Source organism: Pteronotus mesoamericanus, unplaced genomic scaffold (assembly GCF_021234165.1).
Source record: "Pteronotus mesoamericanus isolate MK-2021 breed Mesoamerican mustached bat unplaced genomic scaffold, CSHL_Meso_final contig_169, whole genome shotgun sequence".
Classification (NCBI taxonomy): domain Eukaryota; kingdom Metazoa; phylum Chordata; class Mammalia; order Chiroptera; family Mormoopidae; genus Pteronotus; species Pteronotus mesoamericanus.
The window spans coordinates 21,551,843-21,668,754 of NW_026555068.1; the positions used below are offsets into that span (position 1 = coordinate 21,551,843).

The window sequence follows — 116,912 nt, forward strand, 5'->3', positions numbered from 1 at the left end:
CTGTTCTCCAGGAGATGGATTTCTCTTTCAGTAACTGTGCCCTCGTTGCCGTGCTGAGCTCTAGAGAGGTCGTGGCGAAAAACACGGAAATAAAGGCATGGTTGCCACCTGTGTTAGTTCGCTAGGGCAGCCATAACCACATGCCACAAGCCGGCTGGCTTAAACAACAGAAATGCATTGTCACGCCAGCGTCGGCAGGGAGTAATGGGACCGGCGCCAGCGTTCTCCGCCTGTTTGCCACTTCGTGGGAAGAGCAGACCTGCAAACCTGTCAATACCAGCGAGGATAGTGGCTGCGCTAGAAACATGGGCAGGAGCAGAGGAAGCAGAAAAGCCGGACTAGTCCCTGTCCCCTGAGACGGGCTCAGCACCAGGGGACAGTGTGGCCGAGGGGCGCTCAGGAAAAGCTTCGGAGTGTTGTGGGTTTGAGCCTCTGGGCCTTGAGCAGAGAGTCCCGGGAAGCTGCTCCTGAAGATCTTTGCAGGACAGGGGTGGCAGGCTGTGTCCACACCCACGTGGCTGCACTCTGGTTTGTTGGGTTTGAGATACAGGACTCCTGTTTTTGTTGTCATTGTTGCTGCTGTTCAGGGGATGTGAAGGTGGACAGAGCAAAATGGTGTAATCATCTTAAAAGTCCACCATCACTCCCTCTTGTGGGATGTCCCAAGGGGCAGACGCTGGGCAAGGACATCTGTTCTAAGACAGCGGTTCTGGAGTCGGCTTGGGGATAGAAATGAGAGTGGGCGGTGGTAAGAGGCAGGGGTAGCACCTTCCAGGCTGGGAGTGCGAATGGGTGAGGCAACGGGGCGGAGGGAGGCGTGGGGAGTAACGGGTAACCGACTGCATGACCCTGGGTGCGAGCGCCTCCTCCTGACGAGGGTGGGGGGACGGGGGGTGGGCGCGCTTGCTTTTCCGTGCACCTGGCTGAGCTCTGGGCCTGGCCTGGAGGAAGGATTCACGCTGGCTGATGCCCCGTGTGAATAGAGTTAGGGACCCTATTCAAAGCCTTTTTTCTCACCTATTGTTCCACTGAAGCCTCATCTCACCCCTGAGAAATAGGTGGGGCGGGGTCACTGACTGGGCGGCAGGTCAGGAAACACCGAGGAGGCGCCAGACTGGCCTCTCCTTGACCTCTACCTCTCTTGGCCGGCCGTGTCGCCTTCCAGTCGTGGTGCATGATCTCTTTCCAAATCATGGAAACAGGGTGGGTTAACTGTCAAGTTACTTTCCGTTGTCCCTTAAAACCCAGCGTATGGAAAGCAACAGGTCAGACGCGGATGTACCCAACGGGTGCGCCTATGATGTACCTGGAGCCGCGTGGGTGGGTCTTAAGAAAGCGGTGCTGAGTGACATGGTAAGAAGCAGCTAGGGACATGGGACACAACGGGCTTTGGGTAAGTTAAAAATGCATGCAAAAGCCACAATATTTTTTTAAAATTGGCACAAATAAAAATGTGTAACTAAACATGTTCCAGTGGCTATCTGTGGGGAAGGGGGCAGGTGCAATTTCTCGGGTCCTTAGTCATTTTGTTTTGGTGGATCATTATTTCAGTCATCAGTATTGTTGACTTTGGTGTTCTTGAACCTTTGGGAAGCCTTATGGGTAACACACCAGAGCCCGTCCAATACATAAACGAAACTTTAAAAGAAGCCAGTCCTTCATGGGCTTTCGTCCTGTCTCCTAATTCACAAAGCTGGCTGACACAGCATCTCCATAAAGCAGCGGAATTTGAGTGGTTGGATGTGGTTAGGCTCCAGCTGTTCAGTGTGGAAGGATGGGCAGGTGACTTGTGCCAGGTCATCGCAGGTCCCGAATGCCTGTCACTCTCTGTGGGAGCTGGGACACCACCCAGCTTAGAGGAAATAAGCAGGGCTTGAGGACCCAGGGGACTGCCCCGGCTGCCTCTGCCGCTGCACTGGCTGGAGCCTGTGTCTCTGCCACATCCAGCCGGGGCGGGGGGCGGTGACTGCAGCCCCTTACTTCCCTCTTTGGCAGGGAATCCTCCCTTTCTCCCCATTAGGGAAAGTTTGCCATGGTTTTACTAGTTTCTTGAAAGTCTATATTGTCTAGGTAAAGCTCACTCAGTCAGAAAGAGAAGAGCCTATCCTTGGTATTATCACTAGAGCTAGAAAGCTGGTTGGTAATGGAATAAATGCACATACTGGACAGGTTTTAAACTACACTCAAGGAAGACTAGCAAGGTTGTTTGACAGCACAGACTCCAGCTGAGACTCCTTTATCACAGGACCAAACCCTGCTCCCACCCTGACCGATATGCAGCTTTGACACAGGGCTCAACTTTCTAAACACCGACTTTCCCATCTGTAAAATGGGAATCATGTTAGTACCCACTTGAAGGCAGTTGTGAGAATTAACCCACTTAAGGCCCCCGGTCCAACAAGCATTTCATGCATAATATCTCTAATCATTATTTCTCCATGTATTCTCAGAATAGAGGCAGATTTCTGGGTGTGAAAGATATTTTCCAAAGTAGCAGAGAGGGGCAAATGAGGGTGTATACATTTCTTCTGAAACACCAGAGTTCTAAAAAGAAGCCTAGTAGGGTTAAAAAAAACACTCAGAAAAACCTTTTCTTGTTTGTCCTGGATTGACACAGGTTGTTCAAAAATCTCATTCCAGGAGAGGAGTCTGGCAACCATGGGTTACCCAACGGCGGTTTCTATGGCTGCGGGGAGGAGGCAGGAAGACTTTCCGGCGTTGTTTACTGAAGAAAGCGGGGGAGGGGGGATTCTGGCTCCCATAGTTAACTAACTACGGTGCCTATGCGCTTGAGACTAGAAGACAGGAACGAGGGCAAAATGCGTGGAAAAACGCAGCTGTGCCCTTTCCAAGGCAATCCCAGAGCGCACCTCAGCTCCCCGGGGCAACTGTCCCGGCTCTGTCACTGTGTTCCCACCCAGAGAAATATGGCCAAGGCCTCCTTTCTCCCGCATGGTAGGGGATTTTCTGTCTCAAGTGTCACTGTATTCTACAGTTGTGTTTATGTTCTCAGCATTTTAGGGACGCTTTTTCTTATGAAGTGAAGGTGGATGATTCATAGTGGCTCGGATTTCTGGAGTAATTGCAAGAATGGAGGAAATGGTGGGGAGGAGAGAATTCGTGAAGTCACTCACACCTCCCCAACTGAGTGTGCAGGGCTGTTTCCAATAATAGTGGGTTATGACCTGTAATAGGGGGACAGCGATGGTTATTAAGTGAGAATGACCTTTCGTTGGGTAGATACAGCTTTGGAGTCTGTCTTTACCCCTTAGAGATTGTGTGACGCCTGTTAGTTATGTAATTACCTCGTCCGCAAACCAAATACGACACTCATATTGAACATCACGCCTAGGTTACAGGACCTCGTGAGGGTTGGGGATGGCGTACAGTGAGCCCAGAATGTGGCTTCCACCCCCAGCATGTCCATGTCCTAATTTCTGGAACCTGTGAATGCTGTGGCGAAAGGGACTTTGCAGGTTTGATTGTCAAGAATCTTCAGATGGGGAGAGTATCCTGGATTACCCAGGTGGGCCTGGGGTAATCACAAGGACTCTCACCTGAGAGAGAGAGGCGATCAGAATGAGTGGTAGAAGAAAGTGATGTGACCACAGAAGCAGAGAGTGACGTGATGTGGCCACGAGCCAAGGGATGCAGAAAGGGGCCTGAGATGGATTCTCCAGAATCTCTGGAGGGAACCAACCCTGCCAACACCTTGCTTTTAGTTCTGTGAGACTTCATTCTGACACTCTGGCCTCCAGAACTGTAAGATAATAAATCTGTGTCAAGTTACTATGGCGATGATAATGTGTCCCAGAAATGTCCTCAAAGAGCAGCTCTGTGCCACCCACACCCCTTCTCAAGTCTCCGCCCTGCTGGCCGGGTGGCAGATATGATGTTTGGGTGGCTGTGTTGTAATCCATCATGTATTCCTTGTTGTTGGACATTTATTTCTAAATTTCCATTACTCCAAATAATGCTTTGATAAGTATGTGTAGCAAAATCTTGACAGTCGCTCTAATAATATTTTTAAAAAGGCATATGTAATAAAGAACACCTGTTCTTGGTAAAAGCTTAAAACTTACAGATATGACTAAAGTCCCCGCTAATGACCGGTTTCAACTAATCACTGTCACTTTTATAGAGGTAGCTACCATCATTGGCTAATGTGTAACTTTCTATTTTAGTGTTTTTACATATGTTGTCAGGTGTCTGTGCTCAGTAGATGAGGTGTATAGTGCTGGATAGGTTCTATCTGAGATGCTGGGAGTGCGGCACAGATGCTAACATGCTACACAGAGTCGCTCAGCAGCGTATTTTAGAAATGTGTACGTGTCAGCACACGCAGGTCCGCATGCCTCTCTGTCGCTGCTGCATAGGATTCCGTAATCAGGACAAATGGCTGTCCAGTAAACGCTTTCCATATTTGCGGTCTCTTTAATTTTTTGCTAACAGAAACCTTGATGCATTCGATCTTCGTGCACATGAGCAGAGGTCTCCCCGGGGAGATTCGCGGGTGTGGAATTGTTCCGTCGTGGACGAGGCCTGCTTTTTATTGTCACAGAGGCTGTCAATTCGCCCGCCAGAGTGGCTGCACAGCAGCCCTGCCACCAGAATGCAAATGAGGGGGTGGGTGTCCCTCCAACGTCACCCACGCTTTCTATCATCTAGCTGTGGGTTGTTGCCGCTCTAATTAAAAATGCTACCTTGGCATTTTTATCTGAATTTCCCTGATACCTATTGAGATGAAGGGTCTTCTCAAGTTTATTGTCCATTGTAGGTCACGCTCCTGAAAATTTAGTTGCTGGGTCAAAGGATATGCAGCACGTGTGTGTGTGTGTGTGTGTGTGTGTGTGTATTCATGTATGTATGTATCTATCTTTAAAGGTTACTTATTTTTTCCAAAGTGACTTTCTATAATAATTGAGTCAAAAGAACATGCTGACAATAGAGTCTGTAAACTTTATTTTTTTCGTACTCTCTATAGCACTGAGTTTTAAGTTTTTTAAAAATTTGATAGGTAAACGTAGCATCTCATTTATTTTAAATTGGCTTCATTGAGTAAGAATGACTACTTTCTTACAATTTCTGGCAGTTTATACTTTGTTTTTTGTGAATGACTTCCTTATTTTCTCCACCTTTGTGTGAGGTTGTTCATCTTGATTTCTGTGCAGATTTCTAAGAACTCTTTACACACGTTAAGAATGTTAGCCCACATCTGAGGGTTCAATAGGTTCTGGATAGTTCAATAGCAATAATATTTCCAATATATTAATATATATTTTTATATAACACATTAATATTCTTAATAAGAATATAAATTCTTCACTGTGACATGCAGCCTCCAGAAGGAAAACCCAGAGTAAAAGCTTATAAGTAAGTGAGGGAAGGCCCTGCATAGCCCGGTGATGACAACGCGTCATGAAGAGAGGGACAGCGTGTCCTGAATAGAGGGACACTGTGTTCTTACCCTCTGCAGCCAGAGATACAAAAATACAAAACAACAGAACAACCAAAATCCACACAACCCCCTTCAGAAATGTTGCAATGGAGTATGAACTGTAAACTTGTGGCCTTACGCTTTGTTGACCATGAGTAGCAAGCTAGTGCTTCTCTGTTTGTCCACTTCATAGTGTCATTGTGCCCAGTGTCTCCTCAACGAAGATTTAAAACATCCATCCATCCGTCCATCCATCTATCCGTCCAGCACAAACATTTATCAAGAGTTCCTGAATGCGAGACCCTCTCTTTGGCACTGGGGGGCGGGGACAAATGGAGTGAGAAGGAAGCTTGGCCAGGAAGCTGAGTGGAGGATGGAAGCAAAGTATTAATGATGCTGCTGAGGATGAATCCATCTCAACCTCTCCTCGTTCCAGACCCTTTTGGAGTCCAGGCTCCAACTGGAGGCGGCCCAGGTGTCCTCACAGGCTCTGGTCCTTCACTGGCTGGGACCAGCCTAGAGGTGGCCTGGTCCCTTCAACCCCCATCTGCATAAGCAGGGACTTGGTCAGGCCAAGGACAACGAATGGCCTTCTCCCAGTGGGAGACCTTTGCAAAGACTAGAAGGTGTGACCCCAACAGCTTGAACACATGGGGTTTGCTAGACAGCAACACACAATCCAGGCTCAACTCTTCATTTGCTCCATGGAGCACAAAGCACCTTCCGTAGGCAAAGCTCAGTGGTTAATACCTGCAAACCCCCTTTTTTAGGTTTACAAGAAGCCGGTTCATATTCATTAAACTGGGTCCCCCTTGAAAGTCAAGAATGAAGGGGTAAAATTATTCGAGGCGCTCTTTAATGGAGTGGGTAGACTTTACATTATGAAAAGGAACAAAAAGAAAGACGTGAGAACAGGAGAGGAGTGGGTGGCAAAGACAGGAGCAAAGCGGAGACAAAAGCGACCAGAGAGGCCTCCACCTTCACAAATGACAATGCTGCCATTTCTGACTGCTGCCCCCTCCCAGCAGCCCTGGCACCTGAGGGATTTTGGGCCCTTCCGCTGCGCCGATGTGTGTGTGTGAGGGTGAGGAGAGCAGCAGAAGATGGGGGCGGGGTGGAGAGTCCAATGTGAAAACCCAGGGGGGAGATAATCGGGACAATTGTGGTTAAAACAACGAAACTCAGCACCAAACAAACAAATCCAAATCCCCACTCGATTTTGAGGATAGAGAAGAGGGAGAATAAAAGGGGGAGGAGGAAGGAAGAAGCATTTCTGATGCGGGAGGTGAGGGTCAAGTGCCTGGACCACTTCCGAAACCAGGAGCGTGTGAGTGCGGCTCCTTCCTTCCAAGGTTCGCTTTTCCTCTGCCAGGTTTAGAGCCCTTTCCCCAGTTCCTGCTTTTACCCCTGAGGGAAGTAGTTAGTCTTAGTGAAGAAGACTAACACTTCAAAGTCCCTCCTTTTTTTTTTCTTTGTTTAAATAACAAGTGGTCCCTTGTATGGAAAGGAAAGTCCTGGAAGGGGCAGGTGGGGTTAGAAAGTAGCTGTTTCCCTGAGTTCCTAACAGAACGACAGGCTCGCTGGGTTCGCTTCTGAACAACCATTTGTTTCATTTCTGCTCCCAGGCTTGCGAACATGGTTCAAAGCTTTTCTGGGTGATTTGTCAATGGATTTGCTTACACTGTCTGTATCCTGACACTGAGACGAGGTCTGTGCTTTTGAGCAATGCTGACCCCCAGCGTCTGAACGTGTAGAACTGAAAGGAAACAGAGGCCGAGTCGGGTGGAGGAAGAAAGCATCCTAAACAGAGCAGCTGTCCTTTACAGAGGGCCTCTCACGCCACCACGTCAGGTCCAGAAAGCGAGGTGGTGACGCGCTCCTCCGCCTTCTTGCTCTACAGCAGGCTTGCTCGACCCAAAAGTGAATGTGGGCATCAGTGTGAATTTGGGGGGCGGGGGACAAGAGCCCTTTTTTGTAGAAGAGATTGTGTATGTTACATGTCATTGAGTTTACTCCTGACTGCTGGTGACCCTAGGAATGAGTGACGCCCACCGTGTCCTGCCCCCACGTCCTCAACGTGTCCCCTGCTCGGCTCCGTAGACTCAGGCCTGCGTCTCCTTAGATGGAGTCGCTCCAGCCCATAGCCGGTCTCCCTCTTTCCCTGCCGCCTGCAAGTTTCTCCAGCATTACTGCCTCTTCCGAAGAACCCCGACCACTCAAAATGTGCCCAAAGTGGGACAGCTTCACTTTTGTCGTTTTTGCCTCCTGCGATGGTTCCGGCTTCATTTGCGCTGCGACCCACTTGGTCGTCTTTCTGGCAGCCCGGGTACCCCAACACAGCATTTTACTCAAGCCCGCTTTCTCCCTGTCAGCCTCGTCACGGCCCGACGTGGCGTCTGTGCACAGGAACCGGGAACACAAGGGCGTGGACGGTCTTCGCCTTGGTCTCCGACGTCTTGGCTCCTGCCGATCGCTCCTACGCCCTCCGTCGCCGCCCTTCCAGGTCGCAGCCGCTCTTGCTTTCTTGCTGGGGGCCTCCATTTGAGTTGAGCACAGAACCAGCTTTATTCATTTAATAATTTTAATATTATTAAAAATTAATATTCAACTTGTTGAAGTTGCATTTTAAAAATAAGCTCACTCTTCGTTAAGGTTTTAAGTCCCACTTCCACATCTTACTATTTTATTAATAAAGTACATTCTCAACAATCATATTTACTGTTTGGGAAGGTCTATCAAACAGCAACTGAAATGCTTAAAAAGGAACCTGAATATTAAGAAATGGGAAAATGCACTTCAAATATTTAAGGGGGCTAATTAAGTTTGTCATGGGATCCCTTAAACATTGTAATTTTATTTATGTTTATTACATTCAGATGTCTTTTTGAGCATGTCTGACTAAAAAGTCTTTCAAAATACTTTAGATAACTTTTTTTCAATTACAGTTGACTTTCAATATTATTTTCTATTAGTTTCAGGTGTACAGTGTAGTGGCTGAACATTTGTATTATTTAAGAAGTGATCCCCCCAATAAGTCTAGTACCCATTTGACACTGTACCTAGTTTTTACAGTATTATTGACTATATTCCCGATGCTGTACTTTACATCCCTGTGACAATTTTGTTACTGTCAGTTTATATTTCTTAATCCCTTCACCTTTTTCATCCAGACTCCAACTTCAGGTAACTTTTTAGAATCAGATAAACATATAAATAAGGCAGTTTAAGTTGTTAAAATGCTTCAAGATTATTTTAAAACTTAAAACAGTATCTCATTCCTTACACTTAAAACCATGAGTGTACATAACTCAAAACACTCTACACTGGAATCAGCAGGCTCAGTCGTTGGGTCCTGCACTAGGGCAAATTATCTTCATCGCTAGAAGCACATGAAACTCCAAGTAAAGACCTTATCCTGGACCACAACGTAAGAGTATTAACAATGGGTTTGATTTACATATAATCCAGACCTTCCTGGTCTTAAAAAGACACTTAGGCTGTAAACTGTTAACGTCACCCTAGCCCAAGTCCATCCTGCGTACTGTGTCGCTGTGCCAAGGTGAGCAGCAGCCCACCGAAGCCTCAGTACAGACCCTCACCGGTGGCTTCACGGGACACAGGACACGGGACACAGCCACCATTCCAGTAACTCGTGCCCTCCAAATGGCCAGGCCTGGCTGTCCGTGCCTCTGGGCTTGAGCTGTTTGGCATGTTTTCCTCCTCCACCCTCGTTAAGATTGTAACTGACTTCCTTCTGCTTGAGCTATGTTTGCATTTCGTTGGCTCCCTTGCGTCCCACCGCCAACTAAATTATGATGCAGTGGTGTCTTACCCCTTAGGATTTTTATATTAAATTGACTGAACATTCTCTCTTGCACTCAGTTATATTTTTAATATTAATTCCTTGTTGCAGAACCTAAAAAAGAATATAAAGTACATGGGTGAAGGCATTTGTAAAACTTTTTCACAGTCTCTTTTAAATCACATTTCCACTTAGTTGTCGATGCGCATGCTTTTCAAAAAGTTAAGCAAGATTCACATGCAAGTGTGGAATGGACAAATGTCAAAGCTAACGCGGACCCAGCGGATGGTATGGCTGATTTCGGGGAAGATTTGGGAAAAGCGATAGCCGGGCATTGAAAAGATATGTTGGAAAAAGATAGCCAGGTTAGAAACAAAACCGGTTTATAACTGGTTTGTGTCCTACAAGGCAATAAAACATATCTTTGTAGTTACTTTTCTGTTAGACAAAGATCATTTATATTTCACTCAGACAAAAACATCTAAGTTAACATGTAACTTCACACACTGTAAATCTTTGCCGAATAGACCCTACATCAAACAAAAGAACATCCCATTATACCAGGAAGTGACCCGTGACCCATTAAAGGACATGCCATGCTCCTTTTGCCTTATTCCAAAGTTTTGGATAATTTTTCTTTATATTTCTATCAAAAAAAAATCAGTGAGGCAGCATTTCTTAAAATAATCCATTGAGGAACCAAAACCAGTGGTCTGGCCCTTAGTTGGATTTACAAATGTGCAGCTTCAGCCAACTTTTGTCTCCTCCTACAGGAATATTGCTGAACACATCCACTCTCCACTTGCCCCACTGCCTCCTCACAATCACTTAAAGCCTATGGATGAAAGTGTGTTATACCATTATTTCTAGAACTTTCCTTCAAGTTACTCTAAGTTTCGCTGCTGACACTTGTTGGTGCTAGCAGTTTCAAGCAATAACTCTATCACGACCGCTCCTTGGCGGCCAATGATTGTAAGAGGCTGTGGGGTTGAGGTGGTCTCAAGTCTGAGAGAGGTCAGCGTGTGGCGGAAAAACATGTGTCAGAACTGATGAAAGAGAGCATGTCACAGAGTAGCTGAAAGAGTAAATTGAGAGGCCAGCCTGGCGTGTGGCATGCATGGAGCATACTGTATGTTTTTGGTTGTCTACAACCCCATAAATGGTAGTTTTCCTTTCCTTCCCCCAATACTAAAATGGAAGCGATTTATCCAAGCACCTCTTTCTCTTGCAGCGGGGAACGAGTGTAGCGCCCCTGAGAATAGTCTGTTCTTGTAGGGGGTTCTCCCATTGCCAACTGCTACAGACCTGGCTCTCACTTTACTACGAGCTCTGAGGGCAGGGGGAAGGTCCCGCGGTCCACCTGCTCCCAAGGAATCATGGGTCATGCCAGTGTCCTTGTGAACCCATAAACAGGGCAACTTCTATCACAGTTTTGGACACAGATGGTGTGTCCGCTGACACCGCAACACTTTGCAGCATTCCCTTTGCTGTGCAGTGGCACTTGGGGATGCTCCCTCATCTGTGTCACATCGCGGCACTCAGAGCAAATGCTAACATTTATCCAGCCCCTGGGGTCAAGGCGGAGGCCTCTCCAGACCGGAAGTGACTACTCTGGGGGCTGTAGCTGCCTTGCCCTCCTCTCCCCTGCCCCGCCTGACCTCCCAGGCTGCGGGGACACAGGCCGTGCCCTGTAACCTGTGTGCGGCACAGTGGGGTCTGGCACTGCCTATTGGCCTGAGCGTGGACCAAGAGCGGAACCTTAAAATGAGAAAGAAATCAGGCCACGCTCTCACAAAGGAATAGACTAATTTCTGTCTATGGGAAGACGTGTGGTCGCTAAACTCCCCACCCCACGCTCAGCTGGACGGAGAAAATGTTTACGTCCCTTTGGCTGCTCTGATTTTCCTCATGAGCCCACACCCACTGGGCGACAGGAAAAACAAACTCAAATCTGCTTAGAACAGCCTGGCGAACTGGTTTTGTTTGCAATAACATAAACTGTCCCAGCGGAAGAAAAACGCTCAGTCCCTTCAGCAGAAAGCCTCGGGCTCTGCACGCCTCCAGGTGACGCCTGCACTGTGGATAGAGAGTGGGACCCTTGTTTTTCATTTTTGAAAACAACAAGCCATGCAGATAAAAACAGTGCAACTCTCCCACGTCTCCACCAGGCCCAGGGTGAGCACTGTTAGCTGCAGCCTGCAAATGTGTCCTCAGCAGACGTACATATGAAGAAACCTTAGACAGGGAGGGGGTTTCGTTCTAATGAATAAACAGAAACCACAATCTGCCCCTGTTTCTATAATATTTATTGTATAGCCACACAGGCTGGATCCATTCAGGACGCGTTTGGGAGAGAAGGGGGACTCCGCTGCTGCTTAAGCGGATTGGCGCGGCTGAGCTGCGGGTTCACCTGGGCGTGGCAGAGGGGTGTGGCCCGCGCGACCTTGAGGCACCCGAGATGATCGGGTCAGTCTGTGCACAAGGCGGTGGGTGGGGTCGCGCCATCTGCTGCTCTGGTCCCTCGGAGGGGCTGCCGGTCTCACCTGGCCCTTCGGGGCGACGCACTGCGGCTCCGCCGCAGTCTGGGCACCGCCGTTTTTCCCGATCTCGATGTTTGGACTCACCGAGGCTTTTCTGCAGCCACCCGAGATCTCTGCTGGCCACCGGCATTCTCAGCACGGCCGTGTGCTCTTGTGGCCCCGGGGCTGCTGGGACCCTGTTTGCCACATACAGGCCTCAGGCGCCCCGAGGCCCTGCCACCCACTCGCCATTGCCTGGCGCCATGGCGGACGCGACGCTGAGAGGCAGGCCGGGCGTTCTGGTGGCGCCGAGGCTCCTCCGCCTCTGCACGGAGCGCTACGGCCAGCCCTGAGCCTCCGGGCTCCCTTCCCCGGGGCGGCGCAGGTTCCTCTCCTCCAGCTTTGGTCCTGAGAGAGGGGCAACCTTCCTCCCTTCCTCCCGCAGCCCCTCCTTTCCGAGGAGATGGACTCTGGGCTCTCCGCCTCCTCCCGGTCGCACATCCTTCCGGGCCAGGATGACAGCCTAACCAGCTTAGCTGTCGTCCGAGGCCAAGCGGTGCGGGGTGGGGAGGTGGAGAGTGTGTGGGGGGTGGACTTTCTCTATCAATGTGGAGAAATGATCGGGGTCTAGGAGCGGGTCATCTAATTTGGTTTTGACCTATTGAAAACACTGAGAAAAATGGAAATCTCTCTCTCGGTAGATATCCGCTGTGAAGCTGGCTACCTTACTGCAGACCCAAAGGAAGCCCCAGTTTGATGGTCGATGTGGGGCAGGGCCGAGCTCATTACGGTGGCCTCTGCCTGTCCCCAAGGTGCTGGGCCCCTGGTGGGAGGGGGCGGCAAGCTTGGTGTGGTTACTACATGGAAATGGGCGCCCGAGCCTGGGGTTGCCCAGACTTCTACACCCATGGGCTCTTTCTACGTGGGCGAGGGGGACTTGTCACCCCCAGGGTCAGGACAGGAAAGAAGGAAAGAGGAGTGAGACAGGGGACTCCCACCACCCACAGTGCCACTCTCGTTCCAAATCATCAAAACAAGAGTCAAAGGCAGTTGCTGGAAAGTACCTTGAACGATCCCTTCGTAGAAGCAGGAGCAGGGAGGAAAAGCTGCGCAGCGAAGGCTGGGCGCCAAGCAGATGTCCTCCCACTGACCACCCCGCTTTGTCCTCCCTGGCTCCTGCTGCTCTCATCAGCCGAGCCTCGGGTCCCTCTTCCCCGGAGCCTCCCTGCCTCCCTGCCTCCCGCCCCCTAAGTGTTTCATGAAAAACGAGTGCTGGTCCCTGAGCCCCTGGAGGATGCTCCTGGTACCCTCAAGGGCGAGGGACGGGGTGGAGGTGGGGAGAAGCACAGAATTTGGGAGAAGGCAGGTCCGAGTGCCAGTTCAGCAGATGTATGGCCCACAGGACTCTATCCAGTCTCAGACTCAGCTGCCCCATCTGTAGAAGGGGAGCAATGCTACCCCCTTCCTGTGGGAATGACAGAGGCTCGCGGGTGCAACAACCCTTGCGTGCCTCCAACTGCGACCGTTCACAGGCGCAGAGCTGAGTCTGGGGAGGGGGGCGTGCTCATGGCCCTTCCTGCTGACTTTTTTCCCTGGTCACAGTGGAGTTTCAGAAACACAGGTGAAATTAATCCCTGGGAACCATTTTCATAGGTAATGTCATGGGTCAGGGTTAACGAATGTGAGAGGCAGCATGTTCAACTGCACAGCACCCAGCACCGTGAGCTCCGAGCCAGCTGAAATCCATGGCAAATAGCAAGACCTCGGGCCGGTCGCCCAGCTTCCTGGAGGTCAGTTTCTCCATCTGCACATGGAGGGTCACACCTGGAAGGTCGCTGAGGCGCCTCCAGGTGTGACGTGCTTTGATTGAACAACAACACTAAGAGTGCCGCTGGCTGAGGTTTCTTCCTCCTGATGTTCCCTGGCCAGCAGCTTCATCACCGACTGCTGGGACCTGTTCTTCACGGCCATCAGGCTCCTTGGGCCCAGCCCTCAGCCCCCGGGCCCTGGGGTTGCTTCCAGAGGCCGAATTCACCCACCTCTTTTCTCAGTTCACAGCTGTGGGGAGGGGGAGGGACGGATCTGCTGAGGTCAGGCAGCGGGCCGATTCAGGGGAGAGACGAGCCTATTATTTCAGACTCTCGCCTTTTCTCTCTACTGAAAAGTCATCCACGCAGCTCCTGCCTCACGCTACAGTGACATTTAGGAACGGTCCTAGACAGATGCTCCCTGGGTCTTTCAATAAGCCCATTCAAGACATTATTTTCAACCGGAGTCAGGTCCTTGATTCCTTAAAGGTCCATACAGAAATGTCCATGTCCCCTGTTAACATGTGTCTATCTGTCTTAGGCCCCCTGACCCCATGGCTCCGTCTCCAATGGGCTGTCCACTGGCCGGAGAACCTCTGGCTTCAAAGCTGCGAGGAGGTGAAATCACAGGCCAGCCAGCCTCCTGAGGTTGCCTCACTGTGAAAGGAGAAATGCAGTCATGAAAATAATTTTAATTAATAACTCCACTGTAGCATTTCCAGGAGCATTATAGGGGGGAAAATGAGACCATCTACACCCTGCCACTCAAAGTGAGGCCTGAGCATCGGCAGTGAGGATCAACGTGAGGTCTGGGGGTTGGCCATCCTCTGGGAGCTCACGGGCCGTGAGGGTCCCAGGCCCCGCCCCTGAATCCTGAGTCAGAGCCTGCATTTTAACAGGACCTACAGCAGATGTCCAGTGCATGCTAACATTTGAAAAGCGCTGCCCTAAAACGCCGGGAGAAACTACAGGACCTGTGTTGAAAGGTCAAGGATTTATATTGCTAGCTTTTCGAGTAAAACGGCGTCTCCTGGGAAGATACGGTTACACGTGTGTTCAGGTTCGTATATGACAGAAACGAGAATACGAAGGTTTCCCCCCTCCTCCCTCCCTCTTACGGCACAGTGCAGAGCTGCAGAAATGAAAAGCTTCGTGCAGCGAAGAGAAGGACAGGAGGTTCCCTGGGGTGGAAGAGAAAGCTCACAAACTTGAGTGGCGGGAAGGGAGAGCGTAAAATGAGAAATTTCAGTGGAGCAACTTCTGGGATTAGTGGAACTTAATGAAGCTTTACTGAGACGGGCGGTAACTTTGCCCTCACTGCTTTTGGAGTTGAATTTGTATTTCTTTTGGATGCAATACCACATGGACGTGGGCCAGGAAGTCGGAGAAAGAGTCCCAGCATTCTCCGGGACTCCTATGTCATCTCCCCATAATTCAACTCCTCAGGCTACCGCTATTTACCCAGCATGGTATTAGGAAAACATAACAACATAAAATGTGAAATGTTCAGGTATTATTTTAAAGATGTCATAACGCAATAACCCCACATTCCAGATGGACACCCCTTCGTCTAGAGACTGAAAGCACTTGCCCGAATTCACAAGGGAGAGCCCGGCTCAGTTGCCGCAGCACCACCAGAGACTCCTGGCTCCTCCTCCGAACACTTGAAAGCAGCAGCTGCATCAGGCCCCACACACGGCTCCTCGTGCACAGCTCAGGAGGAAACACTGAGCTATCTGGAAATTACCCGACTGCGCTGGAAACTCCCAGTTGACACCCCATCTGCAGATATTGATACATGAACTGGTTTTGAAGATGAGGCCCCTAAGACAGAAATGAAGCAGCCAGCCCTGAAGAACGCCTCCCCCGCAGGGCGGCTGAGAGCCAGGGATCAGGGCTTCCCTCCCCAGGGAGTCCTCTCCTCCCCAGCCGTGGGCGCTGACCCTGCAGAGGCGGCCCGCGGTGTGGAGGCAGGGCGGCCAGGGCGCCCAGCGATGTCTCTGCAGCGCCCGCTCTTGGGCTCTGAGCAGCCAGCTGCCTTCTCCCCGCTCCCTTGGCCAACTGCTCTGTAGGGTTTGAGAGGGTGGGCTCAGGCAGGCTCTTTCAGCGGCCTGAACCCTCATCCAGCCCCCACGCTTGACTATTTTGTGCCACAGCCCAGCTCAGGTGACTCTGGTGTTTTTTTAAAGATTTCATTTATTTATTTTTTAGGGAGAGGGAAAGTGAGGGAGAAAGAGGGGTGAGAAACATCGACGGGAGAGAAAAATATCGATGGGCTGACTCTTCTACATGATGAATAACAGAGCATTTTAAAGGCGAATAAGAGACGAGGGAGGGGGGAGTGGGGGCTCAGTGGAGTGAGGGAAGAGAAAAATTACAAAATGTGAGGAGCAGGTGGGGCTGGTCCATGTGAACCCATGCGGGTTTGTTGGCTGTCCCCTCCCCTCCCCCAGAGGCCACAAGATGAAGGCCCTGTCTCCAGGCATTGGCTGGAACAAACAGCCAGTTCTCTGGCAGCCTCGCGTTTTCCCAGGCACTTCACGGGAGTTTATGGTTATCCTGGGGATGGAGCCTTGAGCTGTTAGAAACTATGGTCAAGCCACCCAAGGCCAAGGTGGAGGCTTAGCTGAGAAGAGGGCTCCGGGGGTGGGGAGCCAGGCTGGAGCTGGGTCGAGCTGAGAATCTTTGTCTCTGGCCGGAGGTGGTCCCTTCCTGGGGAAGACCTTCTACGGGGGCTTTTCAAGCAGCGTCCCCTTTGATTCCGCGGGCAGCTCCGCTCAGCACGGACGAGCAGCGGTCAGGGGTGCCATGTGCCTGCGCGCTGACCGCACCATTGCTCCTTGCTTGGGGCGTGTTGGGGTGGGGGGTGGCGGCCTACTTCAGCCCCGCCCCAGGATGCCCAGTGCGGGGACATCGCCGGCGGTCTCAGAGGAGCCACAGGAACAATCGGGCTTTGGTGGCAGAACTTGGTCCAAATCCCGATGGGCCACTCGTTGTGCCTGAGCTCCATTTCCTCAGCGATCAAACCAGGGCAGGGCCTCCCATGTGCTAGCGGTTTAGACGGACTTATCCTGGCAAGCGGGCAGCGTCTAACGGACGTTAGATGAGTGTTCATTCCTGTCACCTCCCCTAGAGGAAAGCTCAGAAAGCGCCCAATTTCATACACAGGCTAAAGACCAAAACCCCCCTTGTAAGTCAGTTGTTTGTAACTTAGAAACAAAATTAATTATATGGAGACCCCCAAGACCACGCACAAACACTCCTCTATGCTAAATATAGATGGCTCTGACATGCGTATAACAAAGTGGAGGAGCAAAAACAGCGTCCGTGCCAGCGGGGCCAATGTGCAAGGTGTTTACAAGGAGGTGCCTGCCCTTTGAAGGGTGACCACGGCGACGACTCTGATCGAGCAAAGCCCGAGCTCCTGGGCTTAACTCTTGTCACCCTCACCTGGAATTTCCTCTGCAAGTGAAGACCAGATTTTAGTGCCAGGCTTGAGTTCCCCTCCTGACTCCTCTCCCTGCTCATTTTGTGGTGCAGGGCAAGTCCATTAGCCTACAGAAACCTTGCTTCCCTCATCTGCGACACGGGCTCATCCCAGTGCGTGTCTCAGACGGCTCTGATGAGGCTCCAATGAGGAAACGCATGGGAAGTGTGTGGTGGGGGTGCCCGGACAGGAGCAGGTGGCAGACCAGGTGCCCCCCGCGGTGCGTGGCCTGGGCTGCTGGGCTTGAGGGCGGCCGGCGTCAAGGGACTGTCTGGAGAACTGGTCTGAAGCTTGAGGGAGAGGAGAGGAACTCACCCTGCCCTGAGAGGACAGCTGTGCTTGGTACAGACACCGTCTGTGACAACAGCACGTGACCCGGCCGCACTTGACAGCCACTGGTAGGCACAGGCCGCGGGCTCTCTGCTGAGCAGTTTCCACAGCCCCCGTAGGCGTGGAGCTGGAGGGGCAGAAGCCTAGAGAAAAGGCTGGTCCTCCCAGCACGCTGCGGGCTCCCAACAGAAGGCCACACAGGAAGCCACAGGGGCTCCAAGGTCCCCAAGCTCTGGTGTCCCAAGAGTCAAAGCCCTCTCTGGCCTCGGTTAGCAGTGACCAAGAAGTGAGTGGAACCTGAAAATATAGATTCACGAGGACGTTTTCAAAAAAAGATTTTATTTATTTATTTTTAGAGACAGGAGAAGGGAGAGAGAAGGAGAGGAAGAGAAACATCAACGTGAGAGAGAATCATCGATCGGTTGTGTTTCATATGCGCCCTGTCCAGGGACCGGACACAACCAGGCCTGTGCCCTGATGGGGAATCAAACTGGTGACCTTCTGCTTTGTGGAATGACCCTTGGACCCACTGAGCCACACCGGTCAGAGCTCACAAGGAAATTTTTATTTCATATCAATGAATGTTCATTAGAAATTCATTGGAGACGGAGACAACGTGTCAAGCCATTAGCTTCATTCATTCATTCATTCATTCGCCCGCCAAACAGTGCCCCCACTGTGCACTTGGTACTGTTCTAGGCACTGAAGGCACGGCAGGGAACGAAGCAGGGAAATTCTGCCTGCCTGCATGCGGCTGACATTCCAGCACGGGGGGTGGGGGGCGGGCAGGAAGGAATGGAGAAAAGGGGGAAGGGCAGAAAAAAGCAAGAGGAAGTGAGCAGGAGAAGCCCATGTCAGGGCTGTGAGGAATCCACCGCGCTTTTTCAGGGCGCCTCTGGTGGTTACCATGGTTACTGGCTCCTGATGGCCACCCCAGAAATTGAAAGTGCATTTCTGTTATTTTTGTGACATTCATGTGTGACAGTCGCAAAGCCTCTGTGTGGGTTGACTACAACCCACTTGTGAACATCTAATATTGAGGAAATGACCCAGAAATTCTCAGCATTCAATTTTCTCCTCAAGACTTGGCATATCTACAAAAAATTCAAATGTTTTCCACAAAGGATATTCAAGATGAAATTCCTTTCCTTGTTTTCTGTAGCTTTTCAAATTAGCCCTACTTATTCATCCCCCTGACTTATTCGTCCTTCAGTGAAGTGACGTCTATATAGAGCTAATATGTGCTAAGAGACAGAGTGGGCAGAGGGAGCTGCTTGCCCACGGTCATGTCCGCTTGTGTGGAATCCTATTCTCCGAACAATGGGGACGGTAGGTGACAATACAGGTTCTTGTCCCCAGCTTCTGGCCGGCCATCATTCACCTAAGAAGCTCTCTTACCAAACGGCCACCTTCTCCTACCTTATCTCATTGGTTCTCTGACACTGAGTCCTGAGGCCCCGAAGTACACAAAAATCTTAGGCTTCTAATACACTGCTGAACAGGTTTCTTGCCTTCTCTCCCATTACTTAGAGAACTGCACTGTGGGCAATATTTTTCCTAAAATGTGATGAGCTGCTGCCAGTTCCTTCTATTTTCTGCACATTTTTTTTGTTTTCGTTTTGAAACGTTCCGCTCTCTGGTTGAACGTCAATTAAAAGGGGAATGGGATGGGGTAGATATCTCAAAAAGAAGGGAAACCAGGTGTCACAAAGAGGAGCTCCTGGGTGATCCTCTGGTTGAGTCAGCATTCAGGTCCTGGCCCAGGAATGAGGGGTAGACTGCAGGGGGCCGCGGAATACCTTCCAAGCTTTTTCAGGAGGCTTTGGTTTCCTGAAGTCTGACCTGGCTATGTTTGCAGAGAACTCTCCTGGGAAGCGTTCCTTCCACCCAACTTTATCTGCAATGCCGTGAATGGAGCCTGTGTATGTTTTCCAGTAGGTGATCCCTCGAACCTCGTTTTGGTGATGGTGTAAATTTTTGTTTTTCCCTGGAAGGCTGAGAAGCTACATTGTCAGGTTGCTGATGAGATCTCATCAAAAACTAAAAAATGTATGTTTTTTTTAATGTTAGACACTAACATAATTTTCCTCAAAGCAGCATAAATACAGGCTATTAAACACATGCCTTTCCCCCCAATCAGTAGTATGTTAGGAACTAGCATTATCGGAAATGAGAAGAGGACTTCTACGTTTTCACATTTGGCTGAGACTATTTAAAGCCTGCCCTCCTCTTAGCTACAATGGACTCTTATTTTTTTTTCTGTATCTTCTATTTTAATCAAGTAAAGAACAATAGTGAATGCCCATTTCTCCTTAAAATTTATTCTCCCTCCATTTCTTTTCTATTTCCAACTATATGTGGGCTAAAGAAACATAGAATTAAATACCTTGAATAGGTCAACGAAAAGGCTACTCTATTCTTTCAGGGATTTAGGTGATTATTATGGGAAAGCAAAACTAGAAGAGTTAGAAAACATGTATTTATCACCGAGCAACAGAGAGAATTTTAAATATGTATTGGATAATGTTTTACATATAAAGCATATATTTACTATGTTATATATCAATATAATATAGAACATATTTAATGGGTATTTTATATAAAATGGTAGTTATAAAGCATGTATTTATCACTCAACAGCAGAAAGAATTTTAAATATACACAATTGCATATAAAATGTAATAAATTTATATTTTATATTTTAAAATATTTAAGGCCTAATATATACTATATACAATATACATAATATATTAAGTATATTTTAAATTTTATTATATAAATGTATATATTAAATATATAGTTTACAAGTCAGAATATATTTTAAGCATATACTTTACTTTGTTGCTGAGATAAATACATATTTTGCAATTTCTCTGGCTAAATTTTAAAAACACACATTCACATGAATGCACACCCACATTGCATTTAACACAATAATCTAGGGCCCAAAATGGAAAGATTTAGCTCATAGACTGTAGGCTTTAGATTGGCATAAAATCTGCATGGGAGCCGGTGGATTTGCTGAACAAATCCTTGCAATAAACCTTTGATATTTTCAAGGTAAGACAATTGAGCTGAACCATATAAAAACCAGTTCAGAGCTAAGGGATTAAGACTTTATTTTGAAGATAGAGCTCCGCCTAGTGGCCATTCATGTGCTGACATCTAACGTTCCATCCTAAGAGCTCGCCGGTTTTGGAGGAGCATCTCCCGATTTGCTTCCTTTCTGCTTTTATTTCCTGCTCCTGTTCTTGAGCTGGATTTCAGCTTCCACTCGCTCCCTGGGGCAGAACCCTTGTATATTGTTCTTAGTTTGGATGATGATGACAGACCTTTCCTCGTGTGTGATCAGACAGAAGGGCAAAGGGTCAGGCTCTCTTTGGCCACCACTGGTGGAATCTCAGAGGCCGCTGGAGGCTGGCGGTGGGAAGAACACCGCGCTAAGACTCTCAGGACACCAGGTCTTGGTCCTGGCTGAACCTAAACTAATTCAGGGCAACACAATTCCTAACCAATACTCTTGGGGTCCCCAGTTCCAGGAAGGGGAAATCGCATCCTCTCTGCAACACAAGTCCCCCATGGAAGGACAGGGCTAACTCCTACTGGCTTAGAGCAAATGCTCAAGACAGGCACAGGGCATGGCCCGGATAAATAGAACAGGACACCAGAGCCCAGGCCTTGAAGAACTTGAGTCTAGAAGGCTGCTGTGCTCCAGGTGGATCAGAAGTGGCGCCCACGACCTTGTTGCTTGACCTCTGGACATGCGCTCCTAGAAGCCCATGTGGACACAGGCTGGATATGCTGCTTTGCCCTGAAGCAGACATGTGGAGTTCAATTCAGGGCAGCCGTGCCCCTCGGCAGCCTCACCAAGTCCGCGGCAGGCACTGCCCACTGTCACAGTGCACCCCAGTTGGGGAGCTTGAGTGCCGCCTCAGGACCCCGCTCGCCACAGGGGCGCTTGGTCTTTCTCAGAGGATTCCCCAAGTTCACGTCTTCAGGGGTGAGTGGGCTATGTGGGATTTGGCCCTTTGTTGAGATCTTTGTATATGGATAACCTGCCTTCCCCAAAGCTCTCCAGCCTCTACAAGTCTCAGGGAAGGTGGAAGTCCACCTTAAAGCTGCTGGCGAAAGGTGGGCTGGGCAGCGGAAGTGCAGAATGGGGCTAAAGGAGCAGGCTCGGTTTCCATAGAAACAAGATGCACTCAGATCAAAGCCACGAGGAAGCTTCTCCACACTGGTTTTTAGCCTGGAATGAAGCTGGAAGAGGCCACATAGGGCCCATGCAGGCCCAGGGAGACTGCCGACCGCAAAGCCCTGCAAAGCCTTGGCGCCAGAGGAATGGCTCCCCACAAAAGCAGGGCTGGAACCCCAGTACGGCATGTGCCACCAGCGTGGCATGTCCACACGGCAGTCCAGTGTGGGGAATGGAAGTTCTCCGAACTCATTCCGGAAACATACGGCCTTAAGAGGCCCTTAGTCAGCACAATGGTAGTGATTTGGGGTCTTGGGGTTTCATGAATCACAGTCGCACACGTTTCAGGCCTAAATCCTGCCGTTCATTGGCGACTCGTTAAGAAGGCCAAGGATGTGACGCTGCTCCAGTGGGAAGGTTCCCCCTGACGCCTGCTGCGAGCAGTCGCGGTGGAGCTGCAGCCCCCGAATCAGGGCCTTTGTTCTCCGGCTGCCGGTCCGAGGTGGAGGGCGCATCCCACACTCTCCCCCGGGCACACGCACAAACTCGTGGGCCTGGGGCGGCTGCCTTCCTGCTGGAGCCGAGAGGAAGTGTGGCCTTGGGGGGAACCGGGGGTAGTTTAGAAGACACCCTTCGAGCTCCACGGCTGGAAAAGCCTTCTGGAAGCCAGGAGCCCTGGGCCTTGCTTTGATGTAACCCATCCTGGAACAGATAGAATTGTAGAGGTAAAAGTATCGTTACTTTGTCAGCTGCGTGAGAGGCAAAGAACTCACAGATTTATAGAATCTGTAGAGATGGAGGGGACCAACGAGATTTTTTTTTTTTGTCCGGCCTTCTTGTTCTGTAAGAGAAGACTCATATCTGGCATGCTGATATGCTCACTGCTGGCCAGGCTTAGGGAGAATGGCAGGACTGTCCCCCTCACTGTGGGAAGGGGCACAATGTAACTACCCTATGGGGGTGCATGGTCTCCAGTGTGAATCTCTCTCGGTCAGACATGAGTTTTCTGGGCCCATGGTGCAAAGTTTACTGGCAGGTCATTTCTGGATAGTAAATAAATTCACCCGGGCAGTATTTCACATTTCCTCCAGGAGAACCATTAGGGTGTATATTAGCTTCCTATTTCTGCCGTAACAAATTACTACCAAGTTAAGGGCTTAAAACAATACACATTTATTATCCTGCAGTTCCAGATGCCAGAACTGCAAAGTACATCTCAAGGGGCTGAAGCCAAGGTGCTGGCAGGGCTGCGTTCATTTCGGGAGACGCACGGGAGAATCTGCTTACTTGACTTTCCGGCGCCTGGGGGCTGCCCACTGTCCTTGGCCCGTGGCCCCCTCCCTCCCTCTTCAAATCTAGCAACACTGGTTCCAGTTCTTCTATTCTCAGGTCACTCTGACCTCCTCCTCCACCTTGAAGGACCTCTGTGACTTCATTGGATGCCTGCTGGTAATCCCGGATAATTTCCCTAGCAACTTTAATCCCATCTGCTACGTTAATCCCTTTGCTGGGTTACTGATTGTACGCACAGGTGCCAGGAATCAGGATGAGGACACCTGGGGAGAGCATTCTCCTGCCTGCTGCGGGGCATTCCTAGAGACACTCCCCGGGGCACAACTTGGGCATCCATAGTTTGGCCTTTGAAGGTTTGATGGCTCTTGGATTCAACGATGTGGGAGTGACAACCCATGCCATACAACGGTTTGCCATTTCACTTCTGTGCCACTGTGCCAAGGCCAGCGCCTTCCCAGCACCTCCCGGCGGCAGCATTGCCTCGTTGATGCCGCTTAATGGCGCTCGGATTAGATCTCACAAAATCCTTTGAAGCTGTTATTATCATTCCAGGACTTATGGTGAGGAAACATAAAATTAAATGCTATAACTACGTTTTCAAATTCATGGACTGTGTACATATTGCCCCCACAAAACTATAAAGGAGGCTTGAATCTTAAAAAGTCACCTTTGGCCACTAGAGGGAGACAACTCTTTGAAGAACTGAGGCCGTGCCTCCTGCCTGTGGTTGCAGGCGGAGGAAAGCAGGGTTAATGATTAAAAACAGTCCCAGGGCTGCCCTGGCAGGTGGACAACGAAGGGGGCCATTCCGCGCTCAGCCCAGTGGCGGCCTCGGTGAACAACGTGCTGGGTCTCCCCACGGCCCCGTGCGCCATGGTCACCCAGGCCATTCGAAGCAAGGGCTCCCTGGACCTAGCCTTTGACAGCTTAACATTAAAAACAAAATGCTTCGTGGAAAGGAAGCCCAATGACTGGTCAGAACCGATACTGTTGTAAAAATGTAGAATCCCAAAGACTCCAGGTCTGCAAGTGCTGTCGGGAAGGGTCTGAAAGAGCGGCCACCAGGCCCCGAGACCAGCCCTGTAGTAGTAACCACGCGTCACCTGACAACGTTGCTCTGAAGTGGGAATTGGGGCGCATTTTTTTCTGTTAGCGAGTTCTGGGTTCCCCGATACAGATTTGCTCCTGACAGCTCACAGCTGAAAAAAAAAAATCATGCAACTTCCGTAGTAAAGAGGTCTCTTCCCATGAGGGACAGGGTCTAATATGGTCATTGTATGTGCCTAATGGAGGCACCACGTATGCCAAAGAGCCAAGTCAGGAAGACGAGTGCAGACAGCGCCCCCTAGGAATGACGGCAAGTGACGCTAGCCTAGTGCTCAGTGCGACCCATCTCGGGCCCAGAAGGCTTTGCTGGGTAATGACACACGCCCTCTGTCCTGCCGGCCTCACACCGACCAGGGGATCCTGGGTCATCCCTGGGGGTGTCACTGCACACCCTCGGGGGACGTGCTGGCCATGTTGCTTATGTGTTGTGAGGAGGTAAAGGGTCTGACTATGACTTACAATACACCTTGGAAAAACCAGCCCAATTTTTTTTTAGCCATTGCTTAGAATAGAAAACAGGATGGATACAAGTAAAAATCTGTGGGGATTGCATGTGGAACCTATATTCTTGTAAACACAGCCGGGTCTATGGAAAACAGTCGCTAAGTACTAGGCACAGCTCTTTGCCCTGACAAAGAGATGCCCAAAGAGAATGGCTTGAATGGAATAGAAATTTATTCTTATTTTTCTCATGTAAACTTTCAAAGGTGGTTTGGGGTGGCAGGCTGGCCTTGCTCCACAAGGTCCTTTAGGAATTCAGCCTCGGGGGACACTTGGAGATAGAGCTCCCTTCTCTGGGCCCAAGGTGGTGCCCCTGCCCCGCCCCCCCCCCCCGGCCACCTGCTTCCTCACTCCAAGGGAAGGGGAGAAAGGAGTGTGGAGTGAACAGTTTTTGCGTTTAAACAGATGTGACTTCCACTTGTATCCCAAATCTAGCCACACGGCCTCGTTTGTCTGCAGGGGAGATTGGGAAATAGGGTCTCTAGTGAGGGGGCACTATGCCCAGCAACAACTCACAAGAAGAAGGGATTAGATAACGGGGGACAGACTAGTAGCTCCTGCCGCTGTCCACCATCCTGCACAAACTTACTCATGCACACCCTTCTTCACGTGGAGAATAAATGCACCTCTTCCCAAGGGACACGAGGCCGAGTCCCACCCAGCTCATCGTGCAGGAACTCCAGGCAGTGGAGAGTCCTTCCCACAGGTCCAGCTGCGGCCCTTTGTGGTCCATCAGCCCGTGTGCTGGAAGACAAGGTGCCGCCCCGCTGCCCTCCATCCTACCCCGGTGCGGCAGGAGGGCGACGTCCACAGCGCAAAGCCCCACCCACTCGGGGAACAGCAGAAGGGCAACGCCCGCAGCCTGGCCGTGGCACAGGGCCTTCTCCCTGTCGCGGGGCGCTGTGCGTTCCGTGCGCAGCCTACCTGGCACCTGCAGGCGTCCCCTGGCAGGAACTCCCCTGTCCGTCGTCCTCTCTGGCCCCCGACTCTTCCTCTGGCCCGGTTCCCTGTGGCCCCGCTGGAGGCAGGGGTGGTGTCGGCCCTTCTGGGCTGTGTGGTGCTCACCGCTCACTTCCTCGCCGTGCAGTTTCAGGGCCTGGGGAATGATGGGAGGGTTTGAATCACCCCAGGCTTTTGCAGGCTAGGTTTGTGGTTTTGTTGGCAACATAATTCTCTTAAAAACACAAAAAGATGTCAATCTATTTTATTCTGTCTATTTCTTGAGCCTGTAACTACCATCAAGGATCTTGACTAACATGTAATCATTGTACTTGCAGATTGTGTGGTCTTCTAATTATTGTCCTCAGAGCTCAGCTCACTTTTCTCTCCTGCTGCCAGATGGCACTTACCTTGAGACCATCAAAAACAATGAGCGTGAGTAGAGACACCATCCCCTTCACCGGCTCCCCAGCTGGAAGCCCTTTCCTGCCAAGATGACATCGCTTCTCGGCCTTTCTGGTGAACAGAGCTATCAGTTTTTTAAAAAATAATATACAAGGGTTTTTATTGGCATTTTCTTTTCAATTTTTATATAGCATGGATTTTTACGTAGTATCCTTGCTTTTTTGTAGAATCTCTTTTCTAGATGTCTTGTATTATTTAATTTCTAGTACTATTAGAACCTAATATTCTTGAGTCAATTTTGGTAGGTTATGGCTTTCTAGATATTTGGCAATTTCTTCTGTTTTCAATTTTATTGGCCTTAAATTATTCAGCATATCTTATTTAATTTTTGATCACTATGGAAGCTGTACTTATATCTCTCTTTTCATTTCTATTATTGTTTGTTTGTGTACCCACTCTCCCTTTTTTAATAGAACTTGCCAACTTTTGGTTTTGTTGATCTTCTTTGTTTATCTTCTATTTCTTTCATTTTGGTTCTTATTTTTATTTACTTTTATTTCTGTTGAGTTTCTTCTGTTATTCTAGTTCAAATTTCTCAAGTGGGATACTTAGTTCATTAATTTTCAGCTTGTGTATTTTAGAATGTAAATATTTAAAGTCATACATTTCCCTCTAAATTCAATTTTAGCTGCATCCCACAAGTTTTATCATGTAGTATTAATATGACAATTTTGCTCTAAATATTTCCTAATTCTCATTATGATTTCTTCTTTATCCATGAATTATTCACTATTTTCATAATTGCCAGACATACATGATCCAGAAAGTTATCATTAGAAAAATATTAAAAAGTTATCTTTTTATTGTTAATTTAAAATTTAATTAGGTTGTGGCCAGAGAATGTGAGCAGTTTGGTACCAAATTTTGCGGTTTGTTTAGTATTCTGTGGTGCATGTTACATAGATAGTCCATGTGTGCTCAGACTGCATGTGAGTATGAACTGGGGCTCAGACTCACTGCAGGGCTGGCGGTGGTCTTTTTTTTTTTTTTTTTAAGGGTTGGCCCTTCATCAGTCCTAGCTTCATGATTCCTCCCTCCTCGTCGCTCTCTGCCTAGGATTTGTCTCTTATTTCTGGCCAGGAATGAAACTGGAACAAGGAAACTTCCTGATCACCACAGTTTGGCAAACGCGCTCGTGGTGGAAATGACTGCGGTGCTCTGACCAGCCTGGCTTCCCCTGTTTGGGGCTCTCGTGATTATTTTCTTTCTTGAGAAATTATTAACGTGTTTTATGAGCATATGAAGGCAATCGCTTGGCCTTTGAGCTGCCTTCAGCAGGCAGGCCAGTCCTGGGAATCTAAGTCATCACATTCCTGGAAGTGACGCCCCCATCAGGCCCTTTAAAGGTTTTGTTTACTTCGCATCTGCAACCAAATCTGAAAGGAGAGCTCAGTAGCTGCAGCAGGCACTGAATGGAATGCACCTTCTCGGCGACAGGTCCACCCAGCACTTTCATAACGTAAGATCAGGAACATGCTGCTCACATTTGGCATAGTGGCATCATTCGGTGTTAAAATACAGTCGCTGTTTCCAATAAGATCAACGATCTCTGTAATAAATTGATTTTTGCAAATTGCTTCAATCCCTGGGCCCCTCCAGAGAATGGGCTCCCAATAACTGGAATTTCGGGCGGCCTCTGGCAATCAGAGGACAGCCGGGCCAAGCCAGGACCGAACTCTCCTGACTGGATAAGGGCAGGCCTAGGGGGTGTGTCCTGGTGACCCGGGCCACGTCTGGCTGTCCTCGAACCCTCTCTGGCCAACACATAATTAACATGATGTAAAATTTCTCAGGGAATGAAACCCGACACTGTTTTCTGACACCCAGCAGTGAGACCTTGCAAAGACTGGGACACTTATGAAAAAGGGGGTTCGTTGAAGGGACACTGTGGCCCAGACACGGAGTGTGAGAAGGGCCCAGGGCTGAAGGAAGACGGGCTACTCCCCCTTTCCCTCCCTGCTGGGCAAACAACTCGCCCCCCTCCCCCCTCAGATCTCGGCTGCTCTCTGTCCGCGCACTGCCCTCCACCACCCCGATGCCTCTGCCCGCGTGCAGTTTCCGGTGTCTCCTCGGCGGAGGGAGGTGGACGGTCTGCCCACGGAGCCCTGGGAGGCCAGCGCACGCGGTCGCTTTCAACCGAGTTTTTACCTTCCACTAGTGTGTAGTTATGAAATAACCCACCTTACCTCCGTCTGCACGTGTGATGATCTCGGTTTATCCAGCAAAGACTGGAAGGGGGAATATTAGGTCATTTTTATGACTGTATTGGAGCCAGGACTCAGAGTTGCTCCTTCTTGGGTTGTGGGCTGGGATCCCTTCGCCAGTTCTATCTCGAAGGCAAAGTTCCTGTGTTACCTTGGATTGTGGTTTGAATTAGGTGATCTTGCCTCTTTCTTTTTACTGATTTATATGATGAGGTGATTGCCTAAAGATGGCTATTCTCCTATAGTACGGATCTGGACAGATGGTGTCACTCTGTCATCTAAGCCGGAACCTTGGGGATCACGCAAGACATCCCCCCGCTTTCTTACTGCCCGCATGTTCGATGAATCACCAAGCCCCGCCGACTTTTTAAAAGTCAGAATCTGTTTCTGGCCTACGGAAAGTCTGAGACCATAATGCAAACAACACCCACAGGCCAACACTCTGGTCTGTAAAACTGTCGCATTTTGTCACACATATAAAAAATGTCAGGTTTTTGTTTTGATCCTTTAAAACATGGAACATTACAGATAAAGTTGAAACCCCCAGTGTACCGCTCTCTGATGTCCTCTGTCTCCTCTCCAGAGGAAACCTCAGTCCTGATTTTGGTGCGCATCATTTCCATGGTGTTTGTGCCATTATGACACAGAGTATTGGGTGGCATCCTTTTATATTAGTATTTTACACGATGTGTATCCATCAGCAACTTAGTTTTTCTTACTCAACATACTTCTTGAGCTCTATCCAAGAACTAGATAGTTGAGTCTAGTTTATTCTTTTGAACAGCTATACAGTGTTTTCTTACATGAATATTGACGTCACTTATTCGTACTCCTGTTGTTGACATTTAGGTCATTTCTTATATTTTGCCTTTCGAGACACAGGTACCTATGTCCATGCGCACCCAGATACAGGAGAGCTTACCTAGGAAACAGTGGACCGAGGCACCGGCATCCACACACTAGTGTAACACAGAGATATTCTTTAAATGGACATGAGTGGACCGACAAGGGCCAGCATCGGTTGACAAAACTCAGATAGGGGTTAACAGGCCCAGTGAGGGTTGATGTTGGCCAACATGGGCATCTTGGGTCACAACTTTTGACTCTCATTGATTCTATAGCTGGAAAGGACCTTAAAGCGTCTGCCCCTTTCCAGAGGTAAAGGCTGAAGTGTGGAAAGGCAGCTTTCTCAGAACCACACAGCTGCCCAACGCCAGAGGCCCGGCCCCGGAACCCTGCCTTCTCCCTCCTGGGACCCTTCCCCCCGCCTCTCCCGCCTCTCCCTGGGGCTGGCCCCACAGTGCTGATGGACCGGGCAGCACATTCTTGGGAGCTCATGCGTGTCCCTAGCAAGACCTGGGGCGGCTTCCAGGGCAAAGGTGGTTCCAAGCTCTAAAGAGAATTTCTCATTTTCTGCATTATCTAGGTTCAACCCCTGCAGGCAGTGACCATGTAGCATTGCCAACCCTTGGAAAACAAGCGGCCAGAAGCACTTTTATGTATCAGGTGTCCATGCGCATCCCCAGCGGAGGACACCACGCAACAGACAAGCAGCATCTTGGGCCACAGACTTTGGACACTTAATACTAATCACACTTTCTGATCGAGCGCCTTTCTTTATTGCTGTTTAGCTCTTATTTCCAACCTTTTCTAGGTCACAAGTGTAAAAACCGGGGGTCTGACTAGGCAACGCTGGGATTTCCTTGGTGTAAATTCCATCTCATATGTTTCTTTCTTTCTTCATATGCTGGCGCGTATGATGAAGATGTTTATTTACAGTAATTTTGACCCCAAACTTTAGAGAAACTGTCCGAACATTACCTTAAGACGACAGGCTCATCGGAACCCAACAGAGGGCGCATCAGCCGTGCGCCCGCCCCGTCCCGCCACAGCAGTCTCCGTGGGGCCGTGGGGCCTCGCGGACTTGTGGACACGTGGATCGCAGCGAGGTAGTGGCAGGCTGCCAGCCCCCACGGCTGGGTACGGTGCTCGGGGAGCTGTATTTTTGGTCGCACCCCCAGCTCGCTGCAGAGAGACGTAAAGCCCCTTTTATATTCATCTTTAAGATTGGAGTCCTTAGCCTCTCGCGACTGAGCCTAGGGGCCACCCCCAGGGCGGGTCATGCGGACTTGCACTAGCATCTTCACAGTCCAGAAACTTCGGACCCGCTCAGGACCTGACGGAACACATTCGTCTGCTGCCTCCGTGGACTCTCACTCACTCCTGGAGGAAATTCTGTTTTAGAGTGTGGGGTACGGACAGGACCCCCCACCCCTCAGCTCCTCAGCGCCCCCCCCTTCTCCCACCCTCCTCCCACTCGCCCTCTTTCGCCCTTTCCATTTTTTTCAGTTTAGAAGAACAACAATACCCCGCAACTCAAAGAAACAGGAGTCACATTGTGTTTTCAAACTCACAGACATTTAGAATAAGCTCCCCTCTTTTTCTTATTTGTTCATTGACCAAAACAATATTTGTCTTGGGAAAATGAAATCCGATTCCTGGGTAAGTCCCCTGAGATGGGCTGGTCCCTTGGCTTGTAGTTGTTTTTTTTTAATAGTACAACTTAGAAAGTGAGCTGCAGTCTCATTGAAGGGCTGGACTGTAAATACAGTAGAACAGGAGAAGAGAAGGTGCAGGCAGGGGCGGGGGACGGGAACTTTAGAGTTGGTCCCGGTCCGCTGGCTGCCTCGGGTCCCCATGAAGCTTTGCCCCAAGCTTTGCAGGTTCCAACAGGATCCCTGCGAAGTTGCAGTGCCGATGATAGCTAGCACTTGTGAAGCCCTGGCTGTGAGCCATGAACATTTTATAAGCCATTTTAATTCTCTGCCGAATGAAAGACGCGCTGTAGGGGACCCCCAGAATCGGGGCTTGGTGCTTGCTCCCCTCGCCCACCCGCGCCCTGCCCTCCGGCACTGGCCTCCCGCTCAGCCTCGGACCCCTGTCCCCGCCCCGCCCCACCCCGCCCCGCCGCGGGGAAGCCTGCCGGGTCGCCAGCTCTGCTTTTCCGCCACAAATGCTCACCCTCCAGCTCTTCGTCCCATGGCCCTCCTGGGGCCATGCTGCCTCCGAACAACCCGCCAGCCACGATCCCTGCTGTCTCTCTCTGGAACTGCTCTTGCGCTCTACAGCTCCGCTGAGAACCACCCCCTCCTACAGACGGGTTTGGACACCAGGAACTGGAAAAAGAAAGCGTTGAGCCCTGTCCATAGCTGCAGGTGAAAAATAAGAGGCGGGGACAGAGACAAACACTCTGCTTGTGGAGGTCGACCGGATTTTATTGTCTCTCGTTTACACTCAGAGCTAAGAGGTTTGCATTCCTAAGTCGTAAGTGAAAGTCAGTGGGAAGAGTTTAAATCGAGCAAAGACGTGGGATAACAGCCATCTGAAAGATCGCCCTTGTCCTCGGCTCCTCCCTTGTTGGGGTGAGCCCGACTGCAAAGTTAGTGTTGACGCCTGTCATCTTCTAAAATTCCACCTCTCTGCGGGTGCCTGTATTTCTGGAACATTCACCCAAAATAATCAGGTTGCATTTTTCTCCCCTGGTGATAATTCCAGGTTGTTCAGGGACCCAGCTTCTCCTAAGGAGTGGGTTTCCGGTAAGGGGTGAGCAGAGGTGTTTTTTTTAAAAAGGGGTGCTGTATCTTTAAATTCTGAACGTGAACTTGGCTCAGGAAGGCCAGCCGTCCAGATCCAGCCCCTAGAACAGAGACGAGCTACAGATTCTCCATCCTCAGTCTTTGCAAGGGGACGACTGTGCCAGCCCGCCCGGCAGGCTCCTGGCAGCATGGCTGGGAAGCTCAGGGCCCTCCTGCTGGCCCTTGCCCTGGGCCTGGCCCGGCCCTCTGCCCACCGGAAGCTCCTGCTGTTTCTGTTGGACGGGTTTCGCTCGGACTACATCAGCGATGAGGCCCTGGAATCCCTGCCTGGTTTCAAGGAGATTGTGAGCCGGGGGGTCCAAGTGGATTACTTGACCCCAGACTTCCCCAGTCTCTCTTATCCCAATTACTACACGCTAATGACTGGTGAGTACCCTGCCGTCGTCCGGATGGGAAGGAGGGTGCTGGAGTCCAGTAGGGAGCTGTTAGTGCCTGGCATCGGAGTCCAATTTAAATGTTCGGGCTTCCCTAGTCCTTGGGGACACTGGAGAGGGACAGGAAGTTGGCGTTCTTGGCCGAGATAATTTTTTTTTCATGGTCGTGTTGTTCTCCAAAAGTTGTGTTGGATTCTCAGTGTGGAGAACAGAGAGCTATATGATGAGATGATTTTAAAGGGGGTTATTTGTTGTACAGATCAAAGTTCTAGCTCACTCGATATTTTCTAATCAAGTTTAGCAAGTCAACCGGTCTTCCTGTGTTTGTACCAAATCCCTTATGCCCCCTGGCTCTGCTGTCTTCTGTCACCCCAGAGGCACTTCGGCTTGCTTATCGATGTGCTAGGCTACGTGAGCTACACGTGGACTGCTGGGTCACTTGGAGGAACTTTCTCAGTCAGACCTTGAAGTATTACTTAGCTGGGGCCTGTGCCCCTTCTTTTGCCTTTTCGGGTCAGGTAACATAACATGAGGAAAAACATGGCTATGCGGTTGAGATTCCCATTTTTAACTTCTAGCCTTGGTTAAAAAAACCAAAACCAAAACAACAACAACAGCAACAAAACAGAACAAAAATGTCAGCTAACCTAGACTGTCCCTGGGCTTGAGAAAGCTGGATTTCACCTGAAGATGACCTTCATCTGGGGTTGCCAGAGCGCCAAAGGGTGTCCATGAACTTGGTCTTCTGTCTGAGCCACAGAAGGGACTTTCTGCTCACACAGTGGGATTCCTGGCATCCAGTTGGTTTCTCAGTGACCTTTGTGAGGGCCAGCAAGGCAGTCTCGGAAAGAATTTAGCAAACTTCCCAGGGAGGGTGTTAGGAATGCAGTGTTATTCTTGCTGCGTACGCTGAACTTTGCTATGGGCCCTGAACACAGGGACAGCGGTATCAATGGTGTTAATGGGAAGGGGATGCAAACTCTTGAATCTCATTATGGATCTCCACGGAATGGCAAAGCCATAGGAGTCTGGAAAGACAACCTATATCTCTGACTTTAGGTATGGCTACTATAGGCAGGTGTCCATAAAAATGCCATAACATTAAATGGGAGAGATGCTTTGGAGAACTAGAAATGAAGGCACAGAGAGGAAAGAAATTCAGTCTGTGCATCTGCGAACAATGCGTTTGTTGATTGTTAGAAATTTCCCCCCACCAGACAAACAACCAGCGTCTCTGGGATACAGAGGATGGACAAAGGTCCCCTGGTCCTGCCTTGGCACGGTTCTCCCCTTGCAGGGAAGCAGTTTGCAGGCTGCTGGGCCACACACAGATGTGATTGTGTGTCCCAGCCTGGCTTCAGTTGTGCCCGGGGAGTCTCACGCACGCAGCCCGCCCCGTTCCGGCCGTCTCCCAGAGCCTCGCTGGCAGACCTGATTCATCGGCGGCCACGTGCGGTCTCCCCATCTCGGTGGAAAATGAACAAAATCCATTTCAGGAAGTCGGGCTCCGGGGAGGAAAAAGGGACCATTGCCATCTCCACAGAGGGGCCAAGCCAGTGACGCGGTCTTTTGTTGGCCAATGCCACATTTCTGAGATGGGCACAAGGACTCATTTGCAGCGAGACTCTGTCCCGCTCTCTGTTCTGGAATGGCTGTGCTCACTCGCCCTTCCCATGCCGGGACAGCCTGGTGCCCAGGGGTGCCTGACAAAGACCCGCCCTGCGCTTTCAAACTGCGGGCAGCCCGAGGAAGCCATGGCTCACACCCGCATGTTTTTAGATGGTAAAATGTATAATCTGATTTGAAAGATGGCTTGCTATTTAAGTCATCTTTTCCCCTTTTATAGAAGCAGCATGAACACAGGGTGTGTCTAGCAAGGCTCACGGTCATGTGCAGATGATGTGGGGCGTGATTTGTTCTGCGCCCATGAATGGAGCGAAGGCTGGGAACCACCAGCTGCGAAGCTGGTAGCACCTCCGCTGTCCTGAAAGTGACTCAGCACTATGTTTAGACTATTTCCTCCAATATCTGTGCTTATTTTTCTACCTGATGTTGAAAAACTCCTCTTTTTTTTTTAATATAAGGAAGAATATAACCATTGGGAATTATACTTACACATATGGTTTGAGCATTTGAACATTTTATGAACTAACAAAAGAATCATGCTAGATCCTTTTGGTACTGAAAGGGAAGCCGTTATAGGGTCCCTCAGAATTCACAGGGAAAGCTGCGATCTCACTTCATTATGAGTTATTGCCCATAAGCCATAAAGCCCCGGTGTTCTCTTCGTATAATGAGGAAAGATGGGTTATTGGAAAGAACCCTGGCCTTGCAGCTGGAAGGCCTTGGCTGAGCCTTCTCAGGGTCCCGATGACACAGGGAGACTTGGGAGGAATCATTTCACTGCCTCAGTTCCCTCCGTTCTGGGCCCTCAGCAGGCCAGGATCTCAGGTGCTGCCAGACAAAGATGTGAAAATAAGCGATGCAGAGGGAATTAGAAAAAACTAGAACTGGCACCTCTTGGGAGGCCTGCATATATGAAATAAACAAATGTCTGACAGTCCTAAGGAGGAGAATTTTGTGGGAAACCACATGGATCGTGATGGGAAATGAGGGATCACAAAAATCATAAGGAACCTTGGAAATCATCTAGCTCCGTCGTTGACGTGAAGCCACAGTGGCCGATTGTATTCTCCCTTCAAAACACATTTGCACCAGAACAGAGGTGGACAAAAACTCCAGTTGATTAGGAAGATCTACCAACCAAATGATTCCTGGGGACACAGAGGATCTTAAAACAGGGCCTTTCACCCAGGAAGCCTAAATTCAAGGTGAGGACAGGAGACACATCAAGTACCTACTATTCTAAAATTAAGGCCAAGCGCTGAAATGTGTCCCTCCAAGATCCATGTGTTGAAGTCCCAACCCCCAGGACCTCAGAATGTAACCACATTTAAAGATGTAGCCTTTAAAGATGTTTTCAAGTTAAAATGAGGTCGTTGTTGTGGTGCCCTAATCCAGTAATGACCAATGTCCTTTTAAGAAGAGGAAGAGAAAAGGCCACATGGGGACACAATGAGAAGGTGGCCATCTGCCAGCCAAAGAGAGAGTTCTCACCGGAACTCACTTGCCAGCACTTTCGTCCTGGGTTTCCAACCCCCAGAACGGTGGGAAGGAACTTTCTGTTGTTTGGCCACCCTGTCTGTGGCACTTTGTCATGGCCACGCCAGCAAACTCACACACCAAGGCCGAAGGGTCATTTTCTAATATGCTACGGAAGAGCAGAGGAGAGGAGGAATTTCTTCCAGCTGCAGTTGCTCAACAGCATTTTGCAGGAGGGGGGCGGCTGAGCCGGGCAAAGAGCCACAAGCCTGGCGTTTATCACTCTGTCTTACTCTACGCACAGGCACTCTCTTTCGGAAGAGCTGTGTGCAGACCAGCTTCATTTTAGCTGAAACACAACCGCAGAACGACTGCTGTTGGGATGCTTTCTATTTGATTCTCACTGTGAATCTTTTCGTGAGGTTATTCTCTTTGTGAATTAAATCCACATTTTATTTAAGTAAAGTTTAACATAAAATCCATGGACGAAAAACAGCAGTTTGTTCAATCCAGATCATGGGTAAGAGAAAATGCCGGGTATGCTTTCAAGCAGCATGACAACATCGTTTTGCCGAGGCCAATGGCAACATTCGTTTGTAATTCTTGAACACTTCCTTTTTTTATTAAAGTATAGACAGCTCAGTATTACATTAGTTTCAGGTGCACAACGTAGTGATTATGCATTTATATACCTTACAAGTGATCATTACAGTAAGTCTATTAACAATGTACCCCCGTGCTCCGTCATGATGATATTATTGACTATACTCCCAGTGCTGTATGTGATACACCCGGTGGCTTATTTTGTTTAAACTAGAAGTTTGTACCTCTTGTTCCCTTCCAGCTTTTTCACCCACCGGCAACCATCAGTTCTCTGTATCTATAAATCTGTTTCTGTTTTGTTTTGTTTATTTTATTTTTTATAAAGTTCACATATAAGTGAAATCATATGGTCTTTCTCTGACTTATTTCACTTAGCATATATCCTCTAGATCCATCCATGTTGTCATAAATGGCAATATTTTATTCTTTTTTATGGCCAAGTAATATTCCTCTGTGTGTGTGTGTGTGTGTGTGTGTGTGTGTGTGTGATCACACCTTCTTCGCCCCTTCATCTGTTGGTGGAGTCTGATTATGCATTTGGGGAAGGCGGCCCAGAATGTCCTGAGTAGCAGGGGAGCCGGTCTTATCTTCACTGAACGTAATCTGCCACCGGACAAGCACCTGCAGACACGAATTTGCTGTGCAGAATGTTATCGTCACTTAGAACACTTAGAACTAGCGGATGGAGTGCAGGGAGGTGGGACGCTTTGCTCCGGACGCCAAAGAATGTCGGCAGCAGGGCTGAGATTGGAGGGCAGACGTCATAGGCTCAGCTCTCACACAGCAGGGCCCTGACCGAAGCACTGAGGTGTCCAGGAGGTGGTGGCCTCGGACCCAGGGGCAGAGGCCTCCCCAAGACCAGCCCAGGAATCAGGAAGAGCTCGAATAAAGGTGCCTTATTAATCCTTTACCGGAGTCAAAGCAAAACCAAGCATATCAACTGCTTAGACTTCACATTTGTGCTGGCCTGCTCCCTGCGGCACTCTTAGACATTACATGTGAAGCCAGCTCTTCCCAGATAGCCAGGTCCTGACAGTAAGAGATTGCAGGGGAAGGTGTGCCTCCCCCGGCTTTTAAGAAACTAGCTGGTTTCAATTAGAACTGGCTAACAGTTGGACATTAACGCAGAAAGTACTGAGAAATTGAGTTTTGGAAAGAGCTCACGTCCTCAGCCTTCTGGAGACCTCAGGTTTCCCGTAGGGGCTGCGGGCGGAACCTTCCCCCGCCACCCACAGCACAAGCAGCGTGGGGTCCCTCTCCCCCTTGTCCAAGATCAGCCCTTGCACGAGGACCTTCACCCCAGCGGGTCAGTCCTTACTCTTCCAAACATACAGGGCTGCCCTCTGTGTCTCCTCGCATCCTCTCTTACACAACATCCAGTCATGCTCTCATCTCCACCGATGACCCGCCCCCGGGCCAGGCTCAGTTCCCAGGCTTGGATTTCTGTGCCCAGGGATGGTGCTGGGCTCAGGCCGCCCTCTTGGGGTTCCTCTCATTCCACTGGCTACTCCTTGGTCCCTCCAGTTGCTTCCTCATCTTCTTCACCTCCCTTTCTTAGAGTTAACTGTATACTTTCAAGCCTGATCGCGAAGCCTCCACATCTCATCCCCTGCGCCCTCTACTGCTCAGGGCTTCCTAAGCGCCCCTGTCCCCTCCCTGTCCCCAGGCTGCAGTCTGTCTCCACGTGCGAGCCTGACGGCTCCTTTTAAAACACGCGTCTCCTCTGCTCAGACCCTCCCGCAGATTCTGCTTTCACACCGAGTAAAATCTAAAGTCCTTCCAGGGCGGGCCCCACATACTCCGCTCACCCCTTTCTGACCTCGTTCCCCACCACAATTCCCTCCGCTTCCTCACCTGTTCCAGGCACGAAGCCACCTCAGGACACCGGAACCTGCCCTTCCTTCTGGCTGGTCTGATTTTCCCCAGAAAGGCTCAGAGTTTGCCCCACTGGTTTTCTAAGATCTCTTCCCCACATCGCCGTCATGGGGGTGCCTTCCCTGGCTAGACAAATGAAGGCGCGCACACCACTGTATCATTGTCTTTCTCACACTCCTGACTTTTCTCCTTAGTGCCGATTTGATTATTCTATCTTCTTCAAATAAAACATTGTTATACTGAAGAAGCATTATAGTGATTAAAACAGAGTTTCAGGAAATCTGAGTATTATGTTGACTGTAGATACTGCTAAACCAATAAGGAGAAAAAACTGAAATTATGCTTTGTTTTTTGTTTGTTTTAGGGGGGTTTTGTATATTTTATTGATTGCACTGTTACAGTTGTCCAAAGTTTTTCCCTTTGCCCCCCTCAGCCCGGTACCCCCCTTCCCTCTAGCAATACCCCCCACTTAATTCATGTCCATGGATTGTGTGTGTGAGTCCTTTGTCTTCTCCTTTTCCTATACTATTCCTAACCGCCCCCTGTCCATTTTGTTCCTACCAATTATGCTGCTTAATCCCTGCATCATTTTCCCCTTCTCTCCTCCCAGCTGATAACCCTCCAAATGATCCCATACCTATGATTCTATTCCTGTTCTAGTTGTTTGCTTAGTATGTTTTTGTTTTGTTTTAGATTCAGGGTTTGATCATTGTGGACTTGTTGTCATTTTAATGTTCATAGTTTTGATCTTCTTTTTCTTAAATAAATCCCTTTAACATTTCATGTAATAATGGCTTGGTGATGATGAATTCCTTTAGCTTTACCTTGTCAGGTAAGCACTTTATTTGCCCTTCCATTCTAAATGATAGCTTTACTGGATAGAATAATCTTCATTGTAGGTCCCTGCTTTTCATTACTTTAATATTTCTTGTCAATCCCTTCTAACCTGCAGAGTTTCTTTTGAGATATCAGCTGACAGTCTTATGGGAACTCCCCTGTAGGTGACTAACTTCTTTTCTCTACCGCTTTGAAGATTCTCTCTTTATCTTTAATCCTTGGCATTTTAATTATGATGTGTCTTGAAGTGGGCCTCTTTGCATCCATCTTGTTTGGGACTCTCTGTGCTTCCTGGACTTGCATGTCTATTTTCTTCACCAAATTAGGGAAGTGTTGTTTCATTATTTTTTCAAGTAGATTTCCAGTTTCTTGCTCTTTCTCTCCTCCTTCCTGCACCCATATGGCACGAATGATGACCTCTTGAAATTGTCCCGGAGGTTGCTTACACTACTCTCATTTTTTTGGATCTTTTTATCTTCTTGTTGTTCTGACTGGTTGTTTTTTGCTTCCTTATGTTCCAAATCATTGATTCGATTCTCAGCTTCATCCACTCTACTGTTGGTTCCCTGTAAATTGATCTTTATTTCAATTAGTATATCCTTCGTTTCTGACTAGATCTTTTTTATACTGCTGAGGTCCTCACTAAGTTCCTTGAGCATCCTAATAAACAGTGTTTTGAACTCTGCATCTGATAGATTGCTTATTTCCATTTCGTTTAGCTCTTTTTCTACAGTTTTGATCTGTTCATTCATTTGGGCCATGTTTCTTTGTCTCCTTGTTTTGGCAGCCTCCTTTGTTTGTTTCCATGTATTAGGTAGAGCTGCTTTGACTCCGTATATTGGTAGTGTGCCCTTAATGTGGTAGGTGCCCTATAGGATCCAGTGGCACAGCCTCCCCTATCACCCAAGCTGGGTATTTGAGGTGAACCTTTTCTGTGGGTTGAGTACACTCTCCTCTTGTAGTTGAGCCTTTGTTGCTGTTGGCAGTCAATGGGAGGGATTTACCCAGGCCAGTCAGCTACAAGGATTGGCTGTGACCACTTACCACCAACCTCTACCTTCTGTGGAGGATCAGATGTGCAGGGGCAGGGTGGTGGTATTCCAAAGTGGCCTGTAGTTGTCCACTGGGTGTGCTGGCCCTGGGGTTTCCTGGGTGGTGCAGGCCACGGTCAGCTCCCCTACCTGTGTTTTGCCCAGGTCCACCCTTCCTGAGCTATAAAGCAATCTGAGAAGGCTGCTACTTGCGCTGGGCTTGGAGATTCCCAGAGGAAGCTAAACTGTGAAACTAATCTGGCTGCAGCAAGTGCCAGGCCTGGGATCACCTGTAACTTGTTTGATAGGATTTAGGAATTTGTGAAGCTTGAGGCAAGACCCACCATTCATATGGAAAGGTAGCTTGGGTGGGCCGGTAAGCTGGGTGGGGCGGAGTCTCTGGGGATCTCCAGGGTGGGGCAAACAGTGTTAGTCAGGTTGATGGAGTCTCAAATAGGGCATCAGCTTGCCGGCTCTGTGGCTCTGAAAAGGGACATTGGCCGCGGCTCGCCCCAAGCCAGACACTTCAGCCTCTCCCAGTACGCCACTGGTGCCCTTCAAGCTGCCGTCCCAGCGCTGGTGCTCAGAGGGAATGAGTCTGAGTAGGTGAGTCCATGTGTAGGTTCTTTTAGAGGAATTGCTTGCAGCACCCGCAGTTTCTCCACCGACTCAATCCCCACTGGTTTTTGCAGCCAGGAGTCATGGGGACTTATCTTTCTGGCACTGGAACCCTGGGCTGAGCGACCTGGTGTAGGGCTGGGACTCTGTGCTCCTGGGATCTCTCTCCTGAATTTTTATCCTCCGCATGTGGGCGAGAGACCAGCTCGTTCTGCATCTGTGCCCCTCCTACCAGTCTTGATGGGGGTGGTTTCTTTAATTCCATCGTTGTCAGACTTCCATTCAACTCAATTTCTGATGGTTCTGAGTGATGGCTGGGCTATATTTTAGTTGTAATTTTGATGTGGTTGTGTGAAGAGGCCAGCCATGTTTGCCTATGCCTCCATCTTGACCAGAAGCCCCCGAAATTATACTTTGTTTAAACAATTAACAGTCATTTAGGTGAACTGGATACCTTTTATGTCTAGTAATCTTCTTTATCTTAAAACATGTCTATCAATTTTGTTTCAAATTTTGACAACAAAGCTGGGGGCAGCAGGAGGGTTGGAAGGAGGGTTACCGTGAGGAGCCCGTGCCAAGCAAGGGGTCAAAGGCCTGGGGTGCTGGGAATCCAACCAGAACACTAGTCATCAGCAGGGCCCGAGACGGCCTCCTCCTGGCCCCGACTGCTGAAGCCAAGAAAGCTGAGGGCACCGCAAAGTGTGAACGAGGCAAATGGTTCAGAGCCCCACGAACAACTGTGAGAGGACAGCGAAGGCCCAGCTGAATGTGGTCCTGGCTGTTGGACCAGGGATGGGTCTGGCAGGGCCACCTTTGTGTTCCCAGAACAAGGTCAGGACACAGATGGGCTTGGAGGGAAGACCATGTGAACACACAAGGAGAAGACAGCCATCTACGAGCCAAGGAGAGAGGCTTTAGAAAAGACCAACCCTGATACACCTCGATGCTGGACTTCTAGTCTCCAGAATTGTGAACAATAGATTCCTGTTGCACAGGCCGCCGGCTCTGTCATACATGGTTGCAGCAGCTCTTGGAAATGAGTAAGAACAGGTGGTGATCAGGCTGCTTATAGAAGAAGGAAGGCTTTCCCAGACAGCCCACTCCCGTCCCCACACCCACTGACCGAGGCTTTCTGGTGGTGTCTGCCCCGAAATTGCGGTAGGCTCGGTGTGTGGGGGTGCGCGGTGAGTTGAGGAAGCCTAGGGGTGCTGTAGCAAATGGCCACAAACTGGGGGGCTTAGACCCGCAGAGGCGATTCCTTCACAGCTCTGGGGGCCGGTGACCTGAAATCAGGGTGTCGGCTGGGTGTGTTCTCTCTGAGGACTCCCGGGGAGGCTCTGCTCCACGCCTTTCTCTTCGTTTCTTGTGCGGCCAGCGGCCCTTGGGATTCCTTGGTCTGAAGCTGTGTCATTGTGTCACTCCCGTCTCAGCCTCCTTCATTACGGGTCATCCTCCCTGTGTGTCTTCATGTGTCTCTAATAAGGAGAGCAGTCATACTGAATTAGGGCCCATCCCAATGGCCTCGTGTTAACTTGATTGCATCTGTAAAGGCCTTGTTTCTAAACAAGGCCACACTCACAGACACTGAGGGGCAGAGCTTCAACATATCTGTTTGGGGAACACGATTTGACCCATAACACATGGTGCAGTGGAAAGAGCTATGGGTTCACTGCAGAAGACCTAACTTCATCCATGCTGTTATTTTTTGACTTTCAGAATGGAAACAAACGTGTTCTTTTGTGTCTTAATATTCCGTGTTAGTAGGATGCAGAAAATAAACAACCACTAGGCATGTTGTAAAGCCAGGATGAGACACGTCGTGCGCAGCCAACATTCTAAAAACTCTGCATATCACACACTTTATCAGCAAGCTTAGGCTGCCTCAGGTTGCAGGAACAAGCTACGTCGGAGCCTTACAACAACTAAGGTTCACTGCTCACTCTGCCCCAGTTCCTCTTCATTCTGAGGCGCAGGCTGAAAAAGCAGCTTTCAAATGAGACGTGCTACTCACATGGCAAAGAGAAAGCAGGAAACGACCCAACAATGTGATAATGCATAAAACTTCTGCTTGGAGGTGTTGCAAGTTTCATTGGCCAAAGCAAGTCCTATTGTTAACCTGATGCGAGGAAGTCAGGGATACATCATCCCCCAAGTGGGGGCCAACAGGAATTTGGCGTTAACATCACAGTCACTGAATGAGTGCTTGGTGCATCTTAGAAGAAAGGGGTGGGTCTTCATGAAAATGAATGACACAGAGAAGGTGGAGCTCGTGCTCGTCCTGAGCGCTGCAGGATGAGGAGATTTTTAGTAAGAGATCAATTTTGGGCCAAGTCTTAAGAAACAAAACAAACCTATAAAGACTGATGATATGAGGGCCACAATAGAGGCCAAGTCCTAGAAGCAGTCACGAAATGGGCAAAGGTGTGTTAAAACCATTCACTACCTGCGTGTGGGTTGGAGGTTGAGAGACAGATACATTTGTTTAAAAAAAAAAAAAAAAAGACATTCAGTTGATGGATGGCTTTGAAAACCAAATTGAAGATAACCCAACCGGTCCCTTCTCTCCTTTTCCTTGGAAACACCTGAGCGTTGGTCCTTTCCCACGGGCTTCAGGGAGGGCTGGGCTTTGAAGAGCACAACGCATGGGAGAATGAAACGGAGGAGACCCTGAATCCGTCCCAAGGCTACGAGCTCTTCAGAAGGCTGGGGCTGCTGCGAGCAGGGGTGAGAACTTTTGGAGGGCTGTGTACTTGGGGACGTACATTTTCATCAGAATAGATTTCAAGTCAGAGTCGGATATCCATCTGGAGTTGGAACTTTAGAGGGTCGGAGACAATGACTTAAAGGAGACTTCCAGAAACGTGTAGAATAACCACAGGGTAAAAGAGAGAAATTGCTCCGGTGGGTTCCAATGGACCCCAGACCACAAACTTCTTGTCTCTCTGCTCGCCTAACTGCTGGTAGAGGCTACTTCTCACAGAAGCACAATTAAGTCTGTCTTCTCATGGATGTGACCTTTTGTCTAAACTTTGTCACTTACTGCCTTGGGACACCTAACAGCACCTTTCCACATTTGTACTTAACACTATGGTCTGTGTAAAGGGTCCTGACTACACGGCCTAGAGCCGCGGGGGGTTGGGGGACACGGGTGAGGCCTGAGGCCGCAGAGGCCTCGAAGGGCACAAACAGGCTCCTGCCCTGAGAAAACAGTGTGTTCCAGGAATTTGCAAAAATAATCTCTCCCGGCACGTCATTATTTCAGCTCCCGTCAACAGACCTCTCTGCGCTGAAGTGCCACTTTCTAAAAAGCGTGTTTCTCTTGGCTTTCCACGGTGATGAGAGGGAGCTCTTGTTATACGGCATTCGGGGGCTGGAAACCCTCTCCCTGAAGAAGGGAAGGGTTAGGGTGCTGGGTGAAGCCTCAAACCGTGGTGAAAGCTTTTGATTATCTTTACAGCAAGCCCCTTTTTAAAGAGGTTCGCCCGCTCGGAGCCCCCGCGGCCTGCAAACGTTGGCTGAGCTCTCCCGCCTCCCGCTCCCCCCACCCCGCCGGTGATGGATGGTAGGACCCTCTGCCCCTGCCAAGGCTTCTGGGAGTTTGGCTGGACCCTGCTGCTCTTGGGACCTGCCTCATCCAGAAAGCTACGCCAGAAATGGGTTAAAGGACATTTACAATGAATTCAGAGGGGGCCTGAGTCAGCATGTTAACATTTATTTCAGAGACACTTTAAATAACACCTACTCATGTTTCACAGTCGTCTTCCGTGAATAGGGCCATTGTCTGCGGTCTCCCAGGCGGGGACCCGGGGCAGGTCTGGGGCTTCCCCGGGGCCTGTGTGGAGCATGTGGCTCCTGTCGGATGTAGAGCTTGGTCAGAGCCTCCCCCCTGTGTCCAGCCCTTCCCACGGCGAGGAGACAGGGTCCAGCAGGGAGGCATGGAACCACGCGTGGGCGGGGTCACTGGGACAAAGGGCTGCCAGGCCGACAGCATAAGCAGACCTTCCGGTCAGGGACACTGCAGATACTCTCCACGTGGGCGATGTACCCGCGCCGCCCCCCGCGCCGCCCCGCGCCTCCCTAAGAGCGCACGCTCCTGCGGTTGCCGGGCCTGGGGCGGGAGGACAAGCAGGGCGGCTTTGAGAATGTGCACAGAGCACCCGCCCGTGGGCTGGGGGCTGTGACCGCCCCAGGTGTCTCAGGAGGCCAGGTCCCCACCCCGCCACGTTGGGTCCGAACGGCTGTGTCTGCTCACCTGGGTTGCCCAGCAGGAACGTCCAATGCGCAGCGGGTTGGAAAGCACCCGCGGCCCAGGGCAGGCGGGGGAGGGGGCCGTCGGGCCCGGTGTCTTCCACCGCGACCCCCTGGGACGCTGGATACGTCCCATCACTGTCCTCGTCCTGCGCTCTTGCTGCTTTAAAATGAGAGGCCGGGCTGACGCAGCCTGGGTCAGCGGTGCGCCGCGTGAGTGCCGGCTGTCTGCTGGGAATGTTCTAGGTGCTCTGTTCTCAGACCGGGAACCCAGTGATGAGGCCCCAGGAGATTCTGAGGGGCCACGTAGGGAAGGGGGACCGGAAGCGGCCCTTGATGACAATCTGCACCTCTTCCCTGCTATGGTCACTATTCCACGTGGACCTCTTTTACACATTTGGAAAGCGTGGTCTATGGTTAGTGTCACTGGGTGCTGATGGCCCCTGACAAGGGCTTGAGCGCCAGGACAGGGTGGGCGGTGGCGGGGGAGGCCCCGTGTCTGCCGATGGAGTGGGCAGGACACCCCTGGGTTCTCCTGAGGGGGCCCCGGGGCCATGGGCTCTTCTTCCACATTATGCGCTCAAATCGTATAAAGCAGGCCGCCAGGCCTGGAGCGTGTTTTGTGCTCCCTGAAAAATGGCCTGTGCATGTAAGGATTTGGCTTCCTCAGGTAGATTTGAGGAAACATTCTGCTTTAATGGTTGAAGGCAAAAGCCTTAAACAAACATTGGTGTCTGGGAGAAAACCTCGAATCTTGGGCTTTCACCCCTCTCCCAAGCAGACCACAGCCCCAGCTTGGACGATGCTGCCCACTCGCCTATCGCTGCTCCTCAGCGCATGAAAGCCCCTCCAGAGCAAGGAAGGCCCGTCAAGGCCCCTCCCCAGCCACGAGGGTTCCCCGCCAGGGCTCCCGCGTTCTCGCTGGTGAGGGAGAGGGGCCCAGGGGGGTCCACCCCTGGCCTGCAAGGCATGCCACCAGGAGCCCACCAACGAGGGGAGATGTGGGAGGCAAGGCCATCTCAGGTCAGGACGGCACCTCAGAGAAGTCACCAGTGTCCTTGCTGTTGCTCCAGCAGCCCTTAGAAAATGCCACCACGTTACCTAGCCTGGGATGCTCCCAGAAGGCAGACCACGTACTGTGTGTACGTGGTCTGATATTTAAAATTTGTCACCCATGGTACCCCAGCCCCTGGTCAGAAATGCCCCAGGGCCTAGCCCCTCAGCTTCCCTCTGAGCGCACGGCTCTTCCCTGAGGGGCTTCCCTGCCTGGCTTCTTTCCTCGCCCTCATTATCATCTCCAGGATGTGTGAGCTGGAGCAAAGATCCAAGAAAGGTTTTTTGGGGTTTTTTTTTTTTGGTAGATTTGATCAAAAATCCCGCCAGGGAGGAGATGGGACCACCTAGAAGACTGTGATGGGGGTCTGGACTCTGCTCAGCTGTCCTCCCAGCTGCCCGGGGCCTGGATAACCATGGAAGGCTGGCTGCTAGTCTTTAAATGCCACCGTGATCTCGCCAAGGTCTTAAGGGACAGATAAGGAAATTCTATTCCAAAGAATTCACTCTCAGACTGTGTCAACATGCATTGCAACAGCGAGCTGAAAGCCAAAAAAAAAAAAAAAAAAAAGTCAGATGAAAACAAATTATTTTCTTTACTCAATTTCCAACCACCTGTTAGTGTGGGGGGAATCTTGAAAATTTACCTCAAGAGATTCACTCTGTGGACATCAGACTAATTCCTACCCTGCTAGCAAAGGGGTCATCAGCGTGCACGTGGCCAGTCAAGAAACGCCTGTTGGAATGAAATTCCGAAAATGGATCTCTCCGCTCCTTTGCCACCTCTCTGTTTTTGTTGGAGGCCCTTCTGGGAACTCTTGGTCCTTGCCTCCCCTTTGCTCCAGCCCAGGCCCCAGCACCCCTGCACCGGTCTCTCCCTGCCAAGCCAAAATAGGACAGCCCACCTTAAGGTCCTGACCCTCTAGAAGCCAGATAGTAACAGTGCAGAGCTGGGTGGGGCTTCAGATTTTGTTTTAAAGTATTTGTGAACTCCTTTACCTCTTACTCTGGGAACTCTAGAATTTGGTAATTGCAACAATGTATAATGTTGATGTATATGCACACTGTTCATCTATTGGAATGTGAATGTTCTCCAAGTAAGGGTTCAGCAAATGCTTACTTTGCGGGAGGGGCTGTTGTAAAGATGCCTGCAGGCCGCCTCTGTTGTGAATGAGTTTGCAATGAAGACAGAGCAACTAAATATTGGGTTGGCCAAAGAGAGTTCCTTTAGTTTTTTCCCTACGATGGCTCTGGTAGTGCTTAGTTGCCTTTAATTCTATGCAAAGCAATTTTGTTAGATTGTATGGTGACGGCTGTCATGTCAGTGTGCATTTAAAAAACCATATCAAAATCGGTGATTTTTTTATGCAGCCATTGTAATATGGAAAGTGGAAAAGATAAGCAACATTCTTGACATGTTATGCTTTAGTATTTCAAGAAAGGTAAAGATGGTACCGAAATGCAAAAAAAAAAAACCCCCAAAACCAACAAAAACCCAAAATAGGTTTGTGCAGCGTATGGAGAAGGTGCTGTGACTGATCGAACGTGTCAAAAGTGGTTTGCGAAGTTTCTTGGTCCTATTGACACTTTGGCCAAATAATCGTTTGCAGTGGGGCTGTCTTATGCATGGAAGGTGTTTTAGCAGCACCCCTGGCCTCCTATAGTGGGAGACAGCCGACATACTCAGAATATTTAAATCAGTAAAGTTATTGGTAAAAAGGAAAAATGCATCTTTTATGTTACGGGAAAAAACCATACAGACTTTTGGGCCAAAACAAAATGTGTCAAAATAAACATAACCATGGGACAGGATGGGCCCAGGAGATGCACAGAGCATTTCTGGGAGTAGGGGTGAGGAGAGAGGGCTCGCGGAGGTGCCGGTATTGGGTAAAGCTGAAGGGTTGAAACCCGGAGGAAGGGCCGTGAGGGTTGATGGCATGGCACAGCCAAGAGCTGGTGGCAGCAACGATGGGGAGCGTTCGGAGACCAGAGCTGGGGGTAGAGACGACGCCTCTGACGTTTCTGAGCAGTGGGTTTGAGGGCCGCCACCCAAGTCCAAGGAGAGCATGAAGGGGCCTGGGGGTCAAGCCCTCAGTGCCGGAATGAGGCTGGGTCAGGGGTTTGATAGGCTCTGTGGAGCGGGGACTGGCCAGGCCGATTGGGTGTGGAGAATCAGAGGGAGGAAAAGGTCTCAGAATCAGGCAGGAATCCAAGCGTGTCTTAGAGTGAGCTTAGTGAATGAGTCTGTGTTCACAGACTTGAGTGTGTAGGAAATAGTACGTCTTCATTTTCTCAACAAAATCTCCATCTATGGGTGAAAGTCAAACAAGCCCCACATAAAGGACATGCATTGTGTGACTTGACTTCTATGAGGCAGACGGAGTAGTCAGGTGCACAGAGACCGGACGTAGAAGGGCGGTGACTGTGAGCTGGGGAACAGGGAGCGTGTAATGGGACAGCTGAGTTTGGGCTGGTAACTCTGGAGCTAGAGGTGGCGTAGTTTGCACACTGATTCGAATGTACTTCATGCCGCTGAATCGTACACTTAAAATGGTCCACATGATAAATCTTACATGTGTTTATTTTATCACAATAAAAACAATAAACCTAAATCTGACTCTGACACCCATCCCACTGGGCTCAGTAGAAATTAGTCTCAGTTGCTCCTGGTGAGCAGCAGGGTGACTTTTCTTCCTCCTCTAGGGTTGCACAAAGGTCCTGGGTCACACCCAGTCCCAAGGCACTGGGGCAGCAGGCCTGGTCATTGGTCCTCCCAGTTCTCCCCACATGCCCTCCTGGTGGTCCACACGGCTCCAAGGCCAGGCTCTCTGCTTCGAGCTGGAAAACCTTGTGCTTCAACTCTAGCCTGTTGCATGCGTCTCCCATGTGGCCAGTCTCCCATGGAGTACGGCCACCAAGCGACACAGCTTGTCCTGCTACCACTGGACCAGCTGACTCCTGCATCGCCCTCCCTGGCCTGGCAGAGAAATTTTCACAGCACTGGCTTCATGGCATGTGACCCGGGCAGTCACTGGGGGCCCCGGGCTTGCTTTTCTGCTCGGCTGTCGCCAACTTAAGATTTTTAATAATTTATGGAGAAAGAATTCCCCCTTTTTATTCGGCACCAGGTCCCGCAAATTCCACAGCCCGTGCTGCCTTCCCCGCCCCCTCGCTTCTCTCAAAGCCGTCTGGGCCTCCCTCGTTCCCTGCTCCTGCAGAGACGCGTTCACAGTGCGTTCAGCGGGCATGGCGTGAGAGCATAAAAAGTCCCAGGGGAAGGAGCGTGTCCAGCAGACAGTATGAGCTGTTGTTCCAGAAACACAGACCTCTCCACAGACAATTCAATGATTTTTAGTACATTTACGGAGATGCACAGCTAGCACCACATTATCATTTTAGAATATTTCTATCACCCAAAAGAAGCCCGTACCTTGTGGCTGCTCGCCATTCTCACCTCCAGCCCTAACCTAGCTTCTTTCTCTAAGGATGTGCCATTACATTTCATGTAAATGGAACCGTAGAATATGTGTCCTTTGTGCCTGGCCTCTTCCACTTAGTATGATGCTTTGGGAGTTCATCCATGTTGCATCGGGACTGCATTCCTTTTATCGGCAAGAAGTATTCCGTTGCATGAATAGTCAACATTTTGTTGATCCGTTCACCAACTGGTAAACATTTGTGTTGTTTCTACCTTTCGGCCATTGCAAATAATGCTGCTATGAACATTCATGTACAAGACTTTGTGTGGATATATGTTATCATTTCTCCTGGTCATATACCTAGAGATGGAATTGCTCCATCATGGTAATTCTTTGCTTAACATTGGGAGAAGTTGCTAAGTGCTTTTTGGCTGTACCATTTTATATTCCCACCAGCATTGTATGAAGGTTCCCACTTCTTTACATCCTTGATAACATCTGTCATTGCCTTTTTTTTTTTTAATTATAGCCACTCTATTGGGTGTAAAAGTGGTATTTCATTGTGGTTTTCATGTGCATTTCCCTAATGGCTGATGATGCTTAGCATAATGAGCTTACTCGCTATTTGATGACCTCTTTGGAGAATATCTATTCCAATTCTATTATCTATTTTTTTAATTGGGTTTTTTTTATTATTAGTTGTAGGAGTTCTTTATATATTTTGGATATATTATATGTTAGGGAATATATAATGTCCAAATATTTTTCTACCAGGTGGTGGTTTTCTTTTTACTTTCTTGACGGAGTGTCTTGAAGTACAAAAGCATTGAATGCTGGTGAAGTCCTATTTACTTTTTCTTTTATCATTGTACTTTTGGCATCACACCTAAGAAATAATTGCCTAACCCAACATCATGAAGATTTACTCCTGTATTTTCTTCTAAGAGTTCTATACTTTGAGCTCTTACACTTAGGTTTGCAATCCATTTTGAGTTAATTTTTGTGTATAACATGTGGCAATTAATTGTCCCAGCACCATTTGTTGGGAAGACTATTCTTTTCCCACTAAATTCTCTTGACAGTTTTATTGAAAATCAACTGGCCATAAATGTTACATTATTTTTGAGCTCTCGATTGAATTCTGTGTGGCTCCCTTATGCCAGGACCACGGTGTCATGGTGACTTCATTCTGTAGGAAGTTTGACATTGGGATGAGTAATTCTTTCCACTTGGCACTTCTTTCTGAAGATTATTTTGGCTATTTTGAGTCCCTTGTATTTCTAAATGCATTTTTGGATGAGCTTGTCAACTTCTGAAAACAAAACAAAACAAAAAAACACAGCTAGGATTTTGACAGGAATTGTGTTGAATCTATAGAATAATTTCGGAAGTATTGCCACCTTAACAATATTGTCTTCTGACCCATAAACATGGGCTGTCGTTCCATTTAGTCAGGTTCAAAATTCTTTCAGCAATACTTGATGGTTTTCAGTGCTCAAGTCTTGCACTTCTTTGTTAAATATTTCTAAGCACTTCATTCTTTTTGATGTTATTGTGAATGGAATTCTTTTCTTAATTTCATTTTTGGAGCTTATAAAAATACAGTCGATTTCTGGGTGTTTATCTTGTATCTAGCTGCTTTGCTGAACTTGTTTATTCATTCTTTTTTTAAAAATATTTTATTTATTTTTGGAGAAAGAGAGAGAGAAACATCAGTGTGTGGTTGCCTCTGGAGCACCCCCAACTGCGGATCTGGCCTGCAACCCAGGCGCGTGCCCTGACTGAGTCCAACCAGGGATTCTTTGGTTCGCAGGCAGGCGCTTGACCCACTGAGCCACACCAGCCAGGGTGTTTATCCATTCTAATAGTATTCTGTGAATGCCTTAGGATTCTCTGATAGGAGAATATACACGACCACAATTCCTGCAAAAAAAGACAGTTACTTCTTCCTTTCTCTAATTGTGATACCTTTGATTGATCTTTATTAACCACCTTGGGTGTCGTGGGAGGGCCTTTTTGCAAGTGACAGGCTTTAAGCCCAGAGAGGGTGAGCTGCTGGTCGAGGCCTCTTCGCCAGGAAGTGCGTCCCTCAGGACACAGGAAGTGCCACTGCCCAGCGTGGCACTGAGCCTTCCCAGCAGGCACTGAGAGTCCCTGGTTGGCCGAGTCGGAATCCGAGCAGACCGGGCTCAGCCTGCATCTCTGCAGAACTCCTATGGTCTTCCTTCTGAGCAGCCAGATTCAGCCAAGCGGGACGCAGAATGCGCCTTTCCCAAGTGTTCACACGGCTACAGGTTGGTAGCGCACAGTGCTAGGCGCATCCAAACACAACACTTCCTCATAAAACCCTGCCAGGCAGGCACCGTTGTCCCCATGGTGCACACGAGGAAACCCAGGCCGGGACACAGGACGTGACTGTTCACGGTCACGGAGCCTACAAACAGCAGAGCCGAGCACGAGGACAGAATCCTGTGCTCCTGTCATGGCCTCCGTCCGGCTGCCTCCCCTCTCCTGCTCTCAGAAAGGCGGTGCCCTCCTGGGCGGCCACCGTGCTGTCTCTCTGCCAGACAGTGAGGCGCATGTGCCCGCACCCACAGACTCTGCAAGGCATGTGTCCGGCTCTTCCAGGCTTCCTCCCAACTGAGCCATCTCATGGGCAACCAACTCCGCTGTAGTCCCTCCTTTGTGTCTCTCAATGGACAATGCAAACAATAAGCGCTTCTGGGGCTGAGCATAAAGGAGAGGATTCAACCCCAGACACTCAGCTACTGATCTCCAATGGCCGAGGCCGCACTGCCGCGAGGGATGGTTGAAACAGGCCTCCTGTGACGAGCCACATCTGGGGTACCGTAGCTCTGGACGAGGCGCTCCTAGCTGCCTTGGCTCTCGGGGCCTGGGAGGGCACGGTGGTCCCACAGCGGGCACGGTCCCAGTCCCTGCCTCCCAATCAGCTGTCACATGCTCCCTGACACTTCGTAGGAATTCAATAAATGCCTCCTTGTATTTTTTTTTTAAGTTACTCAGAAACTGCTTTATCCTAGCTACTCAGCTAGCTCTCTTTTAAGGCGTTCTCTCCCCCATCCCACCCCCACCCCTGACAGAAAGGGGGTTGGCTCTTGCTGCCCATCTGTCCAGGGACATGTTCCTAGTCCCCCAGCAGACGAAGAGTCCAGACGGAAGTGGCAGTGGTCACCTCCAACATAGCTCTCTGACTCTCGGCCTCTTCTCCCCAGTGCCCCTCCAGCTCCGAGCCCGGGTTTAAGAACACAAAGCAGAAATAGGTATAATAAAATATTTTGCAAACGCTCTCAACTGTTTTAAGAGGCAAGTAGACACCCAACTTAAAATGACTATGGTTTGCCTTTTTGCTGAATTCCAAATTGGTGAGTCATCCAGGGCTCTGGTGGTTTAAAACAATTTTCCTATTCCCGAGAGGTCTTAGGTTTGGGAGTTTAAGCCATTTATAACGGAGAGTCTGGAAAAGTTCTCAGAAGCGACAGTTCCCTTGGGCGCCGTGGTGGGCGGTAGAGGTGGGCGGTCGAGGTCTCCTGATTTAGCCCAGCTCCCACGCCCAGGTGGTTTCGCGGTCAGCAGGAGAATATGGATTTCTCAATAACCTGAAATAAAACGGCCCTGCTTCTGCTAAATGAGACTACCTTGCATTTTCCTTAGCCATGTTTTATATTGTTTCAGCTCATTGCCAAATCCAGCCACTTCTTCCTTCCCTTGTGTCCCCTTCCTGGGCTTTGGCCGGGTCACTTCTTTCTTGACAAAATCTGTGTGAGGATGGTGATGGGCTAGAAGCCAGAGACCCAGGGTCCAGTCCGGGTGGTGGTGATACCTGAACTTTGTGGCCTCAAAGTCTTTCTGGGCTTAGGTTTCTTTTCTGACCAAATTGCGGGGGAAGGGGGGTGCGGGGAGCACGCGCTCCAAGGAGTGAATATGAGGGCAATGCTCCTCCTTTTTGTAATCTAGCGTTGTGGTCACCTCTGATCTACTTTCCCCTAAACTTTCTGACCGTGGCTCATATCAAAGGACAGGCAAGCCGGGGATTTGATCTTGTGACCACACTTTGCTGCCGTGGCTGCTGAGCCGAACCACAACTGCAGCTCTGGTTAGCATTTCCATGTACTCTCAGAGCATGAACTGAGTTTTTTTGTTTTGTTTTGTTTTGTTTCGTTTTAAATCTTCACCCGAAGATATGTTTATTGATTTGAGAGAGAGAGAGAGAGAAAGGAAGAGACAAACATTGATGTGAGAGAGAAACATCAATCGGTTGCCTCCCATACGCACCCAAACTATGGATCAAACTTGAGACCTAGGTCTGTGCCCTGACCGGGAATCAAACCTGTGAAATTTGGTGTACGGGATGAGGCTCCAACCACTGAGCCACCCAGCCAGGGCATGAATCGAGATTTTACACACACTCCTCACACTGTTGAGACTCAGTGCTATGATTAAAAAAAAAAAAAAAAAAAAAAAGACAGGGAAAAAATGGCCTGGCTCGAGGTAGGATTTTGGGGATTAGAAACCTAGGCCAGAAATTTCTATTTAAAATCACATCCTTCACTACCAATTTCCCTGAAGAACAACGTTTAAGTCCTTTTAGGAAATATCTAATGGGCTCCAGCCCCCTCCACCTTCTCTGGAACACCCTGCACAAAGCGTCCTGCGAGGAGGGCAGCGAAGGGGAGAAATCCCCAGCACAGCCACGAGGAACGATTTATTACATCAACTCCAATCCGCTTTCCAGACAGGCCCGCTGGCCCGCTCGGCATGCAGAGCCGCGGGGCCCCGAGCCTCTGCCTCAGAAACAGCTGCCGGGCCGAGGGGCCACCCTGGTGGGTCACGCATGGAACATCCAGGAAATTAAGTTTTAAAAGAATGGCAAATACATCTGCTTGCTTAATCACCTCATCTGTCATTTTGATTCCTATCAATCTTCCTGGCTGTTTGGTGTCAAGTCCAAGTGTTGATAAGGCCAGAGGCCGACCCCTCCTTGGCCGTTAGTGTCTCCAGCAACACAGAAGGAAACACGTGAGATGCAAAAATGGCCTTGTCCACGGGCCCAGGGGATTAACCATGAATCTCCCTTTTGTGGCTTAATGTCTGTATTTTGAAATGTCACCACCGTTTAATTGGCAATACATTTTCCTAATCTTTTCTCCCCAGAATTGCATCTTTTTCGAAGGTACATTGTTCCTAAATATTCAGACCTCTGTTTCTGTGGCATCCATTTCCACGTATGGTTTCATTTTTTTTTACATCTCCCAAGACATGCCCGTCCGTAGTCCCACGGAGGGGGCTCCTAGTGCCTTCCAGCAAACAGAGTGGCAGGTGCAGCTTCAGGGTGGAAGCTTCTGGTCCTGTGACCACCAGTGACTCCCATGGAGTGTGGCTTCCCAGACTTGAGAGGGGACTGGAAGGACTGAAAATGGCACTTGGGGAAGAGATGACTTTCTTACTCAGAGCCCAAACCCTGGACAATGTCTGTTTTGCTTACACACAATTGGGTTGGTATTTTAAGAAAATAATTGCTGTGTAAGCCTTGAAACGGACCCCACAGATGCCAAGCTCAGATCACGTTTTCATAAGGACACAGCCCTGGAAAAGGCTTCAGGCACAATGTAAACCAACGCCTGAATCCTAGGCTTGAAACAGAAGCACTTGAACAAAAGCAAAGACCCCTGGGCTTGTTCGGCCACGGGCCAAGTTACACTCTGTCCTGAAGTTCCACCCGTCTCCTCTAAGAGCATGCTCCTTTCGAGTTAATTTCAGGGGATGTAAGACAAGGTACCTGCTTTCAAAAACAATCAAGTAGACTCTAGCACCCAATAATCAATCATTCACTTTAGTAAAGAATGTACCCTCCCTGGCAGCAAGGACTTGTCACGTCGAGCGCCATGTCCCCAGGCCCTGAGCAGTGCCTGACTCCTTCGTTCGTTGAGGAAAGGCCCTCAGAGCATGTGGTTTTGCACCTCACAGGTGTCCATCATCCTCTCTGCATTTATTCAGAAAGCCTCCTTTGCCTTCCATGAGCCCAGAGACGGCATCTGAGCAGAGGCGTGAGGACAGTTACGGGGGCTGGCTGGCCCCGTCCCTATCTGAGATTCTAGGCGGAGGAATGCACAAGGTCAAATGCCCTGGGGCTGGCCCATGCGGGGGGCCCTAGAGGTGTCGCCAGAGAAAGGAGGAGTGATGGGGGTAGGGAGTAACAGGCGGGGCCTGGGAGGTAACTACTGGTACATCAGCCGTGAACATGCCCTGCTCAGATCCGGGGGCTGCACGGAGCAAACAAGCCCGCAGCTCCTGCTGCCGCCCCGCCGTGGCCGCCACGGCCTGGCGCCGAGGCCGCCGCTCCCAGGCTGATCCCGACCAAGGACCGAGCCAGGTCGGCGCCTGAGTGCGGGCCCTTCCTCTACTGGCCAGCTTTGCCAAAGGGCCGCCATCAACCCGGCCAAAATTTCTCAGAGTTGCAAAGGTCCTTTCTATCCGCTCCCTTCTGTCTCCATCTTCTTGCTCAAATGTCAGACCTTCGCAAACGGGGGGCTCTCCTATAGCCCTGCCTCCTCCCCTTCATCTGGAACTTCCACCAATACATTTCCCGTGTGTCTAAGTTCATCTCCGTCCCTCCGTCTGGACGGACCTGGACTTCCAGGCCCCTGGAGGTCATGGTGCAGACTTTGGCTCCTAATCTGAGTGCGGGAAATGCCTTTGGAGGGTTTTGAGAGGGGGAGTGGTGTGACCAAACTTCCATTTTAGAACGGCCACTCTCGCTACGAGGGCATGGGGGTCACAGACTAGCTCGGCGAGGGCGGAGGCAGGGAGGTTAGGAGCTTCCACTCAAACCAGGGCTGGGCAAATGTAGGAACTGCAATTTGATTTTTGATATCATCCTTCTACCCTAACTGCCTTTCCTAAGTTCATGGAAGACCTTCTAATAGCCAGATCCGATGACATTGTTCACCATCTCTCTGTGATATTTTACCTTTCGACGTCTCTAGAGACCATCTCTTTATTGGGCTTCTGAGCTTCCTTCCTTCACTCAACCTCACCTTCTAGCAACTTCCATTGACTTCCCCGTTGCCAGCCTGGTCACTTTGGGGGACCTCAGAGTTTGGTCCTTGTTGTCTTCTCACATTGGTGGTCTCATCCCTAGTGAAGTCTGATCCCTTGCATACCTTCATTGCTAATTCCCATTTGTCACCACCTCTGTTCCAGACAGCCACTAACCTACTTGGTGTCTTTTTACCTTTGCCTGTTAGGAATATTTCACATAAATGGAGTCATTTGATATGTGGTCTCTTGGGTCTGACGGCTTCTCTTACTGAACATAATACTTTTGAGGTTCATTCACATTCTAGGATGTCACCATGGTCTGTCCCTTTGTGTTGCTGAATAGCATTTCATCATAGGGATATCAGCCAAGTTTTTATAATAAAAACTCTCAAAGCTACAGAAACATTGAAATAGTGTTAGGACTATCTGTGTGTCCTCCATGTGATTCTCTGATCATTAACATTTGGAATATTCCTTTTATTCTCACTTGAGACAGAGGTGTCTGTTGTTTTTCGCTGAACCAGTTGAAATAAATTGCTAACATGACACCTCACCCCTAAATAATTCAGCCTGTATAGAATATTTTCCTGTATCACCACAATTGTTTTCAGATGTTCCCAACTGGCCAAAAAGTATCTTCTATAACTTAAAAAAAAATCATCTAATCAAGGTTCAAGCAGTACCTCTGGTTGCCGTGTTTCTTGACTCCCTAAATACTCTTGCTTTTTTTCCTTTGTTTGGACTTTCATAATGTTGACATTCTTGAAAAGCCCAGCCAGTTGACTTGTAAACTGGCTGAATTTTGGATTTGTCTGATTTTCCTTTCTGATGAGATTCAAGTTCAGCTCTGTTTTGGCAAGACTACTACATTTTAAAAATCCAAATTAGGACAAGGTTCTGGGTACTCTGGGAGCGGGTGACGAGCGTGAAAGGGTCCCGAGGTGTCGCTGTTATTCTGGAAGAGGCCCATGACTGCCCCCCACCCCCGCCCCGCTGCCCCACACGGGGGTTGGGGCCGCTGGCTCTTTGCGGCTTTGGTTGGGTCGCACCTTAGGCTTTTAAACTTGACATTCACAGGGATATTTTGTCACTCATTTAGTCATAGGTGTTGTCTTTGGGATATTGGTTGTGCTCTGTTTGTCCTTATGGGGGGATTTGGTGACATTCAAAATCCATGCAAATCAGGAGACTTTTGAGAATGAAGAAGGAGTGAGGGGCGGAAATCCAAGCCTGCCGCTCCAGGCAGGAGGGGCCTCTGCGGCTTAGGCCCCCAGAGGCACAGGTGGGGGCGGTGTGTCCCTCTCTGCGCCCCCTTCCTGTGGTTGATACTCAGGGCAGCCTCAGCTACACCTCGCCCCCCACTCCCCCCGGGGAGCAAGTCCACCCTGGGTTGTTCCTTCCCAGCATGAGGGTTGGGGGCCAGGGCTCTGACACCCCTGCCCTGCCTGCATCTTGGAGCCACTGTGTGTGTGTGTTCGAGGCGGGCACAGCTTCGGACAGATGTCCACTCGCTGTAACCAGAGAGGTCAGTCCTATAAGCCCCTGTGTGGACCACGTTGGGGGCGGGGGCAGCAGCTCCTAGAAGGACAAAGGGGTATGAAGTAAGTTAAGTGTCCACTGAAGTGACCATTATGAACTGGGGTAAGAAAAAAAAAATCACTGATCTTCACCAAAGGAGGAAAGGGCTAGGGTCAGGGATAATAAAACACAAATAACCAAACAGGAATTAGGAGTGAGTGGATGAAGACCTGGAAAGGCAACAGGAGGCTTAGAATGAGGAGGGTCCAGACAGGGCGGTCGCTCCGGGTTTCCCTGGCTGCCAGGACCGTGGGGGCTGCCTGGGCGCGCGGCCACCCGGCCCCGCTGGCTCACTCCCTGCCTCGGCCTAGGTTCTTGGCAGGTTCAGCATCTCCACCAGCAGCTCTCACAATCCGGAGGCACCTTCCAACCATGAAATGCGAACACGCAGTCTAAGAGGCTCTCGGCGCCGCGGCGGCAAGGTTGCCGGAGGTGGAGATTATTGTGAACGCCAGCAGAGGGCACTGTCGGGCCAGGCATTTCCCAGGCGAGGCCGGGGTGCCTTCTCAGCCAAGGTGAGCCCCGTGATGCGTTTCTGAATGTGGGATTCACCCCGGCAGACTTTGCTGAGCAAAACGGGGTAATGCTTCTTTTCATTTCCTTCCAGGATTTTGAGAGTCTGTCTCAGACTCTGATGTGTAAATACTGAGTGAGAGCTAGGCTGCTCAGCCTCATCCCTGCCTAAAAACCATCGGTAACTGCATGCTATTTGATTGCCTTGCTCTTCAAGGGCGATTCAGAGGGTGTCGCGCATTTATCCAATACCTACTATGTGCCAGACACCGTGCTGACGTTTTACCTACCCCCAATTACTTACCCCGGGAAGAAAGCATGATATCCCCATTTTCCAGAGGGGAAACTGAGGCTCCCTCAAGTTCCGTGGCTTCTGTGACGTCCCTCTGCAGGGGTAGGGTTCAGTCTTTAGCCTGCTGGGCTCCTGGCACGTGCTGGGCCGTGGCTTCTCCCAGGCCCCCAGTTCCCGCCAGCTCTCACCTGCCAGATGCTTCTAATTTAAAGTGGAAACGCTCTTTTGTGCCAATGGCATCTACCGTTTGGACAGGGAAACTATCGATTCATCAAAAGGACACTTGTCACACTGAGCCAAGTGATGAATTGCACATTTGGGTTACTCTTTCATCCCGGAGGCAAATTATCTTTCAACACATTTTCTATATGCTGAGAGCACCCTCAAAGAGCATTATATACACAAATCCTTAAGCGAGGCGCCTTGTCAACCACACACACCTTCCGTTTACATGCTGGTCATGGAGCAGAACAGGTGAGCTGTGGCTACAGCAAGGACCTACACTCTCGTCCCCCTATGACTTGGGGGCTGGCCTCACTGCTCTAGGCCATACCTGGCCCCAGGCAGTGAACTTGGACAGGCCAGCATCATACCTCACACATTCTGCCAGTGACAAGCAAAACTCACCATGCTGAAAAACGACTTTCCTTCCATTTGCTTCTTATTAAAAAAAAGGGAGGGTGGTGGTGTCTCTTCCATTTGTTTTGTATTATTTTTGTAGATTGGTTGGTTCACACTAGATTGAGCCGTTGATATTGCTGATGACCTCACCCTCCCTGGACAGCCGAATTTGATTATTCTTGATTGATTCTTGGCCTTTGTGGTTGATCCAATTTTTTCTTACTGAATTGAGCTTCCCATCCTTAACCCCCAACCCTGCCCCAGTCATGGGGGGAGGGGCAACTGGAAAATGAGAGCAACTCCCACTACAGTCCAAAGAGAACTCCTGTCCTGGTGGGAGAAGAGGATGCAGAACGTCATTCTGTCACATGCAGCAGACAGGCTGAGAAGGGGCTGCAGCCTGTTTTTTGCCAACGCAACCAGCCCCCATGGTGTGAGGGTGTGAGGCGCGGGGCCGGTCTGATGTCCCTGGGGGAGGGGCAGCACCCAGTGGGTGGGGGAAGATGGATAATTTATTACCAGGGAGAGGGCAGGGGGTCTTCAGGACAGGGGGCTGGCTGGATTTCTCTCCCGGATGAGCGAATGCGACCAGGAATAAGTTTCCCCTCCCAGTACCTTCCATTAAGTCCTTGGAAGCGCTCTGTGCTTTGGAAATGTGTCTCAAAAGAGATTCCATCGTAACTGCCATAATTAATTCAAGCCCCCTGCTAACTTGTCACAGAGGTGAGGGCGGATCAAACTGTCTGGACATTTCTCTGAGCTTTGCTAAAAATTCGCTTTTCCAGAACCAAAAAGTGTTTAAATAAAAACTCCAAAATTTGCATATCTATCCTTATGCAGGAAAATAATTTTTGCCTCTTTTTCTGCATCCTCGCTGTTAAATAATGGCACCAAGCTAGCGCACTCCAGAAAAATGAAACCGCGCTCTCTTTTGAGTCCTGTGACCTCCAAACTATGAGCATAGATGTCTCTAATCAGAAATCTCTCCCCTTTGAACGTTGCAGGTTATTTTTGTAGCAGTCTACACCTCACACTGTAATCAAAGCCTGCTATCTCGGTCTTGCAATATTTGTGATTCAGACGCTAATCATGACTGTGTCTGACACATACATCAGTAGCTGCATTTAAAGGGGGGCAAATTGTGAGCTTCTCTTTCTACTTGATCTTGCACATTTTATTCAAAACGGCTTCCTTACCATACCAAATTCTGTCTTTGAACAAGTTAAGAAACTAAGATGTATTCCCCAGCAGAGGCGATCTGTAAAGCAAAATTTCTATTTGTGAGTCAGGTACTTTAAGCGGTGCATTGTTAAATTTTTCAGGTCTCCTGGGGTATCAAGTATTTACTTGAAAATCCACTAAACGGGGTCTAAACTAGTCTTTAGACCCTGCAAATACTCAAAGAAAAGTGCTCAGAGGTGTCTAGTCGTGGGAAAGTCTGCCTTACAGAACATTCTCAGGCTGCCGGGCTTTGAGTCGGGTGTATAATTACTTCTTGGAACCCTGTCAATGGGAGGTGATGTGTATACGTTCAGTCTCTAAAACGCACTCGTTAACGTGAGACCCAAAGGTTTCAGGGCTTTGGAAGACTCTTTTCACAGCTGGACTCTTTCCAGAGGGAGAGAAAACCCGAGACTCCTGTCTCCTTGTCTGCTTGGGTAGCTCCCTTGTCTGGCTGCAGCCCGCCTTTCGAGCTATTTACGGCAAAGTCGATGCACGACAGTGCATCGCAGGAGACAGGCATGCGCCTGGCTTTTGGGAGACCTGGGAGACTCCATGTGGTTACTTCAGTGAGAGTCTTAGAAGCAGACCTGGATTACGAGGCAATTTCTTTTCCAACAGCCAGGCCCTGGTGGGCGGATGAAAGCCCAGTGGCCAGAGTAGGGCCGGTGCCGGGAAGGGTATGGCTTTGGACCGGGGCCGGTCCTTCCCCCAGCTGTGTGGGCCAAGCCTGGTCACCCAGGCGTTTCAGCCTTAGTCCCCCCACGCACATCACGAGGGTAATGGCATCCGTCTCTTAGAGTTACAGTGAGGACTAAGTGAGATGGGAACTGGAAGCATCTAGTTCCAGATACACAGGAGGTGACCAAGAACTGGAAATTTATTACTAAGTTGGTCCGCAAGCACTTGTCAAGTTGGTTCAGGCCTTTGGCCTGCTGATTATGACTCTTCCTGAGTCTGACTTGGCCTCGAGCGCCTCCATTCATTGCCCTAGGGGAGGCGCTACCTGCATAGCGGATCCCTGGAACCTTACCCCTGGGCTGACCCAGTCCCCTGCAGTCACCCTGTCCTCGAGGGAGGGAGTCTGTAGATTGCCTAATGGCCTGCAGACGCGGGCAGCAGCTTCCTTCCTGTGGGCTTGCTGAGTGCCGGGACTGGGACAGTGCCAGCACATGCGCCGGTGGCCGGGGCTGGGCGCGCCCGGCGGGGAGGAGCCAGGGCCCTGGACCCGGCTACCTGCCTTGAGGCCCGGCTATGCTACACCTCCTGGGCGCGACACTAGGCAAGTTACCGCTCTGGGCCTTGTCGCTTTACCCATGGAGTGGGCTAGCCATGGTCTGTCTGACCGCTTGCCTGTCACCTCCCCGCTGTACCCACCATCTCCCCAAGCTGGACACAGTGCTGATAGCCCGGGTCAGGGCGCTTGTCATGCCTCCAGCGGGCTGTCCGAGAGGCCCGCCCGCAGCTCTGAACGCAACTTCTGGGTACAAACGCGGATGTTCTGAAAGAGTCATCTCCAAACTCCTCATGGGCACTTTGTAACCTGTGTTTACACTGCCGTCCTTGGAATAAATTGATGTGGGTAAAATGTAACTTCTCAACCAGTGGTTTGATATTTAGTAGACACAGCCACCTTCATCCAATGGAAACATGTGGACCTCAGGAAAACATAACGGAGAGCTTTAGAAACTAAAGATGAACATTACTTTGTAAAGCTGATTACACAGTAGGAATTTAAAAAGCATTTGTATAATTAAAAAATTCCTTATTGGCTGTAGAAGCTGAGTGTTTACAGACTCTCAGGTTTTAGGGACAAGTGAGAAGAAAGGAGAAAAACGCTTACTCGTGTTCAGAAATTTCCAGACCGGGAGCTGCCCCCATTTTCACAGTGAGTACTGCGTCTCCTGGCACAAATTTTAAAGCCCCACGGAGCCATCATTTGGAGGAGAAGCAAAAGTAGACCTTCTATACACCACACCTGAAAACAACCTGCGATTCGTGGCTTGTGATGAGGCCAGGAAAGTACGTCTCCGGCAAAGCCTTGGGCAAAGGGTCCCCATAAGGAGACTACCGTTAAGCTCTGTTTGGTGAGCCCCGTTTGGTGAGCCCCGCAAGAGAAAAACCAAGGAGAGCGGCAGGGGTATAAAAACAGATACGGGTCTGGAGATGAGAGCTGTGGGCTGCAGAAGCCGGGACACGCTGCTTTGTTCTGTTCTGCATTTTCCGCTGCCCCTTCACCCTGGCAGAAGGCACGGAGGAGCAGGCGAGAGCCAGGGCCGGCGGGGAAGCCAGCCAGGGTCAGAGCACACTCCGCCCCGGTCCCTTCACGGGAAGGCGGGGCAGCTCCGCAGAAGACGGGGAGCCGATGGTGAGGCGGGGAGCACACGGTTTCCTGCCATCTCCCCGGAGGGCAAGCTTCCCAGGACAAAGGGTGCCCCCGGGGACTAGCGCAGCTTCCTAGGACTGAGCCTCTGGCAAATGCACCCTCCCATTACAACTCCAGGCCCAACCCCCCAAAACAGCACAGCCTACTTTCTAAACAGGGGCCTGAGGTGACCTTGCTGTTGGACGGACTACCCTGGAAACCCTTTCACGGGGATAAGGAAAAGCCTCCGGTTCCCGGATCGCCAGGTGCCACCCACTCACCGGAAGTGAGCGGGAGCCCCTTCCTTTGGAGAAGGGTTGAGTCTCGGGAGGTGGGGATGGATCACTCACCCCTGCAGGTCCAAGTTCCCCTTAGAACAGACGCGCCGCTCTGGGCCAGCCTAGACCAACCAGGACGCGAGGGGAGCAGGAAACAACGCCATCTTTGGACTTTGTCTCAAAGGTGCTTCCCTGCAGAGTGTCATAACTAACGGCTTCGACGCCCACCTGAGTCAACCGGCACCACCGGCTCGATCGGTATGGAAAGGGAGGGCTAAGCCCCTGCGTCGTGGTCAGGAAGGTATAGCCGCTCTGAGAAAGCCGTGCACCCAGCCATAGCGAACAGGTGTCATCACCTGCGATTTTAAAATACCCGAGAACTGTGTGTTAACTGCCCACACAGGTCCTCTCTCTCTTCGGGGAAGCCCTAGGGGTGTTTTCAGAAAACCACATGTAAGAGGCGGAGACTTGAGCTTAGCAGCCAGCCAGCCACTCGGTCCAGCAGCTCTACACCGCATGGGAGGCACCTCGGCATGTTTTACCCAGAGAGCAAAGGAGGGCCACGGAGTCTGCACCCTTTGGGGTCCACAGTGTTGAGTCTGAATGTCAGGAAGAGGAAAAGGAATTTTATCGACTGATATTGTGGGGTTTCTGCAAGAAAAAGTCGTAGGTGCTTTCCACGTTATTTTCGGTTGCTTCGTGCCTCCTCGAATGTAGCCCCTGGTGAAAACTGCGTCCCCTGTGGCCCTCGCTTATATCCGGGTTTCTGGCATTTCTTCTAAAATGTTTGGAACAGTTCCAACTAAAAGCAGGTCCGCACGTGCCTCCACGCGGCCTCGTGCCCCGACGGCTGCCCCCAGCGCTGCCAGCCCTTCCCTGCGGTTCATTTAGAGGCTCTTCCGGGATCCCGACCTCAACGACTCGTCCCACGCCCCCTCCCGACTGCGCCCGTCCCCCCGTCTGCACCCCAGCTCTGGTGAAGCACCCTCTCCGCGTGTGGGAGGTGTCAGAGAGCACCTGCAGGGAAAGGCTCTGTGAAGGGGACATTTGTCACGATTGTCATGTTGTCCCGATTATCTTGCCTTGTGAACAGGGTTCATGAGCATCATTAGAATGACTTAAAAAAAAGTTTAGACACGTGATGGAGTATTTTGAATAAAGGAAATAGATGAATAACTTTGACTCACAAGATGGGTTCTCTTAATATCATTAGACTTTGCTACGCGGAAAACGCTAACAGAGCAGAGGCAGCAAGAAGTGTGCCCCCACTTTCAGTGAGTTAGAACACACTAGGCATCATCCCCAGCCATGGGGGGGGTGAACATCCCCCTGATTCTCAGTGGGGGCTGCCACTGGTCCCCTTCTCAGCCAGGCCCGAAGAGCCATGTCTTTCATGCAGAGGACCCTCTGTTGAGCATCATCACATCCAAAGGTACTTAGGATGAGACCACATTTACTCAGATTGGAGTCTCTACACTTATCCCAGTATGTTGTCCATAGGAGCTTGGTAACTGTCAGTTGAAGGAATGAGCTAAACCAGTAAGTTTCTTAACCACTGGAGGATTTACATGGAGTTTCTATTTTATTTTAAAAATTCATCAGTCCACACATAAGAGCTTTGGTTAGGGTCCAAAAACTAATTGTAAAGCTTTTGGTAAAACAGACAAAAAAGGAAAAAGAAAAAACAACAACAACCCAAAACCACTATGTTTCGATCTCTGGGCTTTAAATTCAAAGCTTGATTTGTGCAATGCCTGGGTTTCTGGGCTGAAATAGAAGGTTTTCCCTTTATGATATGTGGGATCTTCAAATACTCAAAATTATATCTTACGGTCTTCCCGCTTTTGTTTAAAAATAAAGTGTGTGTGTGTTGGGAGGGGGTGGCCAAGAAGAACCAGCAGCAGCAAACAAACAGAACCCCCCACCCCGCCCCGAGCCAGCGTGAACGCCCATCAAAGCCTGCTGCTTCCCGGTGCCTAGTGATGCTCCCGAAACCACAGCAATTTTTGATGCACTTGCCAATGTTTGTGTGATTTTTACTTTAAAGATGTAACAGATTGCCACAAAATAAATAATTTAAGCCTAATATTTCAAAAGAGTCCAAGGGCTTGCGTCTTTCACTTCTGGCTTCTCTTCTGGGACTGAGCCGTGCCCGGCAGAAGCAAGGCTTCTGCCTCCATAACACTCCATGTGGCCTGCTGTAGTTTTTGGGGGGTGTTTTTTTTGCAAAGTAGAATCTTTTTCTCACTGTTCTGCTCTGAATGCTGTAGGTTCTGTCATTGCTCAGTACTGAAGTGATAACTCCCCTTAGGAAGAAAGGGAATGAACTCCAGGGCACCTGCTTTCATCTTGTGGGAGGGCAGTTTGGAAGGGGTGCTGAGAGCACTCGGGCTTGAGAACTTAACCCCAGTTCCCCAGGGATCTGCAACTTCCATCCTGATTCACATTTAGACTTCAAGCCATGGATAGTGGGTCAGATTTTGCACAAAGTGTCCTCAGTTTAACTTAAGGTAGCTTCAGACATGGCACATTAACTGCACATGAAGTGATCCCACCCTTGATCAATTATTGGACTTCTCGCTCCATTGTGTGCCTTTATGGTACAACTAAGAGAAGAAACATCTATGTTAAAAAAAAAAATCGGAAGCCAATATTTATTTATGCCGTCCTGTACTTGCTAAATGTGATGGAACAGCTTTTATAAGCAGAAAACAAAGATACAACCTAAAAATATGAACGATAAGCTGACAAGCTTTGTGTTCTATTCACGCAGGCAGACACTGTGAGGTCCATCAGATGATCGGCAACTACATGTGGGACCCCAGCACCAACAAGTCATTTGACATCGGTGTCAACAAAGACAGCCTGCTGCCTCTCTGGTGGAATGGGTCGGAGCCTCTGTGGGTCACTCTGACCAAAGCCCAACGGAAGGTCTACATGTACTACTGGCCAGGTGAGTACCTCCAGGCCCCGCCCCCCTCCCAAATCTCCAAACACGCCCGGGAGCCTCTGAAGACAGACGATGTGGGAGACGTGTTTACAGACCAAGCCAGGGTTTGGAAAACAACATCTTTATTTCAAGAAATAATTCTTATGAGCATGTTTGTAAAAACATTGTTCTGAACTCTCTAACACCAGACCAGGCACAATACCATCTCCTGATTCCCGTGGTTCAGAAATGAGGCTGCAGTATACCTTGGTTTTTCTTGTGCGAAATTTTAGATGGCCAAGAGAGATCATTATAGGCTGTTTAATTGCCTTACAAAAGAATTTGGCAAAAGATTTTGAGCTCCTCCGCTATGTTGAAAAGACTATTCAAACAATTTGCAACTTCTTTCGGTAGTGCGTTTAATGCGGTCCCCTTGTATGAATATCCCATGAGAGACTAAGTTACTTTACCTCCTGCAATGAGGTGAGGAGTCGTGCAAACTGTCCTGGCTGCTGGGAGGAGTGTTGGCTACTCTGACGTTGGCAGTGGAAAATCTTTCATTAAGGATGAGAGGATTCAGCGATAACAAAAGCGTCAACTTACTGCTGTCTTCCCCTTCGTGGGATTTGTTCTTAAGTAAGTGGACAATTAGACTTTCCCATGCACATGGCTGTAGATACTGTTTTTCTTAATTCTTAATGGTGTAGTACTGCTGACAGCCGTCATGAGAGAAGGTGTCGGGGAGGCCGAGAAGAACCGAAAGACTCAGTGGGGAGAAGCTGCTGAGGGCCCCTCCCTGGCCGGGGCTGGACCTGGTAGAACCGGGACAGCATGGTGGGAGGTGGGGGTCGCGGGCAGGCAGGCTGCGGGGGAAGAGTGGAGAGAGGGATGAGTGAGCCAGGGCTGAGTCGTGGTGGGCCCCCACTGAGCACGTGGGCCTTTGGCAGGAGTTTGGAAGATGCTGGACGGAGGTGGCCACGGGGAGGGCTGTTCGGGGCACCCCGGGCTGCCGCAGAGCGGAGCGCGGCGCTCCCTTGGCTGACCCGATGAGAAGCTTTCGAGGAAGGGAGGGGGTTTGGAGAACTCTGTTACCTTAAATGGAGACTCAGTGTTTCTCAGAGTTGGAAACAAGACAGTGCGTCAGCCAAGCGGACCAGACTTGCCGGCGGAGCCAAGCTCACGATCCAGCCCCGTGTGATGTGGTCTGAAGCCAAAAGCTGGTGCTGCACTGTGAGGCCATTCTCAGAAATTATTGTCAGCAAATACAAGGGCTCACGAGCACGGACATCAGAGAGGGAACACTGGGCACGCTGCCTCAGGGGCCAGCTTAAAACGAACCCAAGGACCATCAAGGTGAATATCACCCGGGTGCCACGGAGTCATCTTCCTCGGTGTCTGGTTAACTTAACAGCCTCCAGTGGAGAACTTTTAAGAGCTCCTCTCCCATGATCTCTCCCCAGATCCCCACAGGCCCCCTCCAGCTGGGATCTCCTGCCTATGACCTTTGGGAGTCCATGGATGACAACGCTTGAGAAAAGATAGGGCAAGATCGCAGAGGGAGGCAGCTGCCATACTCCAGACTTTTCTCTGCACAGCAGCTCCAGAGCACTGTTCTTTATCTCCTGCTGGAGAATCTGGCCCCTTAAGATACAACAAACAACTTGAATTTATAGATCACTGAGTACCTAAAAAAACCCCCCACAAAAACTCAAAGCTAATTTGCATCTAAAATATCTTGTTGCGCCTTCAAAACAGCTCCTTACAGTAAGGGAAGGGCCAGTTGCCTCCTTGGACAGCTAATGCGATATGCCGCCTTAAGATCGGTGTATGGTGTTAACTATCAGGAGGCAAGAAACAAAGAAGAGAGCCTCCTAGAATTTCCCCAGTGACCTAAATGAGGATTCGCTCAAGATCTAGCCATGTGGAAGTCTGGAGAGAAATCGGATGAGAAGTCTCTTGTTTCTTAGACGCTGTCCGCTCCTAAACTGGATACGCAACTAAAGGCTCTCCGACAGCAGGCTCTCTCCGATGGCCCTGCTGCCCGCGGCCCGGCCAGCATTGCTTGGGCACCTTCCATTCTTACCAGTGGACAGCTGAGCGGTTAAGGGTCACAGCTTTCCTTTCTCTCTTCCCCTCGGTTCCCCACAGCCACACCAGATAGCGCAGTGCCTGTTCATTTGTCTCAGCGAGATGAAGTGAAAGGCGGTGGCATTTCTCCTAAACATGACTTGATTTTATTTTTCTTCCCGAATCCTCCTCTTCCTTTTCTCCTCCCACAGGACATTGTACAGACCTCTCGATGAGGCCTGGAAAGCCTTCACTGCTCCAGTGAGCTGTGTTATGACACTTTGAGTCTCGCCATTAAGTCAATATTTAGAAGTGCAATTTAGAAATGGCAGTAGTTCAAGTCTTCCTGTCAGGTAGATAAAGCAGCAGACTGAAAAATTGATCGGTGGTGAGGAGTCCAAAATACCGCATCTCAGGTCTTGAGAAATAGAATATTGTAAACAGACCCCTTATTACCCCACCCAATGATGCCACTGCGCTGCACAGGGAGAAATGTGCCTCAGGAAACAATCCCAGGCCCTAAGTTTTGGGAAGGCCCAAAGAAATCAGCAGGCACTGCACAGCTAGGACCCAGCAGTGTTTTTGCAAAGGATACGAGCTGATTGTGTGTCCTTCACTGATTTTATTCCCCTGCCCTGTCCTCGTGGTTTGACGTCAAAGGAATTTTACTGAGGGGGAGAAGGAAGAGGCTCCCACATTCACTTCCTGTGGAGGGCAGCGCAAGCAGAGAAGGATGTGTTTCTCGGACCATTAGAGCTACGTTACGCAGTGGCAGTGGTTTCTGAGTTTATTCTTGGGGCTATTGCGAAACACAAAAAGGAACAAAGAACAGTTCACTTTTAGGGGTCTGTGATTCAACCTCTTTGGAGCGACTCTGGGAGGGCGCGAGGAGCAGCGTCTCTCATCACGCCTGTTGCAGTGTTGCCTCTCTACAGCCACGCAGTCTGCAGGACTTAGGGGTGACCCCTCTCAGGGCCCCGGGTGGGTGCTGGCTGTGGCTCTGGGCTCACCTGCTGGCCTCTTGTTGTCCTGTGCAGTGTTCCGGCGGACAAGACGCCTTCTACGCGGGAGAAAGACGCATTTGCCCCTGGCTTTGCCTCCCTCTCTTTCCAGAGTGAGCTGGGTGGGGTTTAGCTAATGGTGGGGATAAGACTCAGCTTCTGTACGAGGTTTGGTTGTTAGAATCAGGGTGGTATCGCCAGGATGAGCAAGGAGGCACACATTGGCTGGTGACCAAGAGCTGTGGGTTGTTCACAGTGCCCGTTCCCTTCCTGCAGCGGTGTGCCCCCTACACCCTCCGATGGCAGCACTCGGATGCAGACGCTTGGGCGTAGGGACAGTTAGGAGTCCAGCAGCAATCACACAATTACATGAGTTAACATGATGGCCAAGTTCTTTGACTCTATATGTGTGACTTCAAACATTTGGATAAAACCTGGAATTCTTTTTTCCAGGCCAATATTTGGCGTTGCAGATACAAGGGGTCCAGGTTTCCACTAAATTTTCCAATCATATCACCAATTTACCATTGGAGTTTAAGACGTGTGTAATTTTAGAGCCAGGAAAGGCCTTAGAAAGTCGTTTGCTGGCTCCTACTCTTGTTCATCAAGAGCTCTTTAGGAAACTGATCAAAACTATGGATTCCTTTTCCAGAAAAACACACCCATGCATGCTATACTCATGATTTTATGCTCTTATAATACAAGAGACTACAATGACGAGGATTACTGCCAAACAGCAACACATGTATCTGTAATATCTAATCAATTTTATCTTTTAAATGTGCTGTAAACATGTGTTAAAAACCCACCAAAACACCCAGTGAAACCCAAGCTCATGTAAGCGATGTTGTCTGGCCAAAGTAGGTGTGAGTCAAAATTCTCTAAATTCAACTCTTTTGGTTGAATTCACCTTGAGTCATTTCCTTTCCTTGTTGGTAATTTGGACAAAACCTACATCACTGACGTTGTCTGTGTCAGCAAGAAATAGATTACACATTCCCATTCCAAGTCGAGGCTGTCCCAGAGAAGTGATCTTCAAGAGCATCCTGCAGGGTTTCTCGGCGTTGGCTGTTTGTGCTGCAGAGAAATAGAGGCGGCGCGACCTCCTGAGGCTGCTGCGTCTGGGAGCCACTCCTCTGGTGCAGGGCAGTGTTCGCAGCTGTCCAGCCACGTGTGGTCTCCTTGTGTAGGGTGGTGTCTTGGCCAAAGAAGCTCATAGTGTCTTGGCAGCATCCATTATGGTAATTAGAAAGCCTTACAGAGAAATCCAGGCATGAACAAAGAATCCAGGCATTCTTCACAAATCTGTTTCTTCATAAAACATCTTAAAAGGGTGTGACTTGAGGCCTGGGAATTAGCTCTCCGGAGACAACTATGAGCAAAACCAGATACGGGCCCTTCTCAACCCTGAGAATTTACCGTCCAATCAAGGAGACAGATGGTGATCTCCCGTGAGCCCGAATAAATGTGAAAGCGCGCTTCCTAAAAGTGCAGTAGTGAAAAGCATATTGCATCGCGATATTGTCTCGTGAGAGATCTGGTTTCACCTGGGAGCGTGACGTAACACCTGAGAGGGAGGGTGAGGTGGGGGAGCGAGAGTGTTGGGGAGGCAGAGCATCCACACCAAAGGAACGGCATGTGTTAAGGTCCCAGAAGGGATGGGAGAAGCATGGAACGTTCAAGAAACTGAGAGGGGAGGGTGCGTGTGCTGCGGGTGAGGCAGAGGGGCCCCCGAAGCCAGGCCGGGCTCGGTGGTTCCAGCTGGAGAATTTAGTCCTATCCTGAGATGAGTAAGAAATCATTGGAAGGTTTCAGGGAGGAAGGTGACAGTGTCGTGCTGGCATTTTGACAAGACTGCTCTGGCTGCCACACGGAGAATGGAACATGGGCATCCAGTGCGGGCGGACGAGGGGTGGCTGACCGGTCAGGGAGTCGCCGCATGGGCCTAGGGGAGAGGCAGGGTCACTGGGCCAGGATAACCAGGTGGCCGGGCAGGGTGACAGCCAGGCCTTGGGGACGGCCGGGCTGGGGTTAAGACATTCAGCCAAGGCCAGGGAGGGCCCTGTGCTCCTGCTGTGCCAACAGCCTCCCCAGGGTTGCCAGCAGCTCCCCAGAGTGTGGGGAGGGAACCTCGGGAGAGGGGCCCAGCTTCGGTACTTCCTGAATCACATCGGTCCTCAGGAGAGAAGGCTGAGGTCTCGGTCTTGGTGGCCGAGGGCTGCCCTGCACCAACCTCTTGGTTGGTGCCAATCACCCCCTGGTTGGTCAGTGGGCCAGTGGGCTCAGTCCCCTCTGCTGCGTCTTTCCAGGCGGGTTTGGGGGGCCACCAGCTGTCTGATGCAGCGTGTGCTGGGACACAGAGGCGGCGCTCCATCCCCCGGCCCTGCGTGTGCAGGGAGCTCGCTCACCCCTGTTCGGCTGCCGGGCTCCGGCATTTCACCGGGGTACTCGGGGGACCCGGGGAAATTCAAAGCAAAGAGCCAGAACGTGGCTTCTAGACCACTTCCTTGCTGGGGACAGTCCTTTCGCTTCCCTCTGCCCCAGTGTCGCTGTGTGTCCAATAGGGGTGGCCCTATGTACCTCTCGGGCTGGCTGGGCCTGTGAAATGAAGTTAGATATGCAGGGTACATGACCAGAGTAGATGTTCAGTCCACACCCTGCCCCAGATTCCACAGCAACAGCTTGGGCCTGAGGCCCAAGGGGAGTCCCTGACCCAGGTCCCTCTTCGCCCCAAATAAAAATTCTTGAATTCACATCAAGAATCCAAATGTACACTTCAGCAAACACCACAGAGTGAAACACAAGCCCTATTTTAGCTTCCCAAGAGAATTCTGGGAGAGGCCACCAGGGCCCGTAAGGGACAGGAGGGGGCATTTCCAGAACTGGGACGGACAGCTGGAGCTGGCCACCGGCTCGCTGGAGAAGCGAGGGAGGACAAAGCCTGGCTTTTTCACGTCTCCGGTTGGGGCGCAGAAACGCACAGCCACACGCAGAGGTGGAGCTTAACCTGGGCAGCGAGGCCACCGGGCTGGCCCCTGGCTGTTGGCCCAAGGGTCGCAGGGAGGTGGCTGTGCGGGGCCAACGCATGCGGCACTCACTCCTGCTCCCAGCGTTCCTTGGAGCGGCTCAGGACCGCCTCAGAGGTCGGGGACCAAGGACCCCCCCAGACACACAGGGAAAGGGCAGTTTGTCAGACGTGGGACCACAGGCCGGATTTGAGGGGCGGGGGCTGGAGAGTCCTGGACAGACGCGAGAGCTCGGCAACCAGCAACCAGCTGAAGGGCTCGGCTCTGCTGTGGAGGGACCGGCAGCATGTTGCGCCCCTACTGACCCCGTCTGTTGTGGTCCAAACACCAGGAAAACACCTGTCCAGAGAAGGAGGCTGTGGTTAAGAATGTCACGTGGTGCAGAGGGCAAGATGGCTTTGCACGGCGGGAGCATAACCTCACTGTAAGCATGTGACAATTTGCAAGATGTGGATGATCTTGAAGTATGTGCCTCAGCCCCCATAGGATATATGAGGGGGCTTCAGGGACCTCAGTCCATCAGTGGTCACTCATTCCTCACATGGTGCCCCCGGAGAGGAGGGAGGCCCTGTCCCCAGTCCCAAGACCCCCCAGCCCCATTGAAAGCTGACATGCAGGTGCAGAGATTAAACCCCCTTTGGCCTCATTACGCCTTGCTGTGGTATCACCCATTGCCCTCTGCAGCGGAGACTCAGCAGGGGTTCGGCGTCTGTCCCCTCTCGCCCTGGTTTCCTACAAGCTGCCTCTGATGCCCACTGTGGCATATCGAGTTGAGTCTCAGAACCCGCTCTAATGGACAAGTTGCTTCTCGTCTTGTTTGTCCCCCGGGCTTGCTCTCTGGCCCTGAACACAAGGCCAGTCATTGGCAGCCCCCTGTGTCAGGCCAGCCGCCACCCGCTGCCTCCATCAGAACCCAGACGCCGGCAGCCGACCCTGGGGCTGCCCGACCCTGGGGATCAAAGGCCCTGCTTCCCCCAAGAACACTTTCCCACCAGCTCCCGGGCCTCAGCTGCGTTTTCCTGGAAAAGGTTCCATGTTTCTAAGTGAGTTAATTGGCTTAGCTGTTTTAATAAGCTCTCTTGAGACACGTATTCAACAGTTGTACACCTGCCTCATATCACAGAAAATGCAGTGCACAGGGGTTATTGTTACAAGACGTGTCAAAGTTGGCAAGCGGAGCTGTACTTGGACACTGAGACCTGTGCTCTAGGAAGCTGCAGAGATGTGATTTTTATGGGCTTAGCGTGGTGGTCCTTGGAGAGAGTTGCGTGGACGCAAAGAGCGTGCCGGAAAGCAGTGTGCGTGCTGAGAACGCACCAGCGCTGAGAGGGCCCAGGACTGGCCGGCGGGGAGGCCATGGGCCAATCACTTCTACCGCCTGTGGTGTGTGTTTTCTCCGCTGTAAAACCGAGGGGTTTGATGTCAGGCTGCCGCGGAGGTGTCCCCGTTGTAGCCGCCATAGATTTGCATAATTATTTCCACAAGGTTGTGGCCCATGGCACAAGCGTTGTGAGTCAAGTGTTGTGACAAAATAGGTATATTAAAATGATTTCTGATGATAGAAGTATTTTAAAGAAATGTCTTTTTAAATTCTCTATTTATTTTGTGCAAAGGTGCCTGGCCCTAATGCTGACCTGCTGGTTGCCCACAAGCCCCCTCTAACTCTGTATTTTCTCCTCAGGACATATTTATTAGGTTGCAGGAGAGGATACTCACCCAGCCTCAGGTGGGCATATCCAGTAGGAAAGTGGACTCTACTGATAAGATGAGGTCCTAGGAATGAGCCCTAATTAAGGGCGGTCTCTTCCAAGTTCCTGGGGACAATGAGGGAACAAGGGGGAGGGACGTCTGTGACACCAGCAGAACCTTGCCCCGGAGCTCCTGTCGGACCTGTGGAACTGCGCGGTCTGGGCTGCAGCCTCTGTCTCCCCACGGACCCCCGTACAGAGATGCAGAAACCCCCGCTTTCCTCAGGCACCTCAGAGTGGCCTGCGATGGCCTCAGCTGACCAGGCTCCCTGATCCCTGTGCCGCCGTGACCTGGCCTGGAGGCAGCAGCCCAGAGGTCAAGCAAGGCACCCACGGTCACAGAGGGCACTGGAGGCAGGTCCAGAAAGGGACCCACAGACTTGTGGGCCGGGGACTGTCTCCTGGGCACCCCCCCAGGTCTGCTGAAACTAGAGAAAACAAAACAAAGCACCCACCTTGACTCACTTTAGAAAATTAGCCTCTAAAACCACTGGTCCCACTAACTCTGTGTTCCACTGCGTGGTGGCTGTCATTTCTCGCTGGCTGTTTTCCTTGCCATGTATTCATTCTGGGTTATAGGATCAGAGGTAAGGTGAATTCTGCTACCCTCTGAGACTTCCCCAAGGAGAGACCATGCGTGGCGTAGAGAGCAAGTGGAGGGATCGCATTTGCCCCAGTTTCTGTCTGCTTGGGTATGAGTCTAGTTCCCTTCTCAGGGCACATGGAGGTACATAACTTTTTTTCAAAGTAACCATGTCTGCTGGACTTGCATTCAGGGCATATCTAATCGCTTGAGATGCGATTTTCTCCCTCTATCCTCTGGCTCTCTGATTATCTGAATAGATAGTCAGCGACAATGTCCCATTTGCTCTGCTCTGAAGAGTCTTCCTCTCTCTGCTCTGCTCCCCCAGATTCAGGGGAAGAGATCACACCACTGCTGGTCAGAGCTCACCTCCCCTGCCCTGTACCACTTCATGCCCTGCTGCTTTCTTAACACGAACATTACAGTTGCCGGGGGAGTAGAGCTACTGCTGCCTAGGTTCCTATTTCAGGGGTCTTCCAGCTGGGTTCCCAAGGAATTATAAGAGCAAGATTCATTTTAAGGGAACCAGCTCTCCGGGTCCTCAGCTTTCATATGCATTGCGATAGTTGTCCTGACTAAAACATGCCCTTTTCCTACTTTGCGTAAGAAAGGAGTGTCCTTCAGCCATCAAGAACCTTACCAAGGTGCCCTGTCCCAGTATGTGAAAGCCCCGAGGCATGCGCATGCACGCCTGCACACACATGCACACGCACATGACAGGTCAAAAACTTTATGTAGGTGTCAAGAAAGTGAATGCATCTAATGATAAGAATAACAAAACTTTTTTAAAAATCAAGTATTTTCCAATTCTTGCCTTTCTATTATTTAAGAAAACCTTAATTGAGTTGTCAACTAAAACATTATTTAAAAATGTATGATGCTAGATCACTATGTGAATGTTGGCTTTCAAAGAAACACTTCAAACAATCAAATGACATTGCTACGACAAGCTAGTTTTTCCATCTACTTATTTATTTGAACAACTTTCTTAAACCTTACATTTAACAAATAAAAGTAGAATGGATTGCGAACATGTCTCATTCTAGATATCAGTCATATTCATCCATGGGTATATGAATTAACTTTTAAAAGCATACTTATTTCTTTCATAATGAGATATATTTCTCATAAAATGTCACTTTTTATGTTTGACAATTATTTATTGAAGTTTGGGGTTCCACTTGGTAGAATGACAGGCTTAATTATTTTGGAACACATGTTTTCTCCGCTAACAACTAGAAAGTCTGCTGGTCTACGTGTATGTGTGCACATGAGCCATGGATTAGAGACATATCAAGACCTAGTGAAAGAGGTGTATCTGGTTGGTACCATGTCTCCCTTCCAACTGAACACTGACCACAAAAGCAGCAGTTGAGGGGCTGAAAAACCAAACTGAGCTGTGGACAGAATCAGAGGATAGGAGAAAATGTCAAAAATTTGAGTTCACAGACCATCAAGGAAAAGGAACCTAGTAAACATCCCAGGCTGTCAGTTGAACAATAAAGGTTAATAAATACTCTAGGAATAAGAATGAGCTGGAAATCGACGAGAGATGAAACTGCTTGAGGACGGGGCCTTCATAAAGGCAAAGCTGAGCTTTGAATCCTCTTAATCTCTGGCTAAACCCACGTTGGATTATGTACGCCCAGAGCCTAGGTGCTCATCATAAGCACACATATATTCTCTAAAAGAAGATAACGTAAAAAGTGTCAGATGATAACTATCATTTTACATACAAGATATGCAGCGTTCAATTACAAAAAGTAACCAGAATATAGGAAAACAAGACCTGACTGAAAAATCAGGAGGAAAAAAAGCAGACAATAGATGCAAACCCACAGATGATCCAGCTGTCAGACATGGACTCCAGGAGTGCCATGATTGAAGAACTAAGTGACAAAATGGAGACGTAACAGTAGTAAACTGGAATTGTTTTTTAAAAAAGTGAATTCTAGAACTGAAGACAGCCACCCAGTTAAAATGTGAAGAGGCAAAGAGATGAAAAAGGTAGAAAAGAATGCAAGAGACACATGCAACATAGTGAAAAGGCCACAGAAGACAAACACACAGAGAGAAGGAGACACAGGTAATAGTTGAGAGAGAATGATCGAGAACTTTCCAAAACAGACAAGAGATATCAAATCGTAGATTCAAGGAGTGCTGTGAAGCCATGGAAGGAGCATCACGAATTTAAGAACTGCTGAAAACCACAGATAATGAGGAAACCTTAAAAGCAGCCTGAGAAAATTGTTTAAAGGGGTAGTAATAAGACTGATGGCCAACTTTACAAAGGAAATATTGAAATCTAAAAAGACAATGGACTGATATCCTCAAAGTGGTAAGAAAAACCAATAATCAACCCCAAATTCTATATCCAGTGAAAATATCTTTCAAAAATAAAGGTAAAATAATGACTTGTCCTAGAAGCAAAAGAACCTGGATTTATTGCATGCAGATTTAGAATAAAGGACATGCCAAGTTCCCCCAGTGGAAGGAAAGTGGCTCCAGTGAAAGCACAGGGGTGGAGGAAGGACTGAAGAGCAATAGAACAGTAAATATTAAGTAAAAGAAAATTGATATTAGTAATAATAATTTTTCAGATTAAAAATCCAGAGAGCATTAAAATGCATTACAGCAGAAGAACAAAAGGTGGGAGAAATGTAAAATGCAGTGCTGATGTGTTCAAGTGCCTTTGCATTGTCTGAGAAGTTATGAAAGGGAAAACTTATATCATACTTCAATAAATCAATATTTCAATTTTTATCATCTCTAGGACATTATGCCAGGAAAAGATGAACTAAAATACATAAATAGCAAGCTAATAGAAGTAAAATGGAACAAAAATAATATCTATACTTACTGTATTTTGCCATGTATAATGTGCACTTTTTGCCCAATTTTTTTGAGGGAAAAATAAGGATGTGTATTATACATGGGTATAATGATTACATACTGTTGGCATAATCATCCTGTGTATACTGCAAACAGAAACAGTGTGTGTGTTATACACAGCAAAATATGGTAATTCAAAAGAAATAAAAAACAAAGAGAAAAGCTATCAAATGTGTGATGAATACAAGATGTAGTAAGATGGCTGATTTAAGCACAAACGTATCAAAACATTACATGTATAATTTACTTTTTTACTAATATTTTACTAAATATTTCAATTAATCTGAATGATTCTATTTATATGAAATTCAAAGCAGGTAAAACTAATTGATAATACTAGAATAGTGTTTACACTTGGGAGGATAGTGACCAAGAGGGATCATTTGATGTAATTATTGATATGGTTAGAATTAAGCCTACCATCCTGTATCATTTTCTATTTAACTGTTTTTTATTTCTTTGTAGCTCCCTATATTAACTGAGTACTTATAGAATCTTATTATATATTCTCTATTGATTTCAGGTTTTATTTTTTTCTAATGGTTACTCTAGACATACCAACATGCATCCTTAACTTATTCATGCCTACCTTGAAATATTATATTTCTTCACAAATAATGTTAGAATTTTTGAATTTTATGCCATTTGTTTACATATCTTCTTTGTATTCTTATTGTCATCTATTTTACTCACATTTACATATGTTGTAGATCTCATAATATATTGCTATTAATTTTGTTTTAAATAGCCAACAATATTTTAAAGAAATTTCTTTTATGTTTACCCTTTCTGGCCAACATTTGTGTCTTCTGTGGATCTGGTTTTGCTGACTGTTTTTCTATTAATTATGAGGTACTTTTCACTGCTTGTTAGCATAGCTCATGATTTTTTATTATATGCTGAACATTGTGTGAAAAACAACAGTAGAGTGTAGCCAATGACATTTTCCCCTGAAAAGTTCATGCTTCTTCCTAGGTTAGGCCGCTGGGTGGAGGCCAAGTCAATCTCCTCTGCCGCTGAGTAGGGTCTGGCCATTTCTGAAGCTTTAGTTAGATTCATTTTGCCATCAGGTTCAAATGTCACGAGGCAAGAAAGGATTATCCCCTTAGCAGCTCTTGGAAATTTGCCCACTGAATAACATGTCTATTCTTCACATGGGAAGTTTATGCTGCCAACTCTTTGGATCCCTAAGGAGTTTTGGTTTTTTCTCTCCAGCACTTTCCCCACCTTTCTGCAACTTGGAAGGGCTCCTTCCGCCCTGAGTTTCCTCCCCGGCCTCTGACCAGCCGTTGCCTTACACTCAGTGAAGAACATGAGGGAACTTATCTCCGCCCTCCTGTCCTATCCTTAGCCTTTGGTTGGATGCCACTCTGGTTCTTAAGTTAAAATTCATTGTAGTTTTTAAAAATAAAAAATTCCATGACAGTGTTACAGCAGATGTACTTTGCCACACATGGCGTCTAACCTTACTATACAATTCTATGTGTAATTGATCAGTAAAAAAAAGTTTATATCATTTTCTAACCTGAGGCAAGTATAAATTTCTCAGGTGAACTATATTACTAAGTCAATATTAAATCCAGATTCATTTTAATCCAATAATGCACTAAAAGAAAATGATCGATAACATTAACAAGCATTATTATAAAAACAATCATGTACAAACAAAAATGTGCAGTTTCTTTTATCTGGAAAACCATGGTCAAAATTCCAGTACTTGGCCGACTCATGTAACTATAGGTTCAAATGGCCAGAAGCAGACACCTGGCCATGTTGTGCAAGGCCGTTCATCTTTTGAAGGATAGGCAGGGTCTCGTTTGCTGACCCTGAGCACTGAGTGGACACAAAGTATGGGCCCACTCATACAGGGCTACATAAATATCTTTGAGGGAACAATGAACTTCCACAAATAACTTTTACCCGATAAAACTCATGTATCTTAAGTGCTATAACTGGCCAAGATCCCGCTGGCATTTCTCCCAATGAAGAATATTTTCCAAGAACTCATGGGCAAGATGTACTCTGGGGGCCTCTAAACTGTTCATCCTACTCAACACACAAGTCTTGGAAGGGCAGCTTCCTGCCTTCCAGGTCTCTCTTAATGGCCTTAGATCGCCTCGCGTGCCCTGAACCCAAGAATCAGGCCGAGAGAGTTGGGGTCTCCATGGAGCGCTCGGGGCTTGCTGTGGTATGCGGGATTGAGGAATTCTCCGTGGAGGCTGCCCCACCTTCTAATAAATCAGCTGTGACCAACTGTAGACCAGATGTTACCAGCTGTAACCAGATGTACCCAGGAGTTGGCTCAATGTGTTTCTTGACAGAGACACCCCTTTCTCCCTGCATTCCCAGCTTGTCCCACGTTCACTCACTTCCACCTTGGAAATCATTTGCCCTGGGCTACAGGCGAGCTCACCATCTGGTCTCCTGATAGCCCTTGTCTGGAACCGTCTGCGCTGACAGCCCTCCACGCACACCTTATTGCTTCTAACTTTGAACTTTTGCTTCTGCTGCTCTCTTTGCTTGGGACGTCCTTTTCCTTCCTGCCTCCACTGCCACCTCTCCCCACCCCCGACCCCTGACGACGCACTGGCTAGATGCAGTCTGTAAGACTGGGCCCAACGTGGGCCTTCCAGGAAGGCTCCCAGGAGGAAGTGCCCCTCATCTGAGTCCTGACACCACCCAGTAGGTGAGCACCCCACTCAGGCTGGATTCCTCTGGGATGCTCCAGGTTGGAGACTCTGACTGATAACTTTCTGTTTCCACCGTGTCTGAACACGGTAACTAGTTCATAGTGGCCCATAAATGTACCAAACTAACTCAAACCGAAACTGGCTCACCCCTCTCCTGCCTTATATTCTGAGAAGGTTGGGTGTCTGTTCCTCAGAGCAACTGCTTCTACTCTCCAGGGGCCTGGGACCGAGAAGCTGGGGCTGTAGTGACTCCTGACATCTGAATGCCTTTTATTCTTTTACTTCATTTTGGGAAAGTTAAGGTCACGGCTCAGAGCCTTTGCTTTCACTCAGTGACTTTTAGGCTTGTTAATCTAGGGACATACTGATTTTATTATTCCTGGACTAATCAGATACCACCTAATACTTGATTCTAGAATAGGCAAAGGTACAATAGGAGAATTAGTAGTTATGAAAAAATCTGTAGGAAAAATGTTTTAATTGAGACATCTCCGTGTACTAATTAATTTTTGTCTCACATTTTGGAACTGGGAAAGACAATTATTGACTAATTTTTGCTAGTCCCTGTCAGGGGACACCAGTGTTGCATAGGAATGACCTTCAAGAACCTCTGCTCCAGTTCAACAAAATTGTAGGTAACTCCACCACTTATTAGCAATGAGTCCTTTCATTTGATGAAAAGGAACACAATTTTATTTTGACTAATGGAGCTTGCTTCCTGAAAGAGGCTCACAGCCCTGCCCCGATTACTGAAGAAAGTAACCATTGACCGTCTTTTTCCTTCTTAGGCTGTGAGGTTGAGATTCTTGGAGTCAGACCCACCTACTGCCTAGAATATAAAAATGTCCCAACAGACAACAATTTCGCCAATGCGGTCAGCGATGCTCTCGACTCCTTCAAGTAAGTGTCCCACCTTCCTCGCTGTTAGTTGTTCATCTTTGTTTCCAGGGCCAAACGTGAATGCTAACATGAATTAAGAAGGCTTCATATAGGTGAAATAATGTCTCCGGGAGGCGGTGATTTAGTGAATGCATGTATCTCAGAAGACATTAATAAGTATTTGACAAAAAGGGAGGAGCTGGGGTAAAATCGGCTTAGAAAACAGCTCTCTACCCTCTTCTTGGACATGTACAAAGCAGTGAGCATATTAGAACAGAACACACAGTTTGGAAAACGCAGAAACTAGTAGTGTTGACCTGAAGAGCGCATGAGAGTTTGTCAGGGCAAGGGACCAACAAGACAGGTCAGGACAAAGCCACATGTCAGTCTCAGAAACCACTGGAAGTGGATATCAAGATGGGTCACCAGTTGGGGGTCTACATGAAAAATCAGCAACCAAGAGGCTGAGGGTATTGGGGTTCTTATGTTTCTAGGGCTGGACGTGGAGTCACTGTGGCTCCCGAGTGGGTCTCCTGGGTGGGGTCAAGGCTGAAGACCCATCATAGTCAGAGTGTAGAGACCATGGAAGGACCTTCCTCCTCCCAAGAGAAAGAGCCTGGCTTCATGCCGTGCAGATCCTGAGAGCCATTCTCCTGTAGGCGTGGCGTGCAGCCCACTAGCACTGGCCACGTGAATTGCCCTGGAACTGAGATTGCCTCGGACAGAGTTGACCAATAGATTCTGAGTCCCATTCTGGCCACCACCACCGCAGCCATCATGGGGAGCAATGGCCACTCCCAGCGAGCTGCGAAAGGGGAAGACAACAGCCTTTCCTTTGCTGCTTCTTAGAACAATGCTAAGAAGCATATCAAGAGGCCCCTCTGGGGCACATGAAGGTTTGGGTTCCGACTGACAGGTTAGAGAGAAATTAAGTTTAAAATACTTAAAACTGAGAAGGAACAGATTAAAAGTTTAGGGTATTGCGCGGGGGGGATGCTGAGCAGAGGGAGGGGAGGAAGTAACCTTTGAGTGAATATGCTTCACCACGTGCTTTGTAGCTCAGGCTATGTGATGCTGCTTCCCACCTGTTCCACTTTCTTTTTTTTGCTCCACATGTGAACTGGGATGCTCTGCTGTAGCCCAGTCTGTGCAGATGAAGCAGAACAGCATAGCAGGTGTGGCAGAGGAGCAGAGCTGCGACTCTTGGATGGGTCTATGTCTACATGGGACTCTTTCCAACATATACAAAGGCTAGCTATCCCTGCATTCTCTTGCCCTGCCAAATATGAAAATTTGGAACATAGTTGTCCCACAAACACCGCTAAATAACACAATGCTCTGTTTGGCAGTGTGATCTTCCTTGCATCCATCTTACCGTGACAGCCGCAGAGTCTCCCAGGGTGCACCCCGCAGTGGGTCGCAGGTGGAGGAGCCCCGAAGGAAGGAGCATGTTTGGAACGCCATCTGCACCGCTCTCAGCTCTGTCTCAAATTCCTAGCTGGAATAAGAAGAGCAGTTGGAGCTCTCACACACGAGTGTGCAAACACAAACACAGCACACACACACTTCTCCTGGTCAGTACTCCGTATGAGTCAGTAGAGTGTCTTTGTCAACTCTGCCATTAGTTTGAGGAGCAGAGAGATGGACATGGGGTAGACAGGCTTTAACAGAAGGCAGGAGAGGCAGTGAAGGTCTTGAATGTGGAGTCCTGCCCAGGGACAGCGTTTCAGCGAAGGGTCCACGTCAGCCAGGACCCTGAACGTGCCTCAGTAGGAAGGGCTACCTGGCCTCCACGTTTGACTGGGCCATGGCCGCCAGGGTGCACCGAGCTTCACTGACCCAAGTCATATGCTTGTGAGATGCCACTTTTGCACCTGGGCAACTTCAGTGTAGAGGAACAGAGAGGGGGAAGAGAATGGATGTTTTTAACCTCTGTTAGAAAGCTGCCAAAAACTTTATTGCCATTGACCCGTTTTGCTCTCCATCCAGGCACTCCATAGGTATTGTCCGCTGCCCCCACCCCAAACAGACATCCCTTACAAAAGCGTCTGCTGACTCTCTGACAGTTAGGCACCTGCCTCGGGTCTCACGCAGCCAGGAGGTGGTAGACCAGAGCCCAGTCCTGCCCATGGAGCTTCGGGCCCAGTCTTTGGGGGTCTCTCCTGAGGGTGAAGTGACTGAATACTGCTTCAGGGGTGACTCCTCCGTCCTCCCGGCTACCGCCCCCCTCCAGGATGCCCTGGCGTGGGGCCGGGCTGGGTGTACAGGGAGGGTTGTTTCTTCGCTGTTCTCCTCTTTGGGGCTGTGCAGTGCCTGGGGTCCGTGCAGGGCAGAGGTGGAATGGTGGCCTTGACGGTCTGCTCGGTGACTTAGGTGCTCTGCAGCACTCAGCCCTCCTTGAGGGGACCCTCAGGCAGCCTTCCTGCCCACATGGCCCCCTTGCCTGCCAAAGAAGGCAGCCGTCTGAGACCCACATTGCTCAGTTGTCCTCGCGGAAGTTCTGTTTGCAGGATGTTCATGCCTTGGGGGCAGAAGAAGGTGCGGGAGGCAGGAACTCAACAAGCCTGAGTAGCTCGTGCGGGGGTGCAGGGCAGGGGCAGCATCCGGGTGAGCGGTGGCGGGCATGGCCCCGGACGCTGGCCAGGGCCTGTCGGTGCTTCCAGGCCTGGCCGGGCCAGGCTGGCCAGGCTGGGCAGGCTGACTTGATGCAGCCTCTCCAAAGGTTGGTCAAGTAACAACGAGGCCAGAGGAACAGTGCACTGAGCTGCTGTCCTTTGTCACGCTCCAGGCTGTGACAACAGCTCCAACGTCCCATCCTTTGTCCCTCCTCCCTGTGACCACGAGGAAGAGGAGCGAGAACACAGGCTCCGCAAAGCCGTCCACAGGCACGTCAGTGTAGGAAAGACAAATGGGGGCTGTCTCATTCCCTTGGCCTCCCCTCTCCTGTGTCAAGTACTTCGCAGACCCCAGCTCATTAACCACCCAGCACAGCGCTTGAGGAGGTTTGTCAGATGGGAAGAGAGACTTAGAGATATTTAGAGACCTCCAGGTTAGCAAGGAGAGAAGTGGGAATTCCAGCCCTTTTCTAGCCCTGATGCCTTGTCAAAGTACAACTGTCACAGTTAAAACTCTGCCATGTGCTCACTACATAAGTACATGAGAATTAAGTTCAAGTTACTTTGTTTCTGAGGGAATCAGGAGATGACAAGGCTGGTTAAAAGGAGAATATAAGAAACACCGACAAAGAAAAGGATGACAGAGAATGATGGGATACAAGTATTGTTAGATGCAGAAATGCTTAACGCCTTAGAGGATAATCAAGCCGCAGTCTTTGAGACGGCTGTCTCTATCCGACAAGAGTAATTGCATCCTGTGGGTTTTCCACAAGGTAACAGCTAACTTGACGGGGCTCTAATCGGTAGTTAAGTCTGGTGACCCGTGAGCAAGCTTATTAGACGCTACTCTTGTATAACACTGGAAAGGTAGGCAGTTAGTTCTTTTTTGGCCTTATTTGTAAGTTTGGGATTGTTTTTGTTAACAGTCAGTAACTTCAACCATTCCTTTAAATTGCCTCCATTTCTTTCTCCCTAATTCCTTCTCTTTCCAACCCACTTCAGTCAGGAAAATGGATGAGGCATTATGAACTTTTTACATTGAAAAGAAGTCTGGACAGAATCCTGAGGTGACGGGAGACCTGCGTGTCCCTGAAACCCCAGGACTAGGGGCCCCTTGCAGCTCTCAGGTAACTGGGCTGATGACCACATGTCCTTCTGGCACGGTTCCTGGACCTTAAAGCTATAAAGAACCAATCCCAGATCTGCAGACATTTCCACCCATCGCTCCTCACCCAACTACTCCGTGACAAATGAGCTGACCTGTGATGGAGACCAGACCCATGTGGAAAACAGCTGGCGACCAAGAACTTGTCAGCTAAACTCCAATCAGGCGAGAGCTCCCAGCCCCTGAGGACGTAGGTCCCTAATGAATCAGAGAGACCCAACATCGAAGCCTTTCGCAAAAGGCACGTGTAGAAACCCCTGACTTGAAGTATCCCCAATCCAGTGTTGCCAGCATCTGGAGCTGACAGCTTCCTGACACAAAGCCATCAGGTACATCTGTGGGAATCCCTGGCTTTCTGATCACACCAGGGTTTGTGAATATGGCAAAGAGCCTGAAAGAAACCAGCCCAGTGGCTGCTGTAGTAAAGCGAGGTGTTTAAGACGAAATGACTTAAAAGCATTTCATTGAACTTTACTGCAATGATAACCTCGTTTGTGAAGTGTTCTCCACATTCAAGCCCCACACCTACACATAGGCAGCACCATGGGAATCGCTCATCTGGGATGCCGTGCGTGCAAGTGCACAAAGCATCTGCATGCGGAGGCTTCTCAGAGGAGATGACTGTTCTGGAAGGTTCCATATGTTCAAACAGTGGTGGAAGAAGTGCCATCGCCCATCAGTGTAATGAACTTGGGCCTCAAAAAAATTTAGGGGTATGTGTGGAAATGCCATTACACAGGAAGAACGTTCACCCACCACCTACACACTTGCAAACATTGAAGGGACTTTTGTTCTCTGCTGTCTCCAGATGCTGAGGGGGTGAGGATTAGTCATTCACACATTAGCAAGTATGAAAAATGACAGTATTGCCTATAATAAACACCTAAATAACAACCTAACCCAGTCCTCATTGTGCAAGATGGTGGTCATGACACTTGTAAAGAGCAGCCAATTTGTGTTGTTCTAAACAGAGAAAAGGACATTTGGCCAGCAATTTTGCTTACCTTGAAAACAGTGTGTCCTCAAAACCATGAATGGAGCCCGCCTCAGGGCAGGCAGGGGAGCGTCACAGCATCGTTCAATTAAACGATCACAGTGAAGAAAGATACTATTACTGAACTAAAGGAGTCCATTCGCTTGTGAACGTCAAAAGCCCAATCAAATGTGAACAGGAGTTGAAAAGAAAGTAAGGATTTATTAGCTGGGGAAATGGCATCATGCCTGGAGTCAAGCAAGTGCTCCAAGGCCTGGCTCCCTGGTGGCTTCCAAGGGATGGGCTACAGAGAAGGAAGATCATTAATCACGGCGGCTAAAGGAGTCGGGGCCGGGGCCCAGCAGATTGGCCGGGGCCGGGGCAGGCAGTGGGTGATTGTTGTGCAGGCCCCGAGGCCAGCCCCGGCCGTGTTCTGTCTGGCTGCATGTGGGTGTGTGCGGTCTGTAGGGTCAGTTCTGCTTCCACGGGCCTGGGGCTGAAACGCACCTGAAGGCAGGACGTTACCTTGAGCTTGACTGAGACTCTGCTTCTGCGATCAGCAGACCGGAGGCTTTGTCCTTAACACACTTTGAGACGGACCAGAATCTGATGTCCTAAGTGCCTGAGGACTAAGGAGGGGAGTGGACAGACAGAAAGGAGAGAGGGTCGTGTGAAAGAATTGGAGTTTCTGCACGGTTACAGTACCAGAACATTCTCTGGGGTCAGCATGGTGAACGATGTGGATGTGGACATTCACAAGCCCAGGCTGTAAAGCGCTCGGACCTTGGAGGGAGCCGGTTTGCATTTCCAGTTAGTCGTGTCTCAGGGCTCTGTGAGGCCTTGAATCACTTTGGTCTATTTCCTCATCTGCAAAATATGCACGTGCTTTCCTATAGGGACACCTTTCACTGCAGTTCCAGAATTTGAAGGCATGTCCAGCCCTCGGACATGAGCCTGTGGAGAAGGGAAAGTGACTCAGCTTCACTGTGTTGCCTTTGCCGTGTCTCACATTAGCTTTCTTGGGGCTGGTGGGATTCTTCTAAGAGAGTAAGAACCACTTCCGCAGGATCAACTGGGTTAAGCAGAACATGCTGTGGGCTGTGAAGATCTTTCAGCGTGTTCGGTGATTGCATTCTGGGTGCGGGGGTCAGGCCTACCTGGGTTTGGGTCTGGGCCCCGCCTCTCACTAGCTGCATGATGCTGGCAATTGATCATGTCTGTAAAAGCCCTCAACACAGAGCTGACCCAGAGGAACTATCATTTACTGAGCACTTACTATTGTTACACATTCCACTGACAGTTATAAAGCACCTACTGTGTGCCAAATCCTAGGTTAGAGCTAGGAGAATGAAGCACCACCCCTAGGATAAAAGACTTTTACAATTTAGAGAGTGAGAAGGACACATGAGTGGATGATTATGGCCAGTATGAAAAATCATAACCAGAGATGAACCTGGAGGCTGTGGGAGGAGTGGAGGGGCCACGCAGCTGAGTCCGGGCCTTGGAGCCCGCTTCCTGGAAGAGCAACACCTCCCCCAAGACCTGGGGGGTGGGCAGGATGTCGACTCTGGTCGTGTAAAGCACATGGTGTGAACTACTGGGCGGCTGTTTTGGTTCCCTGGTGCATTGCTAGGCCCAGGGCACAGCAGGCTCTGAGGATACACGTTCTTTCATTCCTCATGTTCTGAGTGTGGGAAGGCCGCCCGCGGGGGGACCATGCCACCTCATATGTGTGTGTGTGTGTGTGTGTGTGTGTGTGTTTGAAATATAGCTTTTTATTTATTTTTATACATTGAATACTACTCTGTATTAGTTTCAGGTGCCCAGCATAGTAGTTAGACAATCATATGCTTTACACAGTGATCCCCCTGATATTTCCAGTCCCTACCTGACCTGTATCACCTTGTTCATTGTAAGGGGTCAGCTCTGCCTGACCCTCCCAGGGGACTGGCTACTGGGTGGGAGTGGGGAAGGCCAGCGGGGCCCCTCTCGGCCGTGACTGCCCACTCTGCTCCCTGCAGGAGTGGCCGGGCTGACCTGGCGGCCATATACCACGAGCGCATCGACGTGGAAGGCCACCACTACGGGCCCTCGTCACCCCAGAGGAAAGATGCCCTGAAGGCCGTGGACAACATCTTCAAGCTCATGACCCAGTGGATCCAGGTGACCAAATACAAGGACCACTGGGCTAACCTGGCTCCTTGTCCCTCTCCTCTGTTTCCTTGACTGTTGCACCCCCCGGCACCGTCTTTGCTTCTCTTCACACATGCCAGGAGACCCCCTGCTTTACAGAGAGGCCAGTGGGCGGGAAATGACTGAGACCTGTGCCATTAGCTAGCTTGGCTGGCGAGATGGCCCCATTGCGAACCAAACCTCATAAGTCTGAGAGCCAGCTTGGCATGATCATGGAAGCCAGACCTGGGCTCCATCCCTCATTCTGCCACATCCTGGCTGAATGACTTTTTAAGCAAGGTATTGTTTTTAAAAAACTTTCCTGGGCTTTACTTTCACATCTGTGAAATGGGTGAGTGACAGTTCTCACAGTACCACGTGCATTTGTTGGAAGAGCCAAAGACAAGAATGTGTGGACACCTTGCGAGGCGAAAGGCCCGTGTGTCGTCTTTATCACTATTGGAGTGGGGACCGGGCTGCCCCACTCCCCCCCACAGAGCACTTCTGCTGAGCTTTTGAGCTGTCTCATCAGGTGGAAGAGTAGACAAATAGAATTGGGAAGTGTCTTTTTTCCTGGAACACATAGTGTAAACACCTCTTTCCAAGACTTCTTTCCAAGAGTGTCTCCCTGCCCACTTCCTCTCTCTCTCCCCCCACCCCTCTTTCTCAGCGCTGTCCTGACTGCATCTGTCCACCCACAGGAGCGGGAGCTGCAGGACAAGCTCAATGTCATCATCTTCTCGGATCACGGAATGACCGACATTTTCTGGATGGACAAAGTGATTGAGCTGAATAAGCATATCAGCCTGGATGACCTGCAGCAAGTGAAGGACCGAGGGCCTGTAGTGAGCCTTTGGCCAGCGCCTGGGAAACACTCTGAGGCAAGAGGCCCCAAGGCGGGGAAGGGCGGGCGGACTTTGGGCTTGATCTTTGTCCCGTAGCAGCTGAGTGCCCTCTGCCAAGGTTTCATCCTCCCTGTCTCTGTGCTCTCTTCTCTGAAATGGGCTTGCTGGTATCTACTACCCTGAATTTTAGTGGCCACTAAAGGAGATCAAGGATGGACAGTGCTTAGCATGTGGAGGGCTTAGCCTGGAATAGGGCTGTTTTATTATTGGCCCCGGTGTAGTGCTTCTCGGGCCAAATCAGACACGGACACAGAGCGCTCTTCCTCTGGAAGGCAGCCCCAAGCCTCTCTGTGTCCATCGGGGACCGGCGATGCAAAGGTGATGAATGAACCGGCTGAGGCCGTGCGTGCGGTGGGCCAGCGCCGAATCCCAGGGCCCTCAGTGCTGGGGGTCAGCTCCCAGCTCTGTCAGGACGGGCGACCTCCTGCCCAGCCCCTCTGCCTCGTCTCTGTCCGTGTCCACGGAGCTTCCATCCTGGGCCGCTGGAAAGCACGCGCACAGAAGCAGGCTGGGCCCGCTGCAAGGACGATGTACGTGTCACTTATTTCGGTTGTCACCATCCAAGGGGGGCGTTCCCAGGAGGGTGTCAGGCCAAGCTCGCTCCCCTCAGTCATTGCCTGCTGGGAACTCAGCACCCTGAGATAACTAGGCCTCTACTTACCCTTCTTCCCAAACACTAATTACAGCTGGCAGAACTTGGTGAGTCACCCTGAGAAAATGAGGAGGAATAGGGGGCACCTTTGGGTGACTGCTTTGCCCTGTGTGGCTGAGTTGCCTCCCAGACAGGCTTTGGGGCTTCTGCCCCCTCTCCCCAGAGACAACTTCTCTGAACTGGGATGGGTGTCTTCCTCGGGGGAGGCCCAGAGTGCTGCCCGTGGGGGTGCCGGGAACAGGCCTTGGGTGGGCCTGGTGCCTCCACCCACCCCCATGGCGGTGGAGCAGTGATGCCAAGGGGCAACGGCAGGTTGTCGGTATTGATGGAGCACCGGGGTGCACTAGGGTCCTTCCGTTTGGCCCCAGGAGACTCTTCTTCCAGCCTCACCCGCTCTCACATGAGTCGAAAGCCTGTCTGTTGTGGGATCGAGGAACACAGTTGCCAACAATGCCAGTCGTGCCCGGCTTTGCCCCATTCCCTGGTGGACCTCCCTCTGTTCCCAGGGAGTGGAGATGCTAAATGTGTTCCCATGAAGGTCCCATGAACTCCCTAAAGGTGGAACGGGAAGACGACTTTACACATTGGCAAGTGCCACAGTAAGTGCTTCTTGCAAAGAAGCTCCGTTTTCCTGGCAGGGAGCATCATCCCTGTCTCCAGTTTGGCTCTTAGGAAGGTGCCGTTTCCAGAAAGCTGAAGCATCAATGGTTTATGAGCTAGAGAGCGCTTCTTCCAATGTGGCGTTGAAGCCAGGCAGTTGCAAACCGCCTGAAGCAGTTGATAGATTATTCCAAGGCGGGGGCTGTGTCTGGGTGACAGCTTGTCATGTGATGGACCCGGCAGCTGGTGGGAGCTGCCCTAGGGCATCAGATTCTTTCCCCCTCCAAAGGCTTCCTGGGAATGCACCCTACTTCCCTTAAGAACGATGGTTTTTCTTACGTAGGAAATTGTAGCTCATGGGACCATTGGAAACCCTCTACTAAACAGCCTGAAGACCAGTTAATTTCAGTTTAGTGGATAAACGCAAATTTATATTCAATTATACCCGGGAAGAATTGCTGACTAAAGGCCAGCAAGTCAGTGTTGGCCAATGAATTTTAATTGTAGCCACGAACACTTAAGCTGTTGTTAAATATTGGAAATATGTGCAGAGTTTACATCTTCATCATGAAACTAGCCATGTAATTAGTGGCAAACAACTACTGGTACTTGTAAGGTTCAAGTGTAGGTAGGACATAGTGTAGCTCAAGTCAAAGAACAAATCTTTCTTTGATCTTAGTGGTACTCAATTTATCATTTTCCCTTTAATTTTATTTTGGTATTTTGACATAAGTGTTTGTAATCTGTTCCTTTATCATTTAGTAACTACCAAAAAATTATTATAAAGTATGTGTAAGGTATAAAGGATAATGCTACCATGGCACCTTATGTTCAATAAACAGTTAAGAAATAGGACGTTGCCATCACCTATGCTAACGCCCGTGTGCCCTTCCCAGACCCCATCACCTTTGCAGCCCCCCTGAGAGAGAAACCAGCGATCTGAATGTTGAGTTATCATTTCCCCAATTCTTTTTATAGTGGTACCATCTATGGTCTTTAGCGTGGTAGTTATATGAACTTCATGTGATAGGAAAACTCTTGTCTGTATTTTTCCGCAACTTTTTTTTTTTGTCTCAAACTGAAATCCCCGGGATTCTTTCAGGTGTTCTGTGTACCTGTAATTCCTCCTTCTCCATGGCTGTATAGTAGTCCGCTGCCAAGACACACCACCATTCATTTGTCCCTTCCACTGTTGCCGGGCTTTGGGGCTGTTCCAGTTTGCAGGATATATCCCACTACAGGCTGATGGGTGCCCATGTCTGAGGGGTGCTTCAGTCTCATTACATAAAGCCACCTTGTTTTCCAAAACACACAGAAGTTTCTCATTTTTGCATAGTCACATCTGTCCGTTGATGCGGTAATTTCTTTCTTTAGCGTTAGAAGGTCCTCCCTCTCCTCCAGGTCCAATAAATATTCACTTACATTTAAAAAGGGGAATGAAAAACTGGTTGCTCTTGATTTTCTTTGCAGATATACAACAAACTGAGAACTGTGGAGCACATGACTGTCTACGAGAAAGAAGACATTCCAAGCAGGTTCTATTACAAGAAAGGCAAATTCGTCTCTCCTTTGACCTTGGTCGCTGATGAAGGATGGTTCATAACTGAGGTAACTATAAAATATATGACAGTGTATTCATTAGACAACTTCTATCAAACAACCAAAGATAAATAATTATTCAGCTTTTACACTTAAAAGATTTGTTTTCACTTCAGTGTCGTTCATGGTATCATTTCGTTCTTTAGAGAATCAAGAGGCTTGGCCAAGGGACTTAGATACAAACTGTGGACTCAGACCCAGAGTCACAGTTTAGCCTGCGGGGCTCCAGACTCGCCGTATTTTAATGGGCGGACCCTAACTCAGTCACCTGGGCTTACCATGTGACCTATTCAATTTCAAGTGGTACTGTTACTGTGAACCAAAGTGGATGCTTTAGGACAGCAAAAATCAAAGAGGTTCTGAGCTTTGCTTTTGCCTTTAAGAGAAATGTTTGGCACTCAAAACTCCATAGATCCAGGTTCCCCTCCCGCCGCCTCGCTGCCCCCCATTTGCCAACGTGATGTTACAGAAGAGATTATCTTGTATCTGGGATCCAAATCCTAGTTGCCTCATGTCTGAACGACACTAGACGCCGCCTAGTTCACCAGACTCTTTGGTCAGCTTCTGATATTGGGCCAGCGCATGGAGGCCCAGCCCTTCAGGGGAATCGTGGTCATGCCCCGTTAGGGCACTGATGGCGCGGGTTACTGCAGGCGTGAGTTTGAAGGAGGGCTGTGAACAGAGCAGGCTGAGGGAGAAGGGAGTGGCAGGTGTTGGCACACGAGAACCACCGGCCGAGGCCCTGAAGTAGGAGGCCTAAAACTAGTATTGAATCTGCCAGAGGGAGGTCAGGTGGTGATCACAGACAGCAGCTGGGCAAATGAGTGGATGTCTAGGGGCCTGGGTGTGGGGAAATGGGGGTTCCTGGACGTGAAATTCTGCCGTTCAGGAGGACTGAGCTGTTCCCGCGGGCTCTCAGACAGAGAAGCACCTGGTCACCCAGGAAACAAAGCAGACCTGGTCAGCAACGTCAGCTGTGCCGCTCCTGGGCTGAGCTGGGCCCTTCTACTGACTTGGCTTCCTAGGCCATATGATTTTGTTATTTTTAAAAAATTTTATTGATTGATTTTAGAAAGAGGAAAGTGGGGGTGGGGAGAGAGAATCATCGATGTGATATAAGACAGAGAAACATCAACCAGCTGCCTCCTCTACGCGCCCTAACTGGGAACTGAACGTGGAACTTAGGCATGTGCACTGACCAGGAATCAAAACTGGCAACCTTTTGGTTCACAGAACATCGCTCCAACCAACTGAGCCCTGCAGCCAAGGAAGGTCATGTGATTTTGAAATTTCCAAGAGGGTCCCTCTGCCTAACACTCTCTCCTCTAAGAACCAAAATGCTTCTTTTTGCGTTATCACACTATTTGAAATTCACCTGGCATGAGATTACTCTAGGCCCACAGCACTTTCACCTGTAGTGGTGTTCTCAGGACTTTGCATTGAGCACACATGAAGTCAAGTGGGTGTCTATCCAACTTCATTGTGTAAAGCCAACTTTCCAAGTTGTACAAAAGGCCTTATTCCTGCAACGTTTTCAATTTAGAGAATTCTGGCGCAATTTCTTTTGAGTTTCTTAAAGCAAATAGACAAGGAGAGTTCATTTGCCGTTGAGAGGCCGGTTCATGGTGTGGAGTGAGAAGGCAGAGGTGATTTCGGGTAACTTAGGGGAAAACAGGCTCAGGTAGGGACAGCGGCAAAGCCAGAGGTCATCATTAAGAGACTGGACAACTAATGAGGTGCCAGGGGAGAGGCCCTGTGCCCCCCAGCAGGACGAGATGGGCACCGGGGAAGCCACTGCCGCCACAGGGGCTGTTGGCGAAGGTTCAGTCTAGAAGGCAGACACGGGGTTTGGCAGTAGCATGATTTTCTGATGAGTGATTAACGCAGTGATAGAGGACCCAGGGGTATCAGTCAAGATGTTCTTGGTTATAAGTCATAGGCCACTTGCGTAAATGTGGTTTAAATAATAAAGATTTATTATCTCACAGAAGTAGAAGGCAGCTGGAGGTAGGCAGCTGCAGGGTTGGGTCCTCTAGCAACTCAGTGGCATTAAGGCCCTGAGTCAGCTCTTCTGCAATTCTTTAGGTTTTCCCCTCAGGGTCGCAAGATGGCTGCTGCAGCTCCAAGCATCACATCCCTTCTGTTATCCCAAAGCAAGAAAGAAGGGGTGTGGCTTTTTCTCACATATCTGTTACTTTTATCAGGGAGAAAAATACATATCCCAGCATCAGAGGCAGACACAGGTTTTGTGGGACTCTGGCAATTGTAAAATTTGGGGAAGGGGTCTCTCTTTAAGAAAAGAGAGTATAAAATTATGAGTGTAAAATTAGGGGCAGGGACTTGGAAGACACCCATGTAAGTGAGAAGCCTGATGCTTAAACTTTTTAAACTCTACTGTGAATCCTCCTCTGCCCAGAACCCACTAGCAAACTTGCCCTTAGGTCTCATCAATCAACTCACCAGCGTGGCTAGGAAGTCCCTGCCTTGGGTCCACTTTGGGGCTAAGACCTGACCCCGAGCTGAAGCGCAGGCCACACCCACCAGACAACAGTGATGCAGGGGCTGGGGGTGAGGCAGACAAGGTCCTTAGAGCTTAGACCAGCCAAGAAAGGGCAGGGAAGGACGGTAAGGACAAAGTGTTCCTGGGCCCCTCAGAAAGCCCAGTGACAACGCCGCCATGAACAAAGTGTTCCTGGGCCCCTCAGAAAGCCCAGTGACAACGCCGCCATGCCTCCCCTGCCCCATCTCTGCTTCCATTGCGCCTTCCCACCACCCTGCGGATAGTCCGAGGACCTGCTTCCCTACAGAAACTGGCACATTCCAGCATCTTCTGAGGGTGAAGCCAAATGGTAACTGCATGCTATGTTATATATTGTATTATTTTTGTATGCATCACACAAATACACAGACACACATCCGCACGTATGTTTGCATAAATCAGAACTAGGGATCCCCGTGATTTCACTGTATGGCTTAGGAAAGGGCGAGAAGCCACGAGAACAGAAGGTCAGAATGCCTATAATCCCCTTCACCTTTTCACCCATTCCCCCCCACCCACTTTCTTCCAGAATATAGCCAATAATATCGTGAGTTTACAAGGTGACAAATGATTACTAGAATTAGTGGGGCGATTTACATGGTAAGGTATAAAAATGTCAAATCACTATGTTTTATACTTGAAACTAATACAGCCAACGTGAGATTGTACAGCACTGTACTTAAATAAAAAATAAACCTAAAAAAGGAAGAATGCCTAACTACTGGCAATTACTTAAGCACTTTTTAAAATACATATAATCATTTCAGAAAGGAGATAATTTTTAAAAAATACTTGAAGCAGAAACTTTTTTTAGAAAGGAAAGAGATCAGAAGGAAGACATACAGGATGTGAAAAAAGTAAAATTGGTTCTGAAAGGTGAGTGACTGTCAATGTTATCTCACATGATTTAATTACTAAAATTGTATGCTATCAAACTGACCTTCATTTATCATGCCTGGCTCCTGAGAAACTTGAGAATGACTCATTCCCCAGAGTTTCAGTGACATGAACATAGTTCTTTTACCCTTTGTAGATAATAAATATGTCAAGAAAAATTTCTTCTTAAAATTTTGGTCAGCAATGATGGTGCAATGGTAATAACTACCTTGAAGTAAATACCTCCTGGATACTATTTATAATTCTCAATGACTCTGAGTCACGGATATTGTGAGTCTAGAAAATAACATACCACGGCATACAGTGGAACGCAAACGTGGTCCTGAGCTTCCTAGCAGCCAAGCCCAACAGGAAAGGACGATCAATTGCACTGATGGAAGAACTTACGGTGTCTACAACATGCAAACACAGATGTTTCTCTGGAAGATCAGCGTTGTCCTTGTGGCCTGAGAGAAATTTAGGTCTCTTTTAATTGCTCCTTTTTGTACCTTAGTTCTCTAAACAAAATACCTCAGTCATTTTACTCCTCTGTTTAAATTTGTGGCCTTTTCTTCTTAAGGCTCATATGTAAAAAATACAATTTCTGATTCTACTTTGCTATAACCTTGGGGTCCTATTTCTTTGTCTTCCAAAAAAAATCCTAGAAACAGATACCCACCTCTCCTTGTTGCCTTAGACGTGCTTCTTTGACACCTTTCTGTGGTCTCCAATACTTCCTTGACTCCAGAGAACTGAACACTCCATTCTCGAGCCTGTCCCTGCTCTGTGCCCGGGCCCCTCATCTCCCACACTTCTGTCTCAGTGTCCCCCCGACGTGGTAAAGGGACTCTGGGTTTTGTGCCGCCCCTGCATCCCAGTGCGCAGTCCCGCGGGACGGCCCTGAGCCCGCCGTTGCCACGGCCGCCCGAGCAGACGTCCCAGGCCCGCCTCTGGAGAGCCCAGAAACATTTCCTCTGGGGCAGGCCTGACGCGGGAAGCCACGGAGCCAGGACAAGCTGCTGCTGGCTGGGGGCTAATAGTCTAGAATCCCCTCTCCCTTGCTCCCTGCAGCTGCCATGCCGTAAACCTGCACAATTTTTCTTCCATTCCCATAGAAACACCAACTTTTTGCCACCAGGTTAAGTTTTTCAGACTCTAAGGCAGCGGGCTGCTCTAACAGGAAGACTTAACTGAATTAGGGTTTTAATTTCCTTTTCTTTTTTTAATGGTCGCTTAGAACACTGTCACTGAAAAAGATACAGAGGGGAAAGCAGATTTCATTGGTCACTTGGAAAGGCACAGTCACCCAGTGTGACCGCTGACACTGCTCCTTGCGCAGAGGCCCCCCCGCAGATTCTGCTCCGCACCCTCCGACGTGCAGACTGGATTTCCCACCACGGCCAGTCCCTTCTCTTCGCCGCCCGCCCCCGCCCCCACGGGCAGAAATCTGAAGGCTCTCATCGTCCTCAGAGAACTAAAATGAAGACACAAAATACCCAGGCCGCCTGCCTGTTCAAGTCCCAGCTTTTCACACCTGCCACACAAGGAAATAGGGCTTCCTAGCAGATGCCATCACCGCCACTGTCCTCTGGAAAGCTTCCCATTGCTTGTCCTTGCCAGGGGACAAGGGTCGCTCTCTTCACCAGAGTGTCCGAGCCTGGAACAAGCTGGACCCCTTCTCTCAGCCCGGGGGGTTTCCTGTAGCTCCTGGTGGGGAAGACGGGTGTCACCATATCTAGGGCGTTCCAAGGTCCCTCCAGGGTCAGGCCTGGTGATGCTAAATGCCTTGGCATACGGGAGAGTCAGGAGCAACACAGCAAAACATAGAGTGGAGAAACAGGTGCGTCGTTTCTCCCAAACTCAAGTACGTTCCCCTCTACCATAAAATCCACGTACTGCCTAAAAAAATCAGCTACGACATTCAGCAAATACTTGATGAGTGCCTACTGCACGTAACCCAGCAAAGTTCTAATTCTGATTCGAGTAAAAAGCTGTTGTCCTCAGGGAGCTTCCGGCCCAGCGAAGGAGCCAAATATGAAACAAGCGCGCACGCAAGCAAACAGAGGAGTGTGCGGTTACCAGTGGTTATCACGGAAGAGGCTGTGTGGGAGGAGAGGGAGCCCGCGTGAAGTGAGGGGCAGAGGGTCTCTGAGAAAGTGACCTTGAGGCTGAAACCTGGAGGATGAGTGGTCATCGATCAGACAGCGGCGGGGAGGGAGAGCGGCTTTCCAGACCAAGGGGTGGGAAGTGTGGAGCCTCTGGGGCAGGCGTGAGAGAACTTCAAGGAGGCGAGTTGACAGAGTGGGCCACGTGGCCGGTGGCGGGGAGTGAGGAGAGGAAAGGGGCCCATGGTGAGGTGGTCCCGGGAGCGGAGGCACGGTCAGGCCCGTGGGAGAGACGCGGTTTTATCCTCAGGGCAGTGGAGAGTCACAGAGCGGTCTAGCGGGGGAGCATCGCGATCCTTCACCTTCAGGACGCTCCGACTCACAGCCCACGAGAAAGACAGAGTTGAGGAGCCAGGGTGGAGAGCGGTTCCTTCAAAATTCTTGTATTCCTTATTCACCCACTAAACACAGAGACAACAGTGTTGTTCCCTACACCTCTCATTAGTAATAATGAGTGCTGTAAAAATAACCTCCATTTATCACGGACTGTTAGCAACTTTAGAATGAGCCCCTCACGGCCACCTCCAAAAGTTTCAGTGACATGTGTTCCGAGTTACTTTACATTTTGTAGATAATAAATTTATCAAGAATCTTTTCTTCAACATTTTGGTCAACAATAACAACAGCACTAACCTTGAATTAAGCCTCTCCTGGCTACTGTCTCTGCATTGCGGATATTGCTGTCCCAATTGTACTGAGTTGATTAGGCTCAAAGTTTTAATGCCTTGCCTAAGCTGACAAAGCAAGGAATGACAAAGCCAGGATCTGAACCCAAATATAACACGTAAACATGCAGTCCACCCCATTTTCCAAAGACCCCCCCAAGTCTTCCATAAAAATGGCCGACGTCTTTCTGACATTTTATTTCAGAGGAACAGACTCGCCCTCCTGGTTCTCAGATACTATAGACGAGCTGCTTCACACCAGCAGAAGCGGAAGTTCTAAAGTTATCATTTGCTTTTGTTCTTCCACATATAGTCCTGCAGAAACCTTTCTACCAGCTCAGCTGTTCACTTGCTTCCTTTTTCTCTTCTTAACCCCTGGTCTGTCCTTTCCTATTGCCCACATGGCTGATTTGCAGAAGCATGAACCGTATTAGTCATGTCTGTGGAAGCATTTAGTCCAGTGCAAGGCTGAGGTGCTGGGAATATTTTGAAATGGTGGAGAGACGTAACTGAGCTCCCAACAGGCCTCAGGCTCACTGTCCCCAGGCCCGCACGCAGAGGTTCCGGTAACATCAACCATTCCAATAAACAGTCCTGACTGTCTATTTATTCCAATAAGTAGTCAGGACAATGTGCTCTCCCCTGGGCTCTCACCTTTCCTTTAAGCCCAATCACACACCATCTCTCCTGTGAAGCACTCAGCTCTTCCCTAACTTCCTCCCTCTTGGAATTCTCTTAAAACCCTGACTCCTTCCCCAGGTGCTAGATTTGTTCATCCGCCTTTAGACTCTTCCTTTCTGGGGTGGAAGCTCCTTACGGTCAGGTCTTGACCTTCCTTTTCCTCCACAGAAACTACTGCACGGCCAAGGACATGTTCGTGGAATGTGAATTAAATGAATTAAATATTGAGACTCTTGGTTGGACGGGTTGTTCACTTGGTAGGTTTGTAAATCACCAAGTGAACAGAGAGGAAAGCAAAGTCCGGCCTTTAACTTGAGCTAATCTGTAGTAGCCCAGAAGAGAGTTCAGTGGGGGGAAATGTGTGGAAACTACTAGTGGAAGTTCTCGGAGCTTCTCTTCACCCGCAGCTGGAGCCCCAGAGCAGCACGCGTCAGCTCTCTGCAGCCCCTCTCAGCTTCGGGGTTAATTCCTGTGGCCTCTTCTGGACGGCGTCCACTTCATGCCACCGTGCTCAAAAAGGTGACCAGATGTGACCAGATGTGGCCCAAACCTGGTGAAAGTCTGTGAAACACGGTATCTCATTCTTGATCTTCTGAGTAGAGAAAAATGCAGCAAGTTCAGGCCAAACTTCTAAGGGAGGCCAGTATTTGTCTCCGGAGGAAAGATTTATTTTGAAAACCAGCAAAGGATACAAAATGCCCGGCTCCATTCTGAGGCCTGTGGATGATTGGCAGTTAGGCCTGGGCCCCAAATATTTGGGGAAATCAAGACAATCTGGGAAACGTGGCTTCTGAGTGTCAGTGGCAGCTCGCGTGGTATTGTCCAGGCCTGGCTCATTGAGCTTCAGGAAGCTGGGTGTTGAGTGCTGGAAGCTGCTTGCTTTCTGGTGGTGATTAGGGTCGTCTGCGTAAGCTGCCTGAGAACACATGCCTACCCTCCTCACCCCGGGCATACTTCAGTAAACACGGTCGTGGAAAAAAAAGAAGGAAAAGAAAAACCCCATCCCTCAGTGCTGTCCTCCAACACTTCTGTCTACTCCAAGGAACTCTGTTTTTCTTGCTCCCGCCGGTTTTGCTGCCTGGCATTTTTCATTTCCAGGATTAGGCTGTGTGCGGGCTTTCCAGGGTCAGGCCGGGGCCAGAGGCCCATGCAGCATGATTCCACTTTAGAGTGAGGGAGCCTTCCAAGACGGAGGGAGGGGCTGCATGGGGGGCGTCCCTTTGCAGTAGCATGTGGCAAACGGACACCTTCAGGCTCATGACCACCGTCCCACAGGGTTCTGAGAGGTCCTGCCAACAGGAAGCCCCTCGGGAGGAGCATTTCAAATAGCGAGGCCGCAAAACCTGAGAAATGGTGGTTTGTAATAGAAACCGTAGCCCGCCCTGGACCCGAGCAGCAAAACCGTGAGAACAGGCCTACTCTTGTCAATCCTGCGAGGGTTTTAATCAAAGCCACCCCCGACTTACACATTATTGAGGCCTTTTCCAACCTGAGATGATGGTGGAAGTTCATTGCACTTTCGGGGCCTGGGAGGTTCCTGTTAAAACCGTGTCCTGGGAGAATAAAGCAGGTCCCTCCTACACCTCGATAGGCGTTCGCATTTCATTTCCGTTAATCAGACCAGATTTCGGGACCGTCGGTCACCCTGTGTGACGGGCGTCATCTCGGGCAGGCTGGCACCCAGGGGCGGAACATCCCCACTTCCTCTCACTCTTTCCCACACTCCAGAGGCTGCTTTCACCTGACGCTTTTCCTGCGGGAGGTCCCCAAGGTCCCCTGGCTCTCAGGGCCTCTCGGTGCTGGACCGTCCCCACTCACAGATTCCCAAGGGTCCTGACGCCGGGGGACCACGGTACCTGCCCAGCCCTGGTTCTGTGAGAGCTTGTTGTGTAGCCTCTGGAGATGCCTTACAGCAGCATGCACTCATTCACACACACACTACACACCACACGCTCCCATCCACACACGCTCCTACACACACGTCCTCTACCAGTCTCACCTTGGGCCGCACCCGGAGGGTCTGGGCACCTCCCTGGGCTGTCACTAGGTGGCACTATGGGGCAGTCCCTGGATCTGGTTGGGGGAGGAGAGGTGGCATCAGGAAGCTCCTGCCCAGGGGGCTGGTCTGTGACACACACACACACTTCATCAGCGCCACCTCACCGGCCAGCACAGAGGAGGGGACCCTGGGTACAGCATGGCAAGGGGGACAGGTGACGTAAGAAGGAGAGGAACACTCATTCAATGCACCCTTTTGAGACTGGGGCCGTGTGCGCAACGTGTTCAGGTCAAGCACTTAGACGAAAAGGTTAGCGTCTCACACAAGCAGCCAGTTTATTATTGCTTTTGAAAATCAGTAAGAACAGTTGTTTCACTGAAGCAGCTTGTCACTTTCATAAAAACGAGCGGGTCTCCCTGTGACCAGACAGGTGCCCAGTCACCTTCAGGGCTGAGATGCTCGTTGCTGGTACAGGGTCCGGCACAAATAATGCTACTTTTTTATTACAAAATCTTCTATCACAAAATCGTAAGCATGTAATTCGGTAATATAACAATATCACACGCAAGCACACCCTATGACAGTTTAGGTGAAATGTTCAAATTAAAACTACAAATTATTACAGCCATATTATTACCCTACCGACCACACTGCAGCAGGCGTTACTTCTGCCAGACCCAGTGTTTGTGGCATTTAGACTGGAATTTATTTAATCGGGTTCTTGGTCTTCGTCTCCCTTTCTCCTGTCCCTTTGTGATGGCGTACACACATCCCATGGGGTTCATGCTCAGTGAAGTAGGAACAACAGGTCCCGCCTGGCGCTTCAGGAATTGCTTCCTCGTGGCTGTGAGGTGGGCAGCCGCGAGGTACGTGAGCTGACGAAGCCACGTTGGGCCGCGTTGTGATCATCAGACAGATAAAGAGCAAGGAGAGTATTACAAGTTAGAGATGCAGTAAGTTAATAGAAACATTCCCACGGAAAAATACGAGCTACAGCTGCAGGAGTTAGGGGCACAGGAGGATGGAAGTGCAGGAAACGGAGAGTCAATGAAATAGTGCAATTTGGCAAGGAGTCGTGCCAGGGAGCGATTTATGGGCTGAGCCCGGACGGGCGTGCAATGCGATCTGACAGCTGAATAAGCGGAGGAGAGCCCGGCCCTCACCACCACCGCTGCCCGGCCCCACGGGGCCAGGGCGCCTCGCACCACAGCCCGTGCGCTGAGTGGCCGTCCGCGGCCATTCAGCGAGCCCCTCTCACGTGGCAGGCGCTGAGCACGCAGCCACGCCATGCTCCACGGCCTCAGTGAGGCCGGGACCGTCACGCCCCGCAGGGCGATGGAGGCTCCGAGAAGCGACGTAACTTGCCCAGGACCCCAGAAGCAGCAAGCTGCAAGCTGGAATTTCACCGCACGCCAATCCCATCCCAGAATCTCTCCCCTGTCCTTTATAACTGGCCGCCAGTCAGGGAGTGGAGAGGCGAGGGGCAGCGGAGGCCCTCAGTGTCCGGGGCCCACAGGGGCACGGCTGGGACCTCTGGCTGTGGTTAGTGAAAGGTGCCTAAGGACAGGGAGACAGGGGACCTGGGTGTCAGTGCCAGCCCAGCCGCTCAACAGCCGTGTGACTTGGAGAGTCCCAGTTCACCTCTCTGTCCTTGATTCCACAACTACAAAGGAGGGGTGTTGTGACAATTAGGTGCTGTCAGGGTCTGCCCTCGGTGACCCGTGCGGCCCACTGACTATGGGGACTATTGCAGGACTGTGAGCCGGCCCGTGGCTGGCTGGCTGGCCCTGAGCTGTTGTGCTTCTGCTCATTCATCACAACCAGCCCACCCTACCTCAGGCACTTGAAATATCTGTGATATCACACCTGCTTAGGGAGGGGATGCCTGGGCCCTCAGGAGCGAGTGCTTAGCCTGCCAGGAAGGGCTCGGCGTGTTCACCCAGCCCCAGCCTCGCTGGGACTCACCTTTAAGCCTTTCGTCTCCCCAGTAAGCACCCATAGTCTAAGAAAAGTGAGCTCTGAAGGGGAGTGAAGGTTCTGGAACCCACTCCAGATGAAGAACGGTTGAAGGAAGTGAAGATGTACAAGACCTGGAGAAGAGGAATCTGAGTACGGTCTTCAAACATTTGGCCAAGCCGAGAGGAGAGGGCAGGCCCTGAGATGCTGGGGGTGGGGGTGGGGCAGGAGAAAGGAAGGACGGGGCGCACGGGTGGCGGAAGGGGCGCCAGGCGGTCAGAGTGGACTGTCTCTGGGCTGTGGGGCCTCTGCTAGAAACACGAGATGATGACAGTAGATGCTGCTTTTCCATTAATTCTGACAGGGCTCGGGTGCCCTGCCATGCAGTTCAGTGCTGACGGTAACTGCCCCGACTTAGAGCAGCCCCCACATGTTAATGCGCCCAGCCCCACAAGAGGGCGCCCCTTCAGCCGGCGGCCGCCAGTCCGGGTCCCAGCCTCCCCACGCTTGCATTCGACGTGGCTACAATGCGAGGGTTCTCATAGCCCCTTTCAGGTTCGATAATTCCCTGGAATGAATCTCAGAACTCAGAATGGTGCCAGACTAACGATGACGGTTTTGTTATAAAAGCCACAACTCAGGAGCAGCCACAGGGAAGAAAGGTGTGTGGGGCGGGGGCGGGGCGGGGGTCGGTGCAGAGCCTCCCTGTTCCTTTCCAGCAAACCCACTCCCCCCACGCCAAGCACGGAGATGGGCTCATTAGCCCCGAGGCTCCCTGGCCAAGCGGTTCCAAGGTCTTCTGCGGGGTTTCATTGTGTAGGCTTGGGTGGTTCGATCACCGGCCACGTGCCTGAACCCCCTCTTGGTCAGAGGTCAGAGGGTGGGCTGAAAGTGCCGCCCGGTCCTCACACGGCTGGTCCCGTCCAGGCCTGGCCTCCTTTCTGAGGCTGCCTAGTCCCTCCCGGAGGGTCCAAAGTCACCCATTAGCATAAACTCAGGTGTGGGAGAAGGAGGCCCCTTCTGAATAACTAGGGCAGTCCTGTCGCCCAAGACATTCCAAGGCTTCGGGAAGCTCTGTGACCTGGGACAAAGGCCCAATATATATTATATTATATGTATATATAATATACATATAATATAATATATAATATATTGCTGGGGACCTGGCCTGCAACCCAGGCATGCGCCCCGACGGGGAATCTCACCCAGGTTCACCTTTGGTTCACAGGCCAGCGCTCGATCCACTAAGACGCACCAGCCAGGGTGGGCCAAATACATTTTTTATGGCACCACAGAAACACTATATCACTGCCTGCCGCAGACACGCTCTAGTCAGTGGTTCTAAAGCTGATTGCAAGGGACAGGTACCGCTCAGCTCCATGTGAGAAAACGCCTTCGCCGCAAGAACTCTCTGGCCAGAAGATGGGTTGCCCCGAGAGGTCTGAGCTCCCGGGAGCAGGAAGCGAGGGCCCCAGCGCTGAGAGGGACTCGCCCGTGGTGGGTGGTGGGGACACAGCGAGAGGTAACTGCCTTGCTTGGTTGCAGAGTCGCGAGCTGCTCCCGTTTTGGATGAACAGCACTGGCACGAGGGAAGGCTGGCAGCGCGGGTGGCACGGCTACGACAACGAGCTCAGGGACATGAGGGGCATCTTCCTGGCCTTTGGACCTGGTAGGTGGGGGGACGACCGAATTCTCTTCGCCATCCCTTCCCAAGGAGGCGTCCCCGGGGGCTCGGGGCGCGAGCGATGGCTGGGCGGCTTTCTTTCGGAGCCGGCCCAGCCGGTCCCCGTGAAACATCTTCCGCTGGCTGGCTTCCAAATGCTTCTTGGGTTTGGCAAATGGGGCCAAATAGTTTTCCTTGTAAATCTGAAATCTTGAGTGCAGCGAAGAAAATGCATTCCACATGTTTGTGATTCATCTTTTACTTAATTCCTCGAAATGGGATTTCACAGCTATCCGAGGTCCGGGAGAGCTTAACAGACACCAGGTTGCTGACAGCTTGGAGGTCCGGCTTGGATGCGGTCGCTTCCCGGGCTCTGCCTCTCCCATGGTCCTTCCCTGCCCAGAGCACCCACCCCGGGGGCTCATTCGATTCAGGCCCCAGCCAGAAGCTGGAATGCACTCAAGGGCAGGCTAGGAAATGACCTAGAGACCTACTTGGAGAATCAGCCCAAATGACTAGGGGTTCCTTGGAAGAAAGCAAATTCACTGTGCCTTCTTTGACAGATGAATTCCTAGGGCTGGAAGAGAGTGGGGCGAAGATGGCCTATTTGGTCGTTTGCTTTGATTATTTAGAGCACCATAAACCCACACTGTAGAAAAGTTTATCAAACACGTTGAAGACCGTTCTACTACCTGAATACCCCCTTCTTTCAAACAAAATTAGGATAAAAAGCACTCAACAGCCATTATCCATCAGTTGGCTGGTCCATGAGCTACTCTTCTTTCTTACTACTGTCTACCCACCGAGTTAAATATAATAAGCTGACTCTGATATCCACATTCCAATGCCTTTGTCTGACGTCCTCAAAATGTTGCAGCCCACGAAATCCACGCTTTCCTTTCAGATGATAAGGAGATTAGACCTAGAAGCTGTGTTCTCCTCCTCGATGTAGCAAGACAAAGACATACATCAACCCACCTGCTCTGGGCCACACTGCTGACCACGAAAAACTGCCGAGAGCTATGAGGTGTCCATTTCTGCACCCTCCCTGGGGGCCTCTGGGACCCCGAGCCCAGGAGACTCATTGGTCCAAATCCTCTCCCACTTGTGATTCAAGTTCCCAGTCCCAAAGGAATCCGCAGAAACAGTAGCAGCGCACATGTGCGGAGCCCTGGCCGGGTTCCGGACTGGGTCTAAGGGGGGTGCAGAGGGCGTTCAGCGTGTTGCCAGCGGCCAATAATAGCTCTCAGGTGCTGCCTGTCAGCCGCTGCTGGCTGCTCTGCGGAGCTGTGAGCTAAGTGAGTGAGTGATGACGCCCTGCAGACTTGGTGGAGGTCAACTGCGAGATTAGGCTGGAGACACTCCAGGGCCACGGCCTTTGTACAGGGGAGCACCAGGCAGCCGGGCTCTCATTCAAAAAGCTCACCTTCTCCTTCCCCAGAGAGCAAAAGGATCGGGAATGCAAAACAGTTGTCAGTTGAAGCAGTGTTTATGAGCAAGTGCCTCAGGCACATTTGAAAGCAGAAGCACACCCCAAATTTCCAGCTGAACTCCCCAAGCTGCATCAGCTTCGCGTTCACTTCAGTGGAGAGATTTTTGTCCATTAGCCAAGGCCTCTGTCGTGTGCTCCTTTAAAACTAAAAGTCTGCGTCTTTTATAGACAGAAAGGCGACCCCTGATGAAAATGGACTGGGCTAATTGCAAAAATGTTTCCAGGCAGATTCAGCCTTGAGAGCCTCCCGCCAAACATCAGGCTTCTGGCTCCAGTTCTCATGAAAGATTGAGCAGCTTTACACACTGGCTGTTTATTCGAAAGAAAATTTAAGAGCAAGGCCATTAATAGCTCTCTAGCTGCACTTTGAGATAAAGGTGCATCCCTCCTGATTAATGGTACATGCCTCTCGCCAAGGGAGGAAGCTGGGCAGCGTTGTGGCTGCCCACACACAGCCTTAGAAGTCAGTAAGTCTGGGCTAGCTGAGAGAAGGGGAAGAGATTCTGGAAGACAGCCTCTCTCTGGTTAAGCCCAGTTTCTAATTTGAACAACCGAATCCTGCCCGGGAGAACGCCATACTCCTGATAAGGCGGCAGGAGCGCGAGCCTCCCTCTGCCAGCAGCCCGGGGTCGCCGGGTGCTGCGGGAGCCTGAAGAACCTTCTCGCTTCAAGAGAAACCGTTGTAATGTGCACAAAATGTAAGCCCCTGGGAATATCTTGGATTCCCAACACAGGTTCACAATGCCATCTGGAGCTGGCAGAGAGCTTGGCAGAGTCCTCCCACATTGGATCAGGTATTGTTTTGCTATTCAGGAATTTTCTAGATGCTTTCATTCCAGCCTGGATTGTGTCTGCATTGGGCCCAAAGTCCCAGCCGTGTGGAATTAGAAGCCACGAGCCAGGTGAAATGGGACAATAACCCACTTCTGCTTCCTGCTCAGGATTTGCTCAGGATTTGATTCTGTCCTTTGAATGCCAAAAGATGGTCTTTTAGAGAGTTGATCTCAATGGTCTTGCCGAGTGTTAAAGAAGTGGGTATTTGAAAGGCCAGAGAGGGAAGTCTCGGATTTACTGCTGTCTACAGCCGCACTCACCCGACAAGGACACGGCCACCATGCGATGGGGCAGAGCGCGGCTGTCACATCTGAGTTCCTGGCGAGTCAGAAGGAAGGAGGGGCCTTGCTTTCCTGTCACTGTGGCATCTCGCCATTGATTCCTCAGGCTGCCGCGGGTTCGCCGCTGGGAAGCCCGACCACCATTCTCGTCTGCGTGTGCCGTTTGCCTTGGTATCACGTGGGGTGTCCTCCTGGGTGGCCCTTCCATTCTCTTCCCTTGAGAGGCTCTGGATTTATTTTTCTTTTTTTTTAAAAACAGTTTTTACCCTGAAGTGATACTGACCCTTATCCTCCCTGTCCCCAAAGTCAAATGAACCCCCCAGAGAAGGTGCGGAGTATTTTCAACCCCGCATTCGCTCCCGCTGGGCACGCCTTCTCCGTGTCTGCTATCAATACCGGGATAATGCTAGCTATTGTTTTTGAGCACATATGACGTGACTGAAGCTATGATTCTTAGGTCCCTTTTCCCTGTTTCCTGAGGTGACCCAGCTAGGAAGGCTTGCAGGTTGATTGTACAGCCTCTGAACCTCTTTGTTCTGAATTCCAGTTTAATTCTTTAAAGCGAGCAAAAGCCATCCCTTGCCCCGGCTCTACTGCGCAATGTGACAGAGTTCTCTGTATGTAACTTCCTTCCGTACGTGTCCTTTCAGGGCTGATGCCAGAGCAGAATGTGGTGTTGGCCCTTCTGGATGATGTAGCCGTTGAGTCTGTTTGCTTTTTAAACAAAGCCTGTGTGGCCATTTTAGCAAAGCAGTGAAAAAGGTCACTGCCCCCAAGCTCCCCTTTCCTTAAACAGACTGAGAGCCCTACCTGGGCTTTACGGATAGATAAAACCTCCCTTCTCAATTCAACCTCAGTGTAGCTTTGGGTACTTTGTGGAAGCTCTGGTTTGGGGCCTGAAAGTAAAACTGCTTACAGTCATTAATACCAAACTCTTACAACCACTCAAGTGGACAAGCCAGCGTCTCACTTGCCTCCCATGGGGGAGGAGCCGGTGCGCCCTTGACTGAGACCTGACCTGCGACGCTGTGAACAGCCAGCCCCGCCTTCACCTCCCACATCACCACTGGCACTGGCTGCAGCCTCTGGGTTTCTAGAAGCACAGCACTTCCCCGTGACATCTCCCAGAGCCTTCCCTGGCTCCGTCACTCTGCCAGTTTGCTTTTTCCCCACACGGCCAAGTTACATTTTCTGCCAACGAAAGGCTCCTAACGAAAGTTTAAATGATCTTCCAACTGCACTCGAGAAGCCGCTGCTGGTGCTCTGAGTCAGCCAGCTCCGGTCCCACCCTCTGTCCAGCCCTGGGCTCTCTCTCCTCGTGGCAGGAAAATGGAGAAACATTCTTGAGTTACGGTCGGGTCGCTGCAGTCGAAATTGGCACCCAGCCAACCAGTCCCTGCTAGGCAGGTGCTCTGAAAGATGAGAATACCCTCGAACTGGGCTGGGGCAAGCCCAGTAACACAGTCAAACTTCTGTGACTGCACCTGTGCTCCCAGGCTCTACGAAAACAAGGCACGAGGTCAGTCTGTTCACTGATTTGTCTTTTGAAGAAACTCATCTCCATGAGCTGTGGAAAGTTCCTTCCTTTCCCAACCTGTGGCCTTCCACATACGCTTCCAAGTTCACAATCACTTGGCCACACCCCATCGACAGAGCTGATTTTCCAGTCCCTAAGCCACCTGCGGCCTGAGTGTAATTCCTCAACGTGGGGACTCGGCGCTCCATTCTGCCCGGTGAGTCATTATAACTCGGTTGCTTGTCTTTCCCTTTCAGATTTCAAATCCAACTTCAGAGCCGCTCCAATCCGCTCCGTGGATGTCTACAACGTCATGTGCTGTGCGGCAGGCATCGCGCCCCTGCCCAACAACGGGTCCTGGTCCAGGGTGATGTGCATGCTGAAGGGCCAGGCCAGCCCGGCGCGGCGGGTCCCACTCAGCGGATTGGCGCTGGCCTTCACTCTCCTCCTGCTGTTCCCGTAGCGGCTCCTTTTTGTCCCAAACACTCCGCCAAGGGGGCCTCCGCAGGGGAAAGGTTTTCATTTTCTATTTGAATAATAACTTCATTAACACAATCAAGGTCACACAAATTGTAAATATATTTTTCTTGGATGATCCTATATGTCCATTCTCTACTTTTTAAAAAAATCCAAACAATTTTTTTTTCTGAAGATAAGGAAAATCTTGCACTTCATTTGTTCAAGGGTATGTCATTTTTCTCTTTTTTTCCCACGTCCTAGCTCAGAGGAACTGCCTGAGCGGGGCCAGCCGGGGAGCAAACAGCCTTTAAGAGGATGTTGCCTGGAAGCCCCGGGGCCCCGCTGTGCACGGCTTTGCACAGAGCAGCCTGTGGCCTGCGCCCTGGCCACACCCAGGAGCCATCCTCGGGCCGAGGGTCTCCGTCCTGCACTGCGCCTTCGATACCAGACAAAAAGCTGCTCCATGACAGCCCTGGCTGCTGTCTGTTTGTGACCCAGTTTGTGGAGTTTCTCTGTCTTATACAAAGTCCCCCAAAGGGTGTATCTTAAGCTAAGGCTTGGGCCACCCATCAATCAAAAATCACTAAGGAGTAGAGAACTCAGAATAAGGTGACAGGCATGAGTCCCCTCCCAAAGTTGGAATGCACCAAAAATGTCTCCCTGGCCTTGAGGAGCAGAAAAGCTCACCATAGACCCGGCTTCTGTGTGACTCGGCACAGCGTGCCGGAAGCCTCGCCCAGAGCAGGCCCTGCGTGGCGGGGGCATCGGCGGGTGGCTGCCGGCCGCCAGCCGCCGGCCTGCCTGCCGGCGCGGAGGCTCACTCAGAGACCACCCCTCGGAGCCTCTCCGAGACCACCGCTCTGTCGCTCACCACACACGATGCCGACGACAGCGACACTGGACATACATCGCAGCTGGGAAGGGACGTCTGGCTGAGTGCGTGTGGACGTATTGCAGGAATCTCAGTTCATGGCGTGGAATGGTGATGCATTAAGCATAAGTTTTATGCACCAGTGACCCAGAGCCTTGCTTGTTAAACAGCAGCAGCAAGCGGGTCCTTGAGCAACCCAGAATTTCAAGGAGAATGCGGGGGAGCTGGAGAGAACGCGATGGAGTCAAATCTCCATCTCTAACCCACAGCCCATTTGATTAGGGCACAGTGTGGCCAAAGTGCCACCCGCAGAGACTTAAGGTTTGTAGGGCCCCCAAGATGAACCATTGAGCTTGGCTGAAGTGTTTCCACTTCAATCATCTGAGTTGGATGTGGGAGATCTTATAAAAACAAGGGATAACTGCATTTTTAAGCAAGCAAAGTCATGCACATACATCATCACGTTAAAAATAACTTTGCACTAAATGAGGCAGAGCTGCCAACGAGACTTTTTGTCGGGAAAAGAATACATCAGGCCTCCTCAGGACGATGAAGTGCTCGCAGTGTGTTCACCTTGAGAAATGGGAGTGATGTTCTGCCCTGGCTCAGGAAGGCTGGGAGCCGTTTCTCTGCCTTGCATCATGGGAGCAAGGGGTCCTTGCTTAAAGAGGTTGTGTTTATCATCACAAAAGATTTCTAAGGGTTTATGTAACGTGTTTTTAAAATGCAGCATTGAATCCATGGGTAAGAAAGCAAAACAGCCTTTGTTGTCTGGCTGAAAGCACGTTAGTGCTCTCAATGTTGGCCGTGGTTGTTGAGACACGATTCTGTTTTTCAAACTTCCTTGCCCCTTAGCGGACGGCATTCTGATGAACACTGCAGAGCCCACCTTCTTCCCTTGTGAGGGAAGGATTCCTGAAAGGTAGCCAAGGACTCAGTTAAAAGTGGATCGTCAAAATGAAGAGGGGCGTGAACGTGGACGCAGTCTCGCATTGGTCTTTCCTGCTCTATTCTACCGTTTTGCCCTCATGCTGTCTTAAAATCTTCAAGTTCCATAATAAGATCTCAGATTGGTGTCTGGAAAAGTGAAGCGACTCAATAAATACTCTTGAATCAACGAATGAGAATAAGACACTTTTGGAATCGGGACTCTTGGTAACTAATTAAAAAATTCAGCCCCTAAATGAAGAAAAAACTTTTTGCTTAAATGAGTGCATATGTTTTAGTGGCTTACTTCTTTGGCTAAAGTTTTTTTTTCCTTTGATTTTTGTTTTAAAGTTACACTATTTTCCCCAGGAAAGTTCTAGTTTCTCTAAACGGTTTTGTTCCCCTGGAGTAAACAAATCTGTGAGGAATACACGTAGACACCTTTTCTCCTGGGTTATTTTACTACCCCGTTGCTCATTCCAGGAGGACCGTGATGGGACCGACATGCAGATACCGAAGATAAATGAAAGGAATGATCCTTAAATTGAAGATGAGATGCACAGCCCTGCCCCTTTCCCTGCCTGTAAGCATCATCTCAGAACCCAATCCAGTTAAGCTCTGAAGACTTCAGCATGCATGAGAATGAGCCCAGGGAATTGTTTCTCTCCTAAAGAGTCCTGCATGATAAAGTTCCAACTCTCTTTACTCTTTTTTTTAAAAACTTTTTTACTGTTGTCCAATTACAGTTGTCCCCATCCACCCCTCCCCCATTACTAACTCTCTTTACTCTTAGAGGGATCTTGGGAGGCCACGTCAGACCTGAGTTCAGTCCCAGGCACCAGTCTGTAAATGCTCTGGGACAGTAAGCATCCTCTGACCCCGCTCCAGGGACGCAAGTGGAGACATGCGCTTGGGGCCTCGGGTAGCGTTTTTAAGTCACACTGATGGAAGGTTTGGATTTGCTCTAAGCAGAAATGGGCTCTGAAACGAGCCTCGTAGAGCTGAATCTCCTGCCAGCAATGCCATAGCCCACCGGTTTCTCCTGGGGCTGGCGGAGGCTGCTGGCCCCAGCAGGGTCAAGCCTCGAGCCCTCCTTAAACCAAAGCAGACCTGCTTGCCCCGGTGATGGAGACAGCAGCCAGGAAGGCGCCCTGGGCTCCTCCGCGCTCCAGGATTCCCAGCGGTGCTATCAGATGCACTTGTCATTCAAGACACACAGCTATTTTCTGAGCTTTCTCACAAAGTGTTTTGCATTTCTGTAAATATCAGGGAATTTCCAAACGTGATTGTGTGTTTACTCTTTTTAAGCAATTTGCAATAGACCAAAGTCAGTGCACACAAACTGCTGGTGAGAAGGAAGGGAGGCCGCAGCCTTGGCAGGCTGCTTCTGAACAGGGGAAACTCCGTCTTGAGTACACGCGATGAAAATACACTTCTATGTTGCTTTGAAATAAAAGATAGCACCAAGTACAGTGCTTCAAATGTTTAATAAATGTCCCATAAATATGTGTTGAATAAAAAAAAAAAAAGAATAAACATCATTAAGGAGACTTGCTTACACCTCAGATACTCTGTCTCTGTGGTTCCTCAAATTAAATAAATTTTTCCTGTTTGGCTGGCTACCTTTTCTTATCACCCAATTGGTAATTGTACTTCATTCCAGGAACTAGACATGTTCCATCCCAGGCTTATACATTTGGCAGAAAAAAAGAAAGGAAGGAGAGAAGGGAGAGAGGGAGGGAGGGAAGGAGGGAGGCGGGGTGGAAGAGGGAGGGGAGGAGGAAGGAATGAGGGAAATTAGGTTTTAAATATGCTGAGCATATTTACTTCTTAAATATGTAACAGCGTTATCACGATTCAATTCATATATCACACAATTTTTCCAGTAAAAGTGTACAATTCAATGGCTTTAGTATGACCATAGAATTATGCAACTATTACCACAGTTTTAGAACATTTTTATCCCCCCAAAAAGAAACTCCACACCCATTAGTCCATTAGCTGTCAACCCTCATTCCCTCCCAGTACCTCCCTGGGCAACTATACACTACATTCTGTCTCTACAGACCTGCCTCTTTGGGATATTTCATAGAAATGGAATAATATAATATGTTGTCGTTTGCAACTGGCTTCTTTCACTCAGCAAAATGTTTTCAAGGTCTTAACAAGAATCAATGTTCTTTTTATTTCCAAATAATATTCCATGGTACAGATACACTACATTTTATTTATCTACTCAGTTGATGGACATTTGTCTTTCACCGCTCTTTTGGATATTCTGAATACTGCGGCTCTGACAACGTATGAATTTTCGGCGGAGGTATATATTTTCATTTCTCGTGGGAATATACCTGGGGTGGAAATGCTGTGTCTTGTGATAACTCTGTGTTGAGCTTTGAGGAGCTGTTAGACTGATTTCCGAACTGGCTGCACCATTTTGGATTTTTACCGGCAGGCTTTGTTTTTCCACATCCTCACCAATGCTTGTTTTTTTGTTTTTGTTTGTTTTTTATAAATTACAGCCATTCTGGTGGGTGTGATGTGCTATCTCATTGTGGTTCTCATTTGCATTTCCTCATGACCAATGATATTGAGCATCTTTTCATGTATCTATTGGCCATTTTCTATCTTTGCTGGAGAAAAATGTCTATTCAAGTCCTTTGGTTTTTTCCTTGGATGTTTGTCCTTTTATTATCGAGTTGTAACAATTATTCATAAGTTCTGCATCCAAGTCTTTTCCGGTATATGATTTGCACACACTTCCTTTCTCCTTGGGAGGTCTGGCCCCTGCGCGTGCCCTACGGCCGCCGCGAGGGGAGGCAAACGGCGCGTCCCGCTGCAAGGCCCAGGGACGTGTCCACAGTCAGAGCTCATTTCCGGAATGCCGGGCCCCTGCTGGGGTGCTTCCTTCCGGAGTCACCTCACACAGTCACTGGGCCCGGACGAGCTCCTGAGCAGCATCGTTGCGGTGACCCCAGGAGCCACTGAGTTGACGCGGGAGGACCGGCCTGGTCCACAGTGGGGCCACATCCGGCAGCTGGCACCTGGTCCTTGGAGGGGAGCCCCGCGCAGCTCACTGCCCCGGCCCTTCCTCCAGCGGCACCCCCACACCCGGCCGCCCACAGCCCTGGCCTCCCTGCCGTGCTCAGGATCATGGTGCTCCACATGGGGGCTGGTTTGGTTTTGGTTTTGGTTTTGCGTTGCCAGACGCCTTCATAAATAAGGCATAATTCTATGAAATCACATTCTCCCAATTATGAGACTTAGTTTAACGCGAAACAAAAGGATGGTTCATTTTCTTTCCTTTTAAAAACTTTTGGGTCATGTCATTGCCAATAGAGTTTGTGCCGTTCTTGTCAAGTTTGAAACAGCCCAATAGATTCTACTCAACCAGGTCAGAGCCCAGGCCTGGCCGAGTCACAGCCTCCGCCGCTCCAGATCCTGGAACAGAGTCGAGCCACAATAGTCCCTCCACTATTGAGAAGTGGATGAGTCTGACTTTTTCAAAGCGCATGCTGTCATGTAGCGCAGTCCCTCAAAGGTATGGGGCCGCCGTGGGGACGGCCTGCCCCATGCGGAATGCGTCCCTCCAGAGAAGGCTCAGACTGGTAGAGACTGAAGAACAGCACACACCACACCCGTTGTCGTGGGTTGAACTGTCCTTTCCAAAAAGATCTATCCCAGCCCTTGTCCCTGGTCCTTATGAACATGACCTTATTTGGAAATCGAGTCTTGCAGATGAAATCGAGTTGCAATGGGGTCACCCTGGATGAGAGTAGACCGTGCCCCCGTGACTGGTGGTCTCAGACGGAGACAAAACGTGGGCCCGGGAGCACAGGGAAGAAGGCCACAGGGCGGTGGAGGCAGAAGGGGAGAGGGTGCATCTATAAGGATCCCTGGCAGCCACCGGGAGTGGGGGAGGCAAGAAAGGATCCCTCCCTAGAGCCTTCAGAAGATGCACGACCCAGCTGACACCTTCATTTCAGAATCCTAGCTTCCGGAAGGGTGAGGAAACACACTTCTGTTGTTTTAGGCCCCCCAGTTTGTTAGAGCAGCCACAGGAAACTAATATACATACCCACCCAGTTGTTTGGGGGCTCCTCCTTCGCACCAGGCACGACACTGTGGTTGGGGCCACACGGAAGAGGAGAACGGTTTCCTCCTCACAGGATCTCCTGTGCGGCCATCTCATCGCTCCATTTCTGAACAGAACCAAATTCTCATTTCAGTGGAATAAAATGTTGGGCTGGCTGCTGGCAACGCACAGAGAGAGCATCCGAGAAAACAGAGTCGCACAATGAAAGAGGTGCCCGCTCGGGGGCAGAGGGGCTGGGGGCCAGAGGCCGCCCGCTCGAGCGCCTGGCGGCACCCCTTCCACGCCTCCTTTGGGGTCTTGCTCACAGCATCGGACGTCTACCCCCCGCTCTCCGCTCTTTGCCCATGTGACTACCTCACAGCAAGAGCAGGGCCAGCCACAGTACTGACCTGGCTAAGAACCACCCTCATCTCTCATCGCTACAGAGCTAACTTCCAAATTCTGTCCCCACCCCGCTTCTGCGGTTTGCCGTCCCCCAGGTCGCAGAGTGCCACATCGAATTGCTCAGCCGAGGCCCCTCCACGGGCCGTTCTCCACTCTCTGACATTGTCCCTCCTCCATCCTCATCTCTGTCTGTCAAGCGTTCAGTCAGCCTTCATAGCCTGGATTCTCTGTGATGCCTTTCATACCCTTTCATTGTTTCGTTTATTACCAAACAAGTGGCACTGCATGGTGATAATTTGTTTTCAAGTGTCTCCAGCTAGGCGGGAAGCAAAGCAGAAGGCTGACATCGTGTCTTCTCATGTTTGGAGTCTCCAAAGTCTGGAGCGCCAGCAAAGTCCGCCACCAAATTGTTGATAATTGTCTGGGGAACATGTGAGTGAATTATTGAATGAATGAATGAATGAATGAATGAATGAATGAAGGAAGGAAGGAAGGAAGGATGGAAGGGAGGGAGGGAGGGAGGGAGGGAAACGGTTAGGACCCTTTGGTCAGAAGCTCTGCATTTGGACAGAGCTTCCCATACTAGCGACGGGTTGGGAAAGCCAGCTGCAGGAAGCGTTTTCAAAGAAAGTAGCAGGATTTGACAAATGACTCGCCATGTGACACGGGACCCAGGGGGCAAGAGTTTCTCTTCCAGAATTTCAGCAGGCCCCCTCTTTAGCCGTGAGCGAGAGGAAGCGGAACAGATGGGAAGAAGGGAAGAGAAGATAAATGAGGTCTGTCTTCACCATGTTGAATTTGACTGCCAGCAGGATTCTAACACAAGCTGGTACTGTCACCTCCCTACGGCGTGGAGGGGCGCAGAATCCCAGCCCTGGAGTCCGCTTTGCCTGAAACAGGGAGCTGGTGGCCGGGGGAGGCGGAGAGGAGCTTTCAGAGGGAGGAATCCCCTCCCTGGGACAGCTGTGTTGGTCTCTCTCCTCCTTCCTCCGCCTCCCTGCTGCGGATGATGCAGCAAGCCTGGCCTCCGTGGTGGCCAGGGGACACGCAGGAGCTGCACTTGCACCAGAGCCCCTGGCAAGGTAGGGCTCAGCAGCAGCCCCGCTCCCACAGCGGGCGACGAGGGCCAGAGGGACGGGACTGAGAGCGGGGGCAAGAAAGAGGAGACAAGGCGGCCATTCTGCCAGCTCTCAGACGACAATGGCAGAACGGATTCTGGAAGCTCATCAGAGTCCAGACCACAGTTCAACTCCACAAAGCAGGAGGGAGCTGGGGTCAATGAGGAAGAAACACTATTTCCCAGGGCGATCTCTGGGACCCTGTGTGAAGCAGTGGGTGGCCTGTGGAGGCTGGGGCTCGCCAGGGTCAAGGCCGGCCCCTGCATCTGAGGCCCTAAAACCGGCACCTGCCAGGTGCCTCGTACTAGGAAACGCATCTTACACTACGCGGCTCTCCTTTGTCACAGGTGACTGAGGAACCAGCCAAGAGATTCAATGACTTGCCCAAGGTCACACAGTGTGGTTAATGTCACAGCACTGGCTCAACCTGCCCAGACCCCTCAGTCTTCATCAGCACTCCCTCTGGGCCCCCAGCCCCCAAAACACATGCAAGCCAAGTTGAAGCAGGGGGCTTGCTCTGTAAATGGCTTCAGACATTCTCTTTGCTCCCCCACCTCAGCCTGCCACCCACACTCCTTCTGGAGCTGTTAATGATGACCCCAAATGCCCCATAGGAAAAACATGTTTATCTATGTGCACTGTGTGATAATCTTAACAAATTAAGTGTTAGTTTGGGGCACTGGTTTTCAAACTTGGTTGTCCAGAATTGCCTGAGGATATTATTTGAAAGTATTGAGGCTCCAACCCTAGAGATTCTGACTCAGGTGGTTGGGACAGTGGCCAGGTAGTAGTATTTAAAAAAAAAAAAAAAATCTTCCCGGGTGTTCTAATGTTCAACTGGGAAGGAGAAACAGCCACGAGGAGGGAAAAAATTAGTGAAAGAAGAGTAATAGTAGTAGAAATTGTGCCCTTTTGAGAATTCTAAGGGGCATGTATGCTTTGCATAATTTTAATGTTGGAATTTGTCTAGGTAAGGAAATTCATTGTATCCTTCCATGTTGTGGGAAATATACCTGTCAGTATGCGGGAAGTTCTTTGGTACTTTATAATAAACAGCAAAGTAATAA

The 116,912-nt window shown here is 49.9% G+C and overlaps 1 protein-coding gene across 1 annotated transcript; it reads left to right on the forward strand.

The window, feature by feature from the left end:
- The first annotated feature begins 31,732 nt into the window (after positions 1–31,732).
- Positions 31,733–109,218, forward strand: ENPP6 (ectonucleotide pyrophosphatase/phosphodiesterase 6). The gene is made up of 8 exons (XM_054566187.1): positions 31,733–32,106; positions 65,601–65,780; positions 80,552–80,663; positions 87,417–87,558; positions 88,269–88,448; positions 91,195–91,332; positions 103,750–103,873; positions 108,248–109,218. The coding sequence occupies exons 1-8, from the start codon at positions 31,869–31,871 to the stop codon at positions 108,451–108,453; spliced, it is 1,320 nt and encodes a 439-aa protein (XP_054422162.1). The 5' UTR covers positions 31,733–31,868; the 3' UTR covers positions 108,454–109,218.
- Positions 109,219–116,912: the final 7,694 nt, after the last annotated feature.

Excerpts from the sequence above, each read along its gene's own strand:
- ENPP6 (XM_054566187.1), top strand. The coding sequence starts at position 31,869 with ATGGCTGGGAAGCTCAGGGCCCTCCTGCTGGCCCTTGCCCTGGGCCTG. Across the intron at positions 32,107-65,600 it reads TTACTACACGCTAATGACTG|GCAGACACTGTGAGGTCCAT; the intron begins GTGAGTACCCTG and ends CTATTCACGCAG. Across the intron at positions 103,874-108,247 it reads CTTCCTGGCCTTTGGACCTG|ATTTCAAATCCAACTTCAGA; the intron begins GTAGGTGGGGGG and ends TTTCCCTTTCAG.